Genomic DNA, 144,179 nt, shown 5'->3' with positions numbered 1-144,179 from the left:
GACACCAGATAATACTAAGACAATGAGAAGCCCCTGGTGTCACCCCCTGCTGTGAAATCAGGACTCTAGCTAGACTGGACCCAGGTGAGGAGCAGTGCCCCCCCCCCCCCCCCCAATAATGGCGGCCACTGGTGTCAGACAGCGCGGACCCTGACCGCACAGATGAGGGGCAGCACCCCCCATGGCAGCCACCGATGACAGGACAGTGCGGACCCTGACCGCACAGATGAGGGGCAGCAGAGCCAGAAAGGCTCTCATGTATTACGTGCATGACCTCCATTATTCCGCTCCTCCCTGCTGTAACTTCAGGCCCTGCTGCACAATAAGGGACAAGGACATGCTGGGAGTTGTAGTCCGCTGCACGGCCGCAGGATACTATGTGTGAGCAGCAGCCATCATTGTCCATCTCTAATGTTCTGATAAAGTGCTAGAAGCAGAAGAGCCTCACAGATCACAATAATTAATATCACATACGTCCGGCTGCGACTATAAAGCGCACAGGTCACAAGTACAAAACGTGAGGCAACGTCCCAGGACCGGAGCCGCCATGATGACCGGCTCCAGGCGCCGCACAGGAGGTGAAGCTACGATGGCGGCACAGGACGCGGCCCCAAGGACAGGCTGCATTCACATTGCCGGGACCAGGGGGTGAAAGTCTGAACCCGTCCACAGATCCCGGAAGCTTCAGATCAAGTCCATGGCCGATGTTCAGCCCAGAAGCACTTTCTGCATCCTGCGAGCGGCGACACTCGCCTCGTCCTCAGAGTCAGACTCACTCTGTGAGGAGACAGAACCGCAGGGCGACGAGCACTCCGGGGAGCAGAGGTAATGCATCAGCGGCAGACGGTACTTCCCACAGAAATCCACAAACTTGATGTGACGCACACAGCTGTCAAAGTACACACCTGTCAGAGGGAGAAGACAGAGAGAAGGTTACTCACTACCACCAGAGCTGCACTCCCTATTCTGCTGGTGGAGTCACTGTGTACATACATTACTGATCCTGAGTTACCTCCTGTATTATCCTCCAGAGCTGCACTCACTATTCTGCTGGTGCAGTCACTGCGTACATACATTACATTACTGATCCTGAGTTACCTCCTGTATTATACTCCAGAGCTGCACTCACTATTCTGCTGGTGCAGTCACTGTGTACATACATTACATTACTGATCCTGAGTTACATTCCTGTATTATACTCCAGAGCTGCACTCACTATTCTGCTGGTGCAGTCACTAAGTACATACATTACATTACTGACCCCGAGTTACATCCTGTATTATACTCCAGAGCTGCACTCACTATTCTGCTGGTGCAGTCACTGTGTACATACATTACATTACTGATCCTGAGTTACATCCTGTATTATATTCCAGAGCTGCACTCACTATTCTGCTGGTGCAGTCACTGTGTACATACATTACATTACTGATCCTGAGTTACATCCTGTATTATATTCCAGAGCTGCATTCACTATTCTGCTGGTGCAGTCACTGAGTACATACATTACATTACTGACCGAGTTACATCCTGTATTATACTCCAGAGCTGCACTCACTATTCTGCTGGTGCAGTCACTGTGTACATACATTACATTACTGATCCTGAGTTACCTCCTGTATTATACTCCAGAGCTGCACTCACTATTCTGCTGGTGCAGTCACTGTGTACATACATTACATTACTGATCCTGAGTTACATCCTGTATTATACTCCAGAGCTGCACTCACTATTCTGCTGGTGCAGTCACTGAGTACATACATTACATTACATTACTGATCCTGAGTTATATCCTGTATTATACGCCAGAGCTGCACTCACTATTCTGCTGGTGCAGTCACTGAGTACATACATTACATTACTGACCACGAGTTACATCCTGTATTATACTCCAGAGCTGCATTCACTATTCTGCTGGTGCAGTCACTGTGTACATACATTACATTACTGATCCTGAGTTACCTCCTGTATTATACTCCAGAGCTGCACTCACTATTCTGCTGGTGCAGTCACTGTGTACATACATTACATTACTGATCCTGAGTTACATTCCTGTATTATACTCCAGAGCTGCACTCACTATTCTGCTGGTGCAGTCACTGAGTACATACATTACATTACATTACTGACCCCGAGTTACATCCTGCATTATACTCCAGAGCTGCACTCACTATTCTGCTGGTGCTGTCACTGTGTACATACATTACATTACTGATCCTGAGTTACCTCCTGTATTATACTCCAGAGCTGCACTCACTATTCTGCTGGTGCAGTCACTGTGTACATACATTACATTACTGATCCTGAGTTACATTCCTGTATTATACTCCAGAGCTGCACTCACTATTCTGCTGGTGCAGTCACTGTGTACATATATTACATTACTGATCCTGAGTTACATTCCTGTATTATACTCCAGAGCTGCACTCACTATTCTGCTGGTGCAGTCACTGTGTACATACATTACTGATCCTGAGTTACATTCCTGTATTATACTCCAGAGCTGCACTCACTATTCTGCTGGTGCAGTCACTGTGTACATACATTACATTACTGATCCTGAGTTACATTCCTGTATTATACTCCAGAGCTGCACTCACTATTCTGCTTGTGCAGTCACTGTGTACATACATTACATTACTGATCCTGAGTTACCTCCTGTATTATACTCCAGAGCTGCACTCACTGTTCTGCTTGTGCAGTCACTGTGTACATACATTACATTACTGATCCTGAGTTACCTCCTGTATTATACCCCAGAGCTGCACTCACTATTCTGCTGGTGCAGTCACTGTGTACATACATCACTGATCCTGAGTTACATCCTGTATTATACTCCAGAGCTGCACTCACTATTCTGCTGGTGCAGTCACTGTGTACATATATTACATTACTGATCCCGAGTTACATTCCTGTATTATACTCCAGAGCTGCACTCACCATTCTGCTGGTGCAGTCACTGTGTACATATATTACATTACTGATCCTGAGTTACATTCCTGTATTATACTCCAGAGCTGCACTCACTATTCTGCTGGTGCAGTCACTGTGTACATACATTACTGATCCTGAGTTACATTCCTGTATTATACTCCAGAGCTGCACTCACTATTCTGCTGGTGCAGTCACTGTGTACATACATTACATTACTGATCCTGAGTTACATTCCTGTATTATACTCCAGAGCTGCACTCACTATTCTGCTGGTGCAGTCACTGTGTACATACATTACATTACTGATCCTGAGTTACATCCTGTATTATACTCCAGAGCTGCACTCACTATTCTGCTGGTGCAGTCACTGTGTACATACATTACTGATCCTGAGTTACATCCTGTATTATACTCCAGAGCTGCACTCACTATTCTGCTGGTGCAGTCACTGTGTACATACATTACTGATCCTGAGTTACATTCCTGTATTATACTCCAGAGCTGCATTCACTATTCTGCTGGTGCAGTCACTGTGTACATACATTACTGATCCGGAGTTACATCCTGTATTATACCCCAGAGCTGCACTCACTATTCTGCTGGTGCAGTCACTGTGTACATACATTACTGATCCTGAGTTACCTCCTGTATTACACTCCAGAGCTGCACTCACTATTCTGCTGGTGCAGTCACTGTGTACATACATTACATTACTGATCCTGAGTTATATCCTGTATTATACTCCAGAGCTGCACTCACTATTCTGCTGGTGCAGTCACTGTGTACATATATTACATTACTGATCCTGAGTTACATTCCTGTATTATACTCCAGAGCTGCACTCACTATTCTGCTGGTGCAGTCACTGTGTACATACATTACTGATCCTGAGTTACATTCCTGTATTATACTCCAGAGCTGCACTCACTATTCTGCTGGTGCAGTCACTGTGTACATACATTACATTACTGATTCTGAGTTACATTCCTGTATTATACTCCAGAGCTGCACTCACTATTCTGCTGGTGCAGTCACTGTGTACATACATTACATTACTGATCCTGAGTTACATCCTGTATTATATTCCAGAGCTGCATTCACTATTCTGCTGGTGCAGTCACTGAGTACATACATTACATTACTGACCGAGTTACATCCTGTATTATACTCCAGAGCTGCACTCCCTATTCTGCTGGTGCAGTCACTGTGTACATACATTACATTACTGATCCTGAGTTACCTCCTGTATTATACTCCAGAGCTGCACTCACTATTCTGCTGGTGCAGTCACTGTGTACATACATTACATTACTGATCCTGAGTTACATCCTGTATTATACTCCAGAGCTGCACTCACTATTCTGCTGGTGCAGTCACTGAGTACATACATTACATTACATTACTGATCCTGAGTTACATCCTGTATTATACTCCAGAGCTGCATTCACTATTCTGCTGGTGCAGTCACTGTGTACATACATTACTGATCCGGAGTTACATCCTGTATTATACCCCAGAGCTGCACTCACTATTCTGCTGGTGCAGTCACTGTGTACATACATTACTGATCCTGAGTTACATCCTCTATTATACTCCAGAGCTGCACTCACTATTCTGCTGGTGCAGTCACTGTGCACATACATTACATTACTGATCCTGAGTTACCTCCTGTATTCCTGTATTATACTCCAGAGCTGCACTCACTAGTCTGCTGGTGCAGTCACTGTGTACATACATTACATTACTGATCCTGAGTTTCATCCTGCATTATACTCCAGAGCTGCACTCACTAGTCTGCTGGTGCAGTCACTGTGTACATACATTACATTACTGATCCTGAGTTACATCCTGTATTACACTCCAGAGCTGCACTCACTGTGTACATACATTACATTACTGATCCTGAGTTACCTCCTGTATTACACTCCAGAGCTGCACTCACTATTCTGCTGGTGCAGTCACTGAGTACATACATTACATTACATTACTGACCCCGAGTTACATCCTGTATTATACTCCAGAGCTGCACTCACTATTCTGCTGGTGCAGTCACTGTGTACATACATTACATTACTGATCCTGAGTTACATCCTGTATTATACTCCAGAGCTGCATTCACTATTCTGCTGGTGCAGTCACTGTGTACATACATTACTGATCCGGAGTTACATCCTGTATTATACCCCAGAGCTGCACTCACTATTCTGCTGGTGCAGTCACTGTGTACATACATTACTGATCCTGAGTTACATCCTGTATTATACTCCAGAGCTGCACTCACTATTCTGCTGGTGCAGTCACTGAGTACATACATTACATTACTGACCCCGAGTTACATCCTGTATTATACTCCAGAGCTGCACTCACTATTCTGCTGGTGCAGTCACTGTGTACATACATTACATTACTGATCCTGAGTTACCTCCTGTATTCCTGTATTATACTCCAGAGCTGCACTCACTAGTCTGCTGGTGCAGTCACTGTGTACATACATTACATTACTGATCCTGAGTTACATCCTGTATTATACTCCAGAGCTGCACTCACTAGTCTGCTGGTGCAGTCACTGTGTACATACATTACATTACTGATCCTGAGTTACATCCTGTATTATACTCCAGAGCTGCACTCACTATTCTGCTGGTGCAGTCACTGTGTACATACATTACATTACTGATCCTGAGTTACATCCTGTATTATACTCCAGAGCTGCACTCACTATTCTGCTGGTGCAGTCACTGTGTACATACATTACATTACTGATCCTGAGTTATATCCTGTATTATACTCCAGAGCTGCACTCACTATTCTGCTGGTGCAGTCACTGTGTACATACATTACTGATCCTGAGTTACATTCCTGTATTATACTCCAGAGCTGCACTCACTATTCTGCTGGTGCAGTCACTGTGTACATACATTACATTACTGATCCTGAGTTATATCCTGTATTATACTCCAGAGCTGCACTCACTATTCTGCTGGTGCAGTCACTGTGTACATACATTACATTACTGATCCTGAGTTATATCCTGTATTATACTCCAGAGCTGCACTCACTATTCTGCTGGTGCAGTCACTGAGTACATACATTACATTACTGACCACGAGTTACATCCTGTATTATACTCCAGAGCTGCACTCACTATTCTGCTGGTGCGGTCACTGTGTACATACATTACTGATCCTGAGTTACCTCCTGTATTATACTCCAGAGCTGCACTCACTATTCTGCTGGTGTAGTCACTGTGTACATACATTACATTACTGATCCTGAGTTACATCCTGTATTACACTCCAGAGCTGCACTCACTGTGTACATACATTACATTACTGATCCTGAGTTACCTCCTGTATTACACTCCAGAGCTGCACTCACTATTCTGCTGGTGCAGTCACTGAGTACATACATTACATTACATTACTGACCCCGAGTTACATCCTGTATTATACTCCAGAGCTGCACTCACTATTCTGCTGGTGCAGTCACTGTGTACATACATTACATTACTGATCCTGAGTTATATCCTGTATTATACTCCAGAGCTGCACTCACTATTCTGCTGGTGCAGTCACTGTGTACATACATTACATTACTGATCCTGAGTTATATCCTGTATTATACTCCAGAGCTGCACTCACTATTCTGCTGGTGCAGTCACTGAGTACATACATTACATTACTGACCACGAGTTACATCCTGTATTATACTCCAGAGCTGCACTCACTATTCTGCTGGTGCGGTCACTGTGTACATACATTACTGATCCTGAGTTACCTCCTGTATTATACTCCAGAGCTGCACTCACTATTCTGCTGGTGTAGTCACTGTGTACATACATTACATTACTGATCCTGAGTTACATCCTGTATTCTACTCCAGAGCTGCACTCACTATTCTTCGCTCACCTCCACACTTGGGGTTCGGACACTTGCTGGCGAGGTCGAGGTATCTCAGTAAGTTCTCGGGCAGCTCCCATGGGCTGTAGGGGATGCCACGGCTCTTGACGGTGCGGCCGGCCAGCTCCAGTAACGTGGGCGGCATGTAGGTCAAGTCCCTGACAAATCTCACCACGAGAGGATTCCCGCGCAGACTGAGCTCCTGCAGGCGGACGAGGCTCAGGATCTCACGAGGCAGGTAGGTGAGGAGGTTGTTGTGGAGGCTGAGCGACCTCAGGGAGTGCAACCTGCAAACAAGAGACATGGGGTCGGTGCACTGTCTGCTATAACACTCCCCGGGGCCGCCTGGTGGTGACGCTGCTGGATCTGTGCTCGATAGAGACCGACCCGGAGATAGACAGCTGCTCTCAGAATATTCACACTCTCGGCTCATCGTCAGATGTGTTTGTTCTTTTAGTGTAAACAATATTTCATTTCACTGAAAGCAAGATCTCATAAGGGAAGAGAAAGGATGGCGACATGACCCGTCCTCCTCTAGGTGGCGCTCTCCGCTCTCATACCAAGTATAGACAGCACCACCAGCAGGAAGAGGCGGGGGCCACAATTTGAGGACAGCAGCTGGGGCCTGACCACGGATGTACGGATATTTTGAGGCTCAAGAGGAACTTCTGCTGTTGTGCCCGACTTCCCATATTCCCCTGGAGAGGGGTACTTACTGCGCCAGCTGCGGGGGGACGCTCTGGATCCGGTTGTCACACAGCACCAGGTAGCTCAGGTACGGCAGGTTGGCCAGCTCCGGGGGGATGTAGGAGATTAAATTCCCTCCCAGGTACAAGAACTCCAGGCTGCAAAACCAACAGTGAACAGATGAGGCCCCCCTTATACAAAGTCTGAGACCCCCCCCCTCCCCCCTCCGAAACATTCAGGGAACAGTCCAGCTGTTGTCAGAAGGGGGCACTTACTTATCTTTGCCTCCACATTTTCTGATTATGCAGTTTAATATCTGACAACCATTCAGTGCAGCAATGATGGCGACACCAGGAAGGGGGCAAATACTTTATATCCAGACCGCAGTACTGACTCCACCCACCCTCCATAATAAACCGCTACCTACCCAAAGAAGGAATAGACTGGCAGCAAGAACCCCCGAAAATGTTAACATTCTGGCAGGTGAAGAGTTAACAGGAGATTGTTACAATGTATCTTCCTCCAGGTGGTACAGTATCAGTAATCATGTGATCAGTGATTGCTGCTCTGGAGGACCCACCGCTGCTGTCACCTTTGTACACACTTTACTTTGGACCTGATGAACCTGGAATCAGCACCTGGCGGGGGCGGGGCAGAGCGCAACACGCATTAACCCATTCTAGGAAGGTCTCCAAATTATATTCCTGGAATACAAAACAGCACATTCCCGGTACAGGAAGTGACAGACCGGTGAAGGGCGCCCCCAGGAGGTGGTCACAGGAACCTCAGGAGCAGATATAAGTGGCAACTTTATGGTATGGCATCCTCAGATTATGGGGACAGAGTAGTCAGGACTCCCACACACAACTGCCCCTCTATACCTCACAGGACAGGAATGGGACAAGAGCCACTTCTGTTATCCCCGATCCCAAAAATGGGGACAACAGCACGAACCCTGCAGCACACAGGTCACAGCCCAGCGGGCACCGCGTGGACGAGGCACAAAGTCTCCACCAGCGGCCAATGTGCTGCAAGACACCACATCCTGGAGGCAAAGCTGGAGATTTCCTCCAACATCGGCCACAGAGGCTCCGTCATTACTGATGAGGCTCGGCCGACGGTGCATCAGGGGGGCTGCTCAGCCGAGACCGAGGGCAGCGCGTCATCAATATGGAATGCCCTCCATTGTTAGCAGCATGGTGGCTCAGTGGTTAGCACTGTACCATATATAGGGTAGCACTGTGGCTCAGTGATTACCACTATACTATAGGGTAGCACAGTGGTCAATGTACTATATATATGGCAGCACGGTGGCTCAGTGGTCAGCACTGTACCATATACATGGCAGCATGGTGGCTCAGTGGTTAGCACTGTACCATATACATGGCAGCATGGTGGCTCAGTGGTTAGCACTGTACCATATACACGGCAGCATGGTGGCTCAGTGGTTAGCACTGTACCATATACATGGCAGCATGGTGGCTCAGTGGTTAGCACTGTACCATATATATGGCAGCATAGTGGCTCAGTGGTCAGCACTGTACCATATATATGGCAGCATGGTGGCTCAGTGGTTAGCACTGTTGGGGTCCTGGGCTCCAATCCCATCAAGGACAGCATCTGCCAGGAGTTTTTATGCTCTCTGTTTGTGCAGGTTTCCTCCGGTTCCTCCCACTCTCTTTGTAGGGAGGGAACAGGTAGGGAACGCAGATCATGAGCCCCAATGGGGACAGTGATGACAGTATCTGTACAGCGCTGTGGAATATGATGGCGCTATACAAGTAAAATAAACATGTTCCTATGGGAGACTCTCAAAAATGCCGTCCACAGTGTTCTGGAGATCTGCACGCATCAATCAATTAAGGGGGAAGCCTCAAGTTTCTGTACGTAACCTTTGTGTCAGATCTCGACCCCTTCATCGTGGTGACTAATACGGCATAAACCCACCCTCCATGAGGCGCAGTGGAAGAGGACAGGGCACGATGGCAGGTGCACCGTTCACACACAGGTACCAGGACTCTGCAGCCTAGATGCTGGGAGTAGTAGTTGTACGGTAGATGCCCCAGTACATGTGGCCCTGAACCCCCGTACCTGGTGATGTTCTCGATCTCTGCTGGGATGCTCTTCAGCCGGTTGCCCCCCAGGGACAGCGTCTTGAGGGTCTGCATCTGGAGCAGCTGAGTGGGGAGCTCCTCAAACTGGTTTCCGCTGAGGTTGACCACCTCCAGCCGCATGGTGCCCATCTCCTTGGGCAGAGAGGACTCGTCCAGACGGTTGTTCTTGGCCAACAGGGTCTTCAGCTGGGTCAGCGCCAGGATCTCGGGCCCAATGTAGGCCAGGCCGTTATTACTGACGTCCAGGAGGTGCAGCTGGGAGAAGGCGGCCACAGCGGGCGGCAGCACCAGCAGGCGGTTGTGAGGCAGAAGCAACTGCAGAACCTCTTGTCTCCGCTCCTCTGGAATCTGCTCCAGACTCAGGTTCTCCAGACCCAGGCGGTAAAGGTTCAGGATGTGCTCCCCCTCAGCCGGCTCCGGGCCGTCCATGGCTGCACAGGCGGGTATGGGGGACCCTACAGAGAGCCCCCTCTCTCACACACACACAGTATGGGGGGGACGACCCTACAGAGAGCCCCCTCTCTCACACACACAGTATGGGAGGGGCGACCCTACAGAGAGCCCCCTCTCACACACACAGTATGGGGGGGGACGACCCTACAGAGAGTCCCCTCTCACACACACAGTATGGGGGTGACCCTACAGAGAGCCCCCTCTCACACACACACAGTATGGGGGGGAACCTACAGAGAGCCCCCTCTCACAGTATGGGGGGGGGACCCTACAGAGAGCCCCCTCTCACAGTATGGGGGGGAACCTACAGAGAGCCCCCTCTCACAGTATGGGGGGGGACCCTACAGAGAGTCCCCTCTCACACACACACACAGTATGGGGGGGAACCTACAGAGAGCCCCCTCTCAGTATGGGGGGGGACCCTACAGAGAGCCCCCTCTCACACACACAGTATGGGGGGGACCCTACAGAGAGCCCCCTCTCACACACACACAGTATGGGGGGGAACCTACAGAGAGCCCCCTCTCACACACACAGTATGGGGGGGGGGTGACCCTACATAGAGCCCCCTCTCACACACACAGTATGGGGGGGAACTTCCAGAGAGCCCCCTCTCACAGTATGGGGGGGACCCTACAGAGAGCCCCCACTCACACACACAGTATGGGGGGGGGACTTCCAGAGAGCCCCCTCTCACAGTATGGGGGGGACCCTACAGAGAGCCCCCTCTCACACACACACAGTATGGGGGGGACCCTACAGAGAGCCCCCTCTCACACACACACAGTATGGGGGGGAACCTACAGAGAGCCCCCTCTCACACACACAGTATGGGGGTGACCCTACAGAGAGCCCCCTCTCACACACACAGTATGGGGGTGGGTGACCCTACATAGAGCCCCCTCTCACACACACAGTATGGGGGGGAACTTCCAGAGAGCCCCCTCTCACAGTATGGGGGGGACCCTACAGAGAGCCCCCACTCACACACACAGTATGGGGGGGGGGGGGGGGGACCCTACACAGAGCCCCCTCTCACACACTCACTATGGTGGAGCCCCTTCTCTCAGCAGCCTGCGGGACCCCAGGAGCCCCCCTCAGTGATCCGGGACCCCTGTAGCCGGCGGCCTGGTTCCTCTTCTTCTCTTGTCTCTATCGGATCCGGGGCAAAACTTCAGACGGAGCCCCTGTCAGGAAGCTCAGGAGACCCCGGACGCGGTCTGGTGTGCGCGGCTCCTTCCCTGTCCCGCACCGCGGGGCCACTGCCGGGATCCGGAGCAGATCAGAGCCGCAGAGAGGAGGAAACAACGGGGACACGGAACACAGAAGACTTTATGGAGGGAGGGGCGGGGCCGTGACGTCAGGGGGCGGGGACATGGAGGAGAGTGATACAATGTAACAGCGTGATTGCGAGAACGTGACTCAGCGAAAACCAGCGGTCACGTGACAGCGACAGCGCTTCTACTGGCACCGCTTATCTCACATATATATAGCTGTATACAATACTGGCACCGCTTATCTCACATATATATAGCTGTATATAATACTGGCACCGCTTATCTCACATATATAGATGTATATAATACTGGCACCGCTTATCTCACATATATATAGCTGTATATAATACTGGCACTGCTTATCTCACATATATATAGCTGTATATAATACTGGCACCGCTTATCTCACATATATATAGCTGTATATAATACTGGCACCGCTTATCTCACATATATATAGCTGTATATAATACTGGCACCGCTTATCTCACATATATATAGCTGTATATAATACTGGCACCGCTTATCTCACATATATATAGCTGTATATAATACTGGCACCGCTTATCTCACATATATATAGCTGTATATAATACTGGCACCGCTTATCTCACATATATATAGCTGTATATAATACTGGCACCGCTTATCTCACATATATATAGCTGTATATAATACTGGCACCGCTTATCTCACATATATAGATGTATATAATACTGGCACCGCTTATCTCACATATATATAGCTGTATATAATACTGGCACCGCTTATCTCACATATATATAGCTGTATATAATACTGGCACCGCTTATCTCACATATATATAGCTGTATATAATACTGGCACCGCTAATCTCACATATATATAGCTGTATATAGTACTGGCACCGCTTATCTCACATATATATAGCTGTATACAATACTGGCACCGCTTATCTCACATATATATAGCTGTATATAATACTGGCACCGCTTATCTCACATATATAGATGTATATAATACTGGCACCGCTTATCTCACATATATATAGCTGTATATAATACTGGCACTGCTTATCTCACATATATATAGCTGTATATAATACTGGCACCGCTTATCTCACATATATATAGCTGTATATAATACTGGCACCGCTTATCTCACATATATATAGCTGTATATAATACTGGCACCGCTTATCTCACATATATATAGCTGTATATAATACTGGCACCGCTTATCTCACATATATATAGCTGTATATAATACTGGCACCGCTTATCTCACATATATATAGCTGTATATAATACTGGCACCGCTTATCTCACATATATATAGCTGTATATAATACTGGCACCGCTTATCTCACATATATATAGCTGTATATAATACTGGCACCGCTTATCTCACATATATATAGCTGTATATAATACTGGCACCGCTTATCTCACATATATATAGCTGTATATAATACTGGCACCGCTTATCTCACATATATATAGCTGTATATAATACTGGCACCGCTTATCTCACATATATATAGCTGTATATAATACTGGCACCGCTTATCTCACATATATATAGCTGTATATAATACTGGCACCGCTTATCTCACATATATATAGCTGTATATAATACTGGCACCGCTTATCTCACATATATATAGCTGTATATAATACTGGCACCGCTTATCTCACATATATATAGCTGTATATAATACTGGCACCGCTTATCTCACATATATATAGCTGTATATAATACTGGCACCGCTTATCTCACATATATATAGCTGTATATAATACTGGCACCGCTTATCTCACATATATATAGCTGTATATAATACTGGCACCGCTTATCTCACATATATATAGCTGTATATAATACTGGCACCGCTTATCTCACATATATATAGATGTATATAATACTGGCACCGCTTATCTCACATATATATATAATACTGGCACCGCTTATCTCACATATATATATATATAGATGTATATAATACTGGCACCGCTTATCTCACATATATATAGATGTATATATTACTGGCACCGCTTATCTCACATATATATAGATGTATATAATACTGGCACCGCTTATCTCACATATATATAGATGTATATAATACTGGCACCGCTTATCTCACATATATATAATACTGGCACCGCTTATCTCACATATATATAGATGTATATAATACTGGCACCGCTTATCTCACATATATATAGATGTATACAATACTGGCACCGCTTATCTCACATATATATAGATGTATACAATACTGGCACCGCTTATCTCACAGATACAGTACAGACCAAAAGTTTGGACACACCTTCTCATTTAAAGATATTTCTGTATTTTCATGACTATGAAAATTGTACATTCACACTGAAGGCATCAAAGCTATGAATTATCACATGTGGAATTATATACTTAACAAAAAAGTGTGAAACAACTGAAAATATGTCTTATATTCTAGGTTCTTCACAGTAGCCACCTTTTGCTTTGATGACTGCTTTGCACACTCTTGGCATTCTCTTGATGAGCTTCAAGAGGTAGCCACCGGAAATGGTCTTCCAGCAATCTTGAAGGAGTTCCCAGAGATGCTTAGCACTTGTTGGCCCTTTTGCCTTCACTCTGCGGTCCAGCTCACCCCAAACCATCTCGATTGGTTTCAGGTCTGGTGACTGTGGAGGCCAGGTCATCTGGCGTAGCCCCCCCATCACTCTCCGTCTTGGTCAAATAGCCCTTACACAGCCTGGAGGTTGTTTGGGGTCATTGTCCTGTTGAAAAATAAATGATGGTCCAACTAAACACAAACCGGATGGAATAGCATGCCGCTGCAAGATGCTGTGGTAGCCATGCTGGTTCAGTATGCCTTCAATTTTGAATAAATCCCCAACAGTGTCACCAGCAAAGCCCCCCCACACCATCACACCTCCTCCTCCATGCTTCACGGTGGGAACCAGGCATGTAGAGTCCATCCGTTCACCTTTTCTGCGTCGCACAAAGACACGGTGGTTGGAACCAAAGATCTCAAATTTGGACTCATCAGACCAAAGCACAGATTTCCACTGGTCTAATGTCCATTCCTTGTGTTCTTTAGCCCAAACAAGTCTCTTCTGCTTGTTGCCTGTCCTTAGCAGTGGTTTCCTAGCAGCTATTTTACCATGAAGGCCTGCAGCACAAAGTCTCCTCTTAACAGTTGTTGTAGAGATGTGTCTGCTGCTAGAACTCTGTGTGGCAATGACCTGGTCTCTAATCTGAGCTGCTGTTAACCTGCAATTTCTGAGGCTGGTGACTCGGATAAACTTATCCTCAGAAGCAGAGGTGACTCTTGGTCTTCCTTTCCTGGGGCGGTCCTCATGTGAGCCAGTTTCTTTGTAGCGCTTGATGGTTTTTGCAACTGCACTTGGGGACACTTTCAAAGTTTGCCCAATTTTTCGGACTGACTGACCTTCATTTCTTAAAGTAATGATGGCCACTCGCTTTTCTTTACTTAGAATTTGTATTATGGCAAGAAAAAAGCAGCTAACAGTCTATTCAGTAGGATTATCAGCTGTGTATCCACCAGACTTCTGCACAACACAACTGATGGTCCCAACCCCATTTATAAGGCAAGAAATCCCTCTTATTAAACCTGACAGGGCACACCTGTGAAGTGAAGACCATTTCCGGTGACTACCTCTTGAAGCTCATCAAGAGAATGCCAAGAGTGTGCAAAGCAGTCAAAGCAAAAAATGGCTACTTTGAAGAACATAAAATGTAAGACATATTTTCAGTTGTTTCACACTTTTTTGTTAAGTATATAATTCCACATGTGTTAAATCATAGTTTTGATGCCTTCAGTGTGAATGTACAATTTTCAAAGTTAAGAAAATACAGAAAAATCTTTAAATGAGAAGGTGTGTCCAAACTTTTGGTCTGTACTGTATATAGATGTATATAATACTGGCACCGCTTGTCTCACATATATAGATGCATATAATACTGGCACCGCTTATCTCACATATATAGATGCATATAATACTGGCACCGCTTATCTCACATATATAGATGCATATAATACTGGCACCGCTTGTCTCACATATATAGATGCATATAATACTGGCACCGCTTATCTCACATATATAGATGCATATAATACTGGCACCGCTTGTCTCACATATATAGATGTATATAATACTGGCACCGCTTGTCTCACATATATAGATGCATATAATACTGGCACCGCTTATCTCACATATATAGATGTATATAATACTGGCACCGCTTGTCTCACATATATAGATGCATATAATACTGGCACCGCTTATCTCACATGTACAGGGTGGTCCAAAAGTAGGTGGACAGAAAGTGTAATAAGGTTATGAAGGGGGAGATTTATCAAGCATGGTGTAACATGAAACTGTCTCCGTTGCCCTTAGCAACCAATCAGATTCCACTTTTCATTCCTCACAGACTAATAATCATGATAATCATCCTCCAATTAACCATGAATTAGACGTGGACGATCAGCTTCCACCCAATAGATTTCAGGATTCGCATGGTAAAAGCTCATGAAATTCCCAATTCCAGAGAGGCTCTTCTGTGGATTTTTTTGGACTCGGAACAAATGTTTCAGCAACAAGTTGTTTCTTCTCTTCTGTACGGACTGTTTTGGGTCGAGCAGTTTTTGCAGCATTTAGGAGGCCGAGGAGGAAACAACTGCAAACAAAACATAAAAAAGCGAGAGATGTTGCCACAATGCAGATTGTCAGAGGTGATGGGAAGATGGATGGAGCTAAATACAGGGCAATCCTTGAGGGAAACCTGTGGGGGGCTATGTGCCCACGATCAGGAATAGCAGCTCACCTGCGCTGCCTCCAAAACGCTGTGTTCCACATTAGAAGCACAGTGGATGGACAGAGGCGTATCAAGGGGGAGGGGGTCAGCCGAGGCATGTGCACCGGGCGCAGCCGGCAGGGGGGCGCAGTCGGGCCGCCTAATTCGACGGTCTAAAGTGTCTCCCCGACGGCTGCATTCTGCCCCTCCCCGGACTGAGAGTCGGCAGTTCTCTGAGCCAGATGTCAAGCTGACAGCCGGCTCAGAGAAGCTGCAGTGTGCCGGGTCCCAGCGTTCAATTGTACTGGGAGTCGGGTCAGGGTGACACCAGCAGCGGGATCAGGTCATGTGATCACGCTGCTGACTTCAGTCACCGGCGCAGCAGAGTTGCGAACAGTGGCAAGTGCTCCACATTAGTGAAGCTGAAGACACCGAAAATGGGGAGGGGGGAGATTAGTGCAGGGGGTGAATTTACTGTCCGCGTGTGTGGGGTGTATTTACTGCACGCGTTGGGGAGATGTAGTGTGACAGGGTATGATTTGAGGACACAAGTTTGGGAAGCAAAGAAGGGACAGGTGCAGACACAATATGGGGAGCGGGAGAAATTTGAAGACACAATATGAGTAGCAAGGGGTGAGATGGGGGCATTCATGGGGGGGGACGGGTGCAGACACACTATGAGGAGCAAGAGGAAAATGTATGCGAACACAGCATGGGGAGACGGGGGATGTGTGAGGAGTCGTTAAGGAAAGTGAGAGCGTAATTGTTTGAGGGAGGGGGAAATGTGTAAGGAGACTATTGAAGGGAATAGTGCGAGGAAACAGTATGGGAGGAGAAAAACGTGAGCGGGCACAGAATAGAGACTGAGTAGTGTGGGGGTATAGCATGGGGGAAAGATTAAGGACACAGCCAAGAGGGGATAGTATATCAAGGAGGGGGAGTGTGGTGAGGAGGCTCAGTATAGAAACTGGTTCCTATTGGGGGGACCCAGTGTGAGAGCACAGTGTGAAGAGGGGGCCCAGTATGGAAAGGAGAGGGAAGTGTGGAGAGCATGTACCATAAGAGGGACAGTGTGGGGGTCATATTTTGTGCAGGGAATATAGTGAGGGGCGCCGACTAGACATGTGTGGCCTTACGTAATGAAAATGAATTGTGCGAGGCCGGACACGTCTAGTCAGTATGTGGCCAAAAGTATACAAATCTCATAATTGTGCTCACATGACAAAGGAGAATCCTAAAAGTGTGCAGTGCATGCGCTGTGAGAATTCAGAAGCCTGAAGACATAGAGTGGCTGCTGACTTTAATCTCAAACCTGGACAAGCCCTTTAATTATAAAGTGAAGCCCTGCAGCCAATCCTTACAGCGTGTAATATCCTCACTGTCAAGATTCAGCAGTCATCACAAGGCCACTTCATTCATACTTACGGTCAGGTGACATCGAGCTTTTCTCAGTTTTTCAGTGAACATTGAGAGGATTAGGGAGAGCAGCTCGCCCGCACATGACTAAGTGTGCAAATCATATATGTGCTGGGGTGGGGGAGGGGGCGCCAAACTGAATTCTTGCCCTGGGTGTCAGAAAGCTTAGATACACCGCTGTGGATGGATTTATAGAAATCTCCTGCCCCTTGTGCTTGTTTTTGACGCTGCGTAAACTCAGCGGCGGCGCGGGTTCACGAGCTGCAGCGTGTCAGTTACCTGCAGCGGAGACTCCAGACTGCGCAACAGAAATGTCCACAATACAATGGACAGAGTAAAGCCCCCGTCTCACATAGCGAGATCGCTGCTGTGTCACGGTTTTGGTGACGAAACAGCGACCTCACCAGCGATGTCGCTATGTGTGACACTTTGCAGCGATCAGGCCCCTGCTGTGAGGTCACTGATCGCTGCAAAGTGTCCTGGACCATTTTTTGGTCGTTGCTCTCCCGCTGGTCAGCACACATCGCTGTGTGTGACCAGCGGGAGCAGCGATCAGGCTGGTAACTATGGTAAACATCTGGTTACTAGGGGCACACGCGCACTTAGCAACCCGTTGTTTATCATGGTTACCAGCCTGCTCCTGCTTCAGCAGGCTCGTAACCAGGAGCAGGACATCGTGGAAAGATTCTTTCCACGATGTCGCTGCTCCCCTGATCGTTGGTGAGCCTGCCTGTTTGACAGCTCACCAGCGACCACATAGCGACGCAGCAACGATCCCTGACAGGTCGTATCGTTGATGGGATCGCTGTAGTGTCGCTATGTGTGACGGGGTCTAAACTCCACATTGTTCACTGTACACAGCGGACAGACGCTGAAAAAATACCCTGCTATAGCCGGATTGTGGGCACATAGCCTCAGAGGCTGCAGGAGACCTGAGACCGGGCGTAGGTTCACCTTCCAGCAGGACAACGACCCTCAACATCCTGCCAGAGCTACAATGGAGGGTTTATATCAGAGCATATTCCTGTGTGTGAACAGCGCAGTCACAGTCCAGACCCAAATCCCAGAGAATCTGCTACAAGACTGGAAAATTACTGATCACAGAGGTCTCCATCCGATCACTGAGCGAGAGCGAGAGTGCAAAGAAGACGGGGCAAAATGTCACCTCTAAATGTGCAAAGCTGGAGAGACAGACCCCCAGAGACTGCAGAGAAAGGTGGGAGAGACAGACCCCAAAAGACAGCAGCAAGAGGTGGGAGACACAGACCCCAAAAGACTGCAGCGAAAGGTGGGGGAGACTGACTCCCAAAAGACTGCAGCGAAAGGTGGGGGAGACTGACTCCCAAAAGACTGCAGCAGAGAAAAGTGGGGGAGACAGACCCCAAAGACAGCAGCGAGAGGTGGGAGAGAGACCCCAAAAGACTGCAGCAGAGAAAGGTGGGAGACACAGACCTCAAAAGACTGCAGCGAAAGGTGGGAGACACAGACCTCAAAAGACTGCAGCAGAGAAAGGTGGGGGAGACTGACTCCCAAAAGACTGCAGCAGAGAAAGGTGGGAGAGACAGACCCCAAAAGACTGCAGCAGAGAAAGGTGGGAGAGACAGACCCCAAAAGACTGCAGCAGAGAAAGGTGGGAGAGACAGACCCCAAAAGACTGCAGCAAGAGGTGGGAGAGACAGACCCCAAAAGACTGCAGCAAAAGGTGGGAGACACAGACCCCAAAAGACTGCAGCAGAGTGTAAGGCAGCGCTAGTCATCGTAATGGGGAATACTCGCTTTGCTGCGACAATCAATGCACACGTGCAATGTCTTTCCGTTTATAAACAATGCTCAGCAGTTTATTACTTCATAAACCACAAGTCCACACAGTTCATCTTAGTCCGCCACCGGCATGTTTACACACATAAACACAATATTCATGAGCCAAGTGGCACACAGGCCCACTCGCTCCAGGTTACAGCTTACGGCAAGGTAAAAATAGCAATGTTCATATCACAATGTCCATATAGCACAGGGTATTACCTTTGCCGGGTTTAGCTGCTGCAGTCCATTACGCGTGCCACCACTGTGGCTTTGTGGCTTTCCAGGTAGGGGTCTCTAGCCGTCGTCCCCTCGTAGGCTACTGGTATGTCTTCCACACTTGACATCCAGCCTGCGCCTTTCAGGGTTCCTCAACCAGCCGGCTCTCCCTCAAAGGCCACTGACATCCACGCACAGGATCCGGGCTCGGCCTTTCAGGCTGCCAGGCTTCACTCTCGGCCTCACTAGGCCTCTCACAAACAGTGTCCCACAGACATGGAGCACAGGCCTCACGCCTCACACCAAACACACCTGTCTCAAATTAAGCAGGGTTTATATATGCTGTGCACAGACAGCCACATACTGACAGGACCTTGCTGATGTCACAGTCATGTGATCAGTCAGCTGTGTGTATAGGTCCTGTGTGCTGTCCCAGTCATGTGTACAGAGCTTTACTGTGCATACAGGACCTGTGTGATGTCACAGTCATGTGACCAGTCAGTTAAAGGGGAAGGTACATGGTCCGGTAAACACATCCTGGACCATTTACAGTAATGCTAGCAAGCTGCTGCATTACAAGAGAAAGGTGGGGGAGACAGACCCCAAAGACAGCAGCGAGAGGTGGGAGAGACAGACCCCAAAAGATAGCAGCGAGAGGTGGGAGAGATAGACCCCAAAAGACTGCAGCGAAAGGTGGGAGAGACAGACCCCAAAAGACTGCAGAGAAAGGTGGGAGAGACAGACCCCAAAGACTGCAGAGAAAGGTGGTCCTACAAAGTACTGTCGCAGGGGCTGAATACTAATGTACGGCAGAATTATCATATTTATATATTTACAAAAATTAGAAAACCTCGTGTCATTTCCTTTACACGTCACAGATACTTGGTACTTAGTGTCAGTATCAGAGAAAATCCTTTAAGTTTGTGGTGTAACGAGAAAAAATATGGAAAAGGTGACAGGGTGTGAAGAGTTTTTCAAGGCGGCCTCAAAAGGGCAAAAAAATATATATATATATCACAGAAATAAACCCACCATATTTACCAACAGCAGTTCACAATAGTAATGTGCTACAGGGGCAGCAGACCCCCATTATAAAGGCAGAAGCAGCACAGGTGTATATACTGTAATACAGCAGCTTGCTAGCATTACTGTAAATGGTCCAGGATGTGTTTACCGGACTATGTACCTTCCCCTTTAACTGACTGGTCACATGACTGTGACATCACACAGGTCCTGTATGCACAGTAAAGCTCTGTACACATGACTGGGACAGCACACAGGACCTATACACACAGCTGACTGATCACATGACTGTGACATCAGCAAGGTCCTGTCAGTATGTGGCTGTCTGTGCACAGCATATATAAACCCTGCTTAATTTGAGACAGGTGTGTTCGGTGTGAGGCGTGAGGCCTGTGCTCCGTGTGTGTGGGACACCGTTTGTGAGAGGCCTAGTGAGGCCGAGTGAAGCCTGGCAGCCTGAAAGGCCGAGCCTGGATCCTGTGCGTGGATGTCAGTGGCCTTTGAGGGAGAGCCGGCTGGTTGAGGAACCCTGAAAGGCGCAGGCTGGATGTCAAGTGTGGAAGACATACCAGTAGCCTACGAGGGGACGACGGCTAGAGACCCCTACCTGGGAAGCCACAAAGCCACAGTGGTGGCACGCGTAATGGACTGCAGCAGCTAAACCCGGCAAAGGTAATACCCTGTGCTATATGGACATTGTGATATGAACATTGCTATTTTTACCTTGCCGTAAGCTGTAACCTGGAGCGAGTGGGCCTGTGTGCCACTTGGCTCATGAACATTGTGTTTATGTGTGTCTGCGTGCCATGGAGTTGGACCCGGTGAACTGTGGCTTATGAAGTAATAAACTGCAGCATTGTGAGAAAAACGTAAAGACATTGCACGTGTGCATTGATTGACGCAGCAAAGTGAGTAACCCCAGTATGATGACTAGCGCTGCCTTACATATGGTGGAGAATGCGGGCAACAGCAGCCCGGTTGCTAGCGGCAACGACAACCCGGTTGCTAGCGTTAACGGCACAGGACGACGAGTGTGGATAAAGCATCTTGCGGCAACTCGGCGGGGTTGCGAAGATTGGCGTCGCACTCAAACCTGGTTTGCTGTGGCTCGGCAGGGCTCACGAAGTTTAAAGCATCTTGCGGCAACTCGGCGGGGTTGCGAAGATTATCGTCGCACTCAAACCTGGTTTGCGGTGTCTCGGTGGGGCCACGAATATTTTTCCGGGAGAGCGGTGAAGTGCTAGTGTGAACAGCGTACCGTGATGGCTGTGAGCAAAGCAGCAGATCTGTCTGGAGCTGTTGAGCGGTTGAAGGGCCTGTTGGGACCGGAGCAGGTATTTGGGAAACTTTTACTGGACATGGTGCAGGAACCGCAGGAGCTGAGGGCACCATGTGGAATGGCGGCAGTGGACCGTTCTATGGACTCTCCGGGGGCGCCAGTGTTGTCCCAGAGTGCCCGGGGAGGTGGTAAGAGATGTTGTGAACTGAGTCCTAAGACTACTGCTGATTTTTTTGTGTAAAAATTACCCTGCCGGTGTGGTTGTTAAAAAGGGGGCAGAGTCTAAAAAGGGGCGGATTTTCACAAGAGTGTGGAGTGTAGAAAACTGAAAATTGTTACTGGTGGTGGGTTGGTACCTCCTAAAAATGACAATGTGACCGTTGATAACGGGGTAACTCCAGTAGAAGGGGGTGATGTCAAAGTGGGAGGTGACCTGTTAGTCCACAACACCATGGGGAGTGACACAGACCCCGTAGCTGACTGTGACGCTATGAAAGTAAAAAGTGAGTTCAGTCAGGAGGGGCTAGACGAGGGGAGAGAGTCCCCCTCTCGTCGTCGACGGCGCAAGGGCCACAAAAAGGTTGCTCCGGTAGTACTCCCTGAAAATGAAAATAAAGAGAATATAGTACTGTGTGCCTATGCTTCAAGTGTGGATCCTCCTTTAGAGGTAGAAGAGGAGATGACGTTGCCAGTAGCAACCTCCGGTACGGTACTGAGACTGACGGGTCAGGATCCGACAGCCCTGAAAGGGGAGGCGGCCAGTCATGACCAAGAGCCGGAGCCTATCAGGCCGCAGTGTCAGATTGACGTGCAGCAGTTATGTGGAAACCTGGGGAACGTGTCCTCAGACCAGCGGAACCTGGAGTCTGAGCAGCAGAAAATATACCAGGTTATGAGGAACTGGCAGCGAGACATGGAGGGAAGCAACGCGGAAATTAACCATTGGAAGGAAATGTTCTACGGAATTAAGGAGGACCGCCGCAAAATCAAGGAGGAGGTTTTTCAATTACAGATTGACAAAGCGGTGTGTGAAGATGAGTTATGCGAGGTGAAAGATCGCTTCTCCCTGGTACAGTTAGAGCTGTCTGCCCTCAAAGAGGCGCTGCAGCATGACGTTTCTGGGCGTGAACAAAACCTAGAACGATTGCGTGAACAGTTCAACCAGGAGCTGTGTGACTCCAAGAAGGAGTGCGATGAAAAGTTCGGTATGGAACTGCAACAACTTAAGAGAGATTATGAGGATCTCCTCAAGGTAAAGGAAAAACTAGAGGAGGATAAGGCGGGTGCAGAGTAAGTACGCCAAGTGGTTGAGACCACTCTGCAAGAGACCCGTGAGGAGAATGATGATCTCCGTGGAAAGACCCTAGGTCTGGAAGCTCAGGTGAAGGAGCTACAGATGTCCTGTGAAACTCTCCAGAGGGCGGAGACGTGCCTTAAAGAAACAGTCAGCAAGATGGAAGCTGAGCGGAAAAAGATGGAGGAGTCCATCGGAGAAGCCACAGACCAGGGCCAGGAGTTGGCCGTTGGTAAGGGGAGGTATGAAGCAGATACCTCCTCGAGTGATGCGAGCTTGGATGATTCGGTGGAAGTAAGAGCCGAGATCAGGGAGCTCAAGGAATTGCTTCAGGCCCATTTGAAGCAAGAGAGGTCTGAGAGAATTCTACTGTTAAAAGAGCAGTTGAAGCAGGAAGAGCTTCAGAGACGGGCCGCTGAGAGGCGAGTGACGGAACTAGAGGAAGAGGTTTCCGGGCTCAAAAGTCGCCTGACAAAGTATCACTCGGTGAGCGAGGCCTCCTTGGAGAAGGAAAAGGGCAAACACGTTGTACTCACTCCCTTGTACCATGAGAAGGTGGACCTGAGGAGAGCTAAGAGCAGAGTAACAGAAGATAAATATGAAGTGGAAGTGGTCAAGACGAAAATTTGTGAATTTGTAGCTGTGAGTCAGCTCAGGTTAAGCATACAGGGTGAAGAAGCTGAAAGTCAGTTGTCCCTGAACCCTGAGCTGGTTGATCGTCTGGAAACCACTGGTGAGACCGAAACGTCTTGGTACAAATGCCTCGTAGATGTACCCGAGGATTTGAGGGAAGAATGCACCCGTGAGTCCGTGCATGAGGAGTTTAAGAAGGCCGTGGGAGCCTGTAAGGTGTACTTGACCTCCGAAGCTAAACAGCTGGTGGTTCTGTCCATGACCGAAGTCACAGTGAAGAGGGTGGCGATCCTAAGTGACATGCACTGGCGATGTATTTGCACAAAGCGGTTTCTCCGGTTGAAGATGGAACAAGCCGTTAGACAACTGGAACTGATGAGGAAAGCTCACAGTATGCGTGAAGAGGTAATCCGGGTGCCTCATGTTCTGGTGAGAAAGCTCATTGGGAGAAGCGGTCGAGCCATGCAGATGATGGTCAAGAAGTCTGGTGTGGTGAAAGTAAGCAGTCCCCGTCATCATCAGGACTGGATACCAGACGAAGACGGCATGGTGTCCTTCTCTGCTGAAGGAATAGAAGAAAGCCTAGAATATATACGCATGCTGATTGAGTACCAAGTGACCTACCTGCAGGAGGTAGAACAATTGAATCTCGCTAGACTGCGAGTAGATAGACAGCATCATCTGAGCAGCAGAAGATGGAAGCCGTCTAGAAATAGTGAGACCCGACAGAGAAAGGGCCCCCTAAATAACAGAACAGCTACAGCTGGAGTTAGGGACCTTTCAAGATGTCCTGAGAGTAGTGGGCGTGGGTTTAGAGGTAGTGAGACCTCCAGTAACTCAGGTTTGAGCAGCCCATACAAACGACCCCATAAAGGACGGGACAGTACGGAGTCGAACCGGACCTTAGATACCAGGGCATGTGAGTCACACCGCTGTATGACTGACCGCTGGGAGCGGGGGAGGTCTGACAAGATTATGACTGACCGCTGGGAGCGGGGGAGACCTGGCAAGGTTACGACCCGGAAAGGTGACCTGACGAAGTCAGTGACAGTGACAAATGGTAGGTCCCTAAGGAATGGGCTAATGTCGTTGACTAAGGTTCCAGGGGCTGAGTAGCACAATTGTAAAGTTCATGGTCTCTATGTGAGCTGGGGGTTATAATGTTATTGTGTATATTATGTGTTCAACCCCACAAGTTTGAACAGAGGGGGGGGATATGTAATGCAGCAGCTTGCTAGCATTACTGTAAATGGTCCAGGATGTGTTTACCGGACCATGTACCTTCCCCTTTAACTGACTGGTCACATGACTGTGACATCACACAGGTCCTGTATGCACAGTAAAGCTCTGTACACATGACTGGGACAGCACACAGGACCTATACACACAGCTGACTGATCACATGACTGTGACATCAGCAAGGTCCTGTCAGTATGTGGCTGTCTGTGCACAGCATATATAAACCCTGCTTAATTTGAGACAGGTGTGTTTGGTGTGAGGCGTGAGGCCTGTGCTCCATGTCTGTGGGACACTGTTTGTGAGAGGCCTAGTGAGGCCGAGAGTGAAGCCTGGCAGCCTGAAAGGCCGAGCCCGGATCCTGTGCGTGGATGTCAGTGGCCTTTGAGGGAGAGCCGGCTGGTTGAGGAACCCTGAAAGGCGCAGGCTGGATGTCAAGTGTGGAAGACATACCAGTAGCCTACGAGGGGACGACGGCTAGAGACCCCTACCTGGGAAGCCACAAAGCCACAGTGGTGGCACGCGTAATGGACTGCAGCAGCTAAACCCGGCAAAGGTAATACCCTGTGCTATATGGACATTGTGATATGAACATTGCTATTTTTACCTTGCCGTAAGCTGTAACCTGGAGCGAGTGGGCCTGTGTGCCACTTGGCTCATGAACATTGTGTTTATGTGTGTCTGCGTGCCACGGAGTTGGACCCGGTGAACTGTGGCTTATGAAGTAATAAACTGCAGCATTGTGAGAAAAACATAAAGAAATTGCATGCTCCCATCATCCAATCACACCCCCATCATCCATGGGGGGGGGGGGGAGGCGTCTGCGGAGTATTACAGTTACACACAGCTGAGTGGTTGTTCATCAGTATTTTGCTGGTGATCTGTCACCAGGGACTCGTCAGTGCGTTCTGGTGACGCCGGCTGTCAGATTGTGGATTTAGCCAATCGACCAATACCTCAAATTTATTTTTATTATTTTGCAGAATGTAGTCAGGCCATGTAGCTTTGGTGGGGGAAATGGGGGTGTCTGTCCATGTGGGGTGCTCTTAAATAGTGCTGGACAGAAGCATGAGCTAGTAGTGTTCAGAAGACCCAATAGACTGTAAGCTGGCGTGGTGCACTACACGTATCTGTGTGACTGGCGCCCTATACAAGCCTTATCCATGAGCATCTATAATACCAGGCATGAATGGTCGGGTGGCAGTGGTGTCATCAGTATTTTTCCCCTGTGTTGCCTCCGCCTTTATCATGGGACTGATGTATCCTGCAGTGAAAGATGACAGTCTTCCTCTGTATCATTGAGACTAATGCTGTGAGAGGGAGGAAAGAAGTCAGCTGCAGAGTCTCTCCCTCTGTATCCCTGAGACTAATGCTGTGAGAAGGAAATGCAGCGGTAGCGTCTTTCCCTCTGTATCCCTGAGACTAATGCTGTGAGAAGGAGATGCAGCTGCAGAGTCTCTCCCTCTGTATCCCTGAGACTAATGCTGTGAGGAGGAAATGCAGTGGCAGCGTCGTTCCCTCTGTATCTCTGAGACTAATGCTGTGAGGAGGAGATGTAGTGGTAGCATCTTTCCCTCTGTATCTCTGAGACTAATGCTGTGAGGAGGAGGAGATGCAGTTGCAGCGTCTCTCCCTCTGTATCTCTGAGACTAATGCTGTGAGAGGGAGGAGATGCAGCTGCAGCATCTTTCCCTCTGTATCTCTGAGACTAATGCTGTGAGGAGGAGGAGGAGATGCAGCTGCAGCGTCTCTCCCTCTGTATCTCTGAGACTAATGCTGTGAGAGGGAGGAGGAGATGCAGCGTCTTTCCCTCTGTATCTCTGAGACTAATGCTGTGAGAGGGAGGAGGAAATGCAGCGGCAGCGTCTTTCCCTCTGTATCGCCGAGACTAATGCTGTGAGGAGGAGGAGATGCAGCGTCTTTCCCTCTGTATACCTGAGACTAATGCTGTGAGAGGGAGGAGGAAATGCAGCTGCAGCGTCTCTCCCTCTGTATCGCTGAGACTAATGCTGTGAGGAGGAGGAGGAAATGCAGCTGCAGCGTCTTTCCCTCTGTATCTCTGAGACTAATGCTGTGAGGGAGGAGGAGATGTAGTGGTAGCATCTTTCCCTCTGTATCTCTGAGACTAATGCTGTGAGGAGGAGATGCAGCTGCAGAATCTTTCCCTCTGTATCTGAGACTAATGCTGTGAGGAGGAGATGCAGCTGCAGCGTCTCTCCCTCTGTATCTCTGAGACTAATGCTGTGAGAGGGAGGAGGAGATGCAGCGGCAGCATCTTTCCCTCTGTATCTCTGAGACTAATGCTGTGAGGAGGAGGAGATGCAGCTGCAGCATCTTTCCCTCTGTATCTCTGAGACTAATGCTGTGAGGAGGAGATGCAGCATCTTTCCCTCTGTATCTCTGAGACTAATGCTGTGAGGAGGAGATGCAGCATCTTTCCCTCTGTATCTCTGAGACTAATGCTGTGAGAGGGAGGAGGAAATGCAGCGGCAGCGTCTTTCCCTCTGTATCGCCGAGACTAATGCTGTGAGGAGGAGGAGGAGATGCAGCGTCTTTCCCTCTGTATACCTGAAACTAATGCTGTGAGAGGGAGGAGATGCAGCTGCAGCGTCTCTCACTCTGTATCGCTGAGACTAATGCTGTGAGAGGGAGGAGGAGATGCAGCGGTAGCGTCTTTCCCTCTATCTCTGAGACTAATGCTGTGAGAGGGAGGAGGAGATGCAGCTGCAGCGTCTTTCCCTCTGTATCTCTGAGACCAATGCTGTGAGGAGGAGATGCAGTTGCAGTGTCTTTCCCTCTGTATTTCTGAGACTAATGCTGTGAGGAGGAGGAGGAGATGCAGCGGCAGCGTCTTTCCCTCTGTATCTCTGAGACTAATGCTGTGAGGAGGAGGAGGAGATGCAGCTGCAGGGTCTTTCCCTCTGTATCTCTGAGACTAATGCTGTGAGGAGGAGGAGATGCAGCGGCAGCGTCTTTCCCTCTGTATCTCTGAGACTAAGGCTGTGAGGAGGAGATGCAGCTGCAGTCTCTCCCTCTGTATCCCTGAGACTAATGCTGTGAGAAGGAAATGCAGCGGTAGCGTCTTTCCCTGTGTATCCCTGAGACTAATGCTGTGAGAAGGAGATGCAGCTGCAGAGTCTCTCCCTCTGTATCCCTGAGACTAATGCTGTGAGGAGGAAATGCAGCTGCAGCGTCGTTCCCTCTGTATCTGAGACTAATGCTGTGAGGAGGAGATGTAGTGGTAGCATCTTTCCCTCTGTATCTCTGAGACTAATGCTGTGAGGAGGAGGAGATGCAGTTGCAGCTTCTCTCCTTCTGTATCTCCGAGACTAATGCTGTGAGAGGGAGGAGATGCAGCTGCAGCATCTTTCCCTCTGTATCTCTGAGACTAATGCTGTGAGGAGGAGGAGGAGATGCAGCTGCAGCATCTCTCCCTCTGTATCTCTGAGACTAATGCTGTGAGAGGGAGGAGGAGATGCAGCGGCAGCGTCTTTCCCTCTGTATCTCTGAGACTAATGCTGTGAGAGGGAGGAGGAAATGCAGCGGCAGCGTCTTTCCCTCTGTATCGCCGAGACTAATGCTGTGAGGAGGAGGAGATGCAGCGTCTTTCCCTCTGTATACCTGAGACTAATGCTGTGAGAGGGAGGAGGAAATGCAGCTGCAGCGTCTCTCCCTCTGTATCGCTGAGACTAATGCTGTGAGGAGGAGGAGATGCAGCTGCAGCGTCTCTCCCTCTGTATCTCTGAGACTAATGCTGTGAGGAGGAGGAGATGCAGCGGCAGCATCTTTCCCTCTGTATCTCTGAGACTAATGCTGTGAGGAGGAGGAGATGCAGCTGCAGCATCTTTACCTCTGTATCTCTGAGACTAATGCTGTGAGGAAGAGATGCAGCATCTTTCCCTCTGTATCTCTGAGACTAATGCTGTGAGGAAGAGATGCAGCATCTTTCCCTCTGTATCTCTGAGACTAATGCTGTGAGGAGGAGATGCAGCATCTTTCCCTCTGTATCTTTGAGACTAATGCTGTGAGAGGGAGGAGGAAATGCAGCGGCAGCGTCTTTCCCTCTGTATCGCCGAGACTAATGCTGTGAGGAGGAGGAGGAGATGCAGCGTCTTTCCCTCTGTATACCTGAGACTAATGCTGTGAGAGGGAGGAGATGCAGCTGCAGCGTCTCTCACTCTTTATCGCTGAGACTAATGCTGTGAGAGGGAGGAGGAGATGCAGCTGCAGCGTCTTTCCCTCTGTATCTCTGAGACCAATGCTGTGAGGAGGAGATGCAGCGGCAGCGTCTTTCCCTCTGTATCTCTGAGACCAATGCTGTGAGGAGGAGATGCAGTTGCAGCGTCTTTCCCTCTGTATCTCTGAGACTAAGGCTGTGAGGAGGAGATGCAGCTGCAGCATCTTTCCCTCTGTATTTCTGAGACTAATGCTGTGAGGAGGAGGAGGAGATGCAGCGGCAGCGTCTTTCCCTCTGTATCTCTGAGACTAATGCTGTGAGGAGGAGGAGATGCAGCGGCAGCGTCTTTCCCTCTGTATCTCTGAGACTAAGGCAGTGAGGAGGAGATGCAGCTGCAGTGTCTTTCCCTCTATTTCTGAGACTAATGCTGTGAGGAGGAGGAGGAGATGCAGCGTCTTTCCCTCTGTATCTCTGAGACTAAGGCTGGGAGGAGGAGATGCAGCTGCAATGTCTTTCCCTCTGTATTTCTGAGACTAATGCTGTGAGGAGGAGGAGGAGATGCAGCGGCAGCGTCTTTCCCTCTGTATTTCTGAGACTAAGGCAGTGAGGAGGAGGAGGAGATGCAGCGGCAGCGTCTTTCCCTCTGTATTTCTGAGACTAATGCTGTGAGGAGGAGGAGGAGATGCAGCGGCAGCGTCTTTCCCTCTGTATTTCTGAGACTAATGCTGTGAGGAGGAGGAGGAGATGCAGCGGCAGCGTCTTTCCCTCTGTATTTCTGAGACTAATGCTGTGAGGAGGAGGAGGAGATGCAGCGGCAGCGTCTTTCCCTCTGTATCTCTGAGACTAAGGCAGTGAGGAGGAGGAGGAGATGCAGCGGCAGCGTCTTTCCCTCTATCTCTGAGACTAATGCTGTGAGAGGGAGGAGGAGATGCAGCTGCAGCGTCTTTCCCTCTGTATCTCTGAGACCAATGCTGTGAGGAGGAGATGCAGTTGCAGTGTCTTTCCCTCTGTATTTCTGAGACTAATGCTGTGAGGAGGAGGAGGAGATGCAGCGGCAGCGTCTTTCCCTCTGTATCTCTGAGACTAATGCTGTGAGGAGGAGGAGGAGATGCAGCTGCAGGGTCTTTCCCTCTGTATCTCTGAGACTAATGCTGTGAGGAGGAGGAGATGCAGCGGCAGCGTCTTTCCCTCTGTATCTCTGAGACTAAGGCTGTGAGGAGGAGATGCAGCTGCAGTCTCTCCCTCTGTATCCCTGAGACTAATGCTGTGAGAAGGAAATGCAGCGGTAGCGTCTTTCCCTGTGTATCCCTGAGACTAATGCTGTGAGAAGGAGATGCAGCTGCAGAGCCTCTCCCTCTGTATCCCTGAGACTAATGCTGTGAGGAGGAAATGCAGCTGCAGCGTCGTTCCCTCTGTATCTGAGACTAATGCTGTGAGGAGGAGATGTAGTGGTAGCATCTTTCCCTCTGTATCTCTGAGACTAATGCTGTGAGGAGGAGGAGATGCAGTTGCAGCTTCTCTCCTTCTGTATCTCCGAGACTAATGCTGTGAGAGGGAGGAGATGCAGCTGCAGCATCTTTCGCTCTGTATCTCTGAGACTAATGCTGTGAGGAGGAGGAGGAGATGCAGCTGCAGCGTCTCTCCCTCTGTATCTCTGAGACTAATGCTGTGAGAGGGAGGAGGAGATGCAGCGGCAGCGTCTTTCCCTCTGTATCTCTGAGACTAATGCTGTGAGAGGGAGGAGGAAATGCAGCGGCAGCGTCTTTCCCTCTGTATCGCCGAGACTAATGCTGTGAGGAGGAGGAGATGCAGCGTCTTTCCCTCTGTATACCTGAGACTAATGCTGTGAGAGGGAGGAGGAAATGCAGCTGCAGCGTCTCTCCCTCTGTATCGCTGAGACTAATGCTGTGAGGAGGAGGAGATGCAGCTGCAGCGTCTCTCCCTCTGTATCTCTGAGACTAATGCTGTGAGGAGGAGGAGATGCAGCGGCAGCATCTTTCCCTCTGTATCTCTGAGACTAATGCTGTGAGGAAGAGATGCAGCATCTTTCCCTCTGTATCTCTGAGACTAATGCTGTGAGGAAGAGATGCAGCATCTTTCCCTCTGTATCTCTGAGACTAATGCTGTGAGGAGGAGATGCAGCATCTTTCCCTCTGTATCTCTGAGACTAATGCTGTGAGAGGGAGGAGGAAATGCAGCGGCAGCGTCTTTCCCTCTGTATCGCCGAGACTAATGCTGTGAGGAGGAGGAGGAGATGCAGCGTCTTTCCCTCTGTATACCTGAGACTAATGCTGTGAGAGGGAGGAGATGCAGCTGCAGCGTCTCTCACTCTTTATCGCTGAGACTAATGCTGTGAGAGGGAGGAGGAGATGCAGCTGCAGCGTCTTTCCCTCTGTATCTCTGAGACCAATGCTGTGAGGAGGAGATGCAGCGGCAGCGTCTTTCCCTCTGTATCTCTGAGACCAATGCTGTGAGGAGGAGATGCAGTTGCAGCGTCTTTCCCTCTGTATCTCTGAGACTAAGGCTGTGAGGAGGAGATGCAGCTGCAGCATCTTTCCCTCTGTATTTCTGAGACTAATGCTGTGAGGAGGAGGAGGAGATGCAGCGGCAGCGTCTTTCCCTCTGTATCTCTGAGACTAATGCTGTGAGGAGGAGGAGGAGATGCAGCGGCAGCGTCTTTCCCTCTGTATCTCTGAGACTAAGGCAGTGAGGAGGAGATGCAGCTGCAGTGTCTTTCCCTCTATTTCTGAGACTAATGCTGTGAGGAGGAGGAGGAGATGCAGCGTCTTTCCCTCTGTATCTCTGAGACTAAGGCTGGGAGGAGGAGATGCAGCTGCAATGTCTTTCCCTCTGTATTTCTGAGACTAATGCTGTGAGGAGGAGGAGGAGATGCAGCGGCAGCGTCTTTCCCTCTGTATCTCTGAGACTAAGGCAGTGAGGAGGAGGAGGAGATGCAGCGGCAGCGTCTTTCCCTCTGTATTTCTGAGACTAATGCTGTGAGGAGGAGGAGGAGATGCAGCGTCTTTCCCTCTGTATTTCTGAGACTAATGCTGTGAGGAGGAGGAGGAGATGCAGCGGCAGCGTCTTTCCCTCTGTATTTCTGAGACTAATGCTGTGAGGAGGAGGAGGAGATGCAGCGGCAGCGTCTTTCCCTCTGTATCTCTGAGACTAAGGCAGTGAGGAGGAGGAGGAGATGCAGCGGCAGCGTCTTTCCCTCTGTATTTCTGAGACTAATGCTGTGAGGAGGAGGAGGAGATGCAGCGGCAGCGTCTTTCCCTCTGTATCTCTGAGACTAAGGCAGTGAGGAGGAGATGCAGCGGCAGCGTCTTTCCCTCTGTATTTCTGAGACTAATGCTGTGAGAGGGAGGAGGAGATGCAGCTGCAGTGTCTCTTCTTGCATGTGATGAATGAGAAGGAGCATCTGGGGAGAAATCTGATTGGCTGAGAGCGTACAGCTCTGACATCACACCTGATGAGTGTGCAGGTCTCCAGATATGGGGGAGCCTCGTCTGCTGCAGGTCACACCACACATTTCTGGCTCCGATGCCTCTCTGGCTGCAGGCGCAGGGTTGTGGGGTGCACGCTCCTTATCAGCAGATCTCCTGGGGGGGGCGGCTTTTCTCATTGCTGTTGACCAATCCGCTCAGGATAAAACCCACCGACTTCGCTTTATTTTACGACTCAGCGATAAGTGACATTTCTGTAGTAAAATCACAGGATTGATCCAACAGAACGTCACTGACCCCGAGCCCAGCACTGCACCCACCAGTGACCCCACTCCCCTTAATTCTTACAAATCCTATCATTGTCAACCAGCAGTAAATCCTTTTCCTAGACCTAGAGCGTCACCGCAGCCGAACCTGCTCCTTCTGCAACCGAACTGTGACCCCCCAAGATAAGCGCACTCCTCTCCTGAAATACTCTGTGCTGCTGGGGACCCTTCTCTTTGTGCATCTCCATCTGTAAGGTTCACCCCCACCCTCACAAGACCAGTATATTCCTCTCCTAAAATACTCTGTGCCTCCGATGGGCCACACCCCTTCAGTATCAGCACACTTGCCATCTGAAATACTTTGTGCTGCTGTGAAGGCCCTGCCGCTTCCACAATCTCTGCAACCTCCAACAACAACAGCATTTTATCCTTCTGAAATACTCTGTGCTGCTGGGCTGACCGCTCCCTCTGATGATGAACATGAAAGTCCCAACACGTGCGGATATTTTATTAGTTTTTTATTTGGTTGTTACAGAATAAAAAAATCCCAATATAAAAACAAATATGGGGTGAAGTATATGCAGAAAAGGCAGCGCCTGGCAGACGGGGGCACAGCGGACCCTGCGCAGTGAAATACCAGGATTATCTATGTATGCTGGTAGGGGAAGCGACATCTAGGGGGCTTAATGTTGGGGGCCGTGTACAGGGGACCGCGCCTTAACCCATTCACTGCTGAGGAATCAGACTGAAGCATCTCAGTGGTTGTACAGTCACACGGACGCCTCATTACAATGCTGTCATAGAATATGGAGCCCCCCAAAACAGAGCTGCCCTCCCCCCGGCTGGGGCACTGCCAGGCGCAGGTATATGATTGTACGATGCAGGAAGCTGAGCAACGTTGCTGCGTGACGACCGAAGCGCGGAGCGATGCAGGGAGAGGTTGTGTCACTAAGTCTACAAGAACACTAAATACCAATAACACCATGTAAAATGCAGCGAGGACGCAGGTCCCGCAAATCATAGCACCTTAAAGGGGGAGTCCAACGGCGGGAGGCCAGACCTTAGGAGGAAGTGGTAAACCGGGCACTGGAAGGGTCGTTCTAAAATATTCTGGTCTTTGGCAAAGTGTCTGCCCTTAGATTGGTCAGAAAAGATCTGAAACGCAATGTATCCAGAATCCACTGCGTCCCGGGTAAGAACGCCGACCAGTCCATGCACCGGGCACGTACCACCCATCACCTGTGCCATCCCGCCCCATAAACCTTCCCATACACGCCACTCCTATGTGGATACAGTATTACTATAGGAAGAGGCAATAGGGCACTCAGCAGCCGCCATACTGCTGGAGGTGCTACGGCCCGCAGAGGGCGCTATGGGCCGCGGGAGCTGAGCGCCTTATTGCCCGCTATCAGGGAATGTCGTATGGAAGCTGTTAGGTATCTGGAGGGTTTCGTACCACAAGCCCCCCACGCTTTGTTTGCGCCTTTGCCCTACATAAGGTTGATTTATTTCATTTCATTGATAAAAGCTAAAAAGATTCTCCTGCCCGTCCCTACAGACTAAGGAATGGAAGAGGCGCGGGTCGAGGGCGGAGGAAGTCTGCTGCGCCACCTCAGATGTCCTTACTGCTGACTTTACTGGACTTCTCAGCCGTCTCCTGTGCGAGAAAAAAAGATCAGTCAGTAAATTATATACTGGAAGGAAAGGTCCATATACTGTATACAAGGACTAAGAGGATCCGAGACTATCCTGTGTACAATGTGTATATACCGTGCTCTGCATCGGGGGGCACAGGAGCTGCTGGTGTCTGAGACCACATGAGCTGCTGGCGTCAGGGCACAGGAGCTGCTGGCGTCAGGGCACAGGAGCTGCTGGTGTCTGAGACCACATGAGCTGCTGGTGTCGGGGGGCACATGACCCGAAGGTGTCGGGGTCTTTGATGGGATCATGAAGTCACAGATGTGCTGCTCTATAGTGACAGAGGAGATGCCTCCTGTGAAGACCAGGGGTCTTCCGTGAGCACAACGCTACTCAGACACAGGGTGAGGGTAACAGTGTGGCAATACTTTATTGAACCACAAAACAGACAATAAACACAGAACAGTCCCAGCAAATACCCAACATGGTGGAACATTACACAGTCTCACCTTTCCTTCTCCGCCCGCCTGGGACAGAACAGCTGCGACTTTAGGACTTCCAGGGCCGACTACCTCAAACAGTGGCCCAACACTTCTGGTGTGCCCCCACAGAAAGGAGGTAGCGGCAAGCTTAGGAAGCTGACAGTCCATCGAGGTACAAGGCCAGGAGACCCGAGGGTCCCACCCTGGCCTCTCCGAGAGTTTCCATTGGGCCAGATGACCGGCTGGTCCCAATCTGGCTTCTCCGAATGTCTCCATGGGTTCCAGGCGACCGGAGGGTCCCACCTGGTAACCCCAAACAACATATCCATGGGGCCAAGTGACATCATTGTCCCAACCTGGTCTCCCCAAATGTATCCATGGGTTCTCTGATGGATAGGAGAGTGCAACACAAAGGGAAAGGGAGCCCTCCTAGGCTGATCTGATATCACCCTGTCTCCACCAACGTCCCTATATTGGTTTCTCACCAATCGTCGCGCGCGAACTTAAACCCTGTATTTCCCTAGAGCTTGGCCCTGGATAAGGATGGAGGCGGATGAGCACTAGTCGATCCCCACTAATGACTAAAGACAACAAGGGAGACAGACACGGGGGAAAGTAGCTTAGCTTTAGCCGACTTCAGAGAGATAACTCCAAGCGTCCTCCTAGCACCACAGAGGAAGATAGCAGTCTGAGAGCTCCAAGCATTCACAAGGAAACGTGAGTATCACCGGCACCTTCCTGCTGCAAAGTGAAACTATTTAAACACCCAGGCCAGGGTGTCAATTAGCAGGAAGGAGGTAGCCGCTGCGTCCTAGAGTGAAACAGCTAAGAAGTGTCTGTAATGCCAAACAAAGAGAACCTCCGCAACCACCTGCATGGCGACTGTCACATCTGACACACCCGTGACACCAGGCCGAGAAGACTGCCTCCTTACACATCATGGAGATCACACACAATAATAGATGGAGGAGTTATTGATGTGGGGTGTACTCATTTCTGCATCAACTAATCTGAGTAAAACTGAAGATTTTGTTATGAGTTATATTATAACCGCACTGTCATGTTATAGGGGAAATGTTCTATGAAACTTTCTCAGAAAGTGGAAACTGTTCTCGTGTTCAGTGAGATATTGAGAAACGTCTGACTTTTCAGGGGGTGTACTCATTTGTGCTGAGGACTGTACATAACAAATACAGGAGGGGGTGTACTCATTTATGCTAAACAAGATAAATCAGATGGTAAATATTCTCTCTAATAATTGTACACCCTCCCCAGTGGCTCTACGCCCTGTTGCTCGCCCCAGATCCTGAGAATTGTCTATAGGACTGATGGAGAAGCCAGGTCAGTACACAGCTCATCCATTTTCTGCAGTCCCATAGACAAGGAATAAGAGATGCGACCATTCTTCTCTGACAGGAATTCTGGGCCTCATTTTTGAGATCAGTGGAGGTCTCAGCGTTTGGACCCCAATGATCAGAACATTTTTGTTATGCGTTGTGTAGAGGGACCCAGCAAGACTGGTACCAAACCAGCAAAGGCGCAGCCACAGACACATTTGGCACAAGTTGCCCAGCTAGTTGAGGGCCGGGAATACTGCTCATTCAGCTGCCAGTAAATGGAAGTGGGACTTTGGCAGAGCCCTTCCCAGGCCCACTGTCGCCCACTGGTGACGCGGCTGGTGCCTAGTCAAGGACCAGGTGAGTACCTCTGCAAGAACCCCAGGAAGTGTAACCAGAGGAGAAAATGAGAAAACTCCTCAAAAGATAGCAAGACTACTGTTAGCACCACTCACCACCAAGTACATAGGGAGCTGCAAACTGCAATAAACAGCAAAGGACTGAGCAGGGAGCAGGATTATACAACCAGTTTAATGATCAGGTTTTGATTAGCTCCCAATCATCCCCAGATAGCCACTCCTTGCTAGCTTCAGCAGCAGACGGGACAAAATCCCACCATTGCTTAGTACCAGACAAAACAGCGTCCCATCTTCCGGGCCGAGAAATCAGTGACAGACACGGTGTCCCGCGTCCTCCCACAACACCAGAACGCTACGCTCCACAAGACTGGGATCGTTTCTCTGCATGTGTGGTAACTCCGCCACCAGGGTGGCGACAATGGCGGCGCTTGTGACCGGAGTAGCGCAGCACCGGACTGCTCCATTCCCAGGGGGAGCACAGAACCACCATTCCTAACAGTTTTCTACTTTCCTGTGAACAGTTTATCACTTTCAATGTGGGGAATAAGCTGATAAATCATCAAGCGGTTCCTCATCTTAGATTTCACAGTCCTGGACTCGTTGATCGGAGGTCCCCATCACCTCCATTGCTGTTTGATCTTTTCTTTGACACTTTCCACATTTGTCTTAGCGCACGGACAGAGCAGACTCAGGAACGTTCATCATCTTCTTATAGTGAAACAAGCTAATCATGACCTAATGGCCGACCAGCGAGATACGAGGGGATATGAGGAGCTCCAGAGACGCCTTTCGGCCGTTATGATGAATGAGGCGCCCCGAAAACACGACTAAATGATGGAGAGAGGGGGTGTATGGAGGGGCCGCTGTATATGAGCTGCAGGGTGGAAGTATATATGTATATGTCATTCACAGAACCCCGTGTATAGATATCAGTGAGCGCATTACTGTGCAGCTTGCCTGCGTACCTGGTGCTTCCTCAGCTCGTCCACGTATCGGCTCACGTCTCCGTCGCTTTGTCCGTCTTTCCCTGGATACAGACAGTGATTATGAGCAGAGCCGAGGATCAGCCCTGCAGAGCGCAGTGCCCTGATGCAGAGCCACGAACCGCAGCACCTAGCACTGAACCGCCACATTGTGCACAGCGCTGTGCTCACACACGTCCACCACCATTACTTCACTGCGCTCCAGGCCGCTTACCTTCACATGACATGGCGGTGCACACCCAGTTCCCACAGGCGCAGACACAGCGGTTGCACTGGACTTGTGTCTCAGCTCCGTCCTCGTAAGTCTCATCCTCCAGGGCACACTCTGCGGAGCAGATATAGCGTGAATGTACCGCGGTCATAGCGAGAATATACCGAGTTATAGTGTGAAACTACCGCGATCATAGCGAGAATATACCGAGTTATAGTGTGAAAATACCGCGGTCATAGCGAGAATATACCAGAGTTATAGTGTGAATATACCGAGTTATAGCGTGAATGTACCGCGATCATAGCGAGAATATACCGAGTTATAGCGTGAAAATACCGCGATCATAGCGAGAATATACCGAGTTATAGCGTGAAAATACCGCGGTCATAGGGAGAATATACCGAGTTATAGTGTGAAAATACCGCGATCATAGGGAGAATATACCGAGTTATAGCGTGAAAATACCGCGGTCATAGGGAGAATATACCGAGTTATAGTGTGAAAATACCGCGATCATAGGGAGAATATACCGAGTTATAGCGTGAAAATACCGCGGTCATAGCGAGAATATACCGAGTTATAGCGTGAAAATACCGCGGTCATAGCGAGAATATACCGAGTTATAGTGTGAAAATACCGCGGTCATAGGGAGAATATACCGAGTTATAGCGTGAAAATACCGCGGTCATAGGGAGAATATACCAGAGTTATAGTGTGAATATACCGAGTTATAGCGTGAATGTACCGCGATCATAGCGAGAATATACCGAGTTATAGTGTGAAAATACCGCGGTCATAGCGAGAATATACCGAGTTATAGTGTGAAAATACCGCGGTCATAGCGAGAATATACCGAGTTATAGCATGAAAATACCGCGATCATAGCGAGAATATACCGAGTTATAGCGTGAAAATACCGCGGTCATAGCGAGAATATACCGAGTTATAGCGTGAAAATACCGCGGTCATAGCGAGAATATACCGAGTTATAGCGTGAAAATACCGCGGTCATAGCGAGAAAATACCGAGTTACAGCGTGAAAATACTGCGATCATAGCGAGAATATACCAGAGTTATAGCGTGAATATACCACGATCATAGGGAGAATATACCGAGTTATAGCGTGAATATACCACGATCATAGGGAGAATATACCGAGTTATAGTGTGAATATACCACGGTCATAGAGAGAATATACCACAATCATGATGTAAACAGGGGTGCAACGACCGCGGGTGAGGGCCGGGGTCCGCTGATGCCAGCAAAAGCTTCAACTGGATGTGCGTCCTCGGGTCTGAGAGCCACAATACACGCCAGTCAATAAGAGCCCAGCAGCTGACGTCAGCGTGCACATGACGGGGGCAAGGCAGTGACGTCACGCTCCCATTGCACGCAGAGTTCTGCTGGCCTCACAAGGGGATGCGCCCGGTGCATTATACTACTATGGATATGTATGGGGTGCATTATACTACTATGGACATCTATGGGGGTGCATTATACTACTACTATGGATGTGTATAGGGTGCATTATACTACTATACACATCTATGGGGGTGCATTATACTACTATGGAAGTGTATGGGGGTGCATTACACTACTATGGACATCTATGTGGGTGCATTATACTACTATGGACGTCTATGGGGGTGCAATATACTACTATGGACGTCTATGGGGGTGCAATATACTGCTATAGATGTCTATCGGGTGCATTATACTGCTATAGATGTCTATCGGGTGCAATATACTGCTATAGATGTCTATCGGGTGCATTATACTGCTATAGATGTCTATGAGGTGCATTATACTGCTATAGATGTCTATGAGGTGCATTATACTACCATGGATGTCTATGAGGTGCATTATACTACTATGGACGTCTATGGGGGTGCAATATACTGCTATAGATGTCTATCGGGTGCATTATACTGCTATAGATGTCTATCGGGTGCAATATACTGCTATAGATGTCTATCGGGTGCATTATACTGCTATAGATGTCTATGAGGTGCATTATACTGCTATAGATGTCTATGAGGTGCATTATACTACCATGGATGTCTATGGGGTGCATTATACTACTATGGATGTCTATGGGGTGCATTATACTACTATGGATGTCTATGGGGTGCATTATACTACTATGGATGTCTATGGGGTGCATTATACTACTATGGATGTCTATGGGGTGCATTATACTACTATGGATGTGTATAGGGGTGCATTATACTATTATGGATGTGTATCAGGGTGCATTATACTATTATAGATGTCTATGGGGGTGCATTATACTATCATGGATGTCTATGGGGGTGCATTATACTATTATGGATGTCTATGGGGGTGCATTATACTATTATGGATGTCTATGGGGGTGCATTATACTTCTTCTATGGAGCCCCATGAATTCTATGTATGCCCCTGGTGAGCATAATGGTTTATTTTTTTTCTATACATTAAAGAAAAGCAGCAGAACAGGGGACATATATACCAGAATTGGGCCAGGATGCGGGACATATATACCAGGATGGAGGATGCATATATAACATTTATTCAGAATGGGGAGGGGGCCCCGGTCCAAATATTGCACCGGGGCCCATCAGACTATAGTTACGCCACTGGGAGACTATACCGCAATCATGACGTGAACATTCCACATTCACACGGAAGATATACCGCAACAATAAGGAGTGCGCCGCACTCGCAGGCAGGACGCGCCGCACTCGCAGGCAGGACGCGCCGCACTCGCAGGCAGGACATTTGGTGCTCCACTTACTTTTCTCTGGAGGGTTGAATGTGGGGTTCAGACACTTCAGGAACTCGTTAAAGCTTAGTTTCCAGTCAGCGTTCTCGTCGGACAGCTCGATCAGCGCCTCCACACACAGACCCCTGAGCACAGAAGACAATCCCCAGAGGCTATTACATATGAGGTCATGTAATAGTGGATTACACTACAGTGACATAATGTGGAGCGCGCTCCTGCAGCACAGCGGTGACATTAATCACGTAGGGGTCTTACTTGAGGATCTTGTTGGTCTCCTGGTCCACGTAGGTGGTGATGTTAATGGCGGTTTGGTTCTGCTCCAGGAAGTTCAGAAACTCGGAGGAGTCCAGGCGGGAGTCGCCGTCATCGTAGCTCTGACAGCAGAAAACATTCAGGATAGAAATGTACAAGATAGAAGTCACATTTACAAATGGAGAATTCCTTTAATCCATCAACTCCAGGAACAAGAAGATTCCAGAAAAGAGATCCGAAATATCAAAACAAGTCGCCCGGCCTCCGCAGAAGGACGGATTTACCAGGATTTATAATAACTGGGTAACTGCGAGTTCTCAGGCCGATTACATGCCTTAACGAGATTTTGGTTGTCATGGTGATGCAATTCATTTGGTCTGAAAACTGTCACAAAAACTTTTCCTGATCAGTATTTAACCCATTAATTACAAAAAAAAAAATCATTCATCAGGTCTTCATTCAGTGTCTTGGCGACCTTGTGTGAGGCGATGGGAATCTACAGTTCTGTACAGATGGTCAATCGGTCCAATTGTGCCTCGCGCCTCCTGCCTGACACTGATTTATCGCAATGAACGACTGGAAAATTAAAGGAGATGTAGCAGTGCTGAATGACAAGTGATGTAATGCTGGAGACTAGATAGGCAGGATTACACCACTGACAACAGCAGACCGATGAGTATTCCTACACACGGTTATCACTGGGCATCGCTTGTTATCAGTAGAAAGGCATTATAAAGACTCAATGACAGGTCTATGGTACTACTGAAGACTAGATGAGCAGGATTACATCACAGGCAAAACCATAGAAGAGAGTTTAAGAAAATGTAACTAATATACTGTATAAATGATCCTATTATCCCTAGGTAATGACAGGGAAAGCTATTGTTCTGCTGGAGACTAGACAAGCAGGACTATGGCACTGACAATATGGTAATCGTGTATGACTAAAGTTTTCAGAGGGGTTATCCTGACCGCATACAGGTCTATAGTAGTGCCAAACATTATACAATATTCTGGATTTTCTGCCATCCAGATAAGATAAGGTTACACAGTCAGAACAACACATTGTTTTGCTGGAGATTAAACAAGCAGGATTACAAAGTTGACAATCACAGACATTTACAAACACTGTTAACACAGGGCTAAAAGTAAAGCCCCCGTCTCACATAGCGAGATCGCTGCTGTGTCACGGTTTTGGTGACGCAGCAGCGACCTCACCAGCGATGTCGCTATGTGTGACACTTTGCAACGATCAGGCCCCTGCTGTGAGGTCGCTGATCGCTGCAAAGTGTCCTGGACCATTTTTTGGTCGTTGCCCTCCCGCTGGTCAGCACACATCGCTGTGTGTGACCAGCGGGAGCAGTGATCAGGCTGGTAACTATGGTAAACATCGGGTTACTAGGCGCACACGAGCACCTAGGAACCCGCTGTTTATCATGGTTATGAGCCTGCTAAAGTGAGCGGTAACCTCCCGCTCACCGTAGCAGAGTGGTAACCATGATAAACAACGGGTTACTAGGAGCGCGTGTGCCCCTAGGAACCCGCTGTTTATCATGGTTACCAGTCTGCTCCTGCTTCAGCAGGCTGGTAACCAGGAGCAGGACATCGTGGAAAGATTCTTTCCACGATGTCGCTGCTCCCCTGATCGTTGGTGAGCCTGCCTGTTTGACAGCTCACCAGCGACCACATAGCGAAGCAGCAACGATCCCTGACAGGTCGTATCGTTGTCGGGATCGTTGCAGCGTCGCTTAGTGTGACGGGGCCTTAACAATATCTGAACATATTGTACATCTTCATTAAAAATCCATCAGTACATGATCAGAAAAACCATGTTCTTGAGGAGTGTAACGCTTCTTTGTCAAATTTACTGATATTATAAAAATCATTTAGTAAAAAACAAATAGCACTGGCGCTTGGCTGATTGGATCAGTACAAAAGAACGATCCCCCCGCGGCTGTAGTGAGCGAGAAACTACCACATGTTCCTAAAAAAGGATCATATAATTGTGTAAATATTTTGCTTAAATAGCGCTGGGGATCAGTGACGTCTGGATATGTCCCAAGTACAGGAGAATAGAGATAAAAGTCCGAAATAAGGTCAGTAATAAATATTTTCAATAAGAAGAGTGGTGATATTTCACTCATACATATGGAGGTATGATGTATTGTCCACTTCCAAATGAACACCGCCTGTGGCTATATAGATAGTTGGAGTAGCGCTAAACTCTGTCTCCTTATAATTGCGGTATGCTATACTCGCTGCTGTCCTGAAAGACCCTGTGGGTCTGGATTACTGACCTTATGCTGGTGATGATGGGGGTGATACTTCTTTCAGTATTACATGGATGGATCGGCTTGATGCTGTGTAAGAACGTGCTCCACGTTGATTCCTCGCGGCTCCGTAGCTCAGGCGGAGCCCTGGCCGGCGGCGTTCACCTGAGATCGGGTCAGATGGGGTAGTATGTCCGGATGATAGGATGGTGCCTGGATGCTCCGTGACCTGTTGCCTGATTAGTGATGATCAGGGATCCCTGATGAAGAAAGCCAGTAATAGCTTTCGAAACACATTGGATTTTACCCTACATCCTCACCTTGTGACGTCACTAATCAGGCTCAGCAGGTCAAGGAGCATCCAGGCACCATCCTATCATCCAGACATACTACCCCGTCTGACCCGATCTCAGGTGAACGCCGCCGGCCGGCCGTCTGACCCCCAGCGCTATTTGATTGTTATAAGAATCATTCTATTATTATTAACAACTAACTGAGAAATCTTTTGTAGTGCCAGAGAGTAGATAGGCAGCACCAGATGACTGACAACAGCATAGGAAATAATGAGGATAAATGGCTCAATGTAAGATCTATAGTAGTGCTGGGTACTAGATAGGCAGCACCAGATGACTGACAACAGCATAGGAAATAATGAGGATAAATGGCTCAATGTAAGATCTATAGTAGTGCTGGGTACTAGATAGGCAGCACCAGATGACTGACAACAGCATGGGAAATAATGAGGTTAAATGGCTGAATGTAAGATCTATAGTAGTGCTGGGTACTAGATAGGCAGCACCAGATGACTGACAACAGCATAGGAAATAATGAGGATAAATGGCTCAATGTAAGATCTATAGTAGTGCTGGGTACTAGATAGGCAGCACCAGATGACTGACAACAGCATAGGAAATAATGAGGATAAATGGCTCAATGTAAGATCTATAGTAGTGCTGGGTACTAGATAGGCAGCACCAGATGACTGACAACAGCATAGGAAATAATGAGGATAAATGGCTCAATGTAAGATCTATAGTAGTGCTGGGTACTAGATAGGCAGCACCAGATGACTGACAACAGCATAGGAAATAATGAGGATAAATGGCTCAATTTAAGATCTATAGTAGTGCTGGGTACTAGATAGGCAGCACCAGATGACTGACAACAGCATAGGAAATAATGAGGTTAAATGGCTCAATGTAAGATCTATAGTAGTGCTGGGTACTAGATAGGCAGCACTAGATGACTGACAACAGCATAGGAAATAATGAGGATAAATGGCTGAATGTAAGATCTATAGTAGTGCTGGGTACTAGATAGGCAGCACCAGATGACTGACAACAGCATGGGAAATAATGAGGATAAATGGCTCAATGTAAGATCTATAGTAGTGCTGGGTACTAGATAGGCAGCACCAGATGACTGACAACAGCATGGGAAATAATGAGGTTAAATGGCTCAATGTAAGATCTATAGTAGTGCTGGGTACTAGATAGGCAGCACCAGATGACTGACAACAGCATAGGAAATAATGAGGATAAATGGCTCAATGTAAGATCTATAGTAGTGCTGGGTACTAGATAGGCAGCACCAGATGACTGACAACAGCATAGGAAATAATGAGGATAAATGGCTCAATTTAAGATCTATAGTAGTGCTGGGTACTAGATAGGCAGCACCAGATGACTGACAACAGCATAGGAAATAATGAGGTTAAATGGCTCAATGTAAGATCTATAGTAGTGCTGGGTACTAGATAGGCAGCACTAGATGACTGACAACAGCATAGGAAATAATGAGGATAAATGGCTCAATGTAAGATCTATAGTAGTGCTGGGTACTAGATAGGCAGCACCAGATGACTGACAACAGCATGGGAAATAATGAGGATAAATGGCTGAATGTAAGATCTATAGTAGTGCTGGGTACTAGATAGGCCGCACCAGATGACTGACAACAGCATGGGAAATAATGAGGATAAATGGCTGAATGTAAGATCTATAGTAGTGCTGGGTACTAGATAGGCAGCACCAGATGACTGACAACAGCATGGGAAATAATGAGGTTAAATGGCTGAATGTAAGATCTATAGTAGTGCTGGGTACTAGATAGGCAGCACCAGATGACTGACAACAGCATGGGAAATAATGAGGTTAAATGGCTGAATGTAAGATCTATAGTAGTGCTGGGTACTAGATAGGCAGCACCAGATGACTGACAACAACATAGGAAATAATGAGGATAAATGGCTCAATGTAAGATCTATAGTAGTGCTGGGTACTAGATAGGCAGCACCAGATGACTGACAACAGCATGGGAAATAATGAGGATAAATGGCTCAAAATAAGATCTATAGTAGTGCTGGGTACTAGATAGGCAGCACCAGATGACTGACAACAGCATGAGAAATAATGAGGATAAATGGCTGAATGTAAGATCTATAGTAGTGCTGGGTACTAGATAGGCAGCACCAGATGACTGACAACAGCATGGGAAATAATGAGGTTAAATGGCTGAATGTAAGATCTATAGTAGTGCTGGGTACTAGATAGGCAGCACCAGATGACTGACAACAGCATAGGAAATAATGAGGATAAATGGCTGAATGTAAGATCTATAGTAGTGCTGGGTACTAGATAGGCAGCACCAGATGACTGACAACAGCATGGGAAATAATGAGGTTAAATGGCTCAATGTAAGATCTATAGTAGTGCTGGGTACTAGATAGGCAGCACCAGATGACTGACAACAGCATGGGAAATAATGAGGTTAAATGGCTCAATGTAAGATCTATAGTAGTGCTGGGTACTAGATAGGCAGCACCAGATGACTGACAACAGCATAGGAAATAATGAGGATAAATGGCTCAATGTAAGATCTATAGTAGTGCTGGGTACTAGATAGGCAGCACCAGATGACTGACAACAGCATAGGAAATAATGAGGATAAATGGCTCAATGTAAGATCTATAGTAGTGCTGGGTACTAGATAGGCAGCACCAGATGACTGACAACAGCATAGGAAATAATGAGGATAAATGGCTCAATGTAAGATCTATAGTAGTGCTGGGTACTAGATAGGCAGCACCAGATGACTGACAACAGCATGGGAAATAATGAGGTTAAATGGCTGAATGTAAGATCTATAGTAGTGCTGGGTACTAGATAGGCAGCACCAGATGACTGACAACAGCATGGGAAATAATGAGGTTAAATGGCTGAATGTAAGATCTATAGTAGTGCTGGGTACTAGATAGGCAGCAACAGCATAGGAAATAATGAGGATAAATGGCTCAATGTAAGATCTATAGTAGTGCTGGGTACTAGATAGGCAGCACCAGATGACTGACAACAGCATGGGAAATAATGAGGTTAAATGGCTGAATGTAAGATCTATAGTAGTGCTGGGTACTAGATAGGCAGCACCAGATGACTGACAACAGCATGGGAAATAATGAGGTTAAATGGCTGAATGTAAGATCTATAGTAGTGCTGGGTACTAGATAGGCAGCAACAGCATGGGAAATAATGAGGTTAAATGGCTGAATGTAAGATCTATAGTAGTGCTGGGTACTAGATAGGCAGCACCAGATGACTGACAACAGCATGGGAAATAATGAGGTTAAATGGCTGAATGTAAGATCTATAGTAGGGCTGGGTACTAGATAGGCAGCACCAGATGACTGACAACAGCATAGGAAATAATGAGGATAAATGGCTGAATGTAAGATCTATAGTAGTGCTGGGTACTAGATAGGCAGCACCAGATGACTGACAACAGCATGGGAAATAATGAGGTTAAATGGCTCAATGTAAGATCTATAGTAGTGCTGGGTACTAGATAGGCAGCACTAGATGACTGACAACAGCATAGGAAATAATGAGGATAAATGGCTCAATGTAAGATCTATAGTAGTGCTGGGTACTAGATAGGCAGCACCAGATGACTGACAACAGCATGGGAAATAATGAGGATAAATGGCTGAATGTAAGATCTATAGTAGTGCTGGGTACTAGATAGGCAGCACCAGATGACTGACAACAGCATGGGAAATAATGAGGATAAATGGCTGAATGTAAGATCTATAGTAGTGCTGGGTACTAGATAGGCAGCACCAGATGACTGACAACAGCATGGGAAATAATGAGGTTAAATGGCTGAATGTAAGATCTATAGTAGTGCTGGGTACTAGATAGGCAGCACTAGATGACTGACAACAGCATAGGAAATAATGAGGATAAATGGCTCAATGTAAGATCTATAGTAGTGCTGGGTACTAGATAGACAGCACCAGATGACTGACAACAGCATGGGAAACAATGAGGTTAAATGGCTGAATGTAAGATCTATAGTAGTGCTGGGTACTAGATAGGCAGCACCAGATGACTGACAACAACATAGGAAATAATGAGGATAAATGGCTCAATGTAAGATCTATAGTAGTGCTGGGTACTAGATAGGCAGCACCAGATGACTGACAACAGCATGGGAAATAATGAGGTTAAATGGCTCAATGTAAGATCTATAGTAGTGCTGGGTACTAGATAGGCAGCACCAGATGACTGACAACAGCATAGGAAATAATGAGGATAAATGGCTCAATGTAAGATCTATAGTAGTGCTGGGTACTAGATAGGCAGCACCAGATGACTGACAACAGCATAGGAAATAATGAGGATAAATGGCTCAATGTAAGATCTATAGTAGTGCTGGGTACTAGATAGGCAGCACCAGATGACTGACAACAGCATAGGAAATAATGAGGATAAATGGCTCAATGTAAGATCTATAGTAGTGCTGGGTACTAGATAGGCAGCACCAGATGACTGACAACAGCATGGGAAATAATGAGGTTAAATGGCTGAATGTAAGATCTATAGTAGTGCTGGGTACTAGATAGGCAGCACCAGATGACTGACAACAGCATGGGAAATAATGAGGTTAAATGGCTGAATGTAAGATCTATAGTAGTGCTGGGTACTAGATAGGCAGCAACAGCATAGGAAATAATGAGGATAAATGGCTCAATGTAAGATCTATAGTAGTGCTGGGTACTAGATAGGCAGCACCAGATGACTGACAACAGCATGGGAAATAATGAGGTTAAATGGCTGAATGTAAGATCTATAGTAGTGCTGGGTACTAGATAGGCAGCACCAGATGACTGACAACAGCATGGGAAATAATGAGGTTAAATGGCTCAATGTAAGATCTATAGTAGTGCTGGGTACTAGATAGGCAGCACCAGATGACTGACAACAGCATAGGAAATAATGAGGATAAATGGCTCAATGTAAGATCTATAGTAGTGCTGGGTACTAGATAGGCAGCACCAGATGACTGACAACAGCATAGGAAATAATGAGGATAAATGGCTCAATGTAAGATCTATAGTAGTGCTGGGTACTAGATAGGCAGCACCAGATGACTGACAACAGCATAGGAAATAATGAGGATAAATGGCTCAATTTAAGATCTATAGTAGTGCTGGGTACTAGATAGGCAGCACCAGATGACTGACAACAGCATAGGAAATAATGAGGATAAATGGCTCAATGTAAGATCTATAGTAGTGCTGGGTACTAGATAGACAGCACCAGATGACTGACAACAGCATGGGAAATAATGAGGTTAAATGGCTCAATGTAAGATCTATAGTAGTGCTGGGTACTAGATAGGCAGCACCAGATGACTGACAACAGCATAGGAAATAATGAGGATAAATGGCTCAATGTAAGATCTATAGTAGTGCTGGGTACTAGATAGGCAGCACCAGATGACTGACAACAGCATAGGAAATAATGAGGATAAATGGCTCAATGTAAGATCTATAGTAGTGCTGGGTACTAGATAGGCAGCACCAGATGACTGACAACAGCATAGGAAATAATGAGGATAAATGGCTCAATTTAAGATCTATAGTAGTGCTGGGTACTAGATAGGCAGCACCAGATGACTGACAACAGCATAGGAAATAATGAGGTTAAATGGCTCAATGTAAGATCTATAGTAGTGCTGGGTACTAGATAGGCAGCACTAGATGACTGACAACAGCATAGGAAATAATGAGGATAAATGGCTCAATGTAAGATCTATAGTAGTGCTGGGTACTAGATAGGCAGCACCAGATGACTGACAACAGCATGGGAAATAATGAGGATAAATGGCTGAATGTAAGATCTATAGTAGTGCTGGGTACTAGATAGGCAGCACCAGATGACTGACAACAGCATGGGAAATAATGAGGATAAATGGCTGAATGTAAGATCTATAGTAGTGCTGGGTACTAGATAGGCAGCACCAGATGACTGACAACAGCATGGGAAATAATGAGGTTAAATGGCTGAATGTAAGATCTATAGTAGTGCTGGGTACTAGATAGGCAGCACCAGATGACTGACAACAGCATGGGAAATAATGAGGTTAAATGGCTGAATGTAAGATCTATAGTAGTGCTGGGTACTAGATAGGCAGCACCAGATGACTGACAACAACATAGGAAATAATGAGGATAAATGGCTCAATGTAAGATCTATAGTAGTGCTGGGTACTAGATAGGCAGCACCAGATGACTGACAACAGCATGGGAAATAATGAGGATAAATGGCTCAATATAAGATCTATAGTAGTGCTGGGTACTAGATAGGCAGCACCAGATGACTGACAACAGCATGAGAAATAATGAGGATAAATGGCTGAATGTAAGATCTATAGTAGTGCTGGGTACTAGATAGGCAGCACCAGATGACTGACAACAGCATGGGAAATAATGAGGTTAAATGGCTGAATGTAAGATCTATAGTAGTGCTGGGTACTAGATAGGCAGCACCAGATGACTGACAACAGCATAGGAAATAATGAGGATAAATGGCTCAATGTAAGATCTATAGTAGTGCTGGGTACTAGATAGGCAGCACCAGATGACTGACAACAGCATGGGAAATAATGAGGTTAAATGGCTGAATGTAAGATCTATAGTAGTGCTGGGTACTAGATAGGCAGCACCAGATGACTGACAACAGCATGGGAAATAATGAGGTTAAATGGCTGAATGTAAGATCTATAGTAGTGCTGGGTACTAGATAGGCAGCAACAGCATAGGAAATAATGAGGATAAATGGCTCAATGTAAGATCTATAGTAGTGCTGGGTACTAGATAGGCAGCACCAGATGACTGACAACAGCATGGGAAATAATGAGGTTAAATGGCTGAATGTAAGATCTATAGTAGTGCTGGGTACTAGATAGGCAGCACCAGATGACTGACAACAGCATGGGAAATAATGAGGTTAAATGGCTGAATGTAAGATCTATAGTAGTGCTGGGTACTAGATAGGCAGCAACAGCATGGGAAATAATGAGGTTAAATGGCTGAATGTAAGATCTATAGTAGTGCTGGGTACTAGATAGGCAGCACCAGATGACTGACAACAGCATGGGAAATAATGAGGTTAAATGGCTGAATGTAAGATCTATAGTAGTGCTGGGTACTAGATAGGCAGCACCAGATGACTGACAACAGCATAGGAAATAATGAGGATAAATGGCTGAATGTAAGATCTATAGTAGTGCTGGGTACTAGATAGGCAGCACCAGATGACTGACAACAGCATGGGAAATAATGAGGTTAAATGGCTCAATGTAAGATCTATAGTAGTGCTGGGTACTAGATAGGCAGCACTAGATGACTGACAACAGCATAGGAAATAATGAGGATAAATGGCTCAATGTAAGATCTATAGTAGTGCTGGGTACTAGATAGGCAGCACCAGATGACTGACAACAGCATGGGAAATAATGAGGATAAATGGCTGAATGTAAGATCTATAGTAGTGCTGGGTACTAGATAGGCAGCACTAGATGACTGACAACAGCATAGGAAATAATGAGGATAAATGGCTCAATGTAAGATCTATAGTAGTGCTGGGTACTAGATAGACAGCACCAGATGACTGACAACATCATGGGAAATAATGAGGTTAAATGGCTGAATGTAAGATCTATAGTAGTGCTGGGTACTAGATAGGCAGCACCAGATGACTGACAACAACATAGGAAATAATGAGGATAAATGGCTCAATGTAAGATCTATAGTAGTGCTGGGTACTAGATAGGCAGCACCAGATGACTGACAACAGCATGAGAAATAATGAGGATAAATGGCTGAATGTAAGATCTATAGTAGTGCTGGGTACTAGATAGGCAGCACCAGATGACTGACAACAGCATGGGAAATAATGAGGTTAAATGGCTGAATGTAAGATCTATAGTAGTGCTGGGTACTAGATAGGCAGCACCAGATGACTGACAACAGCATAGGAAATAATGAGGATAAATGGCTGAATGTAAGATCTATAGTAGTGCTGGGTACTAGATAGGCAGCACCAGATGACTGACAACAGCATGGGAAATAATGAGGTTAAATGGCTCAATGTAAGATCTATAGTAGTGCTGGGTACTAGATAGGCAGCACCAGATGACTGACAACAGCATAGGAAATAATGAGGATAAATGGCTCAATGTAAGATCTATAGTAGTGCTGGGTACTAGATAGGCAGCACCAGATGACTGACAACAGCATAGGAAATAATGAGGATAAATGGCTCAATGTAAGATCTATAGTAGTGCTGGGTACTAGATAGGCAGCACCAGATGACTGACAACAGCATAGGAAATAATGAGGATAAATGGCTCAATGTAAGATCTATAGTAGTGCTGGGTACTAGATAGGCAGCACCAGATGACTGACAACAGCATGGGAAATAATGAGGTTAAATGGCTCAATGTAAGATCTATAGTAGTGCTGGGTACTAGATAGGCAGCACTAGATGACTGACAACAGCATAGGAAATAATGAGGATAAATGGCTCAATGTAAGATCTATAGTAGTGCTGGGTACTAGATAGGCAGCACCAGATGACTGACAACAGCATGGGAAATAATGAGGATAAATGGTTGAATGTAAGATCTATAGTAGTGCTGGGTACTAGATAGGCAGCACCAGATGACTGACAACAGCATGGGAAATAATGAGGATAAATGGCTGAATGTAAGATCTATAGTAGTGCTGGGTACTAGATAGGCAGCACCAGATGACTGACAACAGCATGGGAAATAATGAGGTTAAATGGCTGAATGTAAGATCTATAGTAGTGCTGGGTACTAGATAGGCAGCACTAGATGACTGACAACAGCATAGGAAATAATGAGGATAAATGGCTCAATGTAAGATCTATAGTAGTGCTGGGTACTAGATAGACAGCACCAGATGACTGACAACATCATGGGAAATAATGAGGTTAAATGGCTGAATGCAAGATCTATAGTAGTGCTGGGTACTAGATAGGCAGCACCAGATGACTGACAACAACATAGGAAATAATGAGGATAAATGGCTCAATGTAAGATCTATAGTAGTGCTGGGTACTAGATAGGCAGCACCAGATGACTGACAACAGCATGGGAAATAATGAGGATAAATGGCTCAATATAAGATCTATAGTAGTGCTGGGTACTAGATAGGCAGCACCAGATGACTGACAACAGCATGAGAAATAATGAGGATAAATGGCTGAATGTAAGATCTATAGTAGTGCTGGGTACTAGATAGGCAGCACCAGATGACTGACAACAGCATGGGAAATAATGAGGTTAAATGGCTGAATGTAAGATCTATAGTAGTGCTGGGTACTAGATAGGCAGCACCAGATGACTGACAACAGCATAGGAAATAATGAGGATAAATGGCTGAATGTAAGATCTATAGTAGTGCTGGGTACTAGATAGGCAGCACCAGATGACTGACAACAGCATGGGAAATAATGAGGTTAAATGGCTCAATGTAAGATCTATAGTAGTGCTGGGTACTAGATAGGCAGCACCAGATGACTGACAACAGCATAGGAAATAATGAGGATAAATGGCTCAATGTAAGATCTATAGTAGTGCTGGGTACTAGATAGGCAGCACCAGATGACTGACAACAGCATAGGAAATAATGAGGATAAATGGCTCAATGTAAGATCTATAGTAGTGCTGGGTACTAGATAGGCAGCACCAGATGACTGACAACAGCATAGGAAATAATGAGGATAAATGGCTCAATGTAAGATCTATAGTAGTGCTGGGTACTAGATAGGCAGCACCAGATGACTGACAACAGCATGGGAAATAATGAGGTTAAAAGGCTGAATGTAAGATCTATAGTAGTGCTGGGTACTAGATAGGCAGCACCAGATGACTGACAACAGCATGGGAAATAATGAGGTTAAATGGCTGAATGTAAGATCTATAGTAGTGCTGGGTACTAGATAGGCAGCAACAGCATGGGAAATAATGAGGTTAAATGGCTGAATGTAAGATCTATAGTAGTGCTGGGTACTAGATAGGCAGCACCAGATGACTGACAACAGCATAGGAAATAATGAGGATAAATGGCTCAATGTAAGATCTATAGTAGTGCTGGGTACTAGATAGGCAGCACCAGATGACTGACAACAGCATAGGAAATAATGAGGATAAATGGCTCAATGTAAGATCTATAGTAGTGCTGGGTACTAGATAGGCAGCACCAGATGACTGACAACAGCATAGGAAATAATGAGGATAAATGGCTCAATGTAAGATCTATAGTAGTGCTGGGTACTAGATAGGCAGCACCAGATGACTGACAACAGCATAGGAAATAATGAGGATAAATGGCTCAATGTAAACTGTATTATAGTGCTGAAGACGATTTACGCAACACTAGAAGACTGACAGCAGAAGAAAATGGAAACTAACAGGTTGAATATAAGATCTTTTGTAGGGCTGTAGATTAGATAGGCAGCAATAGACGATTGACAACGGCATAGGAAGAGGGAAGTATACATATCTGAATTTAAGATCTTTAGTAGTGCTGAAGCCTAGATAGGCAGTACTGGAATAATTCATACTTTTAAGGTTGAAAGGATACACAAATTGATCAAGATGACTGACAATTGCATAGGAAAGAAGTAATGAAAATCATCAGAGTGACCATCTTGTCATTAGTAGAAGAATAAGTGGCTGACTGTGTGATCTATTATTTTGCTGGGGACTAGATAGGCAGGGTTACACTAGCAGCAGGGGCAATAAAGCACATTGATATAAGTAGAATGTTTAAATGACAGCTCTACTGTACTGTTGGATACTAGATAGGCAAGATTACAACACTGAAAATAGCAAACACTAAAACTGTATGTAGTCTTTCCGGTTTCTGGTGTAACAGAGGGATAATAGTGTATGCAGCTCAATGTTCTCTTCATCTTTCTGTACACAGCGTTACTCTACAGGACCCCACAGCCCGGCTGTCCTTACCTTGAAGTATTTTTCCAGGATCTCACTGTAGTTGTTGCCCTTGGAGAACCATCCATCGGGGATGATCTCGGCCTGCAGCCACTGAATGACGCGTCTCCGCAGCTCATCGCGATCAGACTGGTAACACACGACTGAGAAGAGCAAGGGACAAATAGTAAAAGAGCAGGATGATAACAGGTTATTACATAAAAGGAGTAATAAAGAGGAAGGAGCGATACCTGGGCTGGCGGCAGGAGTGTCAGACGTCTTCTCTGCTCCAGGGAATAAAGATTGAACAATTATAACAGGTGTAATGACCTGCAGACTATTATAATATTACAGTCTATACGTGAACGATGCATGTGGTGCGCAATAACACTTATAATCATCTGACTGTGCAATGGATCCAGCTATAGTATTATCCCATTATAACAGCTGCACAGAATCACATGATGGCTACATTGTACCTTTGCAGTGTCCATCATAGTCCACCTGTATCTTGGAGCCGGTCAGGCAGGCGTCACGGTGCAGCTCGCAGTGGTTCAGGTACGTCTTCCCATTGCTGCCACAAACTGGTCTCTTGTGGGACTTACATTTCTAGAGATGAACCAGAAACATCCATGAACCGTACACCTGACCCAGGGGATCATCCATGTACCATACACCAGGAGACCATCCATGTACCGTACACCAGACCCAAGAGACCATCCATGAACCGTACACCAGACCCAGGAGACCATCCATGAAACATACACCAGACCCAGGAGACCATCCATGAACCGTACACCAGACCCAGGAGACCATCCATGAACCGTACACCAGACCCAGGAGACCATCCATGAACCGTACACCAGACCCAGGAGACCATCCATGAACCGTACACCAGACCCAGGAGACCATCCATGAACCGTACACCTGACCCAGGAGACCATCCATGAACCGTACACCTGACCCAGGAGACCATCCATGAACCGTACACCTGACCCAGGAGACCATCCATGAACCGTACACCTGACCCAGGAGACCATCCATGAACCGTACACCAGACCCAGGAGACCATCCATGAACCATACACCAGACCCAGGAGACCATCCATGAACCGTACACCAGGAGACCATCCATGTACCGTACACCAGACCCAAGAGACCATCCATGTACTGTACACCAGACCCAGGAGACCATCCATGAACTGTACACCAGACCCAGGAGACCATCCATGAACCGTACACCAGACCCAGGAGACCATCCATGAACCGTACACCAGACCCAGGAGACCATCCATGAACCGTACACCAGACCCAGGAGACCATCCATGAACCGTACACCAGACCCAGGAGACCATCCATGAACCGTACACCAGACCCAGGAGATCATCCATGAACCGTACACCAGACCCAGGAGATCATCCATGTACTGTACACCAGACCCAGGAGGCCATCCATGAACCGTACACCAGACCCAGGAGACCATCCATGAACCGTACACCAGACCCAGGAGATCATCCATGTACAGTGGTTCAGGTACGTCTTCCCATTGCTGCCACAAACTGGTCTCTTGTGGGACTTACATTTCTAGAGATGAACCAGAAACATCCATGAACCGTACACCAGACCCAAGAGACCATCCATGTACTGTACACCAGACCCAGGAGACCATCCATGAACTGTACACCAGACCCAGGAGACCATCCATGAACCGTACACCAGACCCAGGAGACCATCCATGAACCGTACACCAGACCCAGGAGACCATCCATGAACCGTACACCAGACCCAGGAGACCATCCATGAACCGTACACCAGACCCAGGAGACCATCCATGAACCGTACACCAGACCCAGGAGATCATCCATGAACCGTACACCAGACCCAGGAGATCATCCATGAAACATACACCAGACCCAGGAGACCATCCATGTGCCGTACACCAGGAGATCATCCATGTACTGTACACCAGACCCAGGAGGCCATCCATGAACCGTACACCAGACCCAGGAGACCATCCATGAACCGTACACCAGACCCAGGAGATCATCCATGTACTGTACACCAGGAGATCATCCATGAACCGTACACCAGACCCAGGAGACCATCCATGAACCGTACACCAGGAGACCATCCATGTACCGTACACCAGACCCAAGAGACCATCCATGAACCGTACACCAGACCCAGGAGACCATCCATGAACCGTACACCAGACCCAGGAGACCATCCATGAACAGTACACCAGACCCAGGAGATCATCCATGTACTGTACACCAGGAGATCATCCATGAACCGTACACCAGACCCAGGAGACCATCCATGAACTGTACACCAGACCCAGGAGACCATCCATGAACCGTACACCAGGAGACCATCCATGTACCGTACACCAGACCCAAGAGACCATCCATGTACCGTACACCAGACCCAGGAGACCATCCATGAACCGTACACCAGACCCAGGAGACCATCCATGTGCTGTACACCAGACCCAGGAGACCATCCATGTGCTGTACACCAGACCCAGGAGACCATCCATGAACCGTACACCAGACCCAGGAGATCATCCATGTACTGTACACCAGGAGATCATCCATGAACCGTACACCAGACCCAGGAGACCATCCATGAACCGTACACCAGGAGACCATCCATGTACCGTACACCAGACCCAAGAGACCATCCATGAACCGTACACCAGACCCAGGAGACCATCCATGAACCGTACACCAGACCCAGGAGACCATCCATGAACAGTACACCAGACCCAGGAGATCATCCATGTACTGTACACCAGGAGATCATCCATGAACCGTACACCAGACCCAGGAGACCATCCATGAACTGTACACCAGACCCAGGAGACCATCCATGAACCGTACACCAGGAGACCATCCATGTACCGTACACCAGACCCAAGAGACCATCCATGTACCGTACACCAGACCCAGGAGACCATCCATGAACCGTACACCAGACCCAGGAGACCATCCATGTGCTGTACACCAGACCCAGGAGACCATCCATGTGCTGTACACCAGACCCAGGAGACCATCCATGAACCGTACACCTGACCCAGGGGATCACCCATGTACCATACACCAGGAGACCATCCATGTACCGTACACCAGACCCAGGAGACCATCCATGTGCTGTACACCAGACCCAGGAGACCATCCATGTGCTGTACACCAGACCCAGGAGACCATCCATGAACCGTACACCAGACCCAGGAGACCATCCATGAACCGTACACCAGACCCAGGAGACCATCCATGAACCGTACACCAAACCCAGGAGACCATCCATGAACCGTACACCAGACCCAGGAGACCATCCATGAACCGTACACCAGACCCAGGAGACCATCCATGTGCTGTACACCAGACCCAGGAGACCATCCATGTGCTGTACACCAGACCCAGGAGACCATCCATGAACCGTACACCAGACCCAGGAGACCATCCATGAACCGTACACCAGACCCAGGAAACCATCCATGAACCGTACACCAAACCCAGGAGACCATCCATGAACCGTACACCAGACCCAGGAGACCATCCATGAACCGTACACCAGACTCAGGAGACCATCCATGAACCGTACACCAGACCCAGGAGATCATCCATGTACTGTACACCAGACCCAAGAGATCATCCATGAACCGTACACCTGACCCAGGGGATCATCCATGAACCGTACACCTGACCCAGGGGACCATCCATGAACCGTACACCTGACTCAGGGGACCATCCATGAACCGTACACCTGACCCAGGGGATCACCCATGTACCATACACCAGGAGACCATCCATGTACTGTACACCAGACCCAGGAGACCATCCATGTGGTATATGCCCACATCCCGTCCGCTGTTGATATCTTACCTCTATACATAGACAGGTGGGTTCACCCTTCTCGGTCACAGCACATTCTCTCCCTGCTCCACAGAACACGTTAGCGCACACCTTGGATTTACTTTTTGCTTCTTCCTGTTTCAACAGAGAAATATAATAAAGATTAGATAAACTCAGCTGAAGCCCAAAATCTTATCCTGGGAGTCACTTATCCTGTTATCTTCCAGGCTGGGATATGCTGCAGTACCAGCAGCATCCAGTGTGTGGCAGTATTGATCAACCATGAGCACAACAAATGAATATAATGGGGGGTAGAGAAGAGGGGGAAGGAGCGGCCCTTCACTGACTTCTTCCAAAAACCAGAAGAATTTACGCCATTTTCAGTCACACAATTGTAGATCATGGCGGAGATGCTCAGAATCAGTGGAGTCTCCCGCTGTGATCACACACTTCCAGGTCTTGAATCTAGATACTTATCAGAGATACAATGTATCCAGTGTAAGAAAACAGCACAAATCCCCCACTGTCTGCATTTAGGCTGCTTTCACACATTGCGTATTTCCCTGCGTTTTTTTACCTGCGTTTTTTTACACTGCAAGATGATCGCGGACAAGCAGCGTTCTCTGATAACCTGATGAGCAAGCAACAGGCAATCCTGCATGGGGAGAAAGATCTGTTCTGCTGAACAAAACATTAACGTTCTCAGCAGCACTGCGTCCTGTGTGAACATGCGCTGCCGAGAGCACAGACCGACCCATTCCAGATCATACGCGGCCGGCCTGTGTAAACCATTGAGGTTTATGGACTGGCGGTCACCTAGTGCTGCTGGACAGGCTGTAGATATGGATCTGTTAGGGTGCGTGCACACGATTCGGAGCCGCTGCGGGTTTCACGCTGCGGACTTATGCAGCGTCAAACCCGCAGCGTCCAGATGTTACAGCACAGTGGATAGAGTTCAAGAAATCCCATGTCCACTATACATCTCTGTGCACCTGCGGACCACCCGCGGACACGGACATGCAGTGCGTCTTACAGACCTGCAGCATGTCAATTTCTCTTGCGGGTCTGCATGTGGACTTTCCCCATAGACTAACATCAATGAGGAAAGTCCGCATGTGGAAAAAAAAATTGCGCAGCTCATTTGCATAAAATGAGGGCAGAAGCCGCACGGCTGTTCAGCAGCGATGGGGCCGCAGTGGCACCGGATCGTGGGCACATACCCTTTATATAAACAATGTTTCCATTCACTGACAGCAAGAAGAGCTATTATACAATAGTAACAAGAGTATTTATGGCACAGGATGAATGTCAGCTCCCGGGATACACTGTGGAGGGTGTCAGCTCCAGGGTCAGGGATGTTGGGAGTGATACATTGTGTGTGATAGGGAGAATAGGGCGACAGGGATGATGGGAGTGATACATTGTGTGTGATAGGGAGAGTAGGGCGTCAGCTCCACGGTCAGGGATGATGGGAGTGATACATTGTGTGTAATAGGGAGAGTAGGGCGTCAGCTCCACGGTCAGGGATGATGGGAGTGATACATTGTGTGTGATCGGGAGAGTAGGGCGTCAGCTCCAGGGTCAGGGATGATGGGAGTGATACATTGTGTGTGATAGGAAGAGTAGGGAGTCAGCTCCACGTTCAGGGATGATGGGAGTGGTACATTGTGTGTGATAGGGAGAGTAGGGCGTCAGCTCCAGGGTCAGGGATGATGGGAGTGATACATTGTGTGTGATAGGAAGAGTAGGGCGTCAGCTCCACGGTCAGGGATGATGGGAGTGATACATTGTGTGTGATAGGGAGAGTAGGGCGTCAGCTCCAGGGTCAGGAATGATGGGAGTGATACATTGTGTGTGATAGGGAGAGTAGGGCGTCAGCTCCACGGTCAGAGATGATGGGAGTGATACATTGTGTGTGATAGGGAGAGTAGAGCGTCAGCTCCAGGGTCAGGGATGATGGGAGTGGTACATTGTGAGCTAGGGGGATGTTGGGAGTTCTCGCCTATTTTTACAGTAACCGTTGCCGCCGCCCCCAGCGATGCCCGCTCCAGCCGTGGCACCATATAGGGCAGTTTTCCTGACCTCACTTCTCTCCAAACTCAGCAGAAAGAATTCCCAGGAATCTAATGTGTTCCAGCTGCAAATACAATCCTGGGAAGTAAGGGGGGATGTGGACCAATCAGAGAGCCCCATTCAGCCAGGATCTGACCAATCACAAGCTGCCAGATGCAGACCAGCAGAGGAAGCAGACATTAACCCCTGCACTGTGGAGAGGGGGGCAAAACTGGAATGTAGCACATAGAAGTGCTGGGAGAGGAACCCCCAAAGTATGAAGTGAAGGTTCTACAGGAAATCATCAGCTCTTAAAGGGACAGTGCTCTGCCAGGCCGGAGATTATAATTGCTGTGTTATATCAGTCACATTGACCCCAATACAAAATCTCTGACACTGTCCCAACTATCACAGGTATCTCCACCAGGCGTCAGGCCCGGGTGTGACTGCAATCCCGGCATCCATTCCAGCTACGCCATTGTTCTCCACATTGCAGATTCGAGCCTTAACATTGTGGTCTTGACACATTGATGAACACTGAGACAGTCTGAATAGCTGATAACAGAGAGCAATAGCTTCAGCTACAACTACTATCACAGGGTTAAAGTTTCACCTAAACATACAAGTCTGACAGATAATTCCCATGTAATACCGCCATATTGTGCCCACATGGTAGCTCTGCCCTGCGGAGAGAGGGTGATTGTAGCAGCAACACCACAGCTATAGACCACGAGTATCCCAGTGCTCCAGACAGCAGGGGGCGCTGTGGCCCCGGATACATCAGTGACCTCCTGGGGACACAGGCGGGGGTCACAATGATATATAGTAGACCTGTGCAGGGGTTACACAGTGGACCCCTATAATGAGCGGATTGGGGGACACAGTGCAGACCTGGACCCTGAGAATGAGCCACAAACCACCAGACGTGAGATCATGGAAAAAGCAGAGCAGACAGGAGCCGCCATGGAAGCGTTTACTGCCCAAAGGAACCGCCACATGTGACTGTATGCCAACCAGCGCCCGGCCGCTCTGCATAGGGAACATGTAGAGGACCCTGCAGCATCACCCTCATCACAGCCAGTGCCCCACAATCAAAGCCCCCCACCACCCGTTATCAGATCAGGGCAGTCCACATTACGGGATTAAGAACAGAGTTAGAATCCCCCCACCCGGACAGCACCGGTCTACATGTGGGGAAGGGGAGATACTGCAGGAGCCAGAATGTTACAATGTATCACCCCAAACAATAACAAACGTGATAATAAGACGTTCTACAGAAAGCCGTCAGCAGCACCGCCACAGATGTCACCCCGATGTGTAAGAGGCGGATTCTGAGATGTATCTGTGGCGCCCCTCAGGGTTCGACCGCCACAGGGATGCTGCACCTCTTCAATGGGGTGTGGTGTTCCTCCTCTGAGGTAAGAACGGTGCAATGGTCAGGACTCCACCTCCACATCCAACACCACACTTCTCCCACCAGAGGGGGCTAGTAGGCACTAGTGCGCTGCCACTACTGGAAAATGGGAGACTGGGGAACCAAGAGATAGGGGGAACCATTTAGTGCAGGGTTCCCCAACTCCAGTCCTCAAGGCCCACCAACAGGTCATGTTTTCAGTATTTCCTTAGTATTGCACAGGCAATAATTCCATCACCTGCACAGGCAATAATTCCATCACCTGTGCAATACTAAGGAAATCCTGAAAACATGACCTGTTGGTGGGCCTTGAGGACTGGAGTTGGGGAACCCTGATTTAGTGGGTGAGGGTGGAGAACGCACATTTAGTTACACTTAATATTTCATATTTAATAAACAGCCATCTTGGGCTCATGGTTCTTTGATTGTGATCTCCATCCCTGAATGTGGCTTCTGGGTGAACCTGCAGCGGATGGAGACACGGCCCTCGCACTCCGGCCTTGAGTCGAGGGGCAGGTTGGAGTTAACGAGTGTCTCAACCCGGTCAATGTCCCTACCCAAGAAGGCCCGGAGCTTAGGAGTGTAGCTCCACCGCAAAAGGATCCCAGGGGGATGAGACGGAGCGGTATACGCCACCTGTCCTCGCTATTCTGGCTTAGCCAGAGGGATTCCGGCTGCAAGAGGGGTACCGCCCCCCGATACCTGACTTTGCTACTCCACGTCCTAGTCAGGAAAGCCCGGCAGGCCCTGAGGATCCCACTGGGTAACGGAAGGAGCGGAGCTGCCACCCGTGCCCTTGTTCTGAGCGTAGTCCAGAGGGAGACCGGGTTTTCTACACACACAGACAGGAGGGGACACGGTCTGAAGTCTAGGAACACTCTGGTGCGGGGTCCTGATTAAGCACTTGAATTACTTGGAGGTTGTCGGACCCCCGTCCCTGGTGACCGCAGAACTCGGTGAGGAGCAGGGAGAAGCCTTGCAGCTGCACTCTCCACCGTGAGTAAAAACCCTGGAAGTCGACCCCTATGGCCTCCGGACTCTTTATTTCTGAACCGCACCGCGCAGCACCAGACCTCCTACACTACAACCCACTCCATCCTCGTCTCTGCTCCGCCTGTGGGGAGTAGTGTCAACTACGGCTGCCACAACATCCCGCCTCAGAGGACCGCAGCAGCGCTGGTGGCCTTCACCAGGTGCCACAGGTGGCGTAGTCAACCCTGAAAGCCCATTACATCTTTTTTTAATGTGACGGCCCTGGGCACGGAGCGGGTCCAGGCCACGGCTGCAACCCCACAAAACATCTGACCCGGCTCCGAGTAATCCCTTCATCATCTTCCCAGGGTAGGGCTGCGAGCATCACACATATCGCCCCCATATAAGACAGCCCCCCATCTACTATGCATCACTGATATTACTGCTGCCCGCTTATGGGGCAAGGCCGAGCCCCCAAGTCCCAGTGCGACTGCTGACACTATACCCCCACAAGCTAAAGGGTCACCCGCCATCCAGTAAACTGTGCAGGTGTATTACAATCAGCACCCCTCCCCCCACTCATTACAACAGAGAGCGAGCAATGTAACCCAAATGCTGGGAACGACGCTGCAACCCGAGGATGGAACATAGAAGAAGGAGCATTACAATATGGAGATGATCAAAACCATACACTAATACCAACAGATGTACTATGAGGGGATGCAGTAAAGCCCCCCTAGAGGTGGCTGCAAACAGAATCTCACCATGTATCTCTATATACAGGGAGCCCCCCCTAGTGGTGGCTGCAAACAGAATCTCATCATGTATCTCTGTATACAGGGAGCTCCCCCTAGTGGTGGCTGCAGACAGGATCTTATCATGTATCTCTATATACAGGGAGCTCCCCCTAGTGGTGGCTGCAGACAGGATCTTATCATGTATCTCTGTATACAGGGAGCCCCCCCTAGAGGTGGCTGGAGACAGAATCTCATCATGTATCTCTGTATACAGGGAGCTCCCCCTAGTGGTGGCTGCAGACAGGATCTTATCATGTATCTCTATACACAGGGAGCTCCCCCTAGTGGTGGCTGCAAACAGAATCTTATCATGTATCTCTATATACAGGGAGCTCCCCCTAGTGGTGGCTGCAGACAGAATCTTATCATGTATCTCTGTATACAGGGAGCCCCCCCTAGAGGTGGCTGGAGACAGAATCTCATCATGTATCTCTGTATACTGGGAGCTCCCCCTAGTGGTGGCTGCAGACAGAATCTCATCATGTATCTCTGTATACAGGGAGCTCCCCCTAGTGGTGGCTGCAAACAGAATCTGATCATGTATCTCTGTATACAGGGAGCCCCCCCTAGTGGTGGCTGCAGACAGAATCTTATCATGTATCTCTATATACAGGGAGCCCCCCCTAGAGGTGGCAGCAGACAGAATCTCATCATGTATCTCTATATACAGGGAGCTCCCCCTAGAGGTGGCTGCAGACAGAATCTCATCATGTATCTCTATATAAAGGGAGCTCCCCCTAGTGGTGACTGCAGACAGAATCTCATCATGTATCTCTATATACAGAGAGCTCCCCCTAGTGGTGGCTGCAGACAGGATCTCATCATGTATCTCTATATACAGGGAGCTCCCCCTAGTGGTGGCTGCAGACAGAATCTCATCATGTATCTCTGTATACAGGGAGCTCCCCCTAGTGGTGGCTGCAGACAGAATCTCATCATGTATCTCTGTATACAGGGAGCTCCCCCTAGAGGTGGCTGCAGACAGAATCTCATCATGTATCTCTGTATACAGAGAGCTCCCTCTAGTGGTGGCTGCAGACAGAATCTCATCATGTATCTCTATATACAGGGAGCCCCCCCTAGAGGTGGCAGCAGACAGAATCTCATCATGTATCTCTATATACAGGGAGCTCCCCCTAGAGGTGGCTGCAGACAGAATCTCATCATGTATCTCTATATACAGGGAGCTCCCCCTAGTGGTGACTGCAGACAGAATCTTATCCTGTATCTCTGTATACAGGGAGCTCCCCCTATTGGTGACTGCAGACAGAATCTCATCATGTATCTCTATATACAGGGAGCTCCCCCTAGTGGTGACTGCAGACAGAATCTCATCATGTATCTCTATATACAGGGAGCTCCCCCTAGTGGTGGCTGCAGACAGGATCTCATCATGTATCTCTATATACAGGGAGCTCCCCCTAGTGGTGGCTGCAGACAGAATCTCATCATGTATCTCTGTATACAGGGAGCTCCCCCTAGTGGTGGCTGCAGACAGAATCTCATCATGTATCTCTGTATACAGGGAGCTCCCCCTAGAGGTGGCTGCAGACAGAATCTCATCATGTATCTCTGTATACAGAGAGCTCCCTCTAGTGGTGGCTGCCGACAGAATCTCATCATGTATCTCTATATACAGGGAGCTCCCCCTAGAGGTGGCTGCAGACAGAATCTCATCATGTATCTCTATATACAGGGAGCTCCCCCTAGTGGTGACTGCAGACAGAATCTCATCATGTATCTCTATATACAGGGAGCTCCCCCTAGTGGTGGCTGCAGACAGGATCTCATCATGTATCTCTATATACAGGGAGCTCCCCCTAGTGGTGGCTGCAGACAGGATCTCATCATGTATCTCTATATACAGGGAGCTCCCCCTAGAGGTGGCTGCAGACAGAATCTCATCATGTATCTCTATATACAGGGAGCTCCCCCTAGTGGTGACTGCAGACAGAATCTCATCATGTATCTCTATATACAGGGAGCTCCCCCTAGTGGTGGCTGCAGACAGGATCTCATCATGTATCTCTATATACAGGGAGCTCCCCCTAGTGGTGGCTGCAGACAGGATCTCATCATGTATCTCTATATACAGGGAGCTCCCCCTAGTGGTGGCTGCAGACAGAATCTCATCCTGTATCTCTGTATACAGGGAGCTCCCCCTAGAGGTGGCTGCAGACAGAATCTCATCATGTATCTCTGTATACAGGGAGCTCCCCCTAGTGGTGACAGCAGACAGAATCTCATCATGTATCTCTGTATACAGGGAGCTCCCCCTAGTGGTGGCTGCAGACAGAATCTCATCATGTATCTCTGTATACAGGGAGCTCCCCCTAGAGGTGGCTGCAGACAGAATCTCATCATGTATCTCTGTATACAGGGAGCTCCCCCTAGTGGTAGCTGCAGACAGGATCTTATCATGTATCTCTGTATACAGGGAGCTCCCCCTAGTGGTGACTACAGACAGAATCTTATCATGTATCTCTATATACAGGGAGCTCCCCCTAGAGGTGGCTGCAGACAGAATCTCATCATGTATCTCTGTATACAGGGAGCTCCCCCTAGAGGTGCCTACAGACAGAATCTCATCATGTATCTCTGTATACTGGGAGCTCCCCCTAGTGGTGGCTGCAGACAGGATCTTATCATGTATCTCTGTATACAGGGAGCTCCCCCTAGTGGAGGCTGCAGACAGAATCTTATCATGTATCTCTGTATACAGGGAGCTCCCCCTAGTGGAGGCTGCAGACAGAATCTTATCATGTATCTCTGTATACAGGGAGCTCCCCCTAGTGAAGGGAACTAATTGTAAATGGTGACAGTTTACTTGCAGACTATTCTAGCGTCTCAACATGAAGATGATGATGAAGACGCTTATCTGAGGGGTGCAGAGATTTTATTCTGAGTCGTCATCATCACTTTTTTTCCGTTCTCATCAAGCAAGCTACAACATATACAGGAAATGACAAGGAGTCTGATCTCCGGAGCTGCGTCACCATCAGTCTGCGCCACATTCCTCGCTCCAATTTGCTTGTATTTCAGATGCCTAGAAATTCATATTAACCCCTCCATTCCCAGGAGGATAAGAAATGCATTGTGTTCTCAGAAATGCAGCCAGTTTCTACATGGATGACCATCAGAAGTGGTGACGATTAGACACAACACAGGCGATTTCTATGATAGTGAGAATAGTGAGTGCAGCTCTGGAGGTGACTAGAGGATAAGACATGATTTAATAGCAGAATAGTGAGTGCAGCTCTGGAGATGACTGGAGGATAAGACATGATGTAATAGCAGAATAGTGAGTGCAGCTCTGGAAGTGACTAGAGGATAAGACATGATGTAACACCAGAATAGTGAGTGCAGCTCTGGAGATGACTGGAGGATAAGACATGATGTAATAGCAGAATAGTGAGTGCAGCTCTGGAAGTGACTAGAGGATAAGACATGATGTAACACCAGAATAGTGAGTGCAGCTCTGGAGGTGACTGGTGGATAACACATGATGTAATAGCAGAATAGTGGCTGCAGCTCTGGAGGTGACCGGAGGATAAAACATGATGTAACAGCAGAATAGTGAGTGCAGCTCTGAAGGTGACTGGAGGATAAGACAGGATGTAACAGCAGAATAGTGACTGCAGCTCTGGAGGTGACTGGAGGATAAGACATGATGTAATAGCAGAATAGTGAGTGCAGCTCTGGAGGTGAGTGGAGGATAAGACACGATGTAACAGCAGAATAGTGGCTGCAGCTCTGGAGGTGACTGGAGGATAAGACATGATGTAATAGCAGAATAGTGAGTGCAGCTCTGGAGGTGAGTGGAGGATAAGACACGATGTAATAGCACAATAGTGAGTGCAGCTCTGGAGGTGACTGGAGTACATATAGGCCATGGTGTGTTCCCGAGTTTCGCTCTCCCAAGGTGAAGTTATTCCTTTGTGACGGAGGCAGGAATGGCGGGGCCTGTCCCTACATGTCTCCTCCTGTCCCCTTTCTCCCGCATGGCAGATACTCTGATCAGAGGACCTTAGCCTTCTATTCTACAGTGTGAAGGACTACAAGTCCCAGCAGGCCTAGTTATATACTCGGCACATGCAGGGTATACACGGATGATATCAGAGCTGGAGAATGTGAACCCCAGGAAGTGACTCCATCACTGTAGCCACAACAGTTCGCGGCCCACTCATAGGCAGGAGGCCCCTCAGGGAGAGAACCGAGTCCTCCATCATGTAACGTCTGGGGCAGGATATAATAATCACACGCTGATGCCAGGACTGGAGATTATACAGAGATCAGCGGCACCAAAATGACACTGATTGATTTCTGTCAGAAGTGGATGCCGCACACCTGCGCTGAGCGGAAACTGAAGCCCTTCTCCGACACAATACGCACAGATGAAGGTCTGAGATTGAGACGCAAACGTCTTCACATAATCTGGATTGTAGTAATCTGAATAAAATACTCTACAATTCTCACTTTAGAGTACCAAGTTTTACATTGTGATTGCATCAAGGGATAGCATCCTACTAGAGCTCCGTCATCACCAGAAGTGCCGTGATTATACCTAATTACACCATATGTGACTGATATCAGCCTCTTATAATGCTCCAGTACTGATATAACCTCCAGACATTACATCATATGTGACAGATATCAGCCCCTCTTATAACGCTCCAGTACTGATATAACCTCCAGACATTACATCATATGTGACAGATATCAGCCCCTCTTATAACGCTCCAGTACTGATATAACCTCCAGACATTACACCATATGTGACTGATATCAGCCCCTCTTATAACGCTCCAGTACTGATATAACCTCCAGACATTACAACATATGTGACTGATATCAGCCTCTTATAACGCTCCAGTACTGATATAACCTCCAGACATTACACTATATGTGACTGATATCAGCCTCTTATAACGCTCCATTACTGATATAACCTCCAGACATTACACCATATGTGACTGATATCAGCCTCTCTTATAACGCTCCAGTACTGATATAACCTCCAGACATTACACCATATGTGACTGATATCAGCCTCTTATAACGCTCCATTACTGATATAACCTCCAGACATTGCACCATATGTGACTGATATCAGCCTCTTATAACGCTCCAGTACTGATATAACCTCCAGACATTACAACATATGTGACTGATATCAGCCCCTCTTATAATGCTCCAGCACTGATATAACCTCCAGACATTACACCATATGTGACTGATATCAGCCTCTTATAACGCTCCAGTACTGATATAACCTCCAGACATTACACCATATGTGACCGATATCAGCCCCTCTTATAACGCTCCAGTACTGATATAACCTCCAGACATTACATCATATGTGACTGATATCAGCCTCTTATAATGCTCCAGTACTGATATAACCTCCAGACATTACACCATATGTGACCGATATCAGCCCCTCTTATAACGCTCCAGTACTGATATAACCTCCAGACATTACATCATATGTGACTGATATCAGCCTCTTATAATGCTCCAGTACTGATATAACCTCCAGACATTACACCATATGTGACTGATATCAGCCCCTCTTATAACGCTCCAGTACTGATATAACCCCCAGACATTACATCATATGTGACTGATATCAGCCCCTCTTATAACGCTCCAGTGCTGATATAACCTCCAGACATTACAACATATGTGACTGATATCAGCCTCTTATAACGCTCCAGTACTGATATAACCTCCAGACATTACACCATATGTGACTGATATCAGCCCCTCTTATAACGCTCCAGTACTGATATAACCTCCAGACATTACAACATATGTGACTGATATCAGCCTCTTATAACGCTCCAGTACTGATATAACCTCCAGACATTACACTATATGTGACTGATATCAGCCCCTCTTATAACGCTCCAGTACTGATATAACCTCCAGACATTACAACATATGTGACTGATATCAGCTTCTTATAACGCTCCAGTACTGATATAACCTCCAGACATTACACTATATGTGACTGATATCAGCCTCTTATAACGCTCCATTACTGATATAACCTCCAGACATTACACCATATGTGACTGATATCAGCCTCTCTTATAACGCTCCAGTACTGATATAACCTCCAGACATTACACCATATGTGACTGATATCAGCCTCTTATAACGCTCCATTACTGATATAACCTCCAGACATTGCACCATATGTGACTGATATCAGCCTCTTATAACGCTCCAGTACTGATATAACCTCCAGACATTACAACATATGTGACTGATATCAGCCCCTCTTATAATGCTCCAGCACTGATATAACCTCCAGACATTACATCATACGTGACTGATATCAGCCTCTTATAACGCTCCAGTACTGATATAACCTCCAGACATTACACCATATGTGACCGATATCAGCCCCTCTTATAACGCTCCAGTACTGATATAACCTCCAGACATTACATCATATGTGACTGATATCAGCCTCTTATAATGCTCCAGTACTGATATAACCTCCAGACATTACACCATATGTGACCGATATCAGCCCCTCTTATAACGCTCCAGTACTGATATAACCTCCAGACATTACATCATATGTGACTGATATCAGCCTCTTATAATGCTCCAGTACTGATATAACCTCCAGACATTACACCATATGTGACTGATATCAGCCCCTCTTATAACGCTCCAGTACTGATATAACCCCCAGACATTACATCATATGTGACTGATATCAGCCCCTCTTATAACGCTCCAGTGCTGATATAACCTCCAGACATTACAACATATGTGACTGATATCAGCCTCTTATAACGCTCCAGTACTGATATAACCTCCAGACATTACACCATATGTGACTGATATCAGCCCCTCTTATAACGCTCCAGTACTGATATAACCTCCAGACATTACAACATATGTGACTGATATCAGCCTCTTATAACGCTCCAGTACTGATATAACCTCCAGACATTACACTATATGTGACTGATATCAGCCTCTTATAACGCTCCATTACTGATATAACCTCCAGACATTACACCATATGTGACTGATATCAGCCTCTCTTATAACGCTCCAGTACTGATATAACCTCCAGACATTACACCATATGTGACTGATATCAGCCTCTTATAACGCTCCATTACTGATATAACCTCCAGACATTGCACCATATGTGACTGATATCAGCCTCTTATAACGCTCCAGTACTGATATAACCTCCAGACATTACAACATATGTGACTGATATCAGCCCCTCTTATAATGCTCCAGCACTGATATAACCTCCAGACATTACATCATATGTGACTGATATCAGCCTCTTATAACGCTCCAGTACTGATATAACCTCCAGACATTACACCATATGTGACCGATATCAGCCCCTCTTATAACGCTCCAGTACTGATATAACCTCCAGACCTTACATCATATGTGACTGATATCAGCCTCTTATAATGCTCCAGTACTGATATAACCTCCAGACATTACACCATATGTGACTGATATCAGCCCCTCTTATAACGCTCCAGTACTGATATAACCCCCAGACATTACATCATATGTGACTGATATCAGCCCCTTATAACGTTCCAGTACAGTACTGATATATCCTCCAGACATTACACCATATGTGACTGATATCAGCCTCTTATAACCCTCCAGCACTGATATAACCTCCAGACATTACATCATATGTGACTGATATCAGCCTCTTATAATGCTCCAGAACTGATATAACCTCCAGACATTACACCATATGTGACTGTTATCAGCCTCTTATAACGCTCCAGTACTGATATAACCCCCAGACAATACATCATATGTGACTGATATCAGCCTCTTATAACGCTCCAGTACTGATATAACCTCCAGACATTACACCATATGTGACTGATATTAGCCTCTTATAACGCTCCAGTACTGATATAACCTCCAGACATTACACCATATGTGACTGATATCAGCTCCTCTTATAACGCTCTAGTACTGATATAACCTCCAGACATTACATCATATGTGACTGATATCAGCTCCTCTTATAACGCTCCAGTACTGATATAACCTCCAGACATTACACCATATGTGACTGATATCAGCCTCTTATAACGCTCCAGTACAGATATAACCTCCAGACATTACATATGTGACTGATATCAGCCTCTTATAACGCTCCAGTACTGATATAACCTCCAGACATTACACCATATGTGACTGATATCAGCTCCTCTTATAACGCTCTAGTACTGATATAACCTCCAGACATTACATCATATGTGACTGATATCAGCTCCTCTTATAACGCTCCAGTACTGATATAACCTCCAGACATTACACCATATGTGACTGATATCAGCCTCTTATAACGCTCCAGTACAGATATAACCTCCAGACATTACATATGTGACTGATATCAGCCCCTCTTATAAAGCTCCAGTACTGATATAACCTCCAGACATTACACCATATGTGACTGATATCAGCCCCTCTTATAACGCTCCAGTACTGATATAACCTCCAGACATTACATCACATGTGACTGATATCAGCCCCCCTTTTAACGCTCCAGTGCTGATATAACCTCCAGACATTACATCATATGTGACTGATATCAGCTCCTCTTATAACTCTCCAGTACTGATATAACCTCCAGACATTATACCATATGTGACTGATATCAGCCTCTTATAATGCTCCAGTACTGATATAACCTCCAGACATTACACCATATGTGACTGATATCAGCCTCTTATAACGCTCCAGGACTGATATAACCTCCAGACATTACATCACATGTGACTGATATCAGCCCCCCTTTTAACGCTCCAGTGCTGATATAACCTCCAGACATTACATCATATGTGACTGATATCAGCTCCTCTTATAACGCTCCAGTACTGATATAACCTCCAGACATTACATATGTGACTGATATCAGCCTCTTATAATGCTCCAGTACTGATATAACCTACAGACATTACACCATATGTGACTGATATCAGCCTCTTATAACTCTCCAGTACTGATATAACCTCCAGACATTACATCACATGTGACTGATATCAGCCCCCCTTTTAACACTCCAGTGCTGATATAACCTCCAGACATTACATCATATGTGACTGATATCAGCTCCTCTTATAACTCTCCAGTACTGATATAACCTCCAGACATTACACCATATGTGACTGATATCAGCTCCTCTTATAACGCTCCAGTACTGATATAACCTCCAGACATTACACCATATGTGACTGATATCAGCCTCTTATAACGCTCCAGTACTGATATAACCTCCAGACATTACACCATATGTGACTGATATCAGCCCCTCTTATAACGCTCCAGTACTGATATAACCTCCAGACATTACATCATATGTGACTGATATCAGCCTCTTATAACGCTCCAGTACTGATATAACCTCCAGAAATTACATCATATGTGACTGATATCAGCCTCTTATAACGCTCCAGTACTGATATAACCTCCAGACATTACACCATATGTGACTGATATCAGCTCCTCTTATAACGCTCCAGTACTGATATAACCCCCAGACATTACACCATATGTGACTGATATCAGCTCCTCTTATAACGCTCCAGCACTGATGTAACCTCCAGACATTACATCATATGTGACTGATATCAGCCTCTTATAATGCTCCAGTACTGATATAACCTCCAGACATTACACCATATGTGACTGATATCAGCCTCTTATAACGCTCCAGTACTGATATAACCTCCAGACATTACACCATATGTGACTGTTATCAGCCGCTTATAACGCTCCAGTACTGATATAACCCCCAGACATTACATCATACAGTATGTGACTGATATCAGCCTCTTATAACGCTCCAGTATTGATATAACCTCCAGACATTACACCATATGGTACTGATATCAGCCTCTTATAACGCTCTAGTACTGATATAACCTCCAGACATTACACCATATGTGACTGATATCAGCCTCTTATAAAGTTCCAGTACTGATATAACCTACAGACATTACATCATATGTGACTGATATTAGCCCCTCTTATAAAGCTCCAGTAGTGATATAACCTCCAGACATTACATTATATGTGACTGATATCAGCTCCTCTTATAACGCTCCAGTACTGATATAACCTCCAGACATTACACCATATGTGACTGATATCAGCCTCTTATAACGCTCCAGTACAGATATAACCTCCAGACATTACATCATATGTGACTGATATCAGCCCCTCTTATAAAGCTCCAGCACTGATATAACCTCCAGACATTACACCATATGTGACTGATATCAGCCCCTCTTATAACGCTCCAGTACTGATATAACCTCCAGACATTACATCACATGTGACTGATATCAGCCCCCCTTTTAACGCTCCAGTGCTGATATAACCTCCAGACATTACATCATATGTGACTGATATCAGCCCCCCTTTTAACGCTCCAGTGCTGATATAACCTCCAGACATTACATCATATGTGACTGATATCAGCTCCTCTTATAACGCTCCAGTACTGATATAACCTCCAGACATTACATATGTGACTGATATCAGCCTCTTATAATGCTCCAGTACTGATATAACCTCCAGACATTACACCATATGTGACTGATATCAGCCTCTTATAACGCTCCAGTACTGATATAACCTCCAGACATTACATCACATGTGACTGATATCAGCCCCCCTTTTAACACTCCAGTGCTGATATAACCTCCAGACATTACATCATATGTGACTGATATCAGCTCCTCTTATAACTCTCCAGTACTGATATAACCTCCAGACATTATACCATATGTGACTGATATCAGCTCCTCTTATAACGCTCCAGTACTGATATAACCTCCAGACATTACACCATATGTGACTGATATCGGCCTCTTATAACGATCCAGTACTGATATAACCTCCAGACATTACATCACATGTGATTGATATCAGCCCCCCTTTTAACGCTCCAGTGCTGATATAACCTCCAGACATTACATCATATGTGACTGATATCAGCTCCTCTTATAACGCTCCAGTACTGATATAACCTCCAGACATTACATATGTGACTGATATCAGCCTCTTATAATGCTCCAGTACTGATATAACCTCCAGACATTACACCATATGTGACTGATATCAGCCTCTTATAACGCTCCAGTACTAATATAACCTCCAGACATTACATCACATGTGACTGATATCAGCCCCCCTTTTAACGCTCCAGTGCTGATATAACCTCCAGACATTACATCATATGTGACTGATATCAGCCTCTTATAACGCTCCAGTACTGATATAACCTCCAGACATTACATCATATGTGACTGATATCAGCGTCTTATAACCTCCAGACATTACATCATATGTGACTTATATCAGCCTCTTATAATGCTCCAGTACTGATATAACCTCCAGACATTATACCATATGTGATTGATATCAGCCTCTTATAACGCTCCAGTACTGATATAACCTCCAGACATTACACCATATGTGACTGATATCAGCCCCTCTTATAACGCTCCAGTACTGATATAACCTCCAGACATTACACCATATGTGACTGATATCAGCTCCTCTTATAACGCTCCAGTACTGATATAACCCCCAGACATTACACCATATGTGACTGATATCAGCTCCTCTTATAACGCTCCAGCACTGATATAACCTCCAGACATTACACCATATGTGACTGATATCAGCCTCTTATAACGCTCCAGTACTGATATAACCTCCAGACATTACATCATATGTGACTGATATCAGCCTCTTATAACCTCCAGACATTACATCATATGTGACTGATATCAGCCTCTTATAACGCTCCAGTACTGATATAACCTCCAGACATTACATCATATGTGACTGATATAAGCGCCTCTTATAACGCTCCAGTAGTGATATAACCTCCAGACATTACATCACATGTGACTGATATAAGCCCCTCTTATAACGCTCCAGTACTGATATAACCTCCAGACATTACACCATATGTGACTGATATCAGCTCCTCTTATAACGCTCCAGTACTGATATAACCTCCAGACATTACATCATATGTGACTGATATCAGCCTCTTATAACGCTCCAGTACTGATATAACCTCCAGAAATTACATCATATGTGACTGATATCAGCCTCTTATAACGCTCCAGTACTGATATAACCTCCAGACATTACACCATATGTGACTGATATCAGCTCCTCTTATAACGCTCCAGTACTGATATAACCCCCAGACATTACACCATATGTGACTGATATCAGCTCCTCTTATAACGCTCCAGCACTGATGTAACCTCCAGACATTACATCATATGTGACTGATATCAGCCTCTTATAATGCTCCAGTACTGATATAACCACCAGACATTACACCATATGTGACTGATATCAGCCTCTTATAACGCTCCAGTACTGATATAACCTCCAGACATTACACCATATGTGACTGTTATCAGCCTCTTATAACGCTCCAGTACTGATATAACCCCCAGACATTACATCATACAGTATGTGACTGATATCAGCCTCTTATAACGCTCCAGTATTGATATAACCTCCAGACATTACACCATATGGTACTGATATCAGCCTCTTATAACGCTCTAGTACTGATATAACCTCCAGACATTACACCATATGTGACTGATATCAGCCTCTTATAAAGTTCCAGTACTGATATAACCTACAGACATTACATCATATGTGACTGATATTAGCCCCTCTTATAAAGCTCCAGTAGTGATATAACCTCCAGACATTACATTATATGTGACTGATATCAGCTCCTCTTATAACGCTCCAGTACTGATATAACCTCCAGACATTACACCATATGTGACTGATATCAGCCTCTTATAACGCTCCAGTACAGATATAACCTCCAGACATTACATCATATGTGACTGATATCAGCCCCTCTTATAAAGCTCCAGCACTGATATAACCTCCAGACATTACACCATATGTGACTGATATCAGCCCCTCTTATAACGCTCCAGTACTGATATAACCTCCAGACATTACATCACATGTGACTGATATCAGCCCCCCTTTTAACGCTCCAGTGCTGATATAACCTCCAGACATTACATCATATGTGACTGATATCAGCCCCCCTTTTAATGCTCCAGTGCTGATATAACCTCCAGACATTACATCATATGTGACTGATATCAGCTCCTCTTATAACGCTCCAGTACTGATATAACCTCCAGACATTACATATGTGACTGATATCAGCCTCTTATAATGCTCCAGTACTGATATAACCTCCAGACATTACACCATATGTGACTGATATCAGCCTCTTATAACGCTCCAGTACTGATATAACCTCCAGACATTACATCACATGTGACTGATATCAGCCCCCCTTTTAACACTCCAGTGCTGATATAACCTCCAGACATTACATCATATGTGACTGATATCAGCTCCTCTTATAACTCTCCAGTACTGATATAACCTCCAGACATTATACCATATGTGACTGATATCAGCTCCTCTTATAACGCTCCAGTACTGATATAACCTCCAGACATTACACCATATGTGACTGATATCGGCCTCTTATAACGATCCAGTACTGATATAACCTCCAGACATTACATCACATGTGATTGATATCAGCCCCCCTTTTAACGCTCCAGTGCTGATATAACCTCCAGACATTACATCATATGTGACTGATATCAGCTCCTCTTATAACGCTCCAGTACTGATATAACCTCCAGACATTACATATGTGACTGATATCAGCCTCTTATAATGCTCCAGTACTGATATAACCTCCAGACATTACACCATATGTGACTGATATCAGCCTCTTATAACGCTCCAGTACTAATATAACCTCCAGACATTACATCACATGTGACTGATATCAGCCCCCCTTTTAACGCTCCAGTGCTGATATAACCTCCAGACATTACATCATATGTGACTGATATCAGCCTCTTATAACGCTCCAGTACTGATATAACCTCCAGACATTACATCATATGTGACTGATATCAGCGTCTTATAACCTCCAGACATTACATCATATGTGACTTATATCAGCCTCTTATAACGCTCCAGTACTGATATAACCTCCAGACATTATACCATATGTGATTGATATCAGCCTCTTATAACGCTCCAGTACTGATATAACCTCCAGACATTACACCATATGTGACTGATATCAGCCCCTCTTATAACGCTCCAGTACTGATATAACCTCCAGACATTACACCATATGTGACTGATATCAGCTCCTCTTATAACGCTCCAGTACTGATATAACCCCCAGACATTACACCATATGTGACTGATATCAGCTCCTCTTATAACGCTCCAGCACTGATATAACCTCCAGACATTACACCATATGTGACTGATATCAGCCTCTTATAACGCTCCAGTACTGATATAACCTCCAGACATTACATCATATGTGACTGATATCAGCCTCTTATAACCTCCAGACATTACATCATATGTGACTGATATCAGCCTCTTATAACGCTCCAGTACTGATATAACCTCCAGACATTACATCATATGTGACTGATATAAGCCCCTCTTATAACGCTCCAGTAGTGATATAACCTCCAGACATTACATCACATGTGACTGATATAAGCCCCTCTTATAACGCTCCAGTACTGATATAACCTCCAGACATTACACCATATGTGACTGATATCAGCCCCTCTTATAACGCTCCAGTACTGATATAACCTCCAGACATTACACCATATGTGACTGATATCAGCCTCTTATAACGCTCCAGTACTGATATAACCTCCAGACATTACATCATATGTGACTGATATCAGCCTCTTATAACCTCCAGACATTACATCATATGTGACTGATATCAGCCTCTTATAACGCTCCAGTACTGATATAACCTCCAGACATTACATCATATGTGACTGATATAAGCCCCTCTTATAACGCTCCAGTACTGATATAACCTCCAGACATTACATCATATGTGACTGATATAAGCCCCTCTTATAACGCTCCAGTACTGATATAACCTCCAGACATTACACCATATGTGACTGATATCAGCCTCTTATAACGCTCCATTACTGATATAACCTCCAGACATTACACCATATGTGACTGATATCAGCCTCTTATAACGCTCCAGTACTGATATAACCTCCAGACATTACAACATATGTGACTGATATCAGCCCCTCTTATAATGCTCCAGCACTGATATAACCTCCAGACATTACATCATATGTGACTGATATCAGCCTCTTATAACGCTCCAGTACTGATATAACCTCCAGACATTACATCATATGTGACTGATATCAGCCCCTCTTATAACACTCCAGTACTGATATAACCTCCAGACATTACATCATATGTGACTGATATCAGCCTCTTATAACGCTCCAGTACTGATATAACCTCCAGACATTACACCATATGTGACTGATATCAGCCCCTCTTATAACGCTCCAGTACTGATATAACCTCCAGACATTACACCATATGTGACCGATATCAGCCCCTCTTATAACGCTCCAGTACTGATATAACCTCCAGACATTACATCATATGTGACTGATATCAGCCTCTTATAACGCTCCAGTACTGATATAACCTCCAGACATTACACCATATGTGACTGATATCAGCCCCTCTTATAACGCTCCTGTACTGATATAACCCCCAGACATTACATCATATGTGACTGATATCAGCCCCTTATAACGCTCCAGTACAGTACTGATATATCCTCCAGACATTACACCATATGTGACTGATATCAGCCTCTTATAACGCTCCAGTACTGATATAACCTCCAGACATTACACCATATGTGACTGATATCAGCCCCTCTTATAACGCTCCAGTACTGATATAACCCCCAGACATTACACCATATGTGACTGATATCAGCCCCTCTTATAACGCTCCAGTACTGATATAACCTCCAGACATTACACCATATGTGACTGATATCAGCCCCTCTTATAACGCTCCTGTACTGATATAACCCCCAGACATTACATCATATGTGACTGATATCAGCCCCTTATAACGCTCCAGTACAGTACTGATATATCCTCCAGACATTACACCATATGTGACTGATATCAGCCTCTTATAACGCTCCAGTACTGATATAACCTCCAGACATTACATCATATGTGACTGATATCAGCCCCTCTTATAACGCTCCAGTACTGATATAACCTCCAGACATTACATCATATGTGAGTGATATCAGCCTCTTATAACGCTCCAGTACTGATATAACCTCCAGACATTACATCATATGTGACTGATATCAGCCTCTTATAACGCTCCAGTACTGATATAACCTCCAGACATTACACCATATGTGACTGATATGAGCCCCTCTTATAACGCTCCAGCACTGATATAACCTCCAGACATTACATCATATGTGACTGATATCAGCCTCTTATAACGCTCCAGTACTGATATAACCTCCAGACATTACACCATATGTGACCGATATCAGCCCCTCTTATAACGCTCCAGTACTGATATAACCTCCAGACCTTACATCATATGTGACTGATATCAGCCTCTTATAATGCTCCAGTACTGATATAACCTCCAGACATTACACCATATGTGACTGATATCAGCCCCTCTTATAACGCTCCAGTACTGATATAACCCCCAGACATTACATCATATGTGACTGATATCAGCCCCTTATAACGCTCCAGTACAGTACTGATATATCCTCCAGACATTACACCATATGTGACTGATATCAGCCTCTTATAACCCTCCAGTACTGATATAACCTCCAGACATTACATCATATGTGACTGATATCAGCCTCTTATAACGCTCCAGTACTGATATAACCTCCAGACATTACATCATATGTGACTGATATCAGCCTCTTATAACGCTCCAGTACTGATATAACCTCCAGACATTACACCATATGTGACTGATATCAGCCCCTCTTATAATGCTCCAGCACTGATATAACCTCCAGACATTACATCATATGTGACTGATATCAGCCTCTTATAATGCTCCAGAACTGATATAACCTCCAGACATTACACCATATGTGACTGTTATCAGCCTCTTATAACGCTCCAGTACTGATATAACCCCCAGACATTACATCATATGTGACTGATATCAGCCTCTTATAACGCTCCAGTACTGATATAACCTCCAGACATTACACCATATGTGACTGATATTAGCCTCTTATAACGCTCTAGTACTGATATAACCTCCAGACATTACACCATATGTGACTGATATCAGCCTCTTATAACGCTCCAGTACTGATATAACCTCCAGACATTACACCATATGTGACTGATATCAGCTCCTCTTATAACGCTCTAGTACTGATATAACCTCCAGACATTACATCATATGTGACTGATATCAGCTCCTCTTATAACGCTCCAGTACTGATATAACCTCCAGACATTACACCATATGTGACTGATATCAGCCTCTTATAACGCTCCAGTACAGATATAACCTCCAGACATTACATATGTGACTGATATCAGCCCCTCTTATAAAGCTCCAGTACTGATATAACCTCCAGACATTACACCATATGTGACTGATATCAGCCCCTCTTATAACGCTCCAGTACTGATATAACCTCCAGACATTACATCACATGTGACTGATATCAGCCCCCCTTTTAACGCTCCAGTGCTGATATAACCTCCAGACATTACATCATATGTGACTGATATCAGCTCCTCTTATAACGCTCCAGTACTGATATGACCTCCAGACATTACATATGTGACTGATATCAGCCTCTTATAATGCTCCAGTACTGATATAACCTCCAGACATTACACCATATGTGACTGATATCAGCCTCTTATAACGCTCCAGTACTGATATAACCTCCAGACATTACATCACATGTGACTGATATCAGCCCCCCTTTTAACGATCCAGTGCTGATATAACCTCCAGACATTACATCATATGTGACTGATATCAGCTCCTCTTATAACGCTCCAGTGCTGATATAACCTCCAGACATTACATCATATGTGACTGATATCAGCTCCTCTTATAACTCTCCAGTACTGATATAACCTCCAGACATTATACCATATGTGACTGATATCAGCTCCTCTTATAACGCTCCAGTACTGATATAACCTCCAGACATTACACCATATGTGACTGATATCAGCCTCTTATAACGATCCAGTACTGATATAACCTCCAGACATTACATCACATGTGACTGATATCAGCCCCCCTTTTAACGCTCCAGTGTTAATATAACCTCCAGACATTACATCATATGTGACTGATATCAGCTCCTCTTATAACGCTCCAGTACTGATATAACCTCCAGACATTACATATGTGACTGATATCAGCCTCTTATAATGCTCCAGTACTGATATAACCTACAGACATTACACCATATGTGACTGATATCAGCCTCTTATAACTCTCCAGTACTGATATAACCTCCAGACATTACATCACATGTGACTGATATCAGCCCCCCTTTTAACGCTCCAGTGCTGATATAACCTCCAGACATTACATCATATGTGACTGATATCAGCTCCTCTTATAACTCTCCAGTACTGATATAACCTCCAGACATTACACCATATGTGACTGATATCAGCTCCTCTTATAACGCTCCAGTACTGATATAACCTCCAGACATTACACCATATGTGACTGATATCAGCCTCTTATAACGCTCCAGTACTGATATAACCTCCAGACATTACACCATATGTGACTGATATCAGCCCCTCTTATAACGCTCCAGTACTGATATAACCTCCAGACATTACATCATATGTGACTGATATCAGCCTCTTATAACGCTCCAGTACTGATATAACCTCCAGAAATTACATCATATGTGACTGATATCAGCCTCTTATAACGCTCCAGTACTGATATAACCTCCAGACATTACACCATATGTGACTGATATCAGCTCCTCTTATAACGCTCCAGTACTGATATAACCCCCAGACATTACACCATATGTGACTGATATCAGCTCCTCTTATAACGCTCCAGCACTGATGTAACCTCCAGACATTACATCATATGTGACTGATATCAGCCTCTTATAATGCTCCAGTACTGATATAACCTCCAGACATTACACCATATGTGACTGATATCAACCTCTTATAACGCTCCAGTACTGATATAACCTCCAGACATTACACCATATGTGACTGTTATCAGCCTCTTATAACGCTCCAGTACTGATATAACCCCCAGACATTACATCATACAGTATGTGACTGATATCAGCCTCTTATAACGCTCCAGTATTGATATAACCTCCAGACATTACACCATATGGTACTGATATCAGCCTCTTATAACGCTCTAGTACTGATATAACCTCCAGACATTACACCATATGTGACTGATATCAGCCTCTTATAAAGCTCCAGTACTGATATAACCTACAGACATTACATCATATGTGACTGATATTAGCCCCTCTTATAAAGCTCCAGTAGTGATATAACCTCCAGACATTACATTATACGTGACTGATATCAGCTCCTCTTATAACGCTCCAGTACTGATATAACCTCCAGACATTACACCATATGTGACTGATATCAGCCTCTTATAACGCTCCAGTACAGATATAACCTCCAGACATTACATCATATGTGACTGATATCAGCCCCTCTTATAAAGCTCCAGTACTGATATAACCTCCAGACATTACACCATATGTGACTGATATCAGCCCCTCTTATAACGCTCCAGTACTGATATAACCTCCAGACATTACATCACATGTGACTGATATCAGCCGCCCTTTTAACGCTCCAGTGCTGATATAACCTCCAGACATTACATCATATGTGACTGATATCAGCCCCGCTTTTAACGCTCCAGTGCTGATATAACCTCCAGACATTACATCATATGTGACTGATATCAGCTCCTCTTATAACGCTCCAGTACTGATATAACCTCCAGACATTACATATGTGACTGATATCAGCCTCTTATAATGCTCCAGTACTGATATAACCTCTAGACATTACACCATATGTGACTGATATCAGCCTCTTATAACGCTCCAGTACTGATATAACCTCCAGACATTACATCACATGTGACTGATATCAGCCCCCCTTTTAACACTCCAGTGCTGATATAACCTCCAGACATTACATCATATGTGACTGATATCAGCTCCTCTTATAACTCTCCAGTACTGATATAACCTCCAGACATTATACCATATGAGACTGATATCAGCTCCTCTTATAACGCTCCAGTACTGATATAACCTCCAGACATTACACCATATGTGACTGATATCGGCCTCTTATAACGATCCAGTACTGATATAACCTCCAGACATTACATCACATGTGACTGATATCAGCCCCCCTTTTAACGCTCCAGTGCTGATATAACCTCCAGACATTACATCATATGTGACTGATATCAGCTCCTCTTATAACGCTCCAGTACTGATATAACCTCCAGACATTACATATGTGACTGATATCAGCCTCTTATAATGCTCCAGTACTGATATAACCTCCAGACATTACACCATATGTGACTGATATCAGCCTCTTATAACGCTCCAGTACTAATATAACCTCCAGACATTACATCACATGTGACTGATATCAGCCCCCCTTTTAACGCTCCAGTGCTGATATAACCTCCAGACATTACATCATATGTGACTGATATCAGCCTCTTATAACGCTCCAGTACTGATATAACCTCCAGACATTACATCATATGTGACTGATATCAGCCTCTTATAACCTCCAGACATTACATCATATGTGACTTATATCAGCCTCTTATAACGCTCCAGTACTGATATAACCTCCAGACATTACACCATATGTGATTGATATCAGCCTCTTATAACGCTCCAGTACTGATATAACCTCCAGACATTACACCATATGTGACTGATATCAGCCCCTCTTATAACGCTCCAGTACTGATATAACCTCCAGACATTACACCATATGTGACTGATATCAGCTCCTCTTATAACGCTCCAGTACTGATATAACCCCCAGACATTACACCATATGTGACTGATATCAGCTCCTCTTATAACGCTCCAGCACTGATATAACCTCCAGACATTACACCATATGTGACTGATATCAGCCTCTTATAACGCTCCAGTACTGATATAACCTCCAGACATTACATCATATGTGACTGATATCAGCCTCTTATAACCTCCAGACATTACATCATATGTGACTGATATCAGCCTCTTATAACGCTCCAGTACTGATATAACCTCCAGACATTACATCATATGTGACTGATATAAGCCCCTCTTATAACGCTCCAGTAGTGATATAACCTCCAGACATTACATCATATGTGACTGATATCAGCCTCTTATAACGCTACAGTACTGATATAACCTCCAGACAATACATTATATGTGACTGATATCAGCTCCTCTTATAACTCTCCAGTACTGATATAACCTCCAGACATTACACCATATGTGACTGATATCAGCCTCTTATAACGCTCCAGTACTGATATAACCTCCAGACATTATACCATATGTTACTGATATCAGCCCCTCTTATAACGCTCTAGTACTGATATAACCTCCAGACATTACACCATATGTGACTGATATCAGCCCCTCTTATAACGCTCCAGTACTGATATAACCTCCAGACATTACATCATATGTGACTGATATCAGCCCCTCTTATAACGCTCCAGTACTGACATAACCTCCAGACATTACACCATATGTGACTGATATCAGCCCCTCTTATAACGCTCCAGTACTGATATAACCTCCAGACATTACACCATATGTGACTGATATCAGCCTCTTATAACGCTCCATTACTGATATAACCTCCAGACATTACACCATATGTGACTGATATCAGCCTCTTATAACGCTCCAGTACTGATATAACCTCCAGACATTACAACATATGTGACTGATATCAGCCCCTCTTATAATGCTCCAGCACTGATATAACCTCCAGACATTACATCATATGTGACTGATATCAGCCTCTTATAACGCTCCAGTACTGATATAACCTCCAGACATTACATCATATGTGACTGATATCAGCCCCTCTTATAACACTCCAGTACTGATATAACCTCCAGACATTACATCATATGTGACTGATATCAGCCTCTTATAACGCTCCAGTACTGATATAACCTCCAGACATTACACCATATGTGACTGATATCAGCCCCTCTTATAACGCTCCAGTACTGATATAACCTCCAGACATTACACCATATGTGACCGATATCAGCCCCTCTTATAACGCTCCAGTACTGATATAACCTCCAGACATTACATCATATGTGACTGATATCAGCCTCTTATAACGCTCCAGTACTGATATAACCTCCAGACATTACACCATATGTGACTGATATCAGCCCCTCTTATAACGCTCCTGTACTGATATAACCCCCAGACATTACATCATATGTGACTGATATCAGCCCCTTATAACGCTCCAGTACAGTACTGATATATCCTCCAGACATTACACCATATGTGACTGATATCAGCCTTTTATAACGCTCCAGTACTGATATAACCTCCAGACATTACACCATATGTGACTGATATCAGCCCCTCTTATAACGCTCCAGTACTGATATAACCCCCAGACATTACACCATATGTGACTGATATCAGCCCCTCTTATAACGCTCCAGTACTGATATAACCTCCAGACATTACATCATATGTGACTGATATCAGCCTCTTATAACGCTCCAGTACTGATATAACCTCCAGACATTACATCATATGTGACTGATATCAGCCTCTTATAACGCTCCAGTACTGATATAACCTCCAGACATTACACGATATGTGACTGATATGAGCCCCTCTTATAACGCTCCAGTACTGATATAACCTCCAGACATTACATCATATGTGACTGATATCAGCCTCTTATAACGCTCCAGTACTGATATAACCTCCAGACATTACATCATATGTGACTGATATCAGCCTCTTATAACGCTCTAGTACTGATATAACCTCCAGACATTACACCATATGTGACTGATATCAGCCTCTTATAACGCTACAATACTGATATAACCTCCAGACATTACATCATATGTGACTGATATTAGCCCCTCTTATAACGCTCCAGTAGTGATATAACCTCCAGACATTACATCATATGTGACTGATATCAGCCTCTTATAACGCTCCAGTACTGATATAACCTCCAGACATTACATCATATGTGACTGATATCAGCTCCTCTTATAAAGCTCCAGTACTGATATAACCTCCAGACATTACACCATATGTGACTGATATCAGCCCCTCTTATAATGCTCCAGTACTGATATAACCTCCAGACATTACACCATATGTGACTGTTATCAGCCTCTTATAACGCTCCAGTACTGATATAACCCCCAGACATTACATCATATGTGACTGATATCAGCCCCTCTTAAAAAGCTCCAGTACTGATATAACCTCCAGACATTACACCATATGTGACTGAAATCAGCCCCTCTTATAAAGCTCCAGTACTGATATAACCTCCAGATATTACACCATATGTGACTGATATCAGCCTCTTATAACGCTCCAGTACTGATATAACCTCCAGACATTACATCATATGTGACTGATATCAGCCCCTCTTATAAAGCTCCAGTACTGATATAACCCCCAGACATTACATCATATGTGACTGATATCAGCTCCTCTTATAACGCTCCAGTACTGATATAACCTCCAGACATTACACCATATGTGACTGATATCAGCCCCTCTTATAAAGCTCCAGTACTGATATAACCTCCAGACATTACACCATATGTGACTGATATCAGCCTCTTATAACGCTCCAGTACTGATATAACCTCCAGACATTACACCATATATGACTGATATCAGCCTCTTATAACGCTCCAGTACTGATCTAACCTCCAGACATTACATCATATGTGACTGATATCAGCCCCTCTTATAACGCTCCAGTACTGATATAACCTCCAGACATTACATCATAAGTGACTGATATCAGCCTGTTATAATGCTCCAGTACTGATATAACCTCCAGACATTACATCATATGTGATTGATATCAGCTCCTCTTATAACGCTCCAGTACTGATATAACCTCCAGACATTACACCATATGTGACTAATATCAGCCTGTTATAACGCTCCAGTACTGATATAACCTCCAGACATTACAACATATGTGACTGATATCAGCCCCTCTTATAATGCTCCAGCACTGATATAACCTCCAGACATTACATCATATGTGACTGATATCAGCCTCTTATAACGCTCCAGTACTGATATAACCTCCAGACATTACATCATATGTGACTGATATCAGCCCCTCTTATAACACTCCAGTACTGATATAACTTCCAGACATTACATCATATGTGACTGATATCAGCCTCTTATAACGCTCCAGTACTGATATAACCTCCAGACATTACACCATATGTGACTGATATCAGCCCCTCTTATCACGCTCCAGTACTGATATAAACTCCTGACATTACACCATATGTGACCGATATCAGCCCCTCTTATAACGCTCCAGTACTGATATAACCTCCAGACATTACATCATATGTGACTGATATCAGCCTCTTATAACGCTCTAGTACTGATATAACCTCCAGACATTACACCATATGTGACTGATATCAGCCCCTCTTATAACGCTCCAGTACTGATATAACCCCCAGACATTACATCATATGTGACTGATATCAGCCCCTTATAACGCTCCAGTACAGTACTGATATATCCTCCAGACATTACACCATATGTGACTGATATCAGCCTCTTATAACGCTCCAGTACTGATATAACCTCCAGACATTACACCATATATGTGACTGATATCAGCCCCTCTTTTAACGCTCCAGTACTGATATAACCTCCAGACATTACATCATATGTGACTGATATCAGCCTCTTATAACGCTCCAGTACTGATATAACCTCCAGACATTACACCATATGTGACTGTTATCAGCCTCTTATAACGCTCCAGTACTGATATAACCCCCAGACATTACATCATATGTGACTGATATCAGCTCCTCTTATAATGCTCCAGCACTAATATAACCTCCAGACATTACATCATATGTGACTGATATCAGCCTCTTATAATGCTCCAGTACTGATATAACCTCTAGACATTACACCATATGTGACTGTTATCAGCCTCTTATAACGCTCCAGTACTGATATAACCCCCAGACATTACATCATATGTGACTGATATCAGCCTCTTATAACGCTCCAGTACTAATATAACCTCCAGACATTACACCATATGTGACTGATATTAGCCTCTTATAACGCTCTAGTACTGATATAACCTCCAGACATTACACCATATGTGACTGATATCAGCCTCTTATAACGCTCCAGTACTGATATAACCTCCAGACATTACATCATATGTGACTGATATTAGCCCCTCTTATAACGCTCCAGTAGTGATATAACCTCCAGACATTACATCATATGTGACTGATATCAGCCTCTTATAACGCTCCAGTACTGATATAACCTCCAGACATTACATCATATGTGACTGATATCAGCTCCTCTTATAAAGCTCCAGTACTGATATAACCTCCAGACATTACACCATATGTGACTGATATCAGCCCCTCTTATAACGCTCCAGTACTGATATAACCTCCAGACATTACACCATATGTGACTGTTATCAGCCTCTTATAACGCTCCAGTACTGATATAACCCCCAGACATTACATCATATGTGACTGATATCAGACCCTCTTAAAAAGCTCCAGTACTGATATAACCTCCAGACATTACACCATATGTGACTGATATCAGCCCCTCTTATAAAGCTTCAGTACTGATATAACCTCCAGACATTACACCATATGTGACTGATATCAGCCTCTTATAACGCTCCAGTACTGATATAACCTCCAGACATTACATCATATGTGACTGATATCAGCCCCTCTTATAAAGCTCCAGTACTGATATAACCCCCAGACATTACATCATATGTGACTGATATCAGCTCCTCTTATAACGCTCCAGTACTGATATAACCTCCAGACATTACACCATATGTGACTGATATCAGCCCCTCTTATAACGCTCCAGTACTGATATAACCTCCAGACATTACACCATATATGACTGATATCAGCCTCTTATAACGCTCCAGTACTGATATAACCTCCAGACATTACATCATATGTGACTGATATCAGCCCCTCTTATAACGCTCCAGTACTGATATAACCTCCAGACATTACATCATATGTGACTGATATCAGCTCCTCTTATAACGTTCCAGTACTGATATAACCTCCAGACATTACACCATATGTGACTAATATCAGCCTCTTATAACGCTCCAGTACTGATATAACCTCCAGACATTACACCATATGTGACTGATATCAGCCCCTCTTATAACGCTCCAGTACTGATATAACCTCCAGACATTACACCATATGTGACTGTTATCAGCCTCTTATAACGCTCCAGTACTGATATAACCCACAGACATTACATCATATGTGACTGATATCAGCCTCTTATAACGCTCCAGTACTGATATAACCTCCAGACATTACACCATATGTGACTGATATCAGCCTCTTATAACGCTCCAGTACTGATATAACCTCCAGACATTACATCATATGTGACTGATATCAGCCTCTTATAACGCTCCAGTACTGATATAACCTCCAGACATTACATCATATGTGACTGATATCAGCTCCTCTTATAACGCTCCAGTACTGATATAACCTCCAGACATTACACCATATGTGACTAATATCAGCCTCTTATAACGCTCCAGTACTGATATAACCTCCAGACATTATACCATATGTGACTGATATCAGCCCCTCTTATAACGCTCCAGTACTGATATAACCTCCAGACATTACACCATATGTGACTGATATCAGCTTTTTATAACGCTCTAGTACTGATATAACCTCCAGACATTACACCATATGTGACTAATATCAGCCCCTCTTATAACGCTCCAGTACTGATATAACCTCCAGACATTACACCATATGTGACTGATATCAGCCTCTTATAACGCTCCAGTACAGATATAACCTCCAGACATTACATCATGTGTGACTGATATCAGCCTCTTATAACGCTCCAGTACTGATAAAACCTCCAGACATTACATCATATGTGACTGATATCAGCCTCTTATAACGCTCCAGTACTGATATAACCTCCAGACATTACATCATATGTGACTGATATCAGCCTCTTATAACGCTCCAGTACTGATATAACCTCCAGACATTACATCATATGTGACTGATATCAGCTCCTCTTATAACGCTCCAGTACTGATATAACCTCCAGACATTACACCATATGTGACTGATATCAACTTCTTATAACGCTCTAGTACTGATATAACCTCCAGACATTACACCATATGTGACTGATATCAGCCCCTCTTATAACGCTCGAGTAGTGATATAACCTCCAGACATTACACCATATGTGACTGATATCAGCCTCTTATAACGCTCCAGTACAGATATAACCTCCAGACATTACACCATATGTGACTGATATCAGCCTCTTATAACGCTCCAGTACTGATATAACCTCCAGACATTACACCATATGTGACTGATATCAGCTCCTCTTATAACGCTCTAGTACTGATATAACCTCCAGACATTACATCATATGTGACTGATATCAGCTCCTCTTATAACGCACCAGTACTGATATAACCTCCAGACATTACACCATATGTGACTGATATCAGCCCTCCTTTTAACGCTCCAGTGCTGATATAACCTCCAGACATTACATCATATGTGACTGATATCAGCTCCTCTAATAACGCTCCAGTACTGATATAACCTCCAGACATTACATATGTGACTGATATCAGCCTCTTATAATGCTCCAGTACTGATATAACCTCCAGACATTACATATGTGACTGATATCAGCCTCTTATAATGCTCCAGTACTGATATAACCTCCAGACATTACACATGTGACTGATATCAGCCTCTTATAACGCTCCAGTACTGATATAACCTCCAGACATTACATCACATGTGACTGATATCAGCCCCCCTTTTAACGCTCCAGTGCTGATATAACCTCCAGACATTACACCATATGTGACTGATATCAGCTCCTCTTATAACGCTCCAGCACTGATATAAACTCCAGACATTACATCATATGTGACTGATATCAGCCTCTTATAATGCTCCAGTACTGATATAACCTCCAGACATTACACCATATGTGACTGATATCAGTCTCTTATAACGCTCCAGTACTGATATAACCTCCAGACATTACATCATATGTGACTGATATCAGCCTCTTATAACGCTCCAGTACTGATATAACCTCCAGACATTATACCATATGTGACTGATATCAGCTCTTCTTATAACGCTCCAGTACTGATATAACCCCCAGACATTACACCATATGTGACTGATATCAGCTCCTCTTATAACGCTCCAGCACTGATATAACCTCCAGACATTACATCATATGTGACTGATATCAGCCTCTTATAATGCTCCAGTACTGATATAACCTCCAGACATTACACCATATGTGACTGATATCAGCCTCTTATAACGCTCCAGTACTGATATAACCTCCAGACATTACACCATATGTGACTGATATCAGCCTCTTATAACACTCCAGTACTGATATAACCCCCAGACATTACATCATACAGTATGTGACTGATATCAGCCTCTTATAACGCTCCAGTACTGATATAACCTCCAGACATTACACCATATGTGACTGATATCAGCCTCTTATAACGCTCTAGTACTGATATAACCTCCAGACATTACACCACATGTGACTGATATCAGCCTCTTATAACGCTCCAGTACTGATATAACCTCCAGACATTACATCATATGTGACTGATATTAGCCCCTCTTATAACGCTCCAGTAGTGATATAACCTCCAGACATTACATTATATGTGACTGATAAAAGCTCCTCTTATAACGCTCCAGTACTGATATAACCTGCAGACATTACACCATATGTGACTGATATCAGCCTCTTATAACGCTCCAGTACAGATATAACCTCCAGACATTACATCATATGTGACTGATATCAGCTCCTCTTATAACGCTCCAGTACTGATATAACCTTCAGACATTACACCATATGTGACTGATATCAGCCTCTTATAACGCTCCAGTACAGATATAACCTCCAGACATTACATCATATGTGACTGATATCAGCTCCTCTTATAACGCTCCAGTACTGATATAACCTCTAGACATTACATCATATGTGACTGATATCAGCTCCTCTTATAACGCTCCATTACTGATATAACCTCCAGACATTACATCATATGTGACTGATATCAGCCCCTCTTATAACGCTCCAGTACTGCTATAACCTCCAGACATTACACCATATGTGACTGATATCAGCCTCTTATAACGCTCCAGTACAGATATAACCTCCAGACATTACATCATATGTGACTGATATCAGCTCCTCTTATAACGCTCCAGTACTGATATAACCTCTAGACATTATATCATATGTGACTGATATCAGCCCCTCTTATAACGCTCCAGTGCTGATATAACCTCCAGACATTACATCATATGTGACTGATATCAGCTCCTCTTATAACGCTCCAGTACTGATATAACCTCCAGACATTATATCATATGTGACAGATATCAGCCTCTTATAATGCTCCAGTACTGATATAACCTCCAGACTTTACACCATATGTGACTGATATCAGCCTCTTATAACGCTCCAGTACTGATATAACCTCCAGACATTACACCATATGTGACTGATATCAGCCTCTTATAACGCTCCAGTACTGATATAACCTCCAGACATTACACCATATGTGACTGATATCAGCTCCTCTTATAACGCTCCAGTGCTGATATAACCTCCAGACATTACACCATATGTGACTGATATCAGCCTCTTATAACGCTCCAGTACTGATATAACCTCCAGACATTAAATCATATGTGACTGATATCAGCCTCTTATAACGCTCCAGCACTGATATAACCTCCAGCCATTACACCATATGTGACTGATATCTGCTCCTCTTATCACACTCCAGTGCTGATATAACCTCCAGACATTACACCATATGTGACTGATATCAGCCTCTTATAACGCTCCAGTACTGATATAACCTCCAGACATTACATCATATGTGACTGATATCAGCCTCTTATAACGCTCCAGCACTGATATAACCTCCAGACATTACATCATATGTGACTGATATCAGCCTCTTATAACGCTCCAGTACTGATATAACCTCCAGACATTACATCATATGTGACTGATATCAGCCTCTTATAACCTCCAGACATTACATCATATGTGACTGATATCAGCCTATTATAACGCTCCAGTACTGATATAACCTCCAGACATTACACCATATGTGATTGATATCAGCCTCTTATAACGCTCCAGTACTGATATAACCTCCAGACATTACACCATATGTGACTGATATCAGCCCCTCTTATAACGCTCCAGTACTGATATAACCTCCAGACATTACACCATATGTGACTGATATCAGCTCCTCTTATAACGCTCCAGTACTGATATAACCCCCAGACATTACACCATATGTGACTGATATCAGCTCCTCTTATAACGCTCCAGCACTGATATAACCTCCAGACATTACACCATATGTGACTGATATCAGCCTCTTATAACGCTCCAGTACTGATATAACCTCCAGACATTACATCATATGTGACTGATATCAGCCTCTTATAACCTCCAGACATTACATCATATGTGACTGATATCAGCCTCTTATAACGCTCCAGTACTGATATAACCTCCAGACATTACACCATATGTGACTGATATCAGCTCCTCTTATAACGCTCCAGTACTGATATAACCTCCAGACATTACATCATATGTGACTGATATCAGCCTCTTATAACCTCCAGACATTACATCATATGTGACTGATATCAGCCTCTTATAACGCTCCAGTACTGATAAAACCTTCAGACATTACATCATATGTGACTGATATTAGCCCCTCTTATAACGCTCCAGTAGTGATATAACCTCCAGACATTACATCATATGTGACTGATATCAGCCTCTTATAACGCTCCAGTACTGATATAACCTCCAGACATTACATCATATGTGACTGATATCAGCTCCTCTTATAACGCTCCAGTACTGATATAACCTCCAGACATTATACCATATGTGACTGATATCAGCCCCTCTTATAACGCTCTAGTACTGATATAACCTCCAGACATTACACCATATGTGACTGATATCAGGCCCTCTTATAACGCTCCAGTACTGATATAACCTCCAGACATTACACCATATGTGACTGATATCAGCCCCTCTTATAACGCTCCAGTACTGATATAACCTCCAGACATTACACCATATGTGACTGATATCAGCCCCTCTTATAACGCTCCAGTACTGATATAACCTCCAGACATTACATCATATGTGACTGATATCAGCCTCTTATAACGCTTCAGTACAGATATAACCTCCAGACATTACACCATATGTGACTGATATCAGCCCCTCTTATAACATTCCAGTACTGATATAACCTCCAGACATTACACCATATGTGACTGATATCAGCCTCTTATAACGCTCCAGTACAGATATAACCTCCAGACATTACATCATATGTGACTGATATCAGCTCCTCTTATAACGCTCCAGTACTGATATAACCTCCAGACATTACACCATATGTGACTAATATCAGCCTCTTATAACGCTCCAGTACAGATATAACCTCCAGACATTACATCATATGTGACTGATATCAGCTCCTCTTATAACGCTCCAGTACTGATATAACCTCCAGACATTACAACATATGTGACTGATATCAGCCCCTCTTATAACGGTCCAGTGCTCATATAACCTCCAGACATTACATCATATGTGACTGATATCAGCTACTCTTATAACGCTCCAGTACTGATATAACCTCCAGACATTACATCATATGTGACTGATATCAGCCTCTTATAACGCTCCAGTACTGATATAACCTCCAGACATTACACCATATGTGACTGATATCAGCCTCTTATAATGCTCCAGTACTGATATAACCTCCAGACATTACACCATATGTGACTGATATCAGCCCCTCTTATAACATTCCAGTACTGATATAACCTCCAGACATTACACCATATGTGACTGATATCAGCCTCTTATAACGCTCCAGTACAGATATAACCTCCAGACATTACATCATATGTGACTGATATGACATTACATCATATGTGACTGATATCAGCTCCTCTTATAACGCTCCAGTACTGATATAAACTCCAGACATTACATCATATGTAACTGATATCAGCCCCTCTTATAACGCTCCAGTGCTGATATAACCTCCAGACATTACATCACATGTGACTGATATCAGCCTCTTATAACGCTCCAGTACTGATATAACCTCCAGACATTACACCATATGTGACTGATATCAGCCTCTTATAACTCTCCAGTGCTGATATAACCTCCAGACATTACACCATATGTGACTGATATCAGCCCCTCTTATAACGCTCCAGTACTGATATAACCTCCAGACATTACAACTTATGTGACTGATATCAGCCTCTTATAACTCTCCAGTGCTGATATAACCTCCAGACATTACACCATATGTGACTGATATCAGCTCCTCTTATAACGCTCCAGTACTGATATAACCTCCAGACATTACACCATATGTGACTGATATCAGCCCCTCTTATAACGCTCCAGTACTGATATAACCTCCAGACATTACATCATATGTGACTTATATCAGCCCCTCTTATAACGCTCCAGTACTGATATAACCTCCAGACATTACATCATATGTGACTGATATCAGCTCCTCTTATAACGCTCCAGTACTGATATAACCTCCAGACATTACACCATATGTGACTGATATCAGCCCCTCTTATAACGCTCCAGTACTGATATAACCTCCAGACATTACACCATATGTGACTGATATCAGCCCCTCTTATAACGCTCCAGTACTGATATAACCTCCAGACATTACATCATATGTGACTGATATCAGCCTCTTATAACGCTCCAGTACTGATATAACCTCCAGACATTACATCATATGTGACTGATATGACATTACATCATATGTGACTGATATCAGCTCCTCTTATAACGCTCCAGTACTGATATAAACTCCAGACATTACATCATATGTAACTGATATCAGCCCCTCTTATAACGCTCCAGTGCTGATATAACCTCCAGACATTACATCACATGTGACTGATATCAGCCTCTTATAACGCTCCAGTACTGATATAACCTCCAGACATTACACCATATGTGACTGATATCAGCCTCTTATAACTCTCCAGTGCTGATATAACCTCCAGACATTACACCATATGTGACTGATATCAGCTCCTCTTATAACGCTCCAGTACTGATATAACCTCCAGACATTACAACTTATGTGACTGATATCAGCCTCTTATAACTCTCCAGTGCTGATATAACCTCCAGACATTACACCATATGTGACTGATATCAGCTCCTCTTATAACGCTCCAGTACTGATATAACCTCCAGACATTACACCATATGTGACTGATATCAGCCCCTCTTATAACGCTCCAGTACTGATATAACCTCCAGACATTACATCATATGTGACTTATATCAGCCCCTCTTATAACGCTCCAGTACTGATATAACCTCCAGACATTACATCATATGTGACTGATATCAGCTCCTCTTATAACGCTCCAGTACTGATATAACCTCCAGACATTACACCATATGTGACTGATATCAGCCCCTCTTATAACGCTCCAGTACTGATATAACCTCCAGACATTACATCATATGGGACTGATATTAGCCTCTTGTAACGCTCCAGTACTGATATAACCTCCAGACATTACATCATATGTGACTGATATCAGCTCCTCTTATAACGCTCCAGTACTGATATAACCTCCAGACATTACACCATATGTGACTGATATCAGCCCCTCTTATAACACTCCAGTACTGATATAACCCCCAGACATTACATCATATGTGACTGATATCAGCCTCTCTTATAACGCTCCAGTACTGATATAACCTCCAGACAATACATCATATGTGACTGATATCAGCCTCTTATAACACTCCAGTACTGATATAACCCCCAGACATTACATCATATGTGACTGATATCAGCCTCTCTTATAACGCTCCAGTACTGATATAACCTCCAGACATTACATCATATGTGACTAATATCAGCCCCTCTTATAACGCTCCAGTACAGATATAACCTTCAGACATTACACCATATGTGACTGATATCAGCCTCTTATAACGCTCCAGTACAGATATAACCTCCAGACATTACATCATATGTGACTGATATCAGCTCCTCTTATAACGCTCCAGTACTGATATAACCTCCAGACATTACAACATATGTGACTGATATCAGCCCCTCTTATAACGGTCCAGTGCTCATATAACCTCCAGACATTACATCATATGTGACTGATATCAGCTACTCTTATAACGTTCCAGTACTGATATAACCTCCAGACATTACATCATATGTGACTGATATCAGCCTCTTATAACGCTCCAGTACTGATATAACTCCAGACATTACACCATATGTGACTGATATCAGCCTCTTATAATGCTCCAGTACTGATATAACCTCCAGACATTACACCATATGTGACTGATATCAGCCCCTCTTATAACATTCCAGTACTGATATAACCTCCAGACATTACACCATATGTGACTGATATCAGCCTCTTATAACTCTCCAGTGCTGATATAACCTCCAGACATTACACCATATGTGACTGATATCAGCTCCTCTTATAACGCTCCAGTACTGATATAACCTCCAGACATTACACCATATGTGACTGATATCAGCCTCTTATAACTCTCCAGTGCTGATATAACCTCCAGACATTACACCATATGTGACTGATATCAGCTCCTCTTATAACGCTCCAGTACTGATATAACCTCCAGACAATACATCATATGTGACTGATATCAGCCTCTTATAACACTCCAGTACTGATATAACCCCCAGACATTACATCATATGTGACTGATATCAGCCTCTCTTATAACGCTCCAGTACTGATATAACCTCCAGACATTACATCATATGTGACTGATATCAGCCCCTCTTATAACGCTCCAGTACAGATATAACCTCCAGACATTACACCATATGTGACTGATATCAGCCTCTTATAACGCTCCAGTACAGATATAACCTCCAGACATTACATCATATGTGACTTGATATCAGCTCCTCTTATAACGCTCCAGTACTGATATAACCTCCAGACATTACAACATATGTGACTGATATCAGCCCCTCTTATAACGGTCCAGTGCTCATATAACCTCCAGACATTACATCATATGTGACTGATATCAGCTACTCTTATAACGCTCCAGTACTGATATAACCTCCAGACATTACATCATATGTGACTGATATCAGCCTCTTATAACGCTCCAGTACTGATATAACCTCCAGACATTACACCATATGTGACTGATATCAGCCTCTTATAATGCTCCAGTACTGATATAACCTCCAGACATTACACCATATGTGACTGATATCAGCCCCTCTTATAACATTCCAGTACTGATATAACCTCCAGACATTACACCATATGTGACTGATATCAGCCTCTTATAACGCTCCAGTACAGATATAACCTCCAGACATTACATCATATGTGACTGATATGACATTACATCATATGTGACTGATATCAGCTCCTCTTATAACGCTCCAGTACTGATATAACCTCCAGACATTACATCATATGTGACTGATATCAGCCCCTCTTATAACGCTCCAGTGCTGATATAACCTCCAGACATTACATCATATGTGACTGATATCAGCTCCTCTTATAACGCTCCAGTACTGATATAACCTCCAGACATTACATCATATGTGACTGATATCAGCCTCTTATAACTCTCCAGTACTGATATAACCTGCAGACATTACATCATATGTGACTGATATCAGCCTCTTATAACGCTCCAGTACTGATATAACCTCCAGACATTACACCATATGTGACTGATATCAGCTCCTCTTATAACGCTCCAGTACTGATATAACCTCCAGACATTACACCATATGTGACTGATATCAGCCCCTCTTATAACGCTCCAATACTGATATAACCTCCAGACATTACATCATATGTGACTGATATCAGCCCCTCTTATAACGCTCCAGTACTGATATAACCTCCAGACATTACACCATATGTGACTGATATCAGCCCCTCTTATAACGCTCCAGTACTGATATAACCTCCAGACATTACATCATATGTGACTGATATCAGCCTCTCTTATAACGCTCCAGTACTGATATAACCTCCAGACATTACATCATATGTGACTGATATCAGCCCCTCTTATAACGCTCCAGTACTGATAAAACCTCCAGACATTACATCATATGTGACTGATATCAGCCTCTTATAACGCTCCAGTACTGATATAACCTCCAGACATTACACCATATGTGACTGATATCAGCCTCTTATAACTCTCCAGTGCTGATATAACCTCCAGACATTACACCATATGACTGATATCAGCTCCTCTTATAACGCTCCAGTACTGATATAACCTCCAGACATTACACCATATGTGACTGATATCAGCCTCTTATAACTCTCCAGTGCTGATATAACCTCCAGACATTACACCATATGTGACTGATATCAGCTCCTCTTATAACGCTCCAGTACTGATATAACCTCCAGACATTACACCATATGTGACTGATATCAGCCCCTCTTATAACGCTCCAATACTGATATAACCTCCAGACATTACATCATATGTGACTGATATCAGCCCCTCTTATAACGCTCCAGTACTGATATAACCTCCAGACATTACACCATATGTGACTGATATCAGCCCCTCTTATAACGCTCCAGTACTGATATAACCTCCAGACATTACATCATATGTGACTGATATCAGCCCCTCTTATAACGCTCCAGTACTGATAAAACCTCCAGACATTACATCATATGTGACTGATATCAGCCTCTTATAACGCTCCAGTACTGATATAACCTCCAGACATTACACCATATGTGACTGATATCAGCCTCTTATAACTCTCCAGTGCTGATATAACCTCCAGACATTACACCATATGTGACTGATATCAGCTCCTCTTATAACGCTCCAGTACTGATATAACCTCCAGACATTACACCATATGTGACTGATATCAGCCTCTTATAACTCTCCAGTGCTGATATAACCTCCAGACATTACACCATATGTGACTGATATCAGCTCCTCTTATAACGCTCCAGTACTGATATAACCTCCAGACATTACACCATATGTGACTGATATCAGCCCCTCTTATAACGCTCCAGTACTGATATAACCTCCAGACATTACATCATATGTGACTGATATCAGCCCCTCTTATAACGCTCCAGTACTGATATAACCTCTAGACATTACACCATATGTGACTGATATCAGCCCCTCCTATAACGCTCCAGTACTGATATAACCTCCAGACATTACATCATATGTGACTGATATCAGCCTCTCTTATAACGCTCCAGTACTGATATAACCTCCAGACATTACATCATATGTGACTGATATCAGCCCCTCTTATAACGCTCCAGTACTGATATAACCTCCAGACATTACATCACATGTGACTGATATCAGACTCTTATAACGCTCCAGTACTGATATATCCTCCAGACATTACACCATATGTGACTGATATCAGCCTCTTATAACTCTCCAGTGCTGATATAAACTCCAGACATTACACCATATGTGACTGATATCAGTCCCTCTTATAACGCTCCAGTACTGATATAACTTCCAGACATTACACCATATGTGACTGATATCAGCCTCTTATAACTCTCCAGTGCTGATATAACCTCCAGACATTACACCATATGTGACTGATATCAGCTCCTCTTATAACGCTCCAGTACTGATATAACCTCCAGACATTACACCATATGTGACTGATATCAGCCCCTCTTATAACGCTCCAGTACTGATATAACCTCCAGACATTACATCATATGTGACTGATATCAGCCCCTCTTATAACGCTCCAGTACTGATATAACCTCCAGACATTACATCATATGTGACTGATATCAGCTCCTCTTATAACGCTCCAGTACTGATATAACCTCCAGACATTACACCATATGTGACTGATATCAGCCCCTCTTATCACGCTCCAGTACTGATATAACCTCCAGACATTACATCATATGGGACTGATATCAGCCTCTTGTAACGCTCCAGTACTGATATAACCTCCAGACATTACATCATATGTGACTGATATCAGCTCCTCTTATAACGCTCCAGTACTGATATAACCTCCAGACATTACACCATATGTGACTGATATCAGCCCCTCTTATAACACTCCAGTACTGATATAACCCCCAGACATTACATCATATGTGACTGATATCAGCCTCTCTTATAACGCTCCAGTACTGATATAACCTCCAGACATTACATCATATGTGACTGATATCAGCCTCTTATAACACTCCAGTACTGATATAACCCCCAGACATTACATCATATGTGACTGATATCAGCCTCTCTTATAACGCTCCAGTACTGATATAACCTCCAGACATTACATCATATGTGACTGATATCAGCCCCTCTTATAACGCTCCACTACTGATATAACCTCCAGACATTACACCATATGTGACTGATATGAGCTCCTCTTATAACGCTCCAGTACTGATATAACCTCCAGACATTACATCATATGTGACTGATATCAGCTCCTCTTATAACGCTCCAGTACTGATATAACCTCCAGACATTACACCATATGTGACTGATATCAGCTCCTCTTATAACGCTCCAGTACTGATATAACCTCCAGACATTACACCATATGTGACTGATATCAGCCTCTTGTAACGCTCCAGTACTGATATAACCTCCAGACATTACACCATATGTGACTGATATCAGCCCCTCTTATAACACTCCAGTACTGATATAACCCCCAGACATTACATCATATGTGACTGATATCAGCCTCTCTTATAACACTCCAGTACTGATATAACCTCCAGACATTACACCATATGTGACTGATATCAGCTCCTCTTATAACGCTCCAGTACTGATATAACCTCCAGACATTACACCATATGTGACTGATATCAGCTCCTCTTATAACGCTCCAGTACTGATATAACCTCCAGAGATTACACCATATGTGACTGATATCAGCCTCTTGTAACGCTCCAGTACTGATATAACCTCCATACATTACATCATATGTGACTGATATCAGCCTCTCTTATAACGCTCCAGTACTGATATAACCTCCAGACATTACACCATATGTGACTGATATCAGCCCCTCTTATAACGCTCCAGTACTGATATAACCTTCAGACATTACATCATATGTGACTGATATCAGCCTCTCTTATAACGCTCCAGTACTGATATAACCTCCAGACATTACATCATATGTGACTGATATCAGCCCCTCTTATAACGCTCCAGTACTGATATAACCTCCAGACATTACATCACATGTGACTGATATCAGCCTCTTATAACGCTCCAGTACTGATATAACCTCCAGACATTACACCATATGTGACTGATATCAGCCCCTCTTATAACGCTCCAGTACTGATATAACCTTCAGACATTACATCATATGTGACTGATATCAGCCTCTCTTATAACGCTCCAGTACTGATATAACCTCCAGCCATTACATCATATGTGACTGATATCAGCCCCTCTTATAACGCTCCAGTACTAATATAACCTCCAGACATTACATCACATGTGACTGATATCAGCCTCTTATAACGCTCCAGTACTGATATAACCTCCAGACATTACACCATATGTGACTGATATCAGCCTCTTATAACTCTCCAGTGCTGATATAACCTCCAGACATTACACCATATGTGACTGATATCAGCCCCTCTTATAACGCTCCAGTACTGATATAACTTCCAGACATTACACCATATGTGACTGATATCAGCCTCTTATAACTCTCCAGTGCTGATATAACCTCCAGACATTACACCATATGTGACTGATATCAGCTCCTCTTATAACGCTCCAGTACTGATATAACCTCCAGACATTACACCATATGTGACTGATATCAGCCCCTCTTATAACGCTCCAGTACTGATATAACCTCCAGACATTACATCATATGTGACTGATATCAGCCCCTCTTATAACGCTCCAGTACTGATATAACCTCCAGACATTACATCATATGTGACTGATATCAGCTCCTCTTATAACGCTCCAGTACTGATATAACCTCCAGACATTACACCATATGTGACTGATATCAGCCCCTCTTATAACGCTCCAGTACTGATATAACCTCCAGACATTACATCATATGGGACTGATATCAGCCTCTTGTAACGCTCCAGTACTGATATAACCTCCAGACATTACATCATATGTGACTGATATCAGCTCCTCTTATAACGCTCCAGTACTGATATAACCTCCAGACATTACACCATATGTGACTGATATCAGCCCCTCTTATAACACTCCAGTACTGATATAACCCCCAGACATTACATCATATGTGACTGATATCAGCCTCTCTTATAACGCTCCAGTACTGATATAACCTCCAGACATTACATCATATGTGACTGATATCAGCCTCTTATAACACTCCAGTACTGATATAACCCCCAGACATTACATCATATGTGACTGATATCAGCCTCTCTTATAACGCTCCAGTACTGATATAACCTCCAGACATTACATCATATGTGACTGATATCAGCCCCTCTTATAACGCTCCACTACTGATATAACCTCCAGACATTACACCATATGTGACTGATATGAGCTCCTCTTATAACGCTCCAGTACTGATATAACCTCCAGACATTACATCATATGTGACTGATATCAGCTCCTCTTATAACGCTCCAGTACTGATATAAACTCCAGACATTACACCATATGTGACTGATATCAGCTCCTCTTATAACGCTCCAGTACTGATATAACCTCCAGACATTACACCATATGTGACTGATATCAGCCTCTTGTAACGCTCCAGTACTGATATAACCTCCAGACATTACACCATATGTGACTGATATCAGCCCCTCTTATAACACTCCAGTACTGATATAACCCCCAGACATTACATCATATGTGACTGATATCAGCCTCTCTTATAACGCTCCAGTACTGATATAACCTCCAGACATTACACCATATGTGACTGATATCAGCCTCTTATAACACTCCAGTACTGATATAACCCCCAGACATTACATATGTGACTGATATCAGCCTCTCTTATAACGCTCCAGTACTGATATAACCTCCAGACATTACATCATATGTGACTGATATCAGCTCCTCTTATAACGCTCCAGTACTGATATAACCTCCAGATATTACACCATATGTGACTGATATCAGCTCCTCTTATAACGCTCCAGTACTGATATAACCTCCAGAGATTACACCATATGTGACTGATATCAGCCTCTTGTAACGCTCCAGTACTGATATAACCTCCATACATTACATCATATGTGACTGATATCAGCCTCTCTTATAACGCTCCAGTACTGATATAACCTCCAGACATTACATCATATGTGACTGATATCAGCCTCTCTTATAACGCTCCAGTACTGATATAACCTCCAGACATTACATCATATATGACTGATATCAGCCTCTCTTATAACGCTCCAGTACTGATATAACCTCCAGACATTACATCATATGTGACTGATATCAGCCCCTCTTATAACGCTCCAGTACTGATATAACCTCCAGACATTACATCATATGTGACTGATATCAGCCTCTTATAACGCTCCAGTACTGATATAACCTCCAGACATTACACCATATGTGACTGATATCAGCCTCTTATAACTCTCCAGTGCTGATATAACCTCCAGACATTACACCATATGTGACTGATATCAGCCCCTCTTATAAAGCTCCAGTACTGATATAACCTCCAGACATTACACCATATGTGACTGATATCAGCCCCTCTTATAACGCTCCAGTACTGATATATCCTCCAGACATTACATCATATGTGACTGATATCAGCCTCTTATAACTCTCCAGTGCTGATATAACCTCCAGACATTAAACCATATGTGACTGATATAAGCTCCTCTTATAACGCTCCAGTACTGATATAACCTCCAGACATTACACCATATGTGACTGATATCAGCCTCTTATAACTCTCCAGTGCTGATATAACCTCCAGACATTACACCATATGTGACTGATATCAGCTCCTCTTATAACGCTCCAGTACTGATATAACCTCCAGACATTACACCATATGTGACTGATATCAGCTCCTCTTATAACGCTCCAGTACTGATATAACCTCCAGACATTACACCATATGTGACTGATATCAGCCCCTCTTATAACGCTCCAGTACTGATATAACCTCCAGACATTACACCATATGTGACTGATATCAGATCCTCTTATAACGCTCCAGTACTGATATAACCTCCAGACATTACACCATATGTGACTGATATCAGCTCCTCTTATAACGCTCCAGTACTGATATAACCTCCAGACATTACACCATATGTGACTGATATCAGCTCCTCTTATAACACTCCAGTACTGATATAACCTCCAGATATTACACCATATGTGACTGATATCGGCCTCTTATAACGCTCCAGTACTGATAGAACCTCCAGACATTACATCATATGTGACTGATATCAGCTCCTCTTATAACGCTCCAGTACTGATATAACCTCCAGACATTACACCATATGTGACTGATATCAGCCTCTTATAACGTCCCAGTACTGATATAACCTCCAGACATTACACCATATGTGACTGATATCAGCCTCATATAACGCTCCAGTACTGATATAACCTCCAGACATTACATCATATGTGACTGATATCAGCTCCTCTTATAACGCTCCAGTACTGATATAACCTCCAGACATTACACCATATGTGATTGATATCAGCCTCTTATAACGTCCCAGTACTGATATAACCTCCAGACATTACACCATATGTGATTGATATCAGCCTCATATAACGCTCCAGTACTGATATAACCTCCAGACATTACATCATATGTGACTGATATCAGCCCCTCTTATAACGCTCCAGTACTGATATACCCTCCAGACATTACATCATATGTGACTGATATCAGCTCCTCTTATAACGCTCCAGTACTGATATAACCTCCAGACATTACACCATATGTGACTGATATCAGCCTCTTATAACGCTCCAGTACTGATATAACCTCCAGACATTACACCATATGTGACTGATATCAGCCTCTTATAATGCTCCAGTACTGATAGAACCTCCAGACATTACATCATATGTGACTGATATCAGCTCCTCTTATAACGCTCCAGTACTGATATAACCTCCAGACATTACACCATATGTGACTGATATCAGCCTCTTATAACGTCCCAGTACTGATATAACCTCCAGACATTACATCATATGTGACTGATATCAGCCTCTTATAACGCTCCAGTACTGATATAACCTCCAGACATTACACCATATGTGACTGATATCAGCCCCTCTTATAACGCTCCAGTACTGATATAACCTCCAGACATTACATCATATGTGACTGATATCAGCCCCTCTTATAACGCTCCAGTACTGATACAACCTCCAGACATTACATCATATGTGACTGATATCAGCCTCTTATAACGCTCCAGTACTGATATAACCTCCAGACATTACACCATATGTGACTGATATCAGCTCCTCTTATAATGCTCCAGTACTGATATAACCTCCAGACATTACATCATATGTGACTGATATCAGCCTCTTATAACGCTCCAGTACTGATACAACCTCCAGACATTACATCATATGTGACTGATATCAGCCTCTTATAACACTCCAGTACTGATACAACCTCCAGACATTACATCATATGTGACTGATATCAGCCTCTTATAACGCTCCAGTACTGATACAACCTCCAGACATTACATCATATGTGACTGATATCAGCCTCTTATAACGCTCCAGTACTGATACAACCTCCAGACATTACATCATATGTGACTGATATCAGCCTCTCTTATAACGCTCCAGTACTGATATAACCTCCAGACATTACATCATATGTGACTGATATCAGCCTCTTATAACGCTCCAGTACTGATATAACCTCCAGACATTACATCATATGTGACTGATATCAGCCTCTCTTATAACGCTCCAGTACTGATATAACCTCCAGACATTACACCATATGTGACTGATATAAGCTCCTCTTATAACGCTCCAGTACTGATATAACCTCCAGACATTACACCATATGTGACTGATATCAGCCTCTTATAACTCTCCAGTGCTGATATAACCTCCAGACATTACACCATATGTGACTGATATCAGCTCCTCTTATAACGCTCCAGTACTGATATAACCTCCAGACATTACACCATATATGACTGATATCAGCTCCTCTTATAACGCTCCTGTACTGATATAACCTCCAGACATTACACCATATGTGACTGATATCAGCCCCTCTTATAACGCTCCAGTACTGATATAACCTCTAGACATTACACCATATGTGACTGATATCAGCTCCTCTTATAACGCTCCAGTACTGATATAACCTCCAGACATTACACCATATGTGACTGATATCAGCTCCTCTTATAACGCTCCAGTACTGATATAACCTCCAGACATTACACCATATGTGACTGATATCAGCTCCTCTTATAACACTCCAGTACTGATATAACCTCCAGATATTACACCATATGTGACTGATATCAGCCTCTTATAACGCTCCAGTACTGATAGAACCTCCAGACATTACATCATATGTGACTGATATCAGCTCCTCTTATAACGCTCCAGTACTGATATAACCTCCAGACATTACACCATATGTGACTGATATCAGCCTCTTATATCGTCCCAGTACTGATATAACCTCCAGACATTACACCATATGTGACTGATATCAGCCTCATATAACGCTCCAGTACTGATATAACCTCCAGACATTACATCATATGTGACTGATATCAGCTCCTCTTATAACGCTCCAGTACTGATATAACCTCCAGACATTACACCATATGTGATTGATATCAGCCTCTTATAACGTCCCAGTACTGATATAACCCCCAGACATTACATCATATGTGACTGATATCAGCTCCTCTTATAACGCTCCAGTACTGATATAACCTCCAGACATTACACCATATGTGACTGATATCAGCCTCTTATAACGCTCCAGTACTGATATAACCTCCAGACATTACACCATATGTGACTGATATCAGCCTCTTATAACGCTCCAGTACTGATAGAACCTCCAGACATTACATCATATGTGACTGATATCAGCTCCTCTTATAACTCTCCAGTACTGATATAACCTCCAGACATTACACCATATGTGACTGATATCAGCCTCTTATAACGTCCCAGTACTGATATAACCTCCAGACATTACATCATATGTGACTGATATCAGCCTCTTATAACGCTCCAGTACTGATATAACCTCCAGACATTACACCATATGTGACTAATATCAGCCCCTCTTATAACGCTCCAGTACTGATATAACCTCCAGACATTACATCATATGTGACTGATATCAGCCTCTTATAACGCTCCAGTACTGATATAACCTCCAGACATTACACCATATGTGACTGATATCAGCTCCAGTACTGATATAACCTCCAGACATTACATCATATGTGACTGATATCAGCCTCTTATAACGCTCCAGTACTGATACAACCTCCAGACATTACATCATATGTGACTGATATCAGCCTCTTATAACACTCCAGTACTGATACAACCTCCAGACATTACATCATATGTGACTGATATCAGCCTCTTATAACGCTCCAGTACTGATACAACCTCCAGACATTACATCATATGTGACTGATATCAGCCTCTTATAACGCTCCAGTACTGATATAACCTCCAGACATTACATCATATGTGACTGATATCAGCCTCTTATAACGCTCCAGTACTGATACAACCTCCAGACATTACATCATATGTGACTGATATCAGCCTCTTATAACGCTCCAGTAGTGATATAACCTGCAGACATTACATCATATGTGACTGATATCAGCCCCTCTTATAACGCTCCAGTACTGATATAACCTCCAGACATTACATCATATGTGACTGATATCAGCCCCTCTTATAACGCTCCAGTACTGATATAACCTCCAGACATTACACCATATGTGACTGATATCAGCTCCTCTTATAACGCTCCAGTACTGATATAACCTCCAGACATTACATCATATGTGACTGATATCAGCCCCTCTTATAACGCTCCAGTGCTGATATAACCTCCAGACATTACATCATATGTGACTGATATCAGCTCCTCTTATAACGCTCCAGTACTGATACAACCTCCAGACATTACATCATATGTGACTGATATCAGCCTCTTATAACGCTCCAGTACTATTATAAGCTGTATATTATTGGGGTCTCCCTGTCTCGTGCGGACATCTGGGCGACATCCGGGACGCTGGGCTCATTCTTCGGGGCACAGAGGGGTGACGCCATGACAGCTGTGTTTGCAGGAATTCCTCACAATTACAGGTTATGTGGGGACCACCCGGGAGGGTGGGGGGATTTACTTTGTAAACAGGTGTTCAACTGTGTGAAGCCCCTTCAGATCCAGACCCTGCATTGACGCCTGCAAAGCCAACTGGCACCTAGTGGGTTAACACAGCAGTGTGCAGATTCCAGACATAGCCATGTCCATTGTATGCAATACCCAGGTGGGCAAACATGAGGCCATAGCTCGGGTGGGCCCTACAAACCCCTATAAACCGCACCCTCCCAATATCCCTCATCTGTGCAGACTGCGGGCCAAGGCTGAGTCATTGGAGACCCTCCTAGCACCGCACCCTCTACTGCTCCAGCGCACAGATGTAGCAGAGCTGAGCGTGCAGGGCGTAGTAATGACCGCAAGAGCTGACAATCTAGTAGAGGAGGGTCATGTGATCACAGGGGGAGACTGCACATAAAACGTCACTGGGCTGCAGAGCTGACAATCTAGTGGAGGAGGGTCATGTGATCACAGGGGGAGACTGCACATAACACTTCACTGGGCAGCAGAGCTGACAATCTAGTAGAGGAGGGTCATGTGACCATAGGGGGTGACTGCACATAACACGTCACTGGGCAGCAGAGCTGACAATCTAGTAGAGGAGGGTCATGTGATCACAGGTGGAGACTGCACATAAAACGTCACTGGGCAGCAGAGCTGACAATCTAGTGGAGGAGGGTCATGTGATCACAGGGGGAGACTGCACATAACACTTCACTGGGCAGCAGAGCTGACAATCTAGTAGAGGAGGGTCATGTGATCACAGGGGGAGACTGCACATAACACGTCACTGGGCTGCAGAGCTGACAATCTAGTAGAGGAGGGTCATGTGATCACAGGGGCAGACTGCACATAACACGTCACTGGGCAGCAGAGCTGACAATCTAGTAGAGGAGGTTCATGTGATCACAGGGGGAGACTGCACATAACACGTCACTGGGCAGCAGAGCTGACAATCTAGTAGAGGAGGGTCATGTGATCACAGGGGGAGACTGCACATAACACGTCACTGGGCTGCAGAGCTGACAATCTAGTAGAGGAGGGTCATGTGACCATAGGGGGTGACTGCACATAACACGTCACTGGGCAGCAGAGCTGACAATCTAGTAGAGGAGGGTCATGTGACCATAGGGGGTGACTGCACCGCACATAACACGTCACTGGGCTGCAGAGCTGACAATCTAGTGGAGGAGGGTCATGTGAGGAGGGTCATGTGATGTGTGCTTTGAGGGTCTCAAAGCACAATCGTTAACAATCCCGAAAAGTAGGAAGAATGGGAAGCATTTAAGGAAACCAGGATGGATGAACACAGAACTTAAACACATGCTAAAAAGAAAGAAAGAAATGTTTATTAAATGGAAAGAGGGAGGCATATCTAAAGAAGATTATAATGCAGTCTGCAGATCCTGCAGGGCACGTATCAGGTTAGCTAAAGCTGACAATGAATTAAGGCTTGCAAGAGATGTCAAAAGCAATAAAAAAGGATTTTGGGGGTATGTCAAAAGTAAAAGAAAAGTCAAAGATGCTATAGGATTTTTACAGGATGAAAATGGAGAAATGGTAAGAGAGGATGTTGAGAAGGCCGAACTTTTTAATTCCTATTTTGCATCTGTTTTCTCTCAGAAAGAAAATGTAACATCAACTGATCTTCACTGTCCTTTTAAAGGAATAGAGGAATCCAAGTTATCTGTAAACCGAAAGATTGTGAGGGAATATTTAGCTAACATAAATGAGTTCAAGTCTCCAGGTCCAGATGAATTACACCCCAGAGTACTGAAGGAGATCGTAGAAGAAATTTTAGAACCACTCTCCATAATCTTTGAAAATTCTTGGAGAACAGGAGAAGTCCCAGAAGACTGGAGAAGAGCAAATGTTGTTCCTATCTTCAAAAAGGGGAAGAAGGTGGACCCAGGGAACTATAGGCCGGTGAGTCTGACTTCTATACCAGGAAAGATCTTTGAACAAATTATTAAACAACATGTATGTAAGTACATGGATAAGAATGAAGTGATTAACCAGAGTCAGCATGGGTTTGTAACTAACAAGTCATGTCAGACTAACTTAATTTCCTTCTATGACAGAATCACTGACTGGGTGGATCAGGGAAATGCTGTAGATATAGTATATCTTGACTTCAGCAAAGCATTTGACAAAGTATCTCACACCATCCTTATTGAAAAAAAGACCAAGTATGCAATGGACCAGGCAACTGTTAGGTGGATTCATAACTGGCTTAGTGATCGGACTCAAAGGGTGGTTGTAAATGGCTTCACATCCAGCTGGATGAATGTCTCAAGTGGGGTACCACAGGGCTCCGTCCTGGGACCTGTATTGTTCAACATCTTTATCAATGATTTAGATTAAGGAATTGAGGGTAAGCTGATTAAATTTTCTGATGACACAAAGCTAGGAGGGATAGCTAATACTAGAGAAGAGAGAGAGAGGATTCAAAAAGACCTAAATAAACTGGAGCAGTGGGCAGCAACCAACAGAATGGTTTTTAACAGGGAAAAATGCAAAGTACTACATCTGGGCAATAAAAATGAAAAAAGCATATACAGAATGGGAGGAATAGAGCTAAGCAACAGTACATGTGAAAAAGACTTAGGTATACTAATAGATCATAGACTGAACATGAGTCAACAGTGTGATGCAGCAGCAAAAAAGGCAAATACAATTCTGGGATGTATTAACAGAAGCATACAGTCTAGATCACGTGAAGTCATTATCGGTCTTTACTCCTCTTTGGTCAGACCTCATCTGGAATACTGTGTACAGTTTTGGGCACCACATTTTAAAAAAGACATAGACAAACTGGAGCAAGTTCAGAGAAGAGCGACCAGAATGGTGACTGGTCTGCAAACCATGTCCTATGAGGAACGGTTGCAGGATTTGGGAATGTTTAGCTTGCAAAAAAGAAGACTGAGAGGAGACTTAATAGCTGTCTACAAATATGTCAAGGGCTGTCACATTGTAGAAGGATCATCTTTATTCTCATTTGCACAAGGAAAGACTAGAAGCAATGGGATGAAACTGAATGGGAGGAGACACAGATTAGATATTAGAAAAAACTTTTTGACAGTTAGGGTGATTAATGAGTGGAACAGGCTGCCACGAGAGGTGGTGAGTTCCCCTTCAATGGACGTCTTCAAACAGAGGCTGGACAGACATCTGTCTGAGATGATCTAGTGAATCCTGCTTTGAGCCGGGGGTTGGACCAGATGACCCAGGAGGTCCCTTCCAACTCTACCATTCTATGAGTCTATGATTCTATGACCATAGGGGGTGACTGCACCGCACATAACACGTCACTGGGCTGCAGAGCTGACAATCTAGTAGAGGAGGGTCATGTGACCATAGGGGGTGACTGCACATAACACGTCACTGGGCTGCAGAGCTGACAATCTAGTAGAGGAGGGTCATGTGACCATAGGGGGTGACTGCACATAGCACGTCACTGGGCTGCAGAGCTGACAATCTAGTAGAGGAGGGTCATGTGACCATAGGGGGTGACTGCACATAACACGTCACTGGGCTGCAGAGCTGACAATCTAGTGGAGGAGGGTCATGTGACCATAGGGGGTGACTGCACCGCACATAACACGTCACTGGGCTGCAGAGCTGACAATCTAGTGGAGGAGGGTCATGTGACCATAGGGGGTGACTGCACATAACACGTCACTGGGCTGCAGAGCTGACAATCTAGTAGAGGAGGGTCATGTGACCATAGGGGGTGACTGCACATAACACGTCACTGGGCTGCAGAGCTGACAATCTAGTGGAGGAGGGTCATGTGACCATAGGGGATGACCGCACATAACACGTCACTGGGCTGCAGAGCTGACAATCTAGTAGAGGAGGGTCATGTGACCATAGGGGGTGACTGCACATAACACGTCACTGGGCTGCAGAGCTGACAATCTAGTGGAGGAGGGTCATGTGACCATAGGGGGTGACTGCACATAACACGTCACTGGGCTGCAGAGCTGACAATCTAGTGGAGGAGGGTCATGTGACCATAGGGGGTGACTGCACCGCACATAACACGTCACTGGGCTGCAGAGCTGACAATCTAGTTCTGTTCTCTTTGCTGCAAACTTGTATGAATGTGACCTGGAGAGTGAGGAGATTCACAGTCATAACTGGACTCTGGAGCTGACACTCCGGTGGATCCTGCGGGAGGGGGGTGGAGGGCCCACTTATATCTACACCAGATGTTATGGGCAGATACCACAGGACGAGACCCCGGGGAGCAGGAGAAGAATGGAGTGATACACACGCGTTTATGGGGCATCAGGGGGTCACAGAGGTGGCATCCGGGGGTCACACCAGGACATGGACTGGACACCACATGCTGGGGCCCTGGTAAAGCTGGTCAGGGCCCAAGAGATCATGGCCATGTTCACACTTTCAGGATTTGGTCAGTATTTTACATCAGTATTTATAAGAAGAAAAGTATAATAGAACCACGTCACCACTTCTGCATAGTCACCCACTCCGGGTTGTGGCTTACAAATACTGATGTAAAATACTGACCAAATACTGAACATGTGAACCTGGCCTAAAGCTTTGCCTCTCATGCTGATCATGGTCCTCCATAGACCTAGAATGGCAGCGCTCATTAACCCTTCCTGCACTGCAGCGGTGAATGGTTACATTACAGTGCCCTAGAGACTGATGGGCGCAGGGGAGAGAGCAGAGGCCTCCAGGTGGACTGTATTGTATTATCAGACTGTAGGATTATTATCCCGTAATGTTATATTGTATCATTATATCATGCGCATATTATACTGTGTGACTCTAGTATATGGCACCATTATATATTACACTATATGACGTATATATGACAGTACATTATACCCCTGTATGTACCCTGCAGACCAGCTGGCGGTTTACAGCATGCAGAAATCCCCACCACTCACTACAATGTCCAGAAGTCTGTGTACAATCGGCCCCCTGTCACACTGCGGGCCCCCCATGATTACACTATGAGATCATTTCCTCCAGGTGTGAGAGGTCCTGTTTCCAATTATCCACACAGTATTCAAAGCTCCAGCATGTAAAGAGTTAAGTCTCCTATTAACCCTGTGTAAGCCTGCAACACCTCAGGGGGTATATAAAGCACAGACACCAAATCCAGAGCTCTCCTGCAATGGCAGAGAATTAACCCTCTGGCTGCCAGCAAGCCCCAATCCCTCTATAAGTGAGTACATGTCTGTATAAGGGTATGACCCGGGCCCCAAAATACAGGAACAAAACGGCCCTGGAAAGTCCAGCACCTCCAACCTCATATCTACAGTCCTGGCCAAAAGTTTTGGGACTGACACAGATTTTGGTTTTTCACATTGCTGTTTCTATGGTTACTGACAGACAATTAGAAACATTCCGTACGTTGTTACATTTCATTTACAAATCCCTGAAGTTTCTGTGACTTTTGCCCCTTATTCTCCAGACTTCTGCCCTTCCCCCGGCAGCTGGGTATCGGCTAATGGGCAGATCCTGACTGATGGCCGCCCGTTCTTGTCTCATCACAGCTCCAATCAAAAGTTCTGGGGTTATCACTTTTTGAGGATTGACAGCAGGTTCTCACTGGGATGAGATCTGGGGAGCTTCCTGGACCCAAAATGTCAATGTTTTGTTTCTCGAGACACTTTGTTCTCACTTTTCTCTTGTGTCCTGGTCTCCATCATGGGGAAAAGCATCATCATCACATAGTCCTGGATGATGGAGAAGTTGTTCTTGGAGGAGGTTTAGATCCCATTCATTATTCATGGCTGTGTTCTGAGGTAAAATTGTGCAGCCCCCACACATTGTGAGTGACCCCCTCCATGGATAAGCCCCCGCACATTTTGAGTGAGCCTCCTCCATGGATGAGAAGCCCCCGCACATTGTGAGTGAGCCGCCTCCATGGCTGAGAAGCCTCCGCACATTGTGAGTGATCCCCTCCATGGATGAGAAGCCCCCGCACATTGTGAGTGACTCCCTCCGTGGATGAGAAGACCCCGCACATTGTGAGTGAGCCCCTCCATGGATGAGAAGCCTCCACACATTGTGAGTGAACGCCTCCATGGATGAGAAGCCGTCACACATTGTGAGTGACCCCCTCCATGGATGAGAAGACCCCACACATTGTGAGTGATCCCCTCCAAGGATGAGAAGCCCCCGCACATTGTGAATGACCCCCTCCATGGATGAGAAGCCTCCGCAAATTGTGAGTGAACCCCTCCATGGATGAGAAGCCCCCGCACATTGTGAGTGACTCCCTCCGTGGATGAGAAGACCCCGCACATTGTGAGTGAGCCCCTCCATGGATGAGAAGCCTCCACACATTGTGAGTGAACCCCTCCATGGATGAGAAGCCGTCACACATTGTGAGTGACCCCCTCCATGGATGAGAAGCCCCCGCACATTGTTAGTGAGCCTCCTCCATGAATGAGAAGCCCCCGCACATTGTGAGTGACCCCCTCCATGGATGAGAAGCCTCCGCACATTGTGAGTGATCCCCTCCATGGATGAGAAGCCTCCGCACATTGTGAGTGATCCCCTCCATGCATGAGAAGCCCCCGAACATTGTGAGTGACTCCCTCCGTGGGTGAGAAGACCCGGCACATTGTGAGTGAGCCCCTCCATGGATGAGAAGCCTCCACACATTGTGAGTGAACCCCTCCATGGATGAGAAGCCGTCACACATTGTGAGTGACCCCCTCCATGGATAAGAAGACCCCGGACATTGTGAATGACCCCCTCCATGGATGAGAAGCCTCCGCACATTGTGAGTGAACCCCTCCATGGATGAGAAGCCCCCGCACATTGTGAGTGACTCCCTCCGTGGATGAGAAGACCCCGCACATTGTGAGTGAGCCCCTCCATGGATGAGAAGCCTCCACACATTGTGAGTGAGCCCCTCCATGGATGAGAAGCCCCCGCACATTGTGAGTGAACCCCTCCATGGATGAGAAGCCGTCACACATTGTGAGTGATCCCCTCCATGGATGAGAAGCCTCCGCACATTGTGAGTGATCCCCTCCATGGATGAGAAGCCCCCGCACATTGTGAGTGACTCCCTCCGTGGATGAGAAGACCCCGCACATTGTGAGTGAGCCCCTCCATGGATGAGATGTCTCCACACATTGTGAGTGAGCCCCTCCATGGATGAGATGTCTCCACACATTGTGAGTGAGCCGCCTCCATGGCTGAGAAGCCTCCGCACATTGTGAGTGATCCCCTCCATGGATGAGAAGCCCCCGCACATTGTGAGTGACTCCCTCCGTGGATGAGAAGACCCCGCACATTGTGAGTGAGCCCCTCCATGGATGAGAAGCCTCCACACATTGTGAGTGAACGCCTCCATGGATGAGAAGCCGTCACACATTGTGAGTGACCCCCTCCATGGATGAGAAGACCCCACACATTGTGAGTGATCCCCTCCAAGGATGAGAAGCCCCCGCACATTGTGAATGACCCCCTCCATGGATGAGAAGCCTCCGCAAATTGTGAGTGAACCCCTCCATGGATGAGAAGCCCCCGCACATTGTGAGTGACTCCCTCCGTGGATGAGAAGACCCCGCACATTGTGAGTGAGCCCCTCCATGGATGAGAAGCCTCCACACATTGTGAGTGAACCCCTCCATGGATGAGAAGCCGTCACACATTGTGAGTGACCCCCTCCATGGATGAGAAGCCCCCGCACATTGTTAGTGAGCCTCCTCCATGAATGAGAAGCCCCCGCACATTGTGAGTGACCCCCTCCATGGATGAGAAGCCTCCGCACATTGTGAGTGATCCCCTCCATGGATGAGAAGCCTCCGCACATTGTGAGTGATCCCCTCCATGCATGAGAAGCCCCCGAACATTGTGAGTGACTCCCTCCGTGGGTGAGAAGACCCGGCACATTGTGAGTGAGCCCCTCCATGGATGAGAAGCCTCCACACATTGTGAGTGAACCCCTCCATGGATGAGAAGCCGTCACACATTGTGAGTGACCCCCTCCATGGATAAGAAGACCCCGGACATTGTGAATGACCCCCTCCATGGATGAGAAGCCTCCGCACATTGTGAGTGAACCCCTCCATGGATGAGAAGCCCCCGCACATTGTGAGTGACTCCCTCCGTGGATGAGAAGACCCCGCACATTGTGAGTGAGCCCCTCCATGGATGAGAAGCCTCCACACATTGTGAGTGAGCCCCTCCATGGATGAGAAGCCCCCGCACATTGTGAGTGAACCCCTCCATGGATGAGAAGCCGTCACACATTGTGAGTGATCCCCTCCATGGATGAGAAGCCTCCGCACATTGTGAGTGATCCCCTCCATGGATGAGAAGCCCCCGCACATTGTGAGTGACTCCCTCCGTGGATGAGAAGACCCCGCACATTGTGAGTGAGCCCCTCCATGGATGAGATGTCTCCACACATTGTGAGTGAACCCCTCCATGGATGAGAAGCCGTCACACATTGTGAGTGACCCCCTCCATGGATGAGAAGCCCCCGCACATTGTGAATGACCCCCTCCATGGATGAGAAGCTTCCGCACATTGTGAGTGAACCCCTCCATGGATGAGAAGCCCCCGCACATTGTGAGTGACTCCCTCCGTGGATGAGAAGACCCCGCACATTGTGAGTGAGCCCCTCCATGGATGAGAAGCCTCCACACATTGTGAGTGAGACCCTCCATGGATGAGAAGCCCCCGCACATTGTGAGTGAACCCCTCCATGGATGAGAAGCCGTCACACATTGTGAGTGATCCCCTCCATGGATGAGAAGCCTCCGCACATTGTGAGTGAACCCCTCCATGGATGAGAAGCCCCCGCACATTGTGAGTGACTCCCTCCGTGGATGAGAAGACCCCGCACATTGTGAGTGAGCCCCTCCATGGATGAGAAGCCTCCACACATTGTGAGTGAGCCCCTCCATGGATGAGAAGCCCCCGCACATTGTGAGTGAACCCCTCCATGGATGAGAAGCCGTCACACATTGTGAGTGATCCCCTCCATGGATGAGAAGCCTCCGCACATTGTGAGTGACCCCCTCCATGGATGAGAAGCCTCCGCACATTGTGAGTGATCCCCTCCATGGATGAGAAGCCTCCGCACATTGTGAGTGACCCCCTCCATAGATGAGAAGCCTCCGCACATTGTGAGTGATCCCCTCCATGGATGAGAAGCCTCCGCACATTGTGAGTGATCCCCTCCATGGATGAGAATCCCCTGCACATTGTGAGTGACTCCCTCCGTGGATGAGAAGACCCCGCACATTGTGAGTGAGCCCCTCCATGGATGAGAAGCCTCCACACATTGTGAGTGAACCCCTCCATGGATGAGAAGCCGTCACACATTGTGAGTGACCCCCTCCATGGATGAGAAGCCCCCGCACATTGTGAATGATCCCCTCCATGGATGAGAAGACCCTGTACATTGTGAGTGACCCCCTCCATGGATGAGAAGCCCCCGCACATTGTGAATGATCCCCTCCATGGATGAGAAGACCCTGCACATTGTGAGTGACCCCCTCCATGGATGAGAAGACCCCGCACATTGTGAGTGACCCCCTCCATGGATGAGAAGACCCCACACATTGTGAGTGACCTCCTCCATGGATGAGAAGCCCCCGCACATTGTGAATGATCCCCTCCATGGATGAGAAGACCCCGCACATTGTGAGTGACCTCCTCCATGGATGAGAAGCCCCCGCACATTGTGAATGATCCCCTCCATGGATAAGAAGACCCCATATATTGTGAGCGACCCCCTCCATGGATGAGAAGCCCCCACACATGAATGGTCTCAGGAGACTTTACTGCTGGCAGACACAGGACTCAGGGCAGCGCCACCTTCTCTTCTCCAGACAATCATCTTCCAAACTTCCCTACAGTTTGAAGGGGATTAATCAGAGAAATACTCCCCTCTATCCTTTGCAGTCCAATCTTTGTACTTCTGTCCATCTGTCCTTGATGTTTATCTTGAAGACAAGTGGATTCTTTGTTGCCCTTATTGACACCCAGCTGCCTCCACAATCCTTCGCCTGCTGCCGTTCCTGGGAAGCTCTGTACTTGGGCTGAACCAATCTGTAGCTGACTCTTCTTTAGGAGACATCCTGGCACTTGCTGGACTTTCTTGAGCACCCTGACACCTTCTTCATGGCAACTGAACCTCTCTTTTTGAAGTTCTTGATGATCCCATAAATGGTTGATTTAGGGGCAATCTTACAAACATCGATGTCCTTGCCTGTAAAGCCCTTTGATGCAAATCAATGATAACTGCACATATTTTCTTGGAGGAAACAATGATCAACAGAAGACAATGATTTTAAGAGAACCTGTCAGCTGACACATACTGCCCACCCGCCGGCTGCTCTGGATTGACAGTTCTCTTCTTATAAGTGCAGGTAGGCAGAGACCTGTCAGTCACTGGTAGTAGGCGGGAAAAAGCTATCAAAGAATGATCCTCTCTGGAACGCTGCAGCATTTTACATAAAACATACCTGGCTGAGATCACACAGCCAGAGCCTGATACATGCTGCCCGGGATTGGGATCAGGTATCAGATCCCTTTAAGTATCAGATCCTTTTTAAAGCTACCAGTCTGCTCTTGTTATTCAATTCAAGAAGATTCCAGGAATGATGAAGCAGATCTTGCGGCAGGGCTGAAATTTGCGGGGATTTTGTGATTCTATTAATTTTTCTGCCAAGAAATGACTTTACAATTTTTAATAATTCATCTGATCGCTCTTCACCACAATCTACAGATAATGAAATTCCCACTAAAAAAACCGAACAGCAAAAGTGAAAACCAAAACTTGTGACAGTCGCAAAACCTTTGGCCAAGACCGTACACGGGGTAAAATACAAGACATGTATCCTTCTATACAGGGGGTAAAATACAAGACATGTATCCTTCTATACAGGGGGTAAAATACAAGACATGTATCCTTCTATACAGGGGGTAAAATACAAGACATGTATCCTTCTTATATACAGGGGGTGATATACAAGACATGTATCCTTCTATACAGGGGGTAAAATACAAGACATGTATCCTTCTTATATACAGGGGGTGATATACAAGACATGTATCCTTCTTATATACAGGGGGTGATATACAAGACATGTATCCTTCTATACAGGGGGTAAAATACAAGACATGTATCCTTCTTATATACAGGGGGTGATATACAAGACATGTATCCTTCTTATATACAGGGGTGATATACAAGACATGTATCCTTCTATACAGGGGGTAAAATACAAGACATGTATCCTTCTTATATACAGGGGGTGATATACAAGACATGTATCCTTCTTATATACAGGGGTGATATACAGGACATGTATCCTTCTTATATACAGGGGGTGATATACAGGACATGTATCCTTCTTATATACAGGGGGTGATATACAAGACATGTATCCTCTTATATACAGGGGGTGATATACAAGACATGTATCCTCTTATATACAGGGGGTGATATACAAGACATGTATCCTTCTTAAATACAGGGGTGATATACAAGACATGTATCCTTCTTATATACAGGGGGTGATATACAAGACATGTATCCTTCTTATATACAGGGGTGATATACAAGACATGTATCCTTCTTATATACAGGGGGTGATATACAAGACATGTATCCTTCTTCTATACAGGGGTGATATACAAGACATGTATCCTTCTTATATACAGGGGTGATATACAAGACATGTATCCTTCTTATATACAGGAGGTGATATACAAGACATGTATCCTTCTTATATACAGGGGTGATATACAAGACATGTATCCTTCTTATATACAGAGGTGATATACAAGACATGTATCCTTCTTCTATACAGGGGTGATATACAAGACATGTATCCTTCTTCTATACAGGGGTGATATACAAGACATGTATCCTTCTTATATACAGGGATGATATACAAGACATGTATCCTTCTTATATACAGGGGTGATATACAAGACATGTATCCTTCTTATATACAGGGGGTAATATACAAGACATGTATCCTTCTTATATACAGGGGGTAATATACAGGACATGTATCCTTCTTATATACAGGGAGTAAAATACAAGACATGTATCCTCTTATATACAGTGGGTGATATACAAGACATGTATCCTTCTTATATACAGGGGTGATATACAAGACATGTATCCTTCTTCTATACAGGGGTGATATACAAGACATGTATCCTTCTTCTATACAGGGGTGATATACAAGACATGTATCCTTCTTATATACAGGGGGTGATATACAAGACATGTATCCTTCTTATATACAGGAGGTAAAATACAAGACATGTATCCTCTTATATACAGGGGTGATATACAAGACATGTATCCTTCTTATATACAGGGGGTGATATACAAGACATGTATCCTCTTATATACAGGGGGTGATATACAAGACATGTATCCTTCTTATATACAGGGGGTGATATACAAGACATGTATCCTTCTTATATACAGGGGGTGATATACAAGACATGTACCCTTCTTATATACAGGGGGTGATATACAAGACATGTATCCTTCTTATATACAGGGGGTGATATACAAGACATGTATCCTTCTTATATACAGGGGGTAAAATACAAGACATGTATCCTTCTTATATACAGGGGTGATATACAAGACATGTATCCTTCTTATATACAGGGGTGATATACAAGACATGTATCCTTCTTATATACAGGGGGTGATATACAAGACATGTATCCTTCTTATATACAGGGGGTAAAATACAAGACATGTATCCTTCTTATATACAGGGAGTGATATACGAGACATGTGTCCTTCTTCTATACAGGGGGTGATATACAAGACATGTATCCTTCTTATATACAGGGGGTGATATACAAGACATGTATCCTTCTTATATACAGGGGGTGATATACAAGATATGTATCCTTCTTCTATGCAGGGGTGATATACAAGACATGTATCCTCTTATATACAGGGGGTGATATACAAGACATGTATCCTTCTTCTATACAGGGGGTAATATACAAGACATGTATCCTTCTTATATACAGGGGGTGATATACAAGACATGTATCCTTCTTATATACAGGGGGTGATATACAAGACATGTATCCTTCTTATATACAGGGGGTGATATACAAGACATGTATCCTTCTTCTATACAGGGGGTAATATACAAGACATGTATCCTTCTGATATACAGGGGGTGATATACAAGACATGTATCCTTCTTATATACAGGGGGTGATATACAAGACATGTATCCTCTTATATACAGGGGGTGATATACAAGACATGTATCCTCTTATATACAAGGGGTGATATACAAGACATGTATCCTTCTTATATACAGGGGGTGATATAAAGGACATGTATCCTTCTTATATACAGGAAGTGATATACAAGACATGTATCCTTCTTCTATACAGGGGGTAAAATACAAGACATGTATCCTTCTTATATACAGGGGTGATATACAAGACATGTATCCTTCTTATATACAGGGGGTGATATACAAGACATGTATCCTTCTTATATACAGGGGGTGATATACAAGACATGTATCCTCTTATATACAGGGGGTGATATACAAGACATGTATCCTTCTTATATACAGGGGGTAATATACAAGACATGTATCCTTCTTATATACAGGGGGTGATATACAAGACATGTATCCTTCTTATATACAGGGGGTGATATACAAGACATGTATCCTTCTTATATACAGGGGTGATATACAAGACATGTATCCTTCTTATATACAGGGGGTGATATACAAGACATGTATCCTTCTTATATACAGGGGTGATATACAAGACATGTATCCTTCTTATATACAGGGGGTGATATACAAGACATGTATCCTTCTTATATACAGGGGGTGATATACAAGACATGTATCCTTCTTCTATACAGGGGTGATATACAAGACATGTATCCTTCTTATATACAGGGGTGATATACAAGACATGTATCCTTCTTATATACAGGAGGTGATATACAAGACATGTATCCTTCTTATATACAGGGGTGATATACAAGACATGTATCCTTCTTATATACAGAGGTGATATACAAGACATGTATCCTTCTTCTATACAGGGGTGATATACAAGACATGTATCCTTCTTCTATACAGGGATGATATACAAGACATGTATCCTTCTTATATACAGGGGTGATATACAAGACATGTATCCTTCTTATATACAGGGGGTAATATACAAGACATGTATCCTTCTTATATACAGGGGGTAATATACAGGACATGTATCCTTCTTATATACAGGGAGTAAAATACAAGACATGTATCCTCTTATATACAGTGGGTGATATACAAGACATGTATCCTTCTTATATACAGGGGTGATATACAAGACATGTATCCTTCTTCTATACAGGGGTGATATACAAGACATGTATCCTTCTTCTATACAGGGGTGATATACAAGACATGTATCCTTCTTATATACAGGGGGTGATATACAAGACATGTATCCTTCTTATATACAGGAGGTAAAATACAAGACATGTATCCTCTTATATACAGGGGTGATATACAAGACATGTATCCTTCTTATATACAGGGGGTGATATACAAGACATGTATCCTTTTATATACAGGGGGTGATATACAAGACATGTATCCTTCTTATATACAGGGGGTGATATACAAGACATGTATCCTTCTTATATACAGGGGGTGATATACAAGACATGTATCCTTCTTATATACAGGGGGTGATATACAAGACATGTATCCTTCTTATATACAGGGGGTGATATACAAGACATGTATCCTTCTTATATACAGGGGGTAAAATACAAGACATGTATCCTTCTTATATACAGGGGTGATATACAAGACATGTATCCTTCTTATATACAGGGGTGATATACAAGACATGTATCCTTCTTATATACAGGGGGTGATATACAAGACATATATCCTCTTATATACAGTGGGTGATATACAAGACATGTATCCTTCTTCTATACAGGTGGTGATATACAAGACATGTATCCTTCTTATATACAGGGGGTGATATACAAGACATGTATCCTTCTTATATACAGGGGGTGATATACAAGACATGTATCCTCTTATATACAGGGGGTGATATACAAGACATGTATCCTCTTATATACAAGGGGTGATATACAAGACATGTATCCTTCTTATATACAGGGGGTGATATAAAGGACATGTATCCTTCTTATATACAGGGAGTGATATACAAGACATGTATCCTTCTTCTATACAGGGGGTAAAATACAAGACATGTATCCTTCTTATATACAGGGGTGATATACAAGACATGTATCCTTCTTATATACAGGGGGTGATATACAAGACATGTATCCTTCTTATATACAGGGGGTGATATACAAGACATGTATCCTCTTATATACAGGGGGTGATATACAAGACATGTATCCTCTTATATACAGGGGGTGATATACAAGACATGTATCCTTCTATACAGGGGGTAAAATACAAGACATGTATCCTTCTTATATACAGGGGGTGATATACAGGACATGTATCCTTCTTATATACAGGGGGTGATATACAAGACATGTATCCTTCTTATATACAGGGAGTAAAATACAAGACATGTATCCTTCTTATATACAGGGGTGATATACAAGACATGTATCCTTCTTATATACAGGGGGTGATATACAAGACATTTATCCTTCTTATATACAGGGAGTAAAATACAAGACATGTATCCTTCTTATATACAGGGGGTAAAATACAAGACATGTATCCTTCTTATATACAGGGCGTAAAATACAAGACATGTATCCTTCTTATATACAGGGGTGATATACAAGACATGTATCCTTCTTATATACAGGGGTGATATACAAGACATGTATCCTTCTTATATACAGAGGTGATATACAAGACATGTATCCTTCTTATATACAGGGGGTGATATACAAGACATGTATCCTTCTTATATACAGGGGGTGATATACAAGACATGTATCCTTCTTATATACAGGGGGTGATATACAAGACATGTATCCTTCTTATATACAGGGGGTGATATACAAGACATGTATCCTTCTTATATACAGGGGGTGATATACAAGACATGTATCCTCTTATATACAGGGGGTGATATACAGGACATGTATCCTTCTTATATACAGGGGGTGATATACAAGACATGTATCCTTCTGATATACAGGGGGTGATATACAAGACATGTATCCTCTTATATACAGGGGGTGATATACAAGACATGTATCCTTCTTATATACAGGGGGTGATATACAAGACATGTATCCTTCTTATATACAGGGGGTGATATACAAGACATGTATCCTCTTATATACAGGGGGTGATATACGAGACATGTATCCTCTTATATACAGGGGGTGATATACAGGACATGTATCCTCATATACAGGGGTGATATACAAGACATGTATCCTCTTATATACAGGGGGTGATATACAGGACATGTATCCTTCTTATATACAGGGGTGATATACAAGACATGTATCCTCTTATATACAGGGGGTGATATACAAGACATGTATCCTTCTTATATACAGGGGGTGATATACAGGACATGTGTCCTTCTTATATACAGGGGGTGATATACAGGACATGTATCCTTCTTATATACAGGGGGTGATAGACACTTTATAGGAAGGGGAGATTTCCTGGCTTTTTCTACACACTTAGATCAGATACTTGAATGTTTCCTGTTGGATCATACACATGTACATAACACAATGGAGACTCTTCCCTACAATGTAACAAGTCTGAGCCCTGGGGGAGAAGTTTAACCATTTCTACACTGGATAAGATTTATCTTTTAGAACTCAGAACTAGGGGTGCAGAGTGTTGGGGGCACAGGACTAAGGGTGCAGAGTGTTAGGGGCAAAGGACTGGGTGTGTAGAGGGTTGGGGGTACAGGACTGGGGGCGCAATGTGTTGGGGGCACAGGACTGGGGGTGCAGAGTGTTGGGGGCACAGGACTGGGGGTGCAGAGTGTTGGGGGCACAAGACTGGGGTGCAGAGTGTTGGGGGCACAAGACTGGGGTGCAGAGTGTTGGGGGCACAGGACTGGGGTGCAGAGTGTTGGGGGCGCAAGACTGGGGTGCAGAGTGTTGGGGGCACAGGACTGGGGTGCAGAGTGTTGGGGGCACGGGACTGGGGGGGCAGAGTGTTGGTTGTACAGGACTGGGGCGGCAGAGTGTTGGGGGCACAGGACTGGGGTGCAGAGTGTTGGGGGCACAGGACTGGGGGTGCAGAGTGTTGGGGGCACAGGACTGGGGGTGCAGAGTGTTGGGGGCACATGACTGGGGTGCATAGTGTTGGGGGCACATGACTGGGGTGCATAGTGTTGGGGGCACAGGACTGGGGTGCACAGTGTTGGGGGCACAGGACTGGGGTGCAGAGTGTTGGGGGCACAGGACTGGGGTGCAGAGTGTTGGGGGCACAGGACTGGGGTGCAGAGTGTTGGGGGCACAGGAATGGGGGTGCAGAGTGTTGGGGGCACAGGACTGGGGGTGCAGAGTGTTGGGGCACAGGACTGGGGGTGCAGAGTGTTGGGGCACATGACTGGGGTGCAGAGTGTTGGGGGCACATGACTGGGGTGCATAGTGTTGGGGGCACATGACTGGGGTGCATAGTGTTGGGGGCACATGACTGGGGTACATAGTGTTGGGGGCACAAGACTGGGGTGCAGAGTGTTGGGGGCACAGGACTGGGGTGCAGAGTGTTGGGGGCGCAAGACTGGGGTGCAGAGTGTTGGGGGCACAGGACTGGGGTGCAGAGTGTTGGGGGCACGGGACTGGGGGGGCAGAGTGTTGGTTGTACAGGACTGGGGCGGCAGAGTGTTGGGGGCACAGGACTGGGGTGCAGAGTGTTGGGGGCACAGGACTGGGGGTGCAGAGTGTTGGGGGCACAGGACTGGGGGTGCAGAGTGTTGGGGGCACATGACTGGGGTGCATAGTGTTGGGGGCACATGACTGGGGTGCATAGTGTTGGGGGCACAGGACTGGGGTGCAGAGTGTTGGGGGCACAGGACTGGGGTGCAGAGTGTTGGGGGCACAGGACTGGGGTGCAGAGTGTTGGGGGCACAGGACTGGGGTGCAGAGTGTTGGGGGCACAGGAATGGGGGTGCAGAGTGTTGGGGCACAGGACTGGGGGTGCAGAGTGTTGGGGGCACATGACTGGGGTGCAGAGTGTTGGGGGCACATGACTGGGGTGCATAGTGTTGGGGGCACATGACTGGGGTGCATAGTGTTGGGGGCACATGACTGGGGTACATAGTGTTGGGGGCACATGACTGGGGGTGCAGAGTATTGGGGGCACATGACTGAGGTGCATAGTGTTGGGGGCACATGACTGGGGTGCATAGTGTTGGGGGCACATGACTGGGGTGCATAGTGTTGGGGGCACAGGACTGGGGGTGCAGAGTATTGGGGGCACATGACTGGGCTGCATAGTGTTGGGGGCACAGGACTGGGGTGCAGAGTGCTGGGGGCACAGGACTGGGGTGCATAGTGTTGGGGGCACAGGACTGGGGTGCATAGTGTTGGGGGCACAGGACTGGGGGTGCAGAGTGTTGGGGGCACAGGACTGGGGGTGCAGAGTGTTGGGGGCACATGACTGGGGTGCATAGTGTTGGGGGCACAGAGTGTTGGGGGCACAGGACTGGGGGTGCAGAGTATTGGGGGCACATGACTGGGGTGCAGAGTGTTGGGGGCACATGACTGGGGTGCAGAGTGTTGGGGGCACAGGACTGGGGTGCAGAGTGTTGGGGGCACAGGACTTGGGTGCAGAGTGTTGGGGGCACAGGACTGGGGGTGCAGAGTGTTGGGGGCACAGGACTGGGGGTGCAGAGTGTTGGGGGCACAGGACTGGGGGTGCAGAGTGTTGGGGGCACATGACTGGGGTGCATAGTGTTGGGGGCACAGGACTGGGGTGCATAGTGTTGGGGGCACAGGACTGGGGTGCAGAGTGTTGGGGGCACAGGACTGGGGTGCATAGTGTTGGGGGCACATGACTGGGGGTGCAGAGTGTTGGGGGCACAGGACTGGGGGTGCAGAGTGTTGGGGGCACAGGACTGGGGTGCAGAGTGTTGGGGGCACATGATTGGGGTGCAGAGTGTTGGGGGCACAGGACTGGGGGTGCAGAGTATTGGGGGCACATGACGGAGGTGCATAGTGTTGGGGGCACATGACTGGGGTGCATAGTGTTGGGGGCACATGATTGGGGTGCAGAGTGTTGGGGGCACAGGACTGGGGGTGCAGAGTATTGGGGGCACATGACTGGGGTGCAGAGTGTTGGGGGCACAGGACTGGGGTGCAGAGTGTTGGGGTCACAGGACTGGGGTGCAGAGTGTTGGGGGCACAGGACTGGGGGTGCAGAGTGTTGGGGGCACAGGACTGGGGGTGCAGAGTGTTGGGGGCACAGGACTGGGGTGCAGAGTGTTGGGGGCACAGGACTGGGGTGCAGAGTGTTGGGGGCACAGGACTGGGGGTCCGTACATACCTGAGCTTGGGAGCAGGACAGGGCGAGCAGCAGCAGCAGGGGGGCAGTCCTCAGGAGCTGGGGGCACAGACAGCAGATTAGTGGGGGCAGCAGGGAGGCACTGGGGGCAGTAATGGGGGGATCAGATCTCACCATGGCGGCACTGGGGTCTGTTCTGTGTCCTGCGGAGAAGATGATTGTCCTGAGAAGGCTGCTGAGCTGAAACTGTATCCGAAATGTCTCCCCTCCCCCATCCTTGTCCCCTCCTCTCTGCCGCCCCCTCATTCTGCACAGGGTCCTCCTGCCGGAGCCTGAGTGTAGCGACCCCCAACATACACCCCATCCCCCACTGCCTCCCCCAAGAAATATACCATTCACCCTCATCATCCCCTCCCCAAATACTGTCCTCCCATCACCCCCATCCTCCTATCCAGCGCCCCCTACTAAATGTATGTGTATCTAATCCTCTCCTGTGTGATACTGTCTGCTGAGCCGTGTATCTAATCCTATCCTGTGTGATACTGTCTGCTGAGCCGTGTATCTAATCCTCTCCTGTGTGATACTGTCTGCTGAGCCATGTATCTAATCCTCTCCTGTGTGATACTGTCTGCTGAGCCGTGTATCTAATCCTCTCCTGTGTGATACTGACTGCTGAGCCGTGTATCTAATCCTATCCTGTGTGATACTGTCTGCTGAGCTGTGTATCTAATCCTCTCCTGTGTGATACTGACTGCTGAGCCGTGTATCTAATCCTCTCCTGTGTGATACTGTCTGCTGAGCCGTGTATCTAATCCTATCCTGTGTGATACTGTCTGCTGAGCCGTGTATCTAATCCTCTCCTGTGTGATACTGTCTGCTGAGCCGTGTATCTAATCCTCTCCTGTGTGATACTGTCTGCTGAGCCGTGTATCTAATCCTATCCTGTGTGATACTGTCTGCTGAGCTGTGTATCTAATCCTCTCCTGTGTGATACTGACTGCTGAGCCGTGTATCTAATCCTATCCTGTGTGATACTGTCTGCTGAGCCGTGTATCTAATCCTCTCCTGTGTGATACTGTCTGCTGAGCCGTGTATCTAATCCTATCCTGTGTGATACTGTCTGCTGAGCTGTGTATCTAATCCTCTCCTGTGTGATACTGTCTGCTGAGCCGTGTATCTAATCCTCTCCTGTGCGATACTGTCTGCTGAGCCGTGTATCTAATCCTATCCTGTGTGATACTGTCTGCTGAGCCGTGTATCTAATCCTCTCCTGTGTGATACTGACTGCTGAGCCGTGTATCTAATCCTATCCTGTGTGATACTGTCTGCTGAGCCGTGTATCTAATCCTCTCCTGTGTGATACTGTCTGCTGAGCCGTGTATCTAATCCTATCCTGTGTGATACTGTCTGCTGAGCTGTGTATCTAATCCTCTCCTGTGTCATACAGTCTGCTGAGCCGTGTATCTAATCCTCTCCTGTGTGATACTGTCTGCTGAGCCGTGTATCTAATCCTATCCTGTGTGATACTGTCTGCTGAGCCATGTATCTAATCCTATCCTGTGTGATACTGTCTGCTGAGCTGTGTATCTAATCCTCTCCTGTGTGATACAGTCTGCTGAGCCGTGTATCTAATCCTCTCCTGTGTGATACTGTCTGCTGAGCCGTGTATCTAATCCTATCCTGTGTGATACTGTCTGCTGAGCCGTGTATCTAATCCTATCCTGTGTGATACTGTCTGCTGAGCTGTGTATCTAATCCTCTCCTGTGTGATACAGTCTGCTGAGCCGTGTATCTAATCCTATCCTGTGTGATACTGTCTGCTGAGCTGTGTATCTAATCCTCTCCTGTGTGATACTGTCTGCTGAGCCGTGTATCTAATCCTCTCCTGTGTGATACAGTCTGCTGAGCCGTGTATCTAATCCTATCCTGCGTCATACTGTCTGCTGAGCCGTGTATCTAATCCTCTCCTGTGTGATACTGTCTGCTGAGCCGTGTATCTAATCCTCTCCTGTGTGGTACTGTCTGCTGAGCCGTGTATCTAATCCTATCCTGTGTGATACTATCTGCTGAGCCGTGTATCTAATCCTCTCCTGTGTGATACTGTCTGCTGAGCCGTGTATCTAATCCTCTCCTGTGTGATACTGTCTGCTGTGCTGTGTATCTAATCCTCTCCTGTGTGATACTGTCTGCTGAGCCGTGTATCTAATCCTCTCCTGTGTGATACTGTCTGCTGTGCTGTGTATCTAATCCTCTCCTGTGTGATACTGTCTGCTGAGCCGTGTATCTAATCCTCTCCTGTGTGATACTGTCTGCTGAGCCGTGTATCTAATCCTCTCCTGTGTGATACTGTCTGCTGAGCCGTGTATCTAATCCTCTCCTGTGTGATACTGTCTGCTGAGCCGTGTATCTAATCCTCTCCTGTGTGATACTGTCTGCTGAGCCGTGTATCTAATCCTCTCCTGTGTGATACTGTCTGCTGTGCTGTGTATCTAATCCTCTCCTGTGTGATACTGTCTGCTGAGCCGTGTATCTAATCCTATCCTGTGTGATACTGTCTGCTGTGCTGTGTATCTAATCCTCTCCTGTGTGATACTGTCTGCTGAGCCGTGTATCTAATCCTATGCTGTGTGATACTGACTGCTGAGCCGTGTATCTAATCCTCTCCTGTGTGATACTGTCTGCTGAGCCATGTATCTAATCCTCTCCTGTGTGATACTGTCTGCTGAGCCGTGTATCTAATCGTCTCCTGTGTGATACTGTCTGCTGAGCCGTGTATCTAATCCTCTCCTGTGTGATACTGTCTGCTGAGCCGTGTATCTAATCCTCTCCTGTGTGATACTGTCTGCTGAGGCGTGTATCTAATCCTCTCCTGTGTGATACTGTCTGCTGAGCCGTGTATCTAATCCTCTCCTGTGTGATACTGTTTGCTGAGCTGTGTATCTAATCCTCTCCTGTGTGATACTGTCTGCTGAGCCGTGTATCTAATCCTCTCCTGTGTGATACTGTCTGCTGAGCTGTGTATCTAATCCTCTCCTGTGTGATACTGTCTGCTGAGCCGTGTATCTAATCCTCTCCTGTGTGATACTGTCTGCTGAGCCGTGTATCTAATCCTCTCCTGTGTGATGCTGTCTGCTGAGCCGTGTATCTAATCCTATCCTGTGTGATACTGTCTGTTGAGCCATGTATCTAATCCTATCCTGTGTGATACTGTCTGCTGAGCCGTGTATCTAATCCTATCCTGTGTGATACCGACTGCTGAGCCGTGTATCTAATCCCATGCTGTGTGATACTGTCTGCTGAGCTGTGTATCTAATCCTATCCTGTGTGATACTGTCTGCTGAGCCGTGTATCTAATCCTATCCTGTGTGATACTGTCTGCTGAGCCGTGTATCTAATCCTATCCTGTGTGATACTGTCTGCTGAGCCGTGCATCTAATCCTCTACTGTGTGATACTGTCTGCTGAGCTGTGTATCTAATCCTCTCCTGTGTGATACTGTCTGCTGAGCCGTGTATCTAATCCTATCCTGTGTGATACTGTCTGCTGAGCCGTGTATCTAATCCTCTCCTGTGTGATACTGTCTGATGAGCCGTGTATCTAATCCTCTCCTGTGTGATACTGTCTGCTGAGCCGTGTATCTAATCCTCTCCTGTGTGATACTGTCTGCTGAGCCGTGTATCTAATCCTCTCCTGTGTGATACTGTCTGCTGAGCTGTGTATCTAATCCTCTCCTGTGTGATACTGTCTGCTGAGCCGTGTATCTAATCCTCTCCTGTGTGATACTGTCTGCTGAGCCGTGTATCTAATCCTATCCTGTGTGATACTGTCTGCTGAGCCGTGTATCTAATCCTATCCTGTGTGATACTGTCTGCTGAGCTGTGTATCTAATCCTCTCCTGTGTGATACAGTCTGCTGAGCCATGTATCTAATCCTCTCCTGTGTGATACTGTCTGCTGAGCCGTGTATCTAATCCTCTCCTGTGTGATACAGTCTGCTGAGCCGTGTATCTAATAATATCCTGCGTGATACTGTCTGCTGAGCCGTGTATCTAATCCTCTCCTGTGTGATACTGTCTGCTGAGCCGTGTATCTAATCCTCTCCTGTGTGGTACTGTCTGCTGAGCCGTGTATCTAATCCTATCCTGTGTGATACTATCTGCTGAGCCGTGTATCTAATCCTCTCCTGTGTGATACTGTCTGCTGAGCCGTGTATCTAATCCTCTCCTGTGTGATACTGTCTGCTGTGCTGTGTATCTAATCCTCTCCTGTGTGATACTGTCTGCTGAGCCGTGTATCTAATCCTCTCCTGTGTGATACTGTCTGCTGTGCTGTGTATCTAATCCTCTCCTGTGTGATACTGTCTGCTGAGCCGTGTATCTAATCCTCTCCTGTGTGATACTGTCTGCTGAGCCGTGTATCTAATGCTCTCCTGTGTGATACTGTCTGCTGAGCCGTGTATCTAATCCTCTCCTGTGTGATACTGTCTGCTGAGCCGTGTATCTAATCCTCTCCTGTGTGATACTGTCTGCTGAGCCGTGTATCTAAACCTCTCCTGTGTGATACTGTCTGATGAGCCGTGTATCTAATCCTCTCCTGTGTGATACTGTCTGCTGAGCTGTGTATCTAATCCTCTCCTGTGTGATACTGTCTGCTGAGCCGTGTATCTAATCCTCTCCTGTGTGATACTGTCTGCTGAGCCGTGTATCTAATCCTATCCTGTGTGATACTGTCTGCTGAGCCGTGTATCTAATCCTATCCTGTGTGATACTGTCTGCTGAGCTGTGTATCTAATCCTCTCCTGTGTGATACAGTCTGCTGAGCCATGTATCTAATCCTCTCCTGTGTGATACTGTCTGCTGAGCCGTGTATCTAATCCTCTCCTGTGTGATACAGTCTGCTGAGCCGTGTATCTAATAATATCCTGCGTGATACTGTCTGCTGAGCCGTGTATCTAATCCTCTCCTGTGTGATACTGTCTGCTGAGCCGTGTATCTAATCCTCTCCTGTGTGGTACTGTCTGCTGAGCCGTGTATCTAATCCTATCCTGTGTGATACTATCTGCTGAGCCGTGTATCTAATCCTCTCCTGTGTGATACTGTCTGCTGAGCCGTGTATCTAATCCTCTCCTGTGTGATACTGTCTGCTGTGCTGTGTATCTAATCCTCTCCTGTGTGATACTGTCTGCTGAGCCGTGTATCTAATCCTCTCCTGTGTGATACTGTCTGCTGTGCTGTGTATCTAATCCTCTCCTGTGTGATACTGTCTGCTGAGCCGTGTATCTAATCCTCTCCTGTGTGATACTGTCTGCTGAGCCGTGTATCTAATCCTCTCCTGTGTGATACTGTCTGCTGAGCCGTGTATCTAATCCTCTCCTGTGTGATACTGTCTGCTGAGCCGTGTATCTAATCCTCTCCTGTGTGATACTGTCTGCTGAGCCGTGTATCTAAACCTCTCCTGTGTGATACTGTCTGCTGTGCTGTGTATCTAATCCTCTCCTGTGTGATACTGTCTGCTGAGCCGTGTATCTAATCCTATCCTGTGTGATACTGTCTGCTGTGCTGTGTATCTAATCTTCTCCTGTGTGATACTGTCTGCTGAGCCGTGAATCTAATCCTATCCTGTGTGATACTGACTGCTGAGCCGTGTATCTAATCCTCTCCTGTGTGATACTGTCTGCTGAGCCATGTATCTAATCCTCTCCTGTGTGATACTGTCTGCTGAGCCGTGTATCTAATCCTATCCTGTGTGATACTGTCTGCTGAGCCGTGTATCTAATCGTCTCCTGTGTGATACTGTCTGCTGAGCCGTGTATCTAATCCTCTCCTGTGTGATACTGTCTGCTGAGCCGTGTATCTAATCCTCTCCTGTGTGATACTGTCTGCTGAGGTGTGTATCTAATCCTCTCCTGTGTGATACTGTCTGCTGAGCCGTGTATCTAATCCTCTCCTGTGTGATAATGTCTGCTGAGCTGTGTATCTAATCCTCTCCTGTGTGATACTGTCTGCTGAGCCGTGTATCTAATCCTCTCCTGTGTGATACTGTCTGCTGAGCTGTGTATCTAATCCTCTCCTGTGTGATACTGTCTGCTGAGCCGTGTATCTAATCCTCTCCTGTGTGATACTGTCTGCTGAGCCGTGTATCTAATCCTATCCTGTGTGATACTGTCTGTTGAGCCATGTATCTAATCCTATCCTGTGTGATACTGTCTGCTGAGCCGTGTATCTAATCCTATCCTGTGTGATACCGACTGCTGAGCCGTGTATCTAATCCCATGCTGTGTGATACTGTCTGCTGAGCTGTGTATCTAATCCTATCCTGTGTGATACTGTCTGCTGAGCCGTGTATCTAATCCTATCCTGTGTGATACTGTCTGCTGAGCCGTGTATCTAATCCTATCCTGTGTGATACTGTCTGCTGAGCCGTGCATCTAATCCTCTCCTGTGTGATACTGTCTGCTGAGCTGTGTATCTAATCCTCTCCTGTGTGATACTGTCTGCTGAGCCGTGTATCTAATCCTATCCTGTGTGATACTGTCTGCTGAGCCGTGTATCTAATCCTCTCCTGTGTGATACTGTCTGATGAGCCGTGTATCTAATCCTCTCCTGTGTGATACTGTCTGCTGAGCCGTGTATCTAATCCTCTCCTGTGTGATACTGTCTGCTGAGCCGTGTATCTAATCCTCTCCTGTGTGATACTGTCTACTGAGCTGTGTATCTAATCCTCTCCTGTGTGATACTGTCTGCTGAGCCGTATATCTAATCCTCTCCTGTGTGATACTGTCTGCTGAGCCGTGTATCTAATCCTCTCGTGTGTGATACTGTCTGCTGAGCCGTGTATCTAATCCTCTCCTGTGTAATACGCACTGATGAGCCGTGTATCTAATCCTCTCCTGTGTGATACTGTCTGCTGAGCCGTGTATCTAATCCTGTCCTGTGTGATACTGTCTGCTGAGCCGTGTATCTAATCCTCTCCTGTGTGATACTGTCTGCTGAGCCGTGTATCTAATCCTCTCCTGTGTGATACTGTCTGCTGAGCCGTGTATCTAATCCTCTGCTGTGTGATACACACTGCTGAGCTGTGTATCTAATCCTCTCCTGTGTGATACTGTCTGCTGAGCCGTGTATCTAATCCTCTCCTGTGTGATACTGTCTGCTGAGCCATGTATCTAATCCTCTCCTGTGTGATACTGTCTGCTGAGCCGTGTATCTAATCCTATCCTGTGTGATACTGTCTGCTGAGCCATGTATCCAATCCTCTCGTGTGTGATACTGCCAGCTGAGCCGTGTATCTAATCCTCTCCTGTGTGATACACACTGCTGAGCCGTGTATCTAATCCTCTCCTGTGTGATACTGTCTGCTGAGCCGTGTATCTAATCCTCTCCTGTGTGATACTGTCTGCTGAGCCGTGTATCTAATCCTCTCCTGTGTGATACTGTCTGTTGAGCCGTGTATCTAATCCTCTCCTGTGTGATACTGTCTGCTGAGCCGTTTATCTAATCCTCTCCTGTGTGATACACACTGCTGAGCCGTGTATCTAATCCTCTCCTGTGTGATACTGTCTGCTGAGCCGTGTATCTAATCCTCTCCTGTGTGATACTGTCTGCTGAGCCGTGTATCTAATCCTCTCCTGTGTGATACTGTCTGCTGAGCCGTGTATCTAATCCTCTCCTGTGTGATACTGTCTGCTGAGCCGTGTATCTAATCCTCTCCTGTGTGATACTGTCTGCTGAGCCGTGTATCTAATCCTCTCCTGTGTGATACTGTCTGCTGAGCCGTGTATCTAATCCTATCCTGTGTGATACTGACTGCTGAGCCGTGTATCTAATCCTATCCTGTGTGATACTGTCTGCTGAGCCGTGTATCTAATCCTCTCCTGTGTGATACTGACTGCTGAGCCGTGTATCTAATCCTCTCCTGTGTGATACTGTCTGCTGAGCCGTGTATCTAATCCTATCCTGTGTGATACTGTCTGCTGAGCCGTGTATCTAATCCTATCCTGTGTGATACTGTCTGCTGAGCCGTGTATCTAATCCTATCCTGTGTGATACTGTCTGCTGAGCCGTGTATCTAATCCTATCCTGTGTGATACTGTCTGCTGAGCCGTGTATCTAATCCTATCCTGTGTGATACTGACTGCTGAGCCGTGTATCTAATCCTATCCTGTGTGATACTGTCTGCTGAGCCGTGTATCTAATCCTCTCCTGTGTGATACTGACTGCTGAGCCGTGTATCTAATCCTCTCCTGTGTGATACTGACTGCTGAGCCGTGTATCTAATCCTCTCATCTGTGATACTGTCTGCTGAGCCGTGTATCTAATCCTCTCCTGTGTGATACTGTCTGCTGAGCTGTGTATCTAATCCTATCCTGTGTGATACTGTCTGCTGAGCCATGTATCTAATCCTATCCTGTGTGATACTGTCTGCTGAGCCGTGTATCTAATCCTATCCTGTGTGATACCGACTGCTGAGCCGTGTATCTAATCCCATGCTGTGTGATACTGTCTGCTGAGCCGTGTATCTAATCCTATCCTGTGTGATACTGACTGCTGAGCCGTGTATCTAATCCTCTCCTGTGTGATACTGTCTGCTGAGCCATGTATCTAATCCTCTCCTGTGTGATACTGTCTGCTGAACTGTGTATCTAATCCTCTCATGTGTGATACTGTCTGTTGAGCCGTGTATCTAATCCTCTCCTGTGTGATACTGTCTGCTGTGCAGTGTATCTAATCTTCTCCTGTGTGATACTGTCTGCTGAGCTGTGTATCTAATCATACCCTGTGTGATACTGTCTGCTGAGCCGTGTATCTAATCCTCTCCTGTGTGATACTGTCTGCTGAGCCGTGTATCTAATCCTCTCCTGTGTGATACTGTCTGCTGAGCCGTGTATCTAATCCTCTCCTGTGTGATACTGTCTGCTGAGCCGTGTATCTAATCCTCTCCTGTGTGATACTGTCTGCTGAGCCGTGTATCTAATCCTCTCCTGTGTGATACTGTCTGCTGAGCCGTCTATCTAATCCTATCCTGTGTGATACTGTCTGCTGAGCCGTGTATCTAATCCTATCCTGTGTGATACTGACTGCTGAGCCGTGTATCTAATCCTATCCTGTGTGATACTGTCTGCTGAGCCGTGTATCTAATCCTATCCTGTGTGTTACTGTCTGCTGAGCCGTGTATCTAATCATATCCTGTGTGATACTGACTGCTGAGCCGTGTATCTAATCCTATCCTGTGTGATACTGTCTGCTGAGCCGTGTATCTAATCCTCTCCTGTGTGATACTGACTGCTGAGCCGTGTATCTAATCCTATCCTGTGTGATACTGTCTGCTGAGCCGTGTATCTAATCCTCTCCTGTGTGATACTGACTGCTGAGCCGTGTATCTAATCCTATCCTGTGTGATACTGTCTGCTGAGCCATGTATCTAATCCTATCCTGTGTGATACTGTCTGCTGAGCCGTGTATCTAATCCTATCCTGTGTGATACTGTCTGCTGAGCCGTGTATCTAATCCTATCCTGTGTGATACTGTCTGCTGAGCCGTGTATCTAATCCTATCCTGTGTGATACTGTCTGCTGAGCCGTGTATCTAATCCTATCCTGTGTGATACTGTCTGCTGAGCCGTGTATCTAATCCTATCCTGTGTGATACTGACTGCTGAGCCGTGTATCTAATCCTATCCTGTGTGATACTGTCTGCTGAGCCGTGTATCTAATCCTATCCTGTATGATACTGACTGCTGAGCCGTGTATCTAATCCTCTCCTGTGTGATACTGACTGCTGAGCCGTGTATCTAATCCTCTCCTGTGTGATACTGTCTGCTGAGCCGTGTATCTAATCCTCTCCTGTGTGATACTGTCTGCTGAGCTGTGTATCTAATCCTCTCATCTGTGATACTGTCTGCTGAGCCGTGTATCTAATCCTCTCCTGTGTGATACTGTCTGCTGAGCTGTGTATCTAATCCTATCCTGTGTGATACTGTCTGCTGAGCCGTGTATCTAATCCTCTCCTGTGTGATACTGTCTGCTGAGCCATGTATCTAATCCTATCCTGTGTGATACTGTCTGCTGAGCCGTGTATCTAATCCTATCCTGTGTGATACCGACTGCTGAGCCGTGTATCTAATCCCATGCTGTGTGATACTGTCTGCTGAGCCGTGTATCTAATCCTATCCTGTGTGATACTGACTGCTGAGCCGTGTATCTAATCCTCTCCTGTGTGATACTGTCTGCTGAGACGTGTATCTAATCCTATCCTGTGTGATACTGTCTGCTGAGCCGTGTATCTAATCCTCTCCTGTGTGATACTGTCTGCTGAGACGTGTATCTAATCCTATCCTGTGTGATACTGTCTGCTGAGCCGTGTATCTAATCCTATCCTGTGTGATACTGTCTGCTGAGCCGTGTATCTAATCCTATCCTGTGTGATACTGTCTGCTGAGCTGTGTATCTAATCCTATCCTGTGTGATACTGTCTGATGAGCCGTGTATCTAATCCTCTCGTGTGTGATACTGTCTGCTGAGCCGTGTATCTAATCCTCTCCTGTGTGATACACACTGCTGAGCCGTGTATCTAATCCTCTCCTGTGTGATACACACTGCTGAGCCGTGTATCTAATCCTCTCCTGTGTGATACTGTCTTCTGAGCCGTGTATCTAATCCTCTCCTGTGTGATACTGTCTGCTGAGCCGTGTATCTAATCCTCTCCCGTGTGATACTGTCTGCTGAGCCGTGTATCTAATCCTCTCCTGTGTGATACTGTCTGCTGAGCTGGGTATCTAATCCTCTCCTGTGTGATACTGTCTGCTGAGCCGTGTATCTAATCCTCTCCTGTGTGATACTGTCTGCTGAGCCCTGTATCTAATCCTCTCCTGCGTGATACTGTCTGCTGAGCCGTGTATCTAATCCTCTCCTGTGTGATACTGTCTGCTGAGCCCTGTATCTAATCCTCTCCTGCGTGATACTGTCTGCTGAGCCGTGTATCTAATCCTATCCTGTGTGACACTGTCTGCTGAGCCATGTATCTAATCCTCTCGTGTGTGATACTGTCTGCTGAGCCGTGTATCTAATCATCTCCTGTGTGATACACACTGCTGAGCCGTGTATCTAATCCTCTCCTGTGTGATACTGTCTGCTGAGCCGTGTATCTAATCCTCTCCTGTGTGATACTGTCTGCTGAGCCATGTATCTAATCCTCTCCTGTGTGATACTGTCTGCTGTGCTGTGTATCTAATCCTCTCCTGTGTGATACTGTCTGCTGAGCCGTGTATCTAATCCTATCCTGTGTGATACTGACTGCTGAGCCGTGTATCTAATCCTATCCTGTGTGATACTGTCTGCTGAGCCGTGTATCTAATCCTATCCTGTGTGATACTGACTGCTGAGCCGTGTATCTAATCCTCTCCTGTGTGATACTGACTGCTGAGCCGTGTATCTAATCCTCTCCTGTGTGATACTGTCTGCTGAGCCGTGTATCTAATCCTCTCCTGTGTGATACTGTCTGCTGAGCTGTGTATCTAATCCTCTCATCTGTGATACTGTCTGCTGAGCCGTGTATCTAATCCTCTCCTGTGTGATACTGTCTGCTGAGCTGTGTATCTAATCCTATCCTGTGTGATACTGTCTGCTGAGCCGTGTATCTAATCCTCTCCTGTGTGATACTGTCTGCTGAGCCATGTATCTAATCCTATCCTGTGTGATACTGTCTGCTGAGCCGTGTATCTAATCCTATCCTGTGTGATACCGACTGCTGAGCCGTGTATCTAATCCCATGCTGTGTGATACTGTCTGCTGAGCCGTGTATCTAATCCTATCCTGTGTGATACTGACTGCTGAGCCGTGTATCTAATCCTCTCCTGTGTGATACTGTCTGCTGAGACGTGTATCTAATCCTATCCTGTGTGATACTGTCTGCTGAGCCGTGTATCTAATCCTCTCCTGTGTGATACTGTCTGCTGAGACGTGTATCTAATCCTATCCTGTGTGATACTGTCTGCTGAGCCGTGTATCTAATCCTATCCTGTGTGATACTGTCTGCTGAGCCGTGTATCTAATCCTATCCTGTGTGATACTGTCTGCTGAGCTGTGTATCTAATCCTATCCTGTGTGATACTGTCTGATGAGCCGTGTATCTAATCCTCTCGTGTGTGATACTGTCTGCTGAGCCGTGTATCTAATCCTCTCCTGTGTGATACACACTGCTGAGCCGTGTATCTAATCCTCTCCTGTGTGATACACACTGCTAAGCCGTGTATCTAATCCTCTCCTGTGTGATACTGTCTTCTGAGCCGTGTATCTAATCCTCTCCTGTGTGATACTGTCTGCTGAGCCGTGTATCTAATCCTCTCCCGTGTGATACTGTCTGCTGAGCCGTGTATCTAATCCTCTCCTGTGTGATACTGTCTGCTGAGCCGTGTATCTAATCCTCTCCTGTGTGATACTGTCTGCTGAGCCCTGTATCTAATCCTCTCCTGCGTGATACTGTCTGCTGAGCCGTGTATCTAATCCTCTCGTGTGTGATACTGTCTGCTGAGCCGTGTATCTAATCCTCTCCTGTGTGATACACACTGCTGAGCCGTGTATCTAATCCTCTCCTGTGTGATACACACTGCTAAGCCGTGTATCTAATCCTCTCCTGTGTGATACTGTCTGCTGAGCCCTGTATCTAATCCTCTCCTGCGTGATACTGTCTGCTGAGCCGTGTATCTAATCCTATCCTGTGTGACACTGTCTGCTGAGCCATGTATCTAATCCTCTCGTGTGTGATACTGTCTGCTGAGCCGTGTATCTAATCATCTCCTGTGTGATACACACTGCTGAGCCGTGTATCTAATCCTCTCCTGTGTGATACTGTCTGCTGAGCCGTGTATCTAATCCTCTCCTGTGTGATACTGTCTGCTGAGCCATGTATCTAATCCTCTCCTGTGTGATACTGTCTGCTGTGCTGTGTATCTAATCCTCTCCTGTGTGATACTGTCTGCTGAGCCGTGTATCTAATCCTCTCCTGTGTGATACTGTCTGCTGAGCCGTGTATCTAATCCTCTCCTGTGTGATACTGTCTGCTGTGCTGTGTATCTAATCCTCTCCTGTGTGATACTGTCTGCTGAGCCGTGTATCTAATCCTATCCTGTGTGATACTGTCTGCTGTGCTGTGTATCTAATCCTCTCCTGTGTGATACTGTGTGCTGAGCCGTGTATCTAATCCTCTCCTGTGTGATACTGTCTGCTGAGCCGTGTATCTAATCCTCTCCTGTGTGATACTGTCTGCTGAGCCGTGTATCTAATCCTATCCTGTGTGATACTGACTGCTGAGCCGTGTATCTAATCCTCTCCTGTGTGATACTGTCTGTTGACCCGTGTATCTAATCCTATCCTGTGTGATACTCTCTGCTGAGCCGTGCATCTAATCCTCTCCTGTGTGATACTGTCTGCTGAGCTGTGTATCTAATCCTCTCCTGTGTGATACTGTCTGCTGAGCCGTGTATCTAATCCTATCCTGTGTGATACTGTCTGCTGAGCCGTGTATCTAATCCTCTCCTGTGTGATACTGTCTGATGAGCCGTGTATCTAATCCTCTCCTGTGTGATACTGTCTGCTGAGCCGTGTATCTAATCCTCTCCTGTGTGATACTGTCTGCTGAGCCGTGTATCTAATCCTCTCCTGTGTGATACTGTCTGCTGAGCTGTGTATCTAATCCTCTCCTGTGTGATACTGTCTGCTGAGCCGTGTATCTAATCCTCTCCTGTGTGATACTGTCTGCTGAGCTGTGTATCTAATCCTCTCCTGTGTGATACTCTCTGCTGAGCCGTATATCTAATCCTCTCCTGTGTGATACTGTCTGCTGAGCCATGTATCTAATCCTCTCGTGTGTGATACTGTCTGCTGAGCCGTGTATCTAATCCTCTCCTGTGTAATACGCACTGATGAGCCGTGTATCTAATCCTCTCCTGTGTGATACTGTCTGCTGAGCCGTGTATCTAATCCTATCCTGTGTGATACTGTCTGCTGAGCCGTGTATCTAATCCTCTCCTGTGTGATACTGTCTGCTGAGCCGTGTATCTAATCCTCTCCTGTGTGATACTGTCTGCTGAGCCGTGTATCTAATCCTCTGCTGTGTGATACACACTGCTG

At 45.7% G+C, this 144,179-nt stretch overlaps 2 protein-coding genes across 2 annotated transcripts; both read right to left on the bottom strand.

The window, feature by feature from the left end:
- Positions 1–446: 446 nt before the first annotated feature.
- On the bottom strand, positions 447–10,447 carry LRRC58 (leucine rich repeat containing 58). The gene is made up of 4 exons (XM_073668717.1): positions 9,612–10,447; positions 7,550–7,678; positions 6,843–7,120; positions 447–905 (listed from the first exon to the last, which is right to left on the bottom strand). Exons 1-4 carry the CDS (start codon positions 10,061–10,063, stop codon positions 709–711), a joined length of 1,056 nt encoding a protein of 351 aa, XP_073524818.1. The 5' UTR covers positions 10,064–10,447; the 3' UTR covers positions 447–708.
- A 23,010-nt stretch (positions 10,448–33,457) lies between these two features.
- On the bottom strand, positions 33,458–130,377 carry FSTL1 (follistatin like 1). Its single transcript, XM_073668715.1, has 11 exons — positions 130,231–130,377; positions 130,099–130,155; positions 58,443–58,547; positions 55,036–55,165; positions 54,808–54,840; positions 54,590–54,720; positions 40,986–41,104; positions 40,743–40,855; positions 37,970–38,080; positions 37,738–37,799; positions 33,458–34,613 (listed from the first exon to the last, which is right to left on the bottom strand). Exons 1-11 carry the CDS (start codon positions 130,360–130,362, stop codon positions 34,569–34,571), a joined length of 1,038 nt encoding a protein of 345 aa, XP_073524816.1. The 5' UTR covers positions 130,363–130,377; the 3' UTR covers positions 33,458–34,568.
- Positions 130,378–144,179: the final 13,802 nt, after the last annotated feature.

This window comes from Phyllobates terribilis, unplaced genomic scaffold (genome assembly GCF_046119375.1).
Source record: "Phyllobates terribilis strain yellow unplaced genomic scaffold, ASM4611937v1 Scaffold_2__4_contigs__length_985480577, whole genome shotgun sequence".
NCBI lineage: Eukaryota > Metazoa > Chordata > Amphibia > Anura > Dendrobatidae > Phyllobates > Phyllobates terribilis.
Note: the sequence above shows the minus strand (reverse complement) of the source record. Positions and strands in the feature narration are given on the sequence as shown.

Excerpts from the sequence above, each read along its gene's own strand:
- LRRC58 (XM_073668717.1), bottom strand. The coding sequence starts at position 10,063 with ATGGACGGCCCGGAGCCGGCTGAGGGGGAGCACATCCTGAACCTTTAC. Across the intron at positions 7,679-9,611 it reads GAGATCGAGAACATCACCAG|CCTGGAGTTCTTGTACCTGG; the intron begins GTACGGGGGTTC and ends TTGGTTTTGCAG. Across the intron at positions 906-6,842 it reads TCCGAACCCCAAGTGTGGAG|GTGTGTACTTTGACAGCTGT; the intron begins GTGAGCGAAGAA and ends TCCCTCTGACAG.
- FSTL1 (XM_073668715.1), bottom strand. The coding sequence starts at position 130,362 with ATGAGGGGGCGGCAGAGAGGAGGGGACAAGGATGGGGGAGGGGAGACA. Across the intron at positions 130,156-130,230 it reads CAGACCCCAGTGCCGCCATG|CTCCTGAGGACTGCCCCCCT; the intron begins GTGAGATCTGAT and ends CTGTGCCCCCAG. Across the intron at positions 54,841-55,035 it reads CTATGATGGACACTGCAAAG|AGAAGACGTCTGACACTCCT; the intron begins GTACAATGTAGC and ends TCCCTGGAGCAG.